Source organism: Tamandua tetradactyla, unplaced genomic scaffold (assembly GCF_023851605.1).
Source record: "Tamandua tetradactyla isolate mTamTet1 unplaced genomic scaffold, mTamTet1.pri scaffold_91_ctg1, whole genome shotgun sequence".
Lineage (NCBI taxonomy): Eukaryota > Metazoa > Chordata > Mammalia > Pilosa > Myrmecophagidae > Tamandua > Tamandua tetradactyla.
The window spans coordinates 99,622-243,800 of record NW_027518406.1 but is presented as its reverse complement, the minus strand read 5'-3'; the positions used below and the strand labels follow the sequence as shown (position 1 = coordinate 243,800).

General features: G+C 42.6%; 1 protein-coding gene and 1 pseudogene across 1 annotated transcript; both read right to left on the bottom strand.

The window, feature by feature from the left end:
* Nucleotides 1–10,299: 10,299 nt before the first annotated feature.
* Nucleotides 10,300–11,542, bottom strand: LOC143673298 (speckle-type POZ protein pseudogene; annotated as a pseudogene).
* Nucleotides 11,543–37,361: 25,819 nt separating this feature from the next.
* Nucleotides 37,362–90,675, bottom strand: LOC143673299 (uncharacterized). Its single transcript, XM_077147612.1, has 10 exons — nucleotides 90,371–90,675; nucleotides 87,758–87,817; nucleotides 79,432–79,572; nucleotides 77,336–77,473; nucleotides 76,405–76,542; nucleotides 75,273–75,357; nucleotides 56,948–57,033; nucleotides 42,993–45,474; nucleotides 40,662–42,501; nucleotides 37,362–37,915 (listed from the first exon to the last, which is right to left on the bottom strand). Exons 1-6 carry the CDS (start codon nucleotides 90,396–90,398, stop codon nucleotides 75,275–75,277), a joined length of 588 nt encoding a protein of 195 aa, XP_077003727.1. The 5' UTR covers nucleotides 90,399–90,675; the 3' UTR covers nucleotides 37,362–37,915; nucleotides 40,662–42,501; nucleotides 42,993–45,474; nucleotides 56,948–57,033; nucleotides 75,273–75,274.
* Between the last annotated feature and the right edge of the window lie 53,504 nt (nucleotides 90,676–144,179).

Here is a 144,179-nt window from a genome sequence, read left to right as displayed (position 1 = left end):
TTAATTTCTTATGCATCTTGTAGGAGAAGGGCTCTGTCAGAAAATCCCTTTCTCTCAACACACACACACACACACACACACACACACTGCCTATGCTTTTCCCACTCAGCCACATCCCCCGGCCATCCCTGCTGTCAGCAGGGGCAGAACAAGGCAGGCGGCCTCAGTGTTGCTCAGGGGCCTGGTCCTTCAGCTCCCTTGCTGCTGCTTCCCTGTGGACAGAAGTCTATGCTGCCCACTCAGTTGCTTCTCCACTCATTAACTTAGTCACTCAGCAAAACTTTGTGAGCTAAATATATGCCCTGGGTAATGAGAGGGGGGACAGAGGCCTGGAATCAGTCAGGTGAGTGAAGCAAAGGGGCATGTGTGGGGCGTAATGGGGCATAGGGGCAAGGCACCTGCCTTCTTGGAGGAGGCGTCATTAGTCCCGAAGGATGAGTAGGAGTTAGCTGGGTAAAAGAGGCAGGTGGGAAGTCCAGTCCTGACCAGAGACAGCAGGGGTGGAGTGTGGTGCTTTTAAACTGAAAACTGGGGAATGACATGGTCAGATTTTTTAAAAGCTCACCCTGGCTCTGAGTGGAGGACAGATTATTGGAGATGGGGGGCAAATGTGGAAGTGGGAATCCCAGTGGGGGACAACTGCTGTGGTGTGCTCAAAACATGATGGTGTCTCATGGATGGAGAATGGTGGGGGTGGTGCGAGAAGTGGGTCTCCACTCTGGGTGATGGGTAGTGATAGTGGTGCTATTTGCCCAATTGGGAAGGCTGACAGGGAGCAGGTGTGGAGGGAAGGACACACTCTTGTTTTGTACAAGCTGGCAGACATCACGGGGTACGTCCAGGAGGCAGGTGGCTTAGGGGTGGAGTCTCAGGAGGGTCCTCTGGCCTGTAGGCAGAGTGGGAGAGTCGTGGCCCTATGGGTGGGAGATGCCTGCCAGGGGCGGGGTGTTGGGCATTGGGTTGAGAAAAGGGTCCAGACCCCAGCACCCCATCTCCCTCTCCCACACTGCCCCTGACCTGCACTTGGGTGCCAAGCTGGCTCTCTGGGACTCCCTCTGTCTGACTCTGATACCACTGTCCGCTAGGTCATTAGACTCGGTAATAGCGCATTGGCCTCCAGCCTCGGTGTCTGCCATTCATCTCCACAGCTGCCAGGGCGACCTTTCTCTAGCAGGCCTCCCAAATGTCATGCCCTTTCATGCCTCTGCGCCCGGCGCCCACGGATGTGCCCTGTGGCCCGACCCTCCACCCACCAACATCTCCCCTCAAGGAATCTAGGTGCCCCCATCGGAACTCCCACTGCCCCAGGCTCCCCTTCCTTGGCACCCCCACCCCCATTCATGGCTGTCAGGCTCCCTGCTGCCTCAGTAAGGGGCTGTTGAGTGAATGCTTAGAGTCAGCCTTATGCCACGCAGAGATCACGGACCAGGTGGTGGAGCATCAAATCATTAATAAATATTGAGAAAAAGGAAGGGGCCACTCATGGAGACAGCTCTGTTCCAGGCCCCCCTCAAGGTCATGCCCTTTAATCTTTAGAGCAGACCTGGGAGGTGGGCGATAACTCTCCTCCTTTTACAGAAGAGTGAGCCGAGGCTTAGAAAAGTGAGATGATGTGCCAAAGGGAAGCTACTTGTGTTCAACTCACAGTCTGGCTCAGGTTTCCTGCCCAGGAGACTAGAGTCTATTTCCCACAGCTGGGCAGGGCTGCACTGCAGGGGAGGATGGCTGAGGGGTCTGGGGTGCAGCTGGCTGGGCTGGGAGTAGCAGGTTCTCTTCTGAGAAGTTGGTCTAGTCCTGCACCCTGTGGGATGGTGTTCATGGGGAACGCCCCTGTCTCCCCCATTCCTCACTCACCAGCTCTCTTTCTCCTGCTCTTGCACTTTCCAACCGCAGACCAGCTGTGGAGGGCGGGTGAGTGTGGCACCGAGAGCCACCAGCACTGGCTCCAGCTCTGGGCTTGTTGGCTTGGCTGCTCCCCCACCCTGCCTCCATCTCTCCCTGCTTTGGTTTTTGCCACACAGCCAGCCACCATCGTGAGCCTCAGCTGAGTGGGTATTGCCCCCTTGCCTGCCTCTGGCCATGGGCTGCTTGGAAGAGGAGGTTTGGGTGGGAGGTGAGAGTCCTCCAGAGCCCACAGTAGGGCAGCAACTGGCCAGGTCTCACAGCATAGACGAGGGTCGGCACCCAGCCTAGGGCTGCTCTGCATAGCCGCCCTGGCCCTGGGGTGGGTCTTCTCCTGGTGTGCAGTGCCCTTTGCAGCACTTTCCCAGCATGGCCACATTGGGCTGAGGCTGCTGGGACATGGCTCTAGCTCTGGAGTGATTCACTGAGCTCAGGCAAGAGGAACAGGGCTGCTATCTCCCCTGATCCAGCCGCCCTTTCTTTGTCTCCTCCCCCCAAGGCCCAAATGTCAATACATCCATCACCAATTATAGTCTGGGCTGGACCTTCTCAATATGGGGGTCGGGGAGTGTGGAGGAGGGGGTAGTAACCCCTGAGTACCTCATTCTGCATTGGTGGCAGGGGGGTGGAAGTGGGGAGTACAGGCCATACCACCCTCTGGGGCCCACAGCAGGAAATCTTGTTCATGGGTGTATAATATGCTTACTAACAGAGAAACCCAGGTAGAGAGAGTCCCCTCCAGGAAGCTTTCTGGGTGTACCTGGCCCCCATTGCTACCCAGAATGACTGGAGGTACTGGGTCCCCAGGACCCAGGAGCCCCCTGCCCTGGGGCAGTGCTGCAGAGACTGGAGGTCCACCCAGGCCCTCAAGCCATATATCCAGGCCCCTTCAGCTCCGCAAAACTTGGGGGAAAATGTAAGAGCCAGCATTTGAGGAGTACCTACTATGTGCTATGAATTTTAAAATTGACTCTCCTTTATTCTTCATAAACAGTTATATTATGCCTATTTTACAGATAAAGACAAAGAAATCAAAGCTTAGAGCTTCCCTCTCCCTCTCTCCCCACTCCCCAACTCACTTCATCAAGTGTTAACAAGCCTGGCTTTGAGCCTGATCCAATCCCAGACTGAAAGCCCCACCCTCAGCTCTTACAAGGGCAGAGTTCTGACCCAGGTCCCCCAACTCCAAAGCCAGTGCTCATCCTATTGGAGGGATGGAGCAGGGCAGCATCTGAGAGCTTTCTAGAGTCAGAGCCTCCCGCATGGGGAGTGGAAAGCTCCCCATCCCTTGTTGCCCACAGACATACACAGGTTCCATCCTGGTGGCTGTGAACCCCTACCAGCTGCTCCTCATCTACTCACCAGAGCACATCTGCCAGTACACCAACAAGAAGATGGGGGAAATGCCCCCTGACATCTTTGCCATCACTAACAATTGCTACTTCAACATGAAACGCAACAGCCGGGACCAGTGCTGCATCATCAGGTGGGTGGCCTAGCACTAGGGTGGAACTCCAGGCTAAGCCCCTCGAAGTCCATCTCTGCACTCCTGTTAATGCCTCTTGGGATTGCCTACTCTATTGGATATGCCATGAAGCTCTTCAAGAACCAGACCCTATGCACTGGATGCTATGTCATGATGTAGAGAATCACCTCCCCTTTCCTGGACCTTATATCTCTATTAATGCTACCAAAGCTCATATTAGCTTTTGAGGCCAGCCTTGATTGCTGCTGGCTCCTGTCACTTTTTGGTCAGTTGTTGCTTGACAAAGGATCCTATTCTTTCTTGAATGGATAGCTAAAACACAAAGCATTGATTGTGCATCTAATATGTGTCATGCTCTGTGGCAAGTTTGGATGGAGGGGGTGTGCTGAGTGACGGGGAAGGAGACCACCTCCACGTGTGACAGGGCACTCTGCTGGGCACCCTATAAGGTCTGTATCTTCAGTCCATTTTCCAGATGGAAAAGCAGGAGGCAGCTTGGGATGAGGCCCCAGTGTGGGGGTGGCGGCGGCAATGCTGGTGGGTCCTTCCACTCCCTTGTCTCTTCCACAGCGGGGATTCTGGGGCAGGGAAGACTGAGAGCACAAGGCTTATCCTGCAGTTCCTGCTCATGGATTGAGCAGCAGGTGCTGGAGGTCACCCCCATCCTGGAAGGTAGGGCCAGGGCTGAGGGCAGGGCCAGGTGGCTGGGAGGGGGCTGGCCTTGCCCGTGACCCTCTACCAGCTCCGCAGCATTTGGGAATGCCAAGGCCACTCACAATGACATCTCAAGCCGCTTTGGGAAGTACATTGACATCCATTTCAACAAGTGGACCCCATCAAGGGCTCCAAGATCGAGCAGTACCTGCTGGAGAAGTCCCGCGTCTGTCACCAGGTGCACCCCGGCCCCGGGGATGTGGGGGTCCCACGCAGGCTCTCCCCAGGGCAGGGCCCTACCTGCCCAGCACCTCCCTCCCACGCCCCAGGCACCGGCAGCCTAGCCCCGTGGACTTTCCCCGACCTATGCTGTTGCCTTCTTGCTTCCATACCCGAAATCCCACCATGAAAAACCCATAGACCAGGCTTTTTCCTTAAAGCCATTTGTTCAAGTGGTAAACCAGGGGTTCCATCTTCCCTCCCATGTGGGCCTTGTCTGGTGAATGGTGGTCTCCCTCCCTCCTTCTCCCCCTGACCCCCATCATGCATGCCCACACTTTCAGGCCCCTGATTAGAGGAACTACCACGTGTTCTACTGCATGCTGGAAGGCATCAGCAGAGGAGGCTGGGCCTGGGCCAGGCCACTGAGTATAACTACTTGGCCATGGTGAGGCCAGGGGCTCCCTGGGAAGGGAACACCCAGCCAGCCCTGCCCTAGCCCTGGGCCTGGAGGGTGGGAACTACGGGGTGGGCCTCCTGCTGTGCTCTGCCCTGCCCCCACCCACCCTGGGCTGGCACATGCCGTAGGCCTGTTGGCCGGTTGGGCTCACCTGCTTGCACAGGTATCTAGACACAGTCTCACCACAGACACATTTCTGGACACAGAACACAGATACGCATACCTCTGTGCACATATAATGTCCCTGCACATGCACGCTGTGTTAGTTTAGTCTTTAGGACGTGAAGACTAGGGACCTTCGTCAGCATCACATGTTGTAGGGTGCAAGCTGCTGCAGCCCAGACGCTGGTGCAGCCTCTTGCTGCTGTCTGGACTCTGGAGCCATCACTACCCACAGCACAATGGGGAATCTTGGGACCATGCACACAGCAGGTTGGCTTAGGGGCACTGACTTCCTTGGCTCTGGGGAGAGACAATGACTGTTTGCCTGGGGCTGGATCAGGCCAGCCCACATGAGCAAAAATATCTGAGGCATATAGGGAAACAAAGGTGTGTGCGTGTGTGTGTGTCATGTACAGGTTGTGGATGTGACAGGCCTTCCTGGACACTTCCTGTAGCTGGCTGGCACATGGACTCACATGCACACGTATGGGTATTGTGGGCGCAGACCTGGGCAGACCGCTGTCGGTGCCCTGCCTGACTGCAGCCACCCTCTTCTCCTGGTGAAGGTGTCACATCTGTAAGGGGGAGTACCCCCAGCATAGCAGGGCCTGGGTGCTGTGCCTGATGGGCCTGGTGGGAGTGCCTGGCTCCTTTCACCCGTGGGAAGAAGGAGCATCCAGGGGCCTGGCAGGTGGGAACTGTGTTTTTGAGAAGGCCAAGCAGGAATGTTCTGGGGTCATGGTGCTCACTTGGTGAGGTGAGGGCCCAGTGCGCCAGGTGGTCTGGCCTGGTAGAAAGGGTCCTTTGGCCAGGCACAGCCTCCCTGATGGTAGTTTAGTCTTTAGGACATGAAGATTAGGGAGCTTTGTCAGCATCACATGTTGTAGGGTGCAAGCTGCTGCAGCCCAGATGCTGCTGCAGCCTCTTGCTGCTGTCTGGACTCTGAGGCCATCACTACCCACAGCACAATGGGGAAGGTGCTGTGACACACACACACACACACCTTTGTTTCCCTATATGCCTCAGATATTTTCACTCTCTCTCTATGGTGAGACTGTGCACCCCACTCCCCCACCCTCAGGAGAACTGCATCACCTGTGAGGGCAGAAGGACACCCAGGATTACGCCAACATCCATTCCACCATGAAGGTGCTCATGTTCACTGACACTGAGAACTGGGAGATCTCAAAGCTCCTGGCCCCCATTCTGCACCTGGGAAACCTGCAGTATGAGGGTGAGGGGTCCACGCCACACCGTCCCCAACCCCACCATGGACCCGAGGGAGGCACAACCCCAAGCCAGTCATGGGATATTGGTGGCTCACCTTCCATCACAGTATGCCCTCCTTTGGGATGAAGGCTGGGGAGATCCACTTGTGGGTGGGCTTGAACAGTCTCCTGGCTTGATGTCACCTTCAGGTGTGCTATCACTGTGGTGAAATTTCACCTTAGCAATGTACTGATAAAGTATATTAGGAGTTGATTATCATTGTTCAAGATCCTTTCCAAATTTGGTTCCTTCTTCAAGGTCAGCTATTTCAGGAGGAGGATACATCTTTGGACTAATTCATACTAAGGTGTGAGTGACTAGATGGTCATCCTCTGAAAAGGGGGAGTATAGGGAAGGGAACATGTTCAGTAATCCCAGTACACTCATCCACTTCCTGGAGACCTTCTACAGGCGGCAAGTCCTGAGGCAGGAACAAGGTCCACTCTGCTCTTGCCCCTGGCCTAGGGAATTTTGCTCACTGAATAGATTAATGATCCCAGCTCTTAAGACATCACAGTCTAGTAAGTCTTAAAAGACTAAGAGACAAGGAGAAAGGGTGCACCAGGCGGGGGGGGGGGAAACCTGTGCAAAGGACTTGAGGCCTGAGAGAGCAGGGTTTGTTTGAGGAAGGATAGATTGTGTCAGACATGAGCTACGCAGTTCATAGAGCAAGGTCTGCCACCAAGAACTCTGTGGATCTGGAATGGAAATCGTGGGAGTGGGACACAACTGCTAGCATCTGCTGCTTGATGCTCCACGCCCAAGGGGCAGGAGGGGACCCCCTCGACACGTAGTGCTGATAAGCTTGTGGTGAGAACATTCATCCAGCAATATGTCAGTCCACAGAAGCATTTCATCGTGGTGCTAATGCCCTCTGTGGACAGGGCAGGCCCCATCTGAGTGGGCATGGCAGCCTGGTCCTCCTAGGACTGGCCCCCTTGCCCTTTGTGCCCAATCCCTGCCCGGACACCACACCCCCTTGCTGCCACCAACCCGTACATTTGAAAACCTGGACACCTGCGAGGTCCTCTTCTCCCCATCCCTGGCCTCAGCCGAGTCCTTGCTTGAGGTCAGTACCCAGCCTTTCTTCCCCACAGCTCCTTCTCTTCCTCTCAGGGGGATGGCTTTGACTTCAAGCTCCATGGGGGCTGGGGACACGGGAGTCATGGTGCCAGGGCCTTCTTGGGAGAGTTCTGCTCAATACTGAGAACCAGCTGTGTACCAGTTTTGTGCTGGGGTGGACCTCAGGGGAGTGGTCCAGGGCCTGGAAGCCTCCCCGGCTTGTCCAACCCATCCAAGCCCCACTGGCCCCTGGGAATGATGTGGTACATGGGGGGACTCTGAGGTGGGGCTGTGGGATCTGGGTGGGTCGCGCCTGCTTGCTGGGTGAAAGGGCACTGTTATGTCTCAGCCACATGCATTGAGTCTGTCCATTAGTCATTTAGCAAACTATAGAATCTGCTCTGGGGATAAAAATGGGACTAGTAAAGCCAGAGTTTGGGAGCTCATAGTCTAGAGGGACTGTACAGGGAAGGACAGGTAACATGCTGGGGGCTTGGGGTAGAGGGAAGCAGCCCCTCTGAGTGGGCTTTGATGTTTGTGGAGGGAAGAGTCTGAGCAAAGGTCTGGGTTGGAAAGTTGAAGGGGGCTCGGGTCTTGGTGTGGGTGGCTGTCATGGCATGAGCACCGGGCTGTCTGTGCACCAGGTGAACCCCCCGACCTGATGAACTGTGTGATGAGCTGCACCCTCATCACCTACGGGGAGATGGTGTCCACCCCGCTCAGCAGGGAGCAGGGGCTGGATGTGCAGGACACCTTCATCAAAGTGGGCTGTATGTGGAGAGGCCACCTGCTCCTTCCGCCCCTCTGGAGGTGGGTTGTTGGGCAGGTGCCAAGGCATCCACAGAGCTGGACAGAGCCCAGAGTCCAGGCTCTAGCCACCGACTCACTTTGGGAGCCAGTGTGCAGGTCTTCCTCTGAGCCCAGCCTCTCCATCCATCCCACAAGGGGCTGGGTGTGTGCTCTCCAGGGGCCTGCCCAGCTCTAGTTCCCCCAGGCCTCAACACTTGGTCTGCCCTGACCTTCAGCTCCTTGGCCTTCTGTCTGGATCATATTTTCTGGACACTTAGTCCAGCTGTGCTGTTCACAGCCCAGGGGTCAGCCTCTCTGGTCTCTGCAGAAGACACTGGAAGGGGCTGGGTCAGCTGGGAAAGGGCCACAGTTCTCCCTACTTCTAACAGTCATTCATTTGCCATCCACTGAGACCCTTCCTAGTGCAGGCCCTGACACTGGGCTTTGGGACCCTCAAGGTATTCAGATTTCATAGGGGAGACAAAGTCTCCACAGAGAGATGGGAGCTCAAAGCAGGGCTCCTTCCCAGCTTGCAGGGTCAGGCAAGGCCTCAGGGAGCAGCTGACATCTCCTATGAGTAGGAACTGTTCAAGCAAGCAAGGGGGCAACAGGCAGAGGGAACATCTTGAGGAAAGGCTGGGAGGTTTCAATGAGCCTGTTCTACCAAAGGGTCTGAAGCGAGCCCACAATGGGTCTTGAAGAGGAGCCCCGGTGGTCTGGCCTGTCTCCCCAGTAAGGGTGCCACTCTTGGGATCCTGCACTTAGAAGTCAGGCAAGGGGCTGATGGATGGAGCATGTCCAAGAGGATCCTGGGGTGGAGACAGCCAGTCCTGCTCCATTCCCCAGCTGCATGGCCCCTGGCAAGTCACTTCAATTTCTGTAATGTTCAGATGTCCTAAAGTCCCTCAGCCCCACCATCAAAACAGTGAATACACAGAGCATCACCTGGGTAAGCTCTGAGTCAGTGCCTCAGTGGTGTTAGCAGTCAAGACTCTGCTTGCCAAATCTTGCTAATCATCTGCCTACCTCCCACTGACAGTTACATTTTGTTTTACTGTGGTAACATATATATAACAAAAATTTCCATTTGCATCATTTTTAAGTGTACAATTAAGTTGCATTAATTACTTTTGCAGTTTTGTGCTATCATCATCATCATTCATTACACACCTTTTTCAATATCCCAAACAGAAACCGTATACTTACTAAGCAATAGCACCCCATTCTCCCTTCCCCGGCCTCTGGTAACCTCAAATCCACTTCCTGCTGCTGATGTTTTTTTTTTTTTTTTGCTTTGTTTTTTTTTTACAAAATAGTAATTATTTATATTTTCAAAAAGAAAAAAATTAACATTTGGAAGTCCTCCCCTGTAGGAAGAGGGGTTAATTGGAAGGAACAGGGCTGGCTCCTATGCAGGTGGCAAGTCAGGTACAAACAGCTGAGCAATTTGGGCGGAGATTTTTTTCACACAGCATTAATGAACAACAAAATTTCCTTTTCTTTTGTTTCTTTTTGTTCTGTTTTTGTTTTGTGTGTTTTTTTTTAGAAAAAAAGGGGGGGGGAATAAAAGCAGAGAAAAATGCCAAAAAACATTTTCCACAATATCTAAAAACAGAGAACCATAGTTTTTGTCAAGACAGGATGAATTCTGGATGAATGATTTTTTTTCCAGTTTTCAAAACCAATTAAGATTTTTGCAAAAGCCACCACATCAGAATATTCACCTTCTAGATCAACTAATCTCCTTTCCTCTTTTATCTTCATTTGTCATTTTTTCATAAAAGGATAAAAAGATGCATTCTGTTCTTGCAAACAATAAGTGCTAACAACAAGAGAGCTCTTCTGGTAGTCGTATGGTGGTGAGTTTTCATAAATAGCCAAGTTTTAGCACAGTTGGAAAGACTAAAATTTGTTTCCCTCAACATAAATATTACTTGAAATTCTCCACAAACTGATTTTTTAGAAATTCTGCAAAAATTCTTTCTTCTTTCCTTTGCTTTTCCCTTCTCTTAAAACTGTCCTTTTTTTTTTTCCCTTTTTGCTCCAGGCACCTGACGATTAGTTCTGCTTAGGCAGATGCAGACAGGTTTCTCCAAAGTACCACCGCTGAGATGTCCTCAGGGCCAGCGCCTAAACTGAATCCCCTCAGTATCGAACTCAGTCAGGCCAAAGGGAACACAGTGACGCAGCAACAGGGTTTTCATTAAGTTGAACAGCCCCGAGTCCTGGGCCCACCCCTCCCCCCATTCCCCAAGTTACTTAGTGCTGTTTTAAAAGTCTGGTGCATGATGCAGTCTTTTCTCCCCCACAACAGAGTAAAAGCTCCACAGATTGCGCTGTCTACCTGGTGGTCAGTGGTAGCAACAGTGGCTGCTGCTTCTGGAAAATAAACAAGTCTTACAACAAGTAGGATCTTAGGACTGCTTCAGGCGTTTTCGTGGGGGCCCTAGAAAAAGGCACTGTGCTGAAGCCAAAGAGCGGTATGCTTCAGCCACCAAGTGGGGATGTGACACCACCATTGACTTCCACCTGGAGGTCTCCAAGACATCGGAAGCATGATAGTTGATGAAATCCACTGCCTGAGTTTTCAACTGGTCTGCACTGTGGAGGTCAGCTAGGATGAGAATTTCTGTGGCGTTCTCCACAGAGAGGTTACTGCAGAGGGCATCCTCACACATGACCTTTAAACGTTCCAGGGCATACTTATCAGCAGCTGCCAGCAAATCATCAGCCATTTTGTCAAGGTTTGGAGCCTTTCCAGTGTAAATGAAGCACATCATTTCCTTAAAAACTTCAGGCTCCACATCATTGATTTCAACCCGATTCTTTTTGTTCTCCTCCATTTCATGTTCAAACATGGCACTAAAAACTGGAGAATGAGCTGCTAAGATAGCTTTGTGAGCCTGGAATTCTTGGCCAGCAACACACAAACAGCAATCCGTGAATCAGAAATTCTCCCATAGTCCTCCTAACTCATCTGCCAACCGGCATTCAGGAACTTTCACCATATTCATAGTATTCTGGCCAGAAATGTTGACAGAATCCTGTACCACACTCACCTCACAGAATAGGGTAAGCTTGTCATCAGGGAGAAGCCCATTGGCCTCATCCAGGAGAAAATCTCTACGGATGAATTTTTTGAATCCCCAGTCCTTGCCTTGCACAAACCTGTAGGCCCGTTGACTCTCCATAGCTTTGGTTTCCTCTCCCTTGGCATTCAGGATGGAGAATTTGAATTTCGCCCGAACTTCACTCTTTGGACAGCTGACCAGTAAGAGGTAAAGTGACAGATAATCTTTGCTTTCTTCATCTAGTCCTTTTGGGTTCACTCGCAAACACCATTTCAATTTATCATTGGCTCCTGATGAAAAGGTTGAACTTTTAATGACTTCACCCATTTCCTCCCGGCAAAAGCTAAAGTTATTGATGGTCCACATGTAGGAGAATTTTGCTACCTTGATCTGTGTGTAGCGCCAACTCTCAGCTACAGGGCCACTCGACATTCCTGCCGGGGGTGAAGGACTTGGAACCCTTGACATCGCCAGTTTGAAGGTTAAACGAGATTTCCAAAGTCGGGGGGGCAAAGATCTCTATTCTCTCTTCCCCCAGGACACAGAGGTTATACTTTTGATGAAATACTTCACATAAGTTAAAGCAGGAGTAAACCTAGATCCAAAGGTTACTTCCCAATCACAATTCTTTTGAAGTGAATAAACCACATGAAGACGTGATGACATGAAGAGACCTGAGAGCGGCGGCGACAGCTGCTGGTTCCTGTCCCCCTGCGCTCGCCTCATACTGTCCGCAACATCCGGGACCTGCGGGACCGCCGATACACAAATACACACTCGGAGCGCGCACACTCACACATACCTGCTGATGTTTTTGATATTTCTTTATGGTCTGCCTTCCCACTGTCCTGGGTCTTCTCCTGGGTGCACTCCCAGGAGTGCCTGTCTACCAGCCCCCCAGCCCTCTGCTCAGGCCTGGTCATGCAGGGTAAACAGGGAGACCTGAGTCCTGAGCCCTGGGTTTTTATTCTGAACCCTCCTCCTGACTCACTGCTGACCTTGGGCAAGTCCTTTGTCCTCTCTTCGCCTCAGTGCTCTCTCCTGTGCATTGAGGAGGCTGTGCTCTGCAGTCCTGCCCCACTTCAGAGCTTAAAGCCTGATGATGGGAGTGACTTGCCCAAGGTCACGCTGCATGTGGGGCAGAGCTGGGCCTGACCATCCCTCCCTAACCCTGTGCCCCTGCACTTTCAAGCAGCTGCACATCAACTTCACCAATGGGCACCTGCAGCAGTTCTTTGTGTGGCATGTGTTCAAGCTGGAGCAGGAGGAGTATGATCTGGAGAACATTGATTGGCTGCACATTGAGTTAACCAACAACCAGGATGCCCTGGACAGGATTGCCAACAGGCCCATGAACATCATCTCCCTCATCGACGAGGAGAGCAAGTTCCCCAAGGTGGGCCCACAGCAGGCTGGCATCCTGTGGCTGCTACCTGCTGGCCGGGGCATGGGCGGGCCCTCTCCCCAGTCTGAGCCTCAGCTGCCCACATCCGCAGAGTGGTTCAGGGTTGTTCTGGGGTGAGTTCAAAAGCATTCCTCTGCATTTAGGAATCCCTTACAGTTCACTGGGTTCTGGGCCAAACAATGCATATCCAAGCATGCAGCTGGCCCAGAAATGGTGCCAAAAAATGGTCTTGGAGACAGTGGTAGATGGGGTGGGATTGCTGCCATGAATCTAACAATGGGAAATAGATTTTCTAAACAGAACTCTCAAGGTTATCTAGTTCCAATTCACCCACTTAACAGATGGAGAAATGGAGGCCCAAAAAGCTCCTGCAGAGTTTAAGTAAAGGGGAGGGAAGTGTTGACAAAATTAGAAGAGGAGGATGCAAAGACACGGGACAGGTAAAGTGGTGGGGGAAGGGGTGGGCTCGGCAGCTGCCCCCCGGTTCCCACAGGGCACAGACACCACCATGTTGCATAAGCTGAACTCCCAGCACAAGCTCAATGCAAACTACATCCCTCCCAAGAACAACCATGAGACCCAGTTTGGGATCAACCACTTTGCAGGCATTGTCTACTATGATACCCAAGGTACAAGTGACTGTCCTGGGCTGTCCGTCCTTCTTTGCCTGTGTCCTCTATCTTTCCCTTCTCCAGGCCAAGAGAAGACACCAGAGTCCTGGAATGCCAGAGAGAGTATGGGCTTTAGCAAACATTGGGCTCAATGTTTTTGTACATATGGGGAATCCAAGGCTTGGAAAAGGGGAGACCTTACATGACATGCCTACTACATACAAAGCCAGAGCCATCCATTTACCCACCAAAGCTCCTGCAGTCACAGGACTGAGTGTGAACATTCAATCCATCTTGTTTCTCCAGGGGGCATGCAGCTGGGCTCATTTCAAAGCTATAAGTTAAGAAGAGGGGTCAGAACACAGTCAGGGTTTCCCCATTTAGAAGTCTTATGAGGGCTACCCCAAAACTGCAGCCTGTACTTGTCAACCCCTCTCTCTCCCTAGCATCAAAAAGGTATCTGTTGTGGGGAATGCCTATATTGAGCTCATGCCATTCAGCCCCAAAAGGTCCTGCCTAGAGTCAAAATGAGACTGAAAACAAACAAGCAAAGGGACATCAGTTCCATACCTTCTTGTTGAGTTTGTCCAGAGGGTGTCAGAATGTATCAGTGAGTCATGAGACATGATGCATTTATGAAATCTGCAGGCTGTTGTGGTCATTCCTCCTTAAACTGTGAGGTCAGCCCTGCTGTCAGAAAGAAGGAGCAGACATTAAGTTTGAAGGACTGTTGAGCAAAAGAATCAGTCTATTGTTTGGGGTAATAGAGGATTGTGATTTTGGGTTTAATTCAACAAACATTTGCTGGGCATCTATTATGTGCCAAGCCTCATACCATTGCAAAGGAACCAGAGATAAGAATTGAGTAGATTCTATGCTGAGTTATAACATCACAGGGTGGTGCAAATGTGGCTCAGTGGCAGAGTTCTCGCCTGCCATGCCAGAGACCAAGGTTTGATTCCCAGTGCTGCCCATGTAAAAAAAACTGGCAGATGTGGAGGGAACACAAGGGTCATCTATTCAGATTTGGAAAGTGAGGCCTGGAGAGGGAAGCAACTTGCCTGATGTCACTAAACAGTTTGAGCTACTTTAAACAAGTCTACCAGCATTTTCTGGTTTGTGAAGCACTGCGTTAATCCAGCCTTTCATTTGTGAAATGGGTGACAGTAGGAGATCTGAAGAGAAGCAAGAATTTATAGCTATTATCATTCCCATTCAACAGATGAGGAAACTGGCTCCAGAGAGGGGAAATGACCAGCCCAGGGTTACAGAGTGAGTCTGTCATGGAGCTTTAACTAGGGCCACATACTTCCATCCCATTTTCACAACCCACCCTTCCATTAACCCTGAACTTCCTCCCTTCCTCAGACACCAGGTGGGCAGCTTAGCCCTGAGTGGGGAAGGGGGTGCTGCTTCTCTGCAGTGTACCAGGACCTCAGCCAGCCCAGCCCTTGGGCACCCCATCCCCTGGGCCCTCCTGTTAACTGATAGAGTACATCCTTACCCCATGGTTTCTGATAATGGCAGCCTCATCTGGGGTCTGCGTGGTAGAAGGGAGTCTCCCTGGGCTTGGGCCAGTAGTCCTGTGTTTGAGTCTTATCTCTGCCCCAGTTTGCTGCGGCAACTCAGCTGCTTTCTCCCTTGTGGAATGGGGAAGATAATCCCTGCCCATCTCATGTATCGAGTGGGTTTTCTGAGCATCCATTCTGTGAGGGTATTTTGTAAAGCATAGTGTATTGCTCAGGTACAAGATATTTTAAATTAATTCCTTTACCTTTAGCTGGTTGCAGATCAACATGTGTTCCCTCCCAGGTGACTCCCGTTTCATTTAACAAGGGCTTTTGATACCCTAGTTCAGAAGACCTTTCATTGATGATGGCATTTCAGGCATTGGGGTGGTTCAGGCAGGAAGTTAACACTGTTCCCTCCCAGCGACCAAGAACTCCTGCCTTTCTTGAAGGGAGGCCACCTAGGTGGAGTCGGGCCTCCAGTTTCCAGCTCCACCAATCACTCTCTCCTTGATCTTGGGGGAGCTACTGTCCTCTCCAGGCCTCAGTGTCAGCCTTGTGAAATGCATGCAGTTGAAGGAGCTTCTGGCTAGGACGTTGCAGATTTGGGAAGGGGCTGAGTGTTGGCAGGTGGAGGCTGAAGAGTGGGCAAAGTGTGACCTCTCTGTCCCTGCCCCACCCAGGCTTCTGGAGAAGAATCGGGACACTTTCTATGGGGACATCATCCAGCTGGTCCACTCCTCCAGGAACGAGTTCATCAAGCAGATCTTCCAGGCAGATGTGGCCATGGTAATGCTGGGGTGGGGTTTCCCACTGGGCAGGAAGGGTCCCCGGAAGCCAGACCTCTGTCTAGGCCCCACCCTTATCCAGCAACTTCAGCTGAGCTCCTCCCAACATACAACTCTGGGAGGGGCCCAGAGGGGCCTTCAAGGCCTCTTGTACTGATTGGGGTGGGGGTGGGGGTGTGAGGCCCAGAGAGGGGGCCCTGTGAGGGGTCACAGTGCAGAGCCTAATCAAGACTCAGTTTAGCATGGGAGTCTACTCCCTGGACTCCAGCAGTTACCTGGGAGCAGGGGTGTAGGGAATACATCCAGCCTCAGGAGACATGGGATGGGGATTCAGAGAAATGGCACAGAGGGCATGTTTGCACAAACCCCAGATCCCATAGAGTTGGTATGAGAATTTCCCAGTCCTCTGCTTTTCCTTGGTCCCTGGGGTGGTAGTCTGGTGGGCTTTTCTCCTGTGGGGAGGTATGTCTTTTTATTTCATATTTTCCTCCTCTCCCCATGGCTTCCTAGAGGGTGCAGGGATGGGCTGTAGGAGAGGGCAGAGTCCCCGCCCTCTCTGTGCTCATCCAGGTGCCTGCGCTGCCCCTTGCCCTTGGGACCGCCAGGGGTCACAGAGCTTCCGGGGGCCCCAGGTGGCTCCCCTGGAGCCTTCCTCTTTTCATGGTGGATTTCTGACCCACCACGTTCTCCTTGCTCCCTCTTCTCCCCATCTCACCCTGCACTATGGTTCCTGCCATAGTTTCTCTGTGGTTATTCATCGGGCACTCTCCGCCAGTCAGCAGCCTCTGTGAAAGTAAAAGAGCCCAGCCCGAGGCCTGAGGATGGTGGGAGATGCCTCAGAGGCCCCTGAGGGCCTGGCTGTGACTTTGCTCCCTGGGGTGCTGTGGCTGGGAGCAGGGCTGGGCTTTTTCTTCTTCTTCTTCTGTTTTTCTTTTGAGTGTGATTTGTGTGTGGCGTGGTTTACAGAGTGGTTTTGATTTTTGAGTTATGTGTGTGACAGGTGTCTCATTTTCTTAAAGGAGGACACTGAATCTTAGAAAGACTTGCCCAGGGAAGCAGGGGCAGAGCCTGGACTCAAAGCAAGATCTGCCACCTCCTCTGGGGGGTCTCTCATCTACCCCATGCTTGAGTGTCTTGGAAGCCTTAGTCCTGCCCTTTCGGCCAAACCCTGCTAAGGATTGCTACACCCACAACTTGTTGAAGCAGGGCCGGACAGTGGTGTTTTCTGCTTGCTGCAGATGAGGGACTGGGGTTCAGAGAGGGGATGTGACTCTCCTAAGTCACAGCCTTGTGGTGGGGGAGCCGGGACTAGAGGCAGCCTCCCCTGGGCTTGCTGAGGCTCTGGAGCAGCACCCTCAGCTCACGTTGTGGCTCTCGAGGTGCTTTAGATTGATGGGTGCTGGGGGCCTCTCAGTGACAGCATAGCTCCACTGTCCTCTTTGATGCCCTTTCCTCTTCTCTCCATTTCCTCCTTGATTAATACTGAAACCCCCACCTCCACCCTTGACACACACACACACACACACACACACACACACACACACACGTGGTTTAATGTTGAGTCCCTCCTCCTTCCTGCATGCCCGCTGTCCCAGTGCCTTGTTGAGTTCTGAAGCAATTCCAGGCAGCTGAACAGGACCCGAGCATGTCGGGAGCAGGGAACCTTGTGGATGGGGCCTCCCTCCTCCTACCTAATGATGGGCCCTGAGTACCCTGCCGCCCTCCACACATACACAAACATAGACACACAAACATACACAGACACAAATACACACAGAGACACACAAACACACACCAACATTGTGGTCCAGCCTGCTGGTGGTGTGAAAGGAGGGCCTCTCTGAGAGAGGGGCCCAAGAGTCTGAAGCTGCAGCATCCAGGAGATCCACCACCCCAACCCACATATTGTAGGATTACAGATTTGCTTCCATTTATTCATTCATTCAATTCATGTTTATTGAATGCTCATTATGTACCAGGGGCTGCCCTAGGTCCTGGGGACATAATAGTGAACAAAGAAAAAAATCTCTGCCCTCATGAAGCTTACATTGTAGTAGAAGTGGGAGATGAAATCATTAGTAAGCAAATAAGGAAAACATAGTATGTCAGATGGTGATTTGTGGTATGGGAAAAATTAAGGAGGGAGGAATGCTGGTGGTAGGGCCTTACAATTCGGGATGGGGGGTCAAGAAAGACCTTATTGAGAAAGTGATAATTGAGCAATGACCTGAAGGAAGTGAGAAAGCCAGCCATGTGTATTCTAGGTGGGAGGAGAGCTTTGCAGGGAGAGGGGACAGTGTAAAGGCCCTGGGGTACTTTTTAAGCCCTTAACCTGCTCTCTAGAGAGAGTATGGAGGCTGAGTGGCTGGAATAGGTGCACAAGGTGGTGGAGAGAGCTAGGAGAAGTCCAGGTGGTGAACCAGATCCTGTACAGCATTGCGGGACCTTGGCTTTAATGCTGATTGAACTGGGGAACTATACTGGGGGTTTGGGGTGAGGGGAAGGTTGTGACTGGATGTCATGTTTTAACAGGCTCACTCTGCCAGCTGTGATGAGAGTGGGGTGGAGGGCAGTGTGGAGTCAGGAGGGTGGGGACAGAAACAGGAATAATCCAATCTTGGTGGCTTGGACTGGGCAGTAGTAGAGGAAGTGGGAAGAGGGGGTCAGATTCTGGATCTGCTTTATAGTGGAATCAACAAGAGTTGCTGACATATTGGAAGTGAGAGAAAGATGCTGAAGATGATTCCTAAATTTTTGGCCTGAGCCGTTGGAAGGTGAACAATTTCTGTGAGCCCGTGGGCAGTAGGAACCAATTCAAACACCCTCCAGTTCAGTAAATAGGTGTTGACTGTTACTGTGCATGCCCCGGGGACACAGCAGTAAACAAGGCAGACCCTGTCTGTCCTCATGGAGCGCACAGCCCACCAGGGAAGACAGATGGAAAGGAGTAGTTCTAGCATGATGATTGAAACCAAAGGGTACTTGTGTTGTGTGTGAGTGTGTGTGTGTGTGTGAGTGAGTGTGTGCTGTGTGTACTTATGACAGGGGCTCTCATGCCAACAGCAGTAAACAAGGCAGACCCTGTCTGTCCTCATGGAGCGCACAGCCCACCAGGGAAGACAGATGGAAAGGAGTAGTTCTAGTGTGATGATTGAAACCAAAGGGTACTTGTGTGTATGTGTGTGTGTGAGTGTGCACTGTGTGTGCTTATGACAGGGGCTCTCATGCCAACCTGGACAGCTTCCCCTCCCAGCTGGGGGGTGGGGGGAGTGAGGGGGTGGGTGGTTACCCAGGGTTGCCTCTGAATCAGTTTGGGGCAGCTCTGGGGGCCACAGATCTGACCATCATCTTTCCTCAGCTTCCTTTAGCAAAATCCTGGAATATATTCCAAGTAAAACTAAAGTGAAAAATTATTGCAAATTTTAGAATAGCAAATTTTGCTATTTCTTGACATTTCATTACAGCATGGCAGCATATTGTCTCTATATAGTAGGGGTTAGACCTCTCTGGGTCCTTCCCCCACTCCCATGAGTTTTGGTGTCACCAGGTATCAGATAAAGTCATGACTTTAAAAACATAAAATCTTGCAATAATAATCAAATTCACTAATTATCTTGGCCCAAATGGAAATCACCAGGAAATCAGTAATGACAAAATGCTTTGGAATCAAGTCTGGTTTCTGCGTCTAGTTTCTCTGTTATCAGTCTGAGATTGGTTCTTCCTGTTTGCTTGCTGGTTAGGTCCTCCCCCAGCACCCCATCCTCACCTCATTTCACAATACGTTCAGCAGGGTCTCAGAGAGCCCACCAGCTCACAGCTGGGGAACAGACCCCTGGTCTCGGCGCCTCACAGCTTGAACCCCATTTTCTGAGGATTATCCAGGACGGCAGTGGCCCTGAGCTGCTAAGCCCGTGGGAGGAGAGGTCTCGGGCAGCACCCCTCCCCCCAGGGCCTTCCCTGATTCCCCACACGGAGCCCTGCACCCCTCTGACCCCCGACACAGCCCTGCCAGGTGGCTCAAGGGCAATACTCTCATTTAGGAAACTGAGTCTCAATGCTGTTTAAATGATCTGCCCCAGAGCTCACAGCTAGGAAGCGGTGGAGCCAGGATTTGAACTTAGGTTTGTCTAACCCCTGTGTCTAGGGATGACCCCAGTGTCCTGAGGTGACCAAGTCCAGCCACTCGCCCATAACGCGAGGGGAGATGGAGGCTCAGAGAGGGGCGGTGCCCGCCCGGGGTTGGCCAGCGTGCGGGGACCAGAGCCTAGAGCTCCAGCCTCCCGCCGGATCCGGGCTCCTCCCGGCCCGCCGTGCTCACTTCCTCCTGGCTGGGGGCGTGGTGCCTCTGGAGGTCCTGGGAAGCTCCCCGAGTGGGTGCTTCTGGGTCCCAGCCCCAGGCCAAGCCGGGCGGGTCGCAGGAGAATCTCCAATGCAGGGACGCTCCCAGCAGCTGTCCCTCGGGCTCGGACCCCACTGACCCTTCCTCCCACTAGAGAACCGGAGAGGGTGGTGGGTGCGTCCCCTCCCATCCCTGTCGTCCGTCCCTCCAGGGCGCGGAGACCAGGAAGCGCTCACCCACACTCAGCAGCCAGCTCAAGTGGTCGCTGGGGCTGCTGATGTGCACACTGGGAGCCTGCCAGCCCTTCCTCGTGCGCTGCATCAAGCCCAACGAGTTCAAAAAGCCCATGGTGAGCGGCCTGGCTCGGGGTGGGAACAGGGTGAGACCTACACCGTCTTCTCTGGGGACCGGCAGGGGGTACCTGAGGGACTTACAAGACACAGTCCCTGATTCACAGGAGGCAGGTGTGCTGGTAAGAGCCCGAGCTCTGCAGCGGGTCCAATCCTGCCTCTACCAATTATGAGCTGGGCGGCTTCACCCAGTCACTTAATCCTCCTGTGCTTCAGTTTCCTGGCAGATGAAATGGGACCACTAATGACACCGTCCTCCTGGTGGGGGGGTGTTCCATGCCACTGCCTGGCATCTTGGGAGTGCTCCGGAAATGGTGGCAATCATTCTTGCTGTGGCCAGACGTCTGAAAGCCCCCTGTCCTTCTTCCAGCTCAGCTACCACTTCCTCCTTGAAGCCTTCCCCGATTCTTCTAGCTAGTTAGAAATGTTCTAATCTCTGACTCTTCTCATGGGCTTTTTCTGTGTGTGTACCACAGGCTAGATGTGCCTCCAGAGCCCTGTGAGGGAGACACTGTGGGTTTGTATTTTCTTTTATTTTCTGCCCTATGTTGGAGAAGTGAAGGGGCCTGAGCCCAGGGCATGGGAACCTGCCCCCCACCCTCATCTCACGTCAAGCCCTTTCCATCCAAGGCACACAGGTCTGGGAGGTGTTGTTTTCTGTAGGTGAGGCCTAGTGGGGAGCCCTGGGGGGAATCTGGGGCCACGAGTCTGGGGAGGGCAGGAAGGCAGCAGGCCTGGCCTGGGCTGGGGAAAGTGGCCTGGAGGGAGAGGAAACCGGCTCCGTAGCCATCTGCATGCGCTGGCCCCACCCACTGCCTATGCCTGCAAAACAGTCCCCAAAGAGGATGAGGTCTGCCAGGGCTTGAGGGTCACAGAGGGCTCCAGCATGCTTTCCCTCTAAGTTGGGGTTCCAGGGAAACACAGGCCCTGGTCCTGCCAAGGCCAGTGGGTCCCTTCTCTCCTGTTTCTGAAATGCCTTGGAACCCTTCTCTTGACACCAGACTCCACATCTGTTGCCCAGATGTTGGCAGCAGCCTCTTCACAGGTTTCCTGCCTCCCCCACCTTCTGTCTCCCCCCTCCAACCCTCCTACCCTACTGAAGTGAGAGACTGCTTCTCAAATCCAAATCTGACCCTGTTACTCCCTCTTCCAAACCGTTCTCTGGCTTCCCATCACCCAGGAGATGAAGCCCAGCCTCCTTACCTTGGCCTCCAAAGCTCTCTTCTGGCCCTCCATGAACCCTTGGCCAGAGGTGGGGAGTGAGGAAAGGGTGGTTGCAGGCTTGTCCCATCCCTCCACAAAGGGTGACTTTGTGCAAATTAGAAAATGAGCTTCTTCCTTAAGTCACTTTATTGCTAGCTGCTAAAAACTTGCCTGAATAACTACAAACATACGATGGCTACCGTGAAGGGCACCCCCTGTGGTTGTGCAGGGCCCCCACCACCCACACAACCTCAGCCACAGCCTGGCTTAGCCTCCCCAGTCCACTGAAAGCCCCCAACAAGTCCTCACCCTCAAGCTTCCCTGCCTTTTGCTCCTGCTTGTCCCTGGGCTGTCTCCACCGTGAATCTCCCTTTGCTTCTCCCAAAGGGAGAACAGTCACTCTCATCTGTGCTCCCAAAGCACACAGTTCGTCTCCCCGAGAGGGTTCTCGCTCCCGTTGCATGTGTGAGCTTGGACAGCCCTGGCTTTGCCCCTCGTGTGCTGTGTGGCCAGGGCCTCTCTAGGCCTTTGGGGCTGTAGCACATAGAGTGGGGGCAGCCTCTGGCAGGAGCCTCCAGCCTGGGCTTCATGGCTCTGTGCCTGCCAGCTGTTCGACAGGTACCTGTGCGGGCATCAGCTGCGGTACTTGGGGATGATGGAAACCATCTGAATAGGCTGAGCCGGCTACCCCATCCGCTGCGGCTTTGTGGGGTTCGTGGAGTGGTACCGTGTGCTGCTACCTGGCATGAAGCCAGCCTACAAGCAGGTAAGTACAGGGCTGGGTGCACAGATGGTAGAGAGGGGAGGGTCTCAGCTATAGGCTGGATGAGGGACCTAGGCCCCATTTTTTCATGGAGATGGTGGGCTGGATGCCATGTGCTCTGCAGGCACCTCAGGTCCAGCCAGGAAGATTAGGGGTTCAGGCAATGGGATGTGTCAAAGGGCGTAGATCACCATGTTTGGCTGGCATGTACTTCTCAAAGGTGGCATAATGGAGAAGACCAAGGTGGCCAAGGGAGCATCACATGTTAGATGTCAGAGAAGTTTTTGTGATCATCCAGCCCAGCTGAGGAGAAAAATTAGGTTCAGAGAGAGGCAGGATTTGGCCAGGGTCACACAGTAAGTTGGGACAGAGCTGGGAAAGCCCTCGGGACAGACATGGGGGTGGCCTTCCCACTGGTCAGGCTGCCCTTGCCATTGTGTCCCTCCCCCCCATCCAGGGTGACCTGTGGGGGACATGCCAGCACATGGCTGAGGCTGTGCTGGGCACCCACGATGACTGGCAGATTGGCAAGTCCAAGATCTTTCTGAAGGTGAGCACAGTTCTGTCCCTGGGCTGCCTTGGGAGGCCATGAATGCCCCACCACTGTGGGGATTGGGGTTCCAGGGAGGTGTTTATAGGGAGATGCAGCATCAGATGGCATCAGTGCTAGACCTTCGAGATCCTTGCTGCCATCTGAGGTGGGGGGAGCTGGGTAAGGCTGGCCAAGTCTTCCTTGGTGGGGAAGAGGAGACTGATATTTGAGACATCTGTGCCCTCAGGGGTCCTGGTCATGGGATGCAGGACTCAGGGCATCGACCAAGGGTTAAAAAACCGCAGGCCCAAGCTGGGGCTGTCTGTCAGGCCCTCACCAAGGAGGCTGGATTCAAACCCCAACCCTGGGGTTATTGTCCTGAGAATCTGGGCAAGTCACTGGCCCTTTCCGAGATTCATTTCCCCATGTGTAAAATGGGTTGTGTCTGGGTTGAGGGATCTTGAGTTTATCTAGAAGGTCTGTTCCTGTGGTTTCTTCCCTGGGCTTGGTCGGCTATGTGCTCTCCTCCATCGCTCAGTGCCCCCTGGAAAGTGTTTTCTGTGTGCCAGGTCCCAGTGGGAGCTTTCTATCCATGATCTCATTTAACCCTCTCAGTAACCCCTTGACATCAGGATTATTGTGCCCATTTCACAGGCTCAGGGAGGAGAAGTAGATGCCCAGGGTCATGCATTCTGTTCTCAACCTTCCCAGTGCCCTGAGCACAGCAGCTATTTGGGCAGGAAGCTGGCACTGGGCTGCTCAGGGAGGAAAGCAGGGCTGGGAGCAGGAAACAGGGCCACAGGGAGAGCTGGCTTTGGAGCAGAGCTGCCTGGGAGTTGGTGAGGGCAGAGCAGCTGTGGCAGGGCAGCCTGAGTCCTGCACTCCGGGTTCCCCATTTCCATTTCCTCTCTACTAGCTTTTGGTATAGTAGGGGAAGCAGGGGCCCAGAACAGATGAGGTCTTTTCCAATTCCTCCCTGGCACAGGGGCCTTGAGCAATCCCTTCATCTCCCCTAGCCTTTGTTCCTTCATCAGAAAAATGTGTCAAATATCCCGGCCTGTGCCTTTCACAATTGCTACCTGGAAAGCGCTTTCTGTGTGCCAGACCCCAGTGGGGGCTTTCTATACATGATCTCATTTAACCCTCTCAGTAACTCCTTGAGGTCGGGATTATTGTGCCCATTTCACAGGCCCAGGGAGGAGAAGCAGACGCCCAGGGTCATGCAGTTGAAGTAGATAGCAGGGCGTCCAGCCTGGCTTGGTCCTGTATGCCCAGGCCCAAGCTTGGCCCCAGCCTGTGGTGCGAAGGAAGGAAAGCATGAAGCATGATGGCATCCAGTGCAGAGGGCTCTGAGGATTGTCGTCATTCTCATCCTTTCCTCTCTGAGCTCTTCAGAAATGGGCTGTGATTTTGAGAGGCCAAATATCCAGTGCTCATTCATTCAAAAAATCTTGGCCAAGTGGCTCTTCTGTGCCAAATCCAGTCTGGAAGTAACGTGTGTCAGTGACTTTTTGGTGAGTGTGGCTCCCCTACAAGACTCTAACCTCCCAGGGGACTCATCTACTGGGCTTGCTGTGATTCTGCCCCTCTAGCATCTAGCACAGAGCTGGCACATAGAGATGTTCAATTCATCAAGTTTCCTTCCACTGGAGTGAGGGTTGGGGGCTCAGCAGTGAGGAGAGAAGGCTGGAGAAGTCAGCAGGGCCTGGGTCATGGAAGGTTTTGAGTGCCAGGGTGTGGAGCTCAGGCTTAACCCTAGAAACCATGGGGTGTCCATGAAGGACTGTAAGACCATGGTCAGATTTGTGTTTTAGAAGGTCCCTCTGGTTCCTTTTGTGGGAGTCCTGGCAGAGGAGTAACAGAGGCCAGGAGTCCGGTTAGGAGGCTGCTGCCAAGATCCTGGAAAGGATCTGGCCCAGGACTGAGGCCAATGAAACAGAGACATCAAGCAGAGCAGTGGCTTGGGCAGAGACAGTGACAAGCATGAAGCCCGTGTGTGCATAATGAGCCTTCTGACCCATCCAGGGAAATTAGGCTCCTCCTGCTCCAGTGGGTCTCTGGGAAACAGCCACAATCCCTCAGTACCTGTGGCTATGGGAGGCAACTGCATATGGGGAGAGCAGGGCTGGGAGTCCAGGGGAGTCCCAACCAAGCCCCAGGCCTGGGCTGCTAGTGAAGAAAGTGAGAAAGCCTGCAGGGGCAGCCTCAGCCTCGGAACTGAACCTGTGGCCCTGGAGGAGATGTAGTGGTGGTGCTGCTCAGGGGCTCTGTACTCCAGGACCACCACGACATACTGTTGGAGGTGGAGAGGGACAAGGTCATCACTGACAGAGTCATCCTCCTCCAGAAAGTCATCCAGGGCTTCAAAGACAGGTATGTGCCAAGGTCAGTTCCTGCACATCTCAGCCCACACCCAGGTCTGTGAGCATGTGCTTGGCTCACTTCTGTTTTCCCCACGTGAACACTAGGAATAAATAGGCACATCTATGGGTTCACCAAGAAACAAGCACACATGTGTACAGTAGGCCCATGTGGTCATACAAATACAGATGAACACACAAGCACACAACTCACACAGACCAATCCATGCCATGTACATTGTATACTCACCCACATACAAGCATGCACACATGGATGCATGAGGTACATACACATGCACACTCTGCCAGTATCAGATGTCGATCTCCCATGAAATTTCCCAAAGAGGAGTTAAATGTTTAAAAAATGTGTCCTATATTCCATGTAAGAGACAGGTGCATACCTGTGAGAGTTAACAGATGGGCAGGGCTGACTCTGAAGTGTGATTCAGGTTCCACAAAAATCCCACAGCCTACCTTTTTTGCAGTTCATCTGGTCACTCCCTCCTTTTATCTGTCCATCTGTGCATCCATCCATGCATCCGTGCATCCACCCATCCATCCGTCTGTGCATCTATTCACCTCACCATCCATTCATGCATCATCTATTCATCCCTTTGTCCATCTGTACATTCTTTCATCCATCCATTCATCCATCCGTGTGCTTGTCTGGTTTGTCCATCCATCTGTCCATCCATCTTTGTCCATCCATTCATCTCTCTGTTCCTTCCCACAGTTGTTCTCTTGCTCATATGTGCATTCAGGCTTTAGCTCACTGGCTCACTCGCACACTCACACATTTGCCCTTCAACTCACCTTCATTTATTTGTACATTCAGCAGATATCTGCTGTCGGACATGTGTTCTCTCTCTGCTTCTTCCCTTCTGTCGGGTCAGAGATGACTGTTTCCTGGGAAAGCAGCCTAGTGTGTGTGGGGGGAACAGTGCTGAGCTCAGTAAGTCATAAGATGTGGGTTCTAATCCCAACATCTATGAATCTCGGTTTCCTTATCTGTAACATCAGGAAGTTAAAGCATTCAGTAATAAATAATGTTTATAGTGTTCAAAGCTTTTAGTCTTTGATATTATTTAATTTACTTATTTATTCATACATTTATTCATTCAACAAACATCTTCTGAATGCATACCTTAATGGGCTTACAGGACAGATGTTATTGTACCTGTCCTACAGATGAGGAAATGGAGGCATCTAGAAATATATGCCATGCCCAAGGCCATGTCGCCGGGATGTTACAGAGCTGGAACTCAGCCCCTTTTCCTGACCCCAAACCCCACCTGTACCCTGGCCGCCTCTGGCACTGATTCCCTGCTCTGAGACCCAACTGCATCATTGCAGCTGTTGCAGGTCCAACTTCCTGAAGGTAAAGAATGCAGCCACAGTGATCCAAAGACTCTGACGAGGCCACAGGAACTATGGGCTGGTGAGTTTCCCTGAGGGGCTGCTCATTGCCCCATTAGGTCCTTTGTCATGGCAGCAGGACTTGCCTAGTCTGGTTCCTGCCCCTGCCCCAGCCAGCCCCTCCCATCCCTCCAGCCCAAAGTCCAGGTCAGGATCTTGTGACTTTTTCCCAGTTGGTCAGCAATGTCTGTTGCTTTTCTTCTGGAATGTTTTGGAGGGCTGTGAGCACACTGGGGTATCAGAGATCCCGGAAGGGGGCCTACACAAGGAAGGGTCACAGGGACCTCTGTGTGGAGCTGGACTGGGGCTGGGGAGGTAGACAGGAAGGAGGAGGGTGTTTGCAGCTCCTGGTCTGAGCTGGGGGGCACCTCGGGGGCCCATCTGAGGGGAGTGGGGGTCAAGCTTTCAGAGGCTCCAGTCTGGGAGTAGAGGCCCTGGGCCATGGACGCTCCCACAGGTGGGCCAGTCTGGATGCAGGCTGTGAGCTGCAGGCTGCAAAGGTGTCTGTGTCATTGCAGATGCGGCTGGGCTTCCTGCAGCTGCAGGCACTGCACCGCTCCCGGAGGCTGCACCGGCAGTACTGCCTGGCCTGCCGGCACATCATCAAGTTCCAGGCCCGCTGCCATGCTTACCTGGTATGCAGGGCCTTCCGCCACCGCCTCTGGGTCGTGCTCACCGTGCAGGCCCATGCCTGGGGCATGACTGTCTGCAGGTTGCATCAGTGCCCACAGCCCAGGGCTCACTGCCCCACCCTCATCCCTCAGTGCATCCTCCCAGAGGCACCGCGAGGCTCGGCAGACACATCACCCCCACTGGTTGGCCCAGGAGTCTGAGACCTAGAGAGACAAGACCTTGGCTTCTCTCTAGGAGAGAGACAAGACCATGCCTTCTCTGGGGAATGCCTTAAACGGGGGACTGTGGACCCCTCCTTTGCATCCTCCCAGCCAAGGGCAGGGCTGGGGGCCTCCATCACTCCTGTGATTCTCTGGGGTGGTTAAGGCAAACCTGGTCTGGCTTTGGGATCAATAGTGTCCCCAGCCCATTGTGTGACCTGGAGAATGTCTCAGTTACCTCAGTTTCTCTATCTGCCAAATTATTGGGCAAAGTTACTGGCAGTCCCAGAACCCAGTCAGGGGAAGGGAGAGGGGGTGCAAGGGGCTGCGACAATGGCTGCCCCTTCCCTCAGTACCTGTGGCACCTCGAGGCTGAGAAAATGTGGCTGGTGGAGGAGGAGAAGCTGTGGAAGGAGATGAGTGCCAGAAAGGCCAAGGAGGAGGCAGAACACAAGCATCAGGTGAGCTGAGAAAACCCAAGCACTTTAGATTTCCATTCCTTTGTTCAGCAGCTTGCATCCAGAACTGCCTATTCATCATTTGCCCATGCAGCCTTCCTTCATTTGTCCAAAAAGTATCCCTCACTAGAGCCAGTCAGCAGTCATGCACTGAGTTCTCCCAGATGCCTGGTCCTGTGCAGGCAGAGGGCTTCCATGCATGATGGTCTGCGCCCTCAGGAGGGCCTTTCTGACTGGGGTATTAATGACAGATACAAAAGTCTGAGCCAGCTGAGGGCACCAAGAGAGCTACACTGCCTGATACAGCAGCCACAGGCCACGTGTGGCTGCCAAGCACTTGAACTGTGGCTGTCCCAGTGGAAATAGGCTGAATGCATAAAACACACACGAGATTTTGACATCTTATTACTAATTTTTAAAACATTTGTTACATGTTGAAATTATACTATTTTGGGAAATATTGGGTTAAATGAAATATATTAAAACTGATTACACCATCTCTTTTTACTTTTTAAAATGTAGCTACTGCATATATGGCTCACATTATTTTTCTATTGGACAGCACTGGTCTAGAACCTCAAACCAATGGCTGTGGGATTTCTGGGTTGGCATGGTCCCCTCCAGGGAGGGCATCCAGAGGGCTTCCTGAAGGAAGCAGTTACCAGCTGAAGCCCTGGGGGACAGGCAGGTTTCTATCTGAGCTTGTTGAGAGACTTCCCCATGGTCCAGCTGTGCATGTCTCACTGGACGGTGAGGGCTGAGCTGAACCTGTGAGGCTCTGTTCTTGCCAGCGGTCAGGAGGGCCCAAGTGAGGTTGGGACCGAGGCCCTGGCTGTGTCTGTCTTGGGCTCCCTGAAGAGAGCTTTCTCCTGAGGCTATGGCACTGAGTCCTGACACCCATCTCCCCTGCTTCACCCCACCTTCCCAGGAGCGCCTGGCCCAGCTGGCTCGGGAGGATGCAGAGCGGGAGCTGAAGGAGAAGGAGGCAGCTTGGTGGAAGAAGGAGCTCCTGGAGCAGGTGGAGAAGGCCCGCCACGAGCCCATCAGTCACTCGGACATGGTGGACAAGATGTTTGGCTTCCTGGGGACTTCGGGCAGGCCAGGAGGGACAGGCGCCCAGAGGCTTTGAGGTACTGGCAGGGAAAGGCCTCCACAGTCCACGTGGCAGGCCGGGCACCCCATGGGGTGGCCCTCCCCCTGTTGTGGCCCTTGCATTCAAGTCCACCTGCCCCGCTGGGGGCACAGGGAGCTGTGATGAACCAGGCCGGGGGCCCAGCTCCCAGCCCTGCCCAGCCACCAACCTTCCAGGGGCCCTCACTGCCCCTCCCCAGGCCATTCCCAAACTGTCATTCATTTATTCATTCATTTATTGATGACCTTCCACACGCCAGGCTCTGTTTGGGTTGTGAGCAAGATGAACACAGTCTACCCTCATGCAGGAAGCGCTGGCCCCGCAGGGACAGATTAGGGGCTCCCAGGGACTGCACCCTAGTCTGAGTCTGCCCCCAGGCCTCCAGCCGGGTGGGCCCGCCCATGGCCCAGGGAAACCTGCTTGTCTCCAGCAGGACCTGGAGCCAGAGAGGGGGGAGATGGTGGAGGAGGACCTGGACGCAGCCCTGCCGCTGCCCGACGACGAGGAGGAGGACCTCTCCGAGTATAAATTCACCAGGTTCGCTGCCACCTACTTCCGGGGCACAACCACGCACACCTACATGTGGTGGCCACTCAAGCAGCCTCTGCTGTACCACGACAACAAGGGCGAACAGCTGGTGAGGCCCCAGCAGGCCAGGGCGTTGGTGGGGCCTGTGGCCGTGGGCTCTGCCCCTGGGTGGCAGTAGTGTGGGCACTGAGGGGGGTGGTCCTGGCAGGCAGGGACCAGGCCTGCCCACATCAGCCCCCCGGGACCCAGCCTGGGCGAGGCCCATGCAGGTATGTTTACAAGGGGCACTCAGAACCCGCTCAGAGTGAACCTCCTGGGGTGCTTTTCCAGTCTGGTCCCCAAATCACCAGGCAGTTTGCATTGCCTTGGCCACACCCACCACGGGGGCTCTCTGACCCATGCCGGCCCTGCCCCAGGTGGCCTGGCAGTCTGGATCACCATCCTCCATTTCATGGGTGACTTCCCCGAGCCCAAGTACCACGTGGCCATGACTGACGGCAGTGAGAAGGTCCCAGTGATGACCAAGATTTATGAGACCCTGGGCAAGAAGACATACAAGAGAGAGCTGCAGGCCCTGCAGGGCGAGGGCGAGGTGAGGCTGAGGGGAGGGCTACCTGGTGCCCCTGCCTCAGGATCTCCCCAGCACGAGCATCCTAAAATTTGTCTCTGCACACCTTCTCCCCCACCTCATCTACTCATGGGGGATAAATGTGGGGAGGTTCTGTAAACTGTAAAGTGCTGCCTGCAACTGAAGGAGGTCATGTAATGGAGCAGACAGGGCCTTTGCAGGCAGAGCCAGCTCTAGTATGGACTGGGGGGCTGGCCTGGGGTGGGTTACTACTCTCTTATAAGCCTTTTGGGGTGGAGGGCAGGTGGGGTGGGGGCAGGGAGGGCATGGGATAGGGGTGGACATACCTCCCAGCCTTAGTGTGGAGAAGAGGAGCTGGGCACAGCTTTGATCACAAGACCACAGCTGCCTGATCTTGTCCTTACTTTCTGCCCCATTACTTGACCCTGGTCCCTGTTGGTCCTGCAGGTCCAGCTCCCCAAGGGACAGAAGAAAAGCAGCATGAGGCACAAACTGGTGCACTTGACCCTGAAGAAGAAGTCCAAACTGACGGAGGAGGTTAGAGCAGCCCTGGGGGTCTGGTGGCCTGCAGGCCTGTGCTGGCCCAGGCTGGGGCAAGAACAGGGGCATGAGTGGATGCTGTCCGTCCTGAGTCCTGGCTGAGAGGGGGCGGGACAGCCTGGGGGATAAGACAGGCTGGAGTGTGAGGAAGAGAGCCATGAGCTCAGGCTAGGGCCGGCACTGGGCATCTCAGAGGAGGGCTCCAGGCACTGGGGAGGGCTGGAGTGGCAGGTCGTGAGAGGGAAGATGCTTCATGCCAGGAAATGGACCAGACTGTGTTTGGTCCAAGGACTGTTCGTATGCTGAGGCTTTATTATAGTATTAGAGGTTTCATTGAGCCCCAACACTATTAATTTGTTTGCTTGAAAGTGTATTAATTCATTCAACTAGTCATTTTGCCTTTTCTGAGCACTGTCCCAGCCCTGTCCCAGGAGCACCCAGGCTGGTGGGGGCCATACAAACACTAATGAAAGCATTTAAGAGCTCAGGGGACCAGATCTCTCATGTCCCTAACATTGACACACCAGTCATGTCTAAAATATCTCCTTTCCCTTCTTTTCCTGGGGTCACCTCCTCCAAGAAGCCTCCCCTGACCTCTCTATGAGGAGTCAGTGGCTCCTCCTCAGGGCTTCCACAGTCTGCTTTGCCTCTGCCCTTGTCCTTATCCCCATTTGTGACTCAAATCTAGCCTTGCAGCCACATGGTCCCGGATCTGAGTCCCAGGTCTGCTATTTTATATCTGAGGAATCCAGGGAAGAAAAGGCCATTCTGGATGTGCCTGGGAGGATGGCATGAGGTGAAGGCTGTGGGTGCTCAGTAGGCGTGAGCACCTTCTCTGCCCTTCCTTGCTGCAGTGCCGCCTCCCACCTGCTCAGTCCCTCTCCCACCTGGGCAGAGTGGGGCCGCTGGCGTGGGCGGTGTAGCCTGAGAGAAGAGAAACTAATTTTGTAAGAACTCAGGTCTGAGGTTGTTCACACCAGGGACAGGATGTGGTGACTGGGTGATGATGCATGGATGATCGGAAACTGGACTATCCTTTTGGTGTCTGAGGCTGTGTGTGGGGGTCCACCCTGGGGGGAGGTGTGCATCCCACTCAGAGTCAGGGGGGCAGGTGCCCGCCCTGGTTGAAAGAAAGAGCCACCTTAGGGTAGGGTGTGGAGAGTCAGGGAAGCTGCCCAAGGGGCTTGTGCCCAAGAGAAGGCAGCACCAGGGCAGTGCTCCTGGCTGTGTGGGACAGTTACTGGTCTAGCTCCTATTCTTCCTAGAGTGGAGGAGTGACAGGAGTGGGGATGAGGGAGGAACTGTGGGCTGGGTCCACCCTGTGGAGGAGGGAGCTTGGCTTTTCTAGCCAGTCCTGGGATTCTGCTTCTCTGAAGGAGCGAGCAGACCCAGGTGTTGGCACCCTGGTGTGCACAGCCCCTCATTTCACCTTGCCCAGGCCCAGCCTTGTCCCCTCCCTCTGACCCAGGCTTGTCCCCTCCCTCTGACCCAGGTGACCAAGAGGCTGCACAACAGGGAGTCCATGCTGCAGGGCAACAGCATGCTGGAGGACTGGCCCACTTCCAACCTGGAGAAACTGCACTACATCATAGGCAATGGCATCCTGCGGCCGGCCCTGCGGTCAGAGCCCAAGGGGCCAGCATGCTGGGGGTGCCCAGATAGTGTGGCAGGCTGGCTGGCAGGGGCTGGGGGGTACCTGCACCTCCTGGGGTGGAGCCCCAAAAGGGTTTCCATGGTCGAGCTATAGCTTCATAGCAGCAGGTGGGCCACAATTAAAGCCGCAAAGGTTTGGCTCAGCTCTGCTCATCGCGAGACCTTGGTAGATGGCTCATCTCTCTAAGCCTCGTCTTCATTCCTCTGCAAAGGGTGGGTTTTAATAGAATGTACCTTGTAAGGTTGTGGGGCCATAATGTTGTAGAAAGTGTGTAACAGGACCTGGAGCATGGTAGGCACTTAGGGGGTGATTACTATCTGACATGCATTTTCAGCTTTAGCCTTGTCCCTGCCAGCTCACCTTCAGTGCCCCCAACCTGGCTGGGTGGTCAGGGTTCCTGTGGTCAGCACACCTGGGAACCTTGGAAGTGCCTCCTACCCCACCTGGGCCCAGGAGAGGCCTTACCCACATCCCTTGGGCACTGGGGAAGAGGTGGGACAGCCCAAGAGCAATTGAGGAGTCAACTCAGCTAGGTCAGGAGGGAAAGGGATAGGATTTTTCTGAGAACTGTATTTGCACAGGGTAGGTTGCTTAGGAAAGCTGATCCTGTGAGCTTGGGTATGTTGGTTCGAGGGTGACAGGGCGGGCAGGGTGGGGGTGGAGGTGGTTCTGTTGAGACCCATTTTACCTATGGGGAAACTGAGGTCTAGAGTAGGGAAGAAACTTGCCCAGGGGTCATTCAGCCTCCTAGACCCCCTGACTTCCAGCCAGACCTCCATCCGTTGCTCCATGAGGCCAGTTACTCCCTCACTTCCATCAGCAAACACATGCCCAAGATGTGTTTGAGGGTCAAGAATTTGCCCCCAGTTATCTCACTGTCATACCTAAAGTTGTCACCTCTGGAACTCAATTCTGGGAGCCCTGACTGGGAGTCAGGAGCCTGGGCCACCCCCCTCTTCTCTTGGCCTCAGCCTCCCTGCCTTCTGGGTCATGGGACTTGACATGCAGAGTCTGAACTGGAGGTAGAAAAGGACCTTGGGCTCAGCCTTCCCTGCCCTGACCCAAACCCAGCTCCTCCTGGATGAACTGGGACAAGGCAGAGAGGGCAACTGCACAGTGCACACCCTGCTGCTGGAAGGAATGGGGGTTGGGGCTAGTCCTTGGGAGGCAATTTCCCTCCCTTGCTTCCCCCACTGCCCAAGGATGAGATCTACTGCCAGATCAGCAAGCAGCCCACCCACAACCCCTCCAAGAGCAGCTATGCCCGGGGCTGGATCCTCTTATCCCTCTGCATGGGCTGCTTCTCTCCCTCGGAGAAGTTTGTTAAGGTAGGGGGTGCCTGGCCCCGGGGTGGGAAGGAGAGCTCCACCTTCTCCCAGGCAGTGAGGGGGAGAGCAAGAGGAAGCAGCTCACAGGTGGATCAGAAGGCAAAGGGGCTTGGTCAGGGGGGCCTCGGGCCCCACTCAGGCTCACTGCTTGTGTTAGTTTTGCATATTGCCAGAATGCAATATACCAGAACTGGAATGGGTTTCATAAAGGGGAATTTAATAAGTTACAAGTTTACAGTTCTAAGGAAGTGAAAGTATCCAAATTAAGGCACCAGCAAGCGGTTACCTTCACTCAAAAAAAGCCAATGGGTCAGGAACTCCTCTGTCAGATGGACATCTGCTGGTCCCTTGCTCCTGGGCTCCTTTACTTTCAGCCTCTGTTCCTATGGGGGTTCCTTGCTTTGCTTCTCTGGGGCTGGCCTGAATCTCTTGGCTTCTCTTGGCTCTCTCCACTTTCTGGCATGCTTAACATCTCATGGCAATGTCTGCTGGGCTCCAGGCATTTCCAAACACCCGTGTCTCTGTTCTCCAAGAGTCTACATCTGTCAGCCCTACTCTGAAGTTTCTGTCAGCTCTGACACTTCTGTCATTTCTGTCTCTCTCCAAAATCTTCCTCTTTTAAAGGATTCCAGTAAACTAATCAAGACCCACCTGGAATGGGTGGAGTCACATCTCCCTCTAATCAGCAAGCCACACCCACAATTGGGCATGCTACATCCCCGCGGAGATAATCCAATCAAGTTTCGAACCTCCAGTGCTGAATCAGAATTTTAAAAATCGGCTGCTCCCACAAGATCAGGTCAGGATTAAAACATGGCTTTTCTTGGGTACATCATAGATTCAAACCAGCACCTGCTAGGCCACATCTTACGGGCACCCCACCCCCCAGGCACCCACTGCTTCTCTCTGTTCTCACTTCAGTCCATTTTACTTATGAGACTGATTTTGACAAGAGTGGAGAAGGCACTTAGCTCAGCTCAGCACACTTTCTTGGCTGCTCCTTGGTGCCAGGCCCTGGACTCCAGGGAGAGAAGCAGCACCAGTCATAGCAGGACCAACCCCCACCCCCACCTCCTGCCCAGTCAGTGTCATAGAGAGGGCAGCTCTCGCCCAGCTGAGAGAGGCAGTGGAGTCTGAACTGGTCCTGAAGGAGGGACCACAATGCATGTGGAAGGGTGAGGCAGGAGGCATGGCTGAGGGGGCTCAGATCGAGGGGGCTCAGATCGAGGTGGCCTTGCCACTGATCTCAGGTGTGTGGGTATCATCCTGATGGCAGTGGGGGGCCGTGGGAAGGTGAGGAGGGGCAAGTGGGCAGACTTGAAGACCAGGTTCTGAGTGTGGGCCCATGGGGAGGCTGTGCTAATAGTGGTCCAGCTGAGGGAAGCTGGAGATGTGCCTGGGCAAGGTGGCCCACAAGCTCTGCACCCCCATCCTCCCTCTCAGTACCTGCGGAACTTCATCCACGGGGGCCCACCTGGTTACGCCCTGTACTGTGAGGAGCAGCTGAGGAGGACTTTCATGAATGGAACACGGACACAGCCACCTAGCTGGCTGGAACTGCAGGTGTGGCCAAGGCCCAGCTGGGCTCTGCAGGTGTAAGTGCGTGTGCATGCATCAGTGTTGGTGCGCATGTGTGCATGTGAGTGTGTGTGTGTCTCCATTGCCCTCAGGAGCTCTGGAAATGTTTCCTTCTTTGGAATTCTGTGATTCCTCAAGCACCCACCCGCAGTCACTGAATCCCAGGCCTGTTGAACAGGAAAAGCCCTAAAGGATGTTTGACTCTGATCTGCTCACTTTGTGGTTGAAATGACTGGGGCCATGGAACCCCCATTCCCCACCCACCCTTTCTCTCTCTCTCTCTCTCTCTCTCTCTCTCTCTCTTTCAATATCTGCATCTACAAAATGGTTATGAGGAAACTCATCTCATTGGGTACAGTAATGGTTATATGAGGTGAAGGCAGAAGCACCTGGCACCTGGCAACACCTGGCCTCCCAGGCCCATGGCCTGGCTCAGGGGCTCTGAAGGTCCCATGGGGGTGGGTGCACAGCAGAGCTCCCTGGGCACCTGTGACCAGGGACAGGCAGTGCCCCAGTGGGATGCTAGGGGCCTGGGCTTTGGGGGCAGCTCAGGGAGCCAGGAGCTCAGAATTCACAGCTGCCCTGGAGCCCAGCCCCAAGGAGGTGAGAATGTGAGCTGGCCTGAAATGAAGGGATTCCCATAAACCCTCTTGGGTCATTTCCCAGGCCACCAAGTCCAAGAAGCCTATTACGCTGCCTGTGATGTTCATGGATGGGACCTCCAAGATGCTGCTGACTGACTCGGCCACCACGGCCAAGGAGCTCTGCCATGCACTGGCCGACAAGATCTCACTCAAGGATCGATTTGGGTTCTCCCTCTACATTGCCCTGTTTGATAAGGTATGGCTGCCTTGATGCTCCTCTCCAGCACCACCTGTGGCCCAGCCCACCCAGCTCCCATCCCAGTGATGCAAAAATGCCACCTGCTGGCTCAGGTGACCTCATACAAGTTACTCACCTTTAACCTGTAGGGTTACTTCCAGAATTGTTTCTCACTTGGAAGCCAGTGGCACCACCTCCTCTGCTTCATTTGTGAGGGTGGTAGAGAGCTATTAGCACTTAAGGAAAAACCCAACAGAAAAATGTAGATAGGAACCAAGAGCTCACTTCATTCATATATGCCCAGGCAGAATTATCCTCCCCTGGAGCTGAAGAAAGAACATAGCATAGACAAACTGGAAAAACATGCAGCCCCTTCAGCTCTCTAAGATTTCGTTTTCCCATCTGTAATGGGGATGTAAGTTCTTATCACATGGTTGGGACATTCGGTGGAGATGTTTTGTGGCTGGTACAGAGATGCTAGTCCATGGATGGGTAGTTCCTTCTCACTTGTTCTTGACCAGTTGTGGTATGAACATCCCCTGGCTTTGCATCTAGGCTGGAGCCTTCTCTGCTGAGCTGGGCCTGGGGGACTTGTGATTTTGCCACCAGACCCAACAGCATCACACATAGCAGAAATATACCCAACCCTGGCAGGTCTAGGCACAGAACCATGTTGTGGACACAGTTTACCTGGGTTTTTCTCACCTATAGAATCCTCCTGTGTTTTCAGTCACAGTTTATCCATCAATGTGCTCCAAGAGGCTTGCACTAGGAATTGGGAACTCCCGTGTGGCTGTGCCCAAAATGTAAGCTAGAAAGACAGTATACTTGGATATGTTGGCTAAGAACCCATAGCTGGGGTGAGACTCCTAATTCTGGTCTGTGTCCTTGATGGTCTGAGACACTTCCCTGCTTCTCTCTGAGCCTCATTTATCCACCTTAACAAGAACAGTTGGCACTCTTGATGGCTCCTTGTAGTCTTCCTCTGATGCTATACCTGCTCACCCTCCCACTGGGGCTTCTCTGCTGTGACCACCGGTTCTGCCTGCAGGTCTCTTCCTTGGGCAGTGGCAGTGACCATGTCATGGATGCCATCTCCCAGTGTGAGCAGTATGCCAAGGAGCAGGGTGCCCAGGAATGCAATGCCCCATGGAGGCTTTTCTTCCGCAAAGAAGTCTTTACACCCTGGCACAACCACTCTGAAGACAACGTGGCCACAAACCTCATCTACCAGCAAGTGGTGCATGCAGTCAAGTTTGAGGAGTACAGATGAGAGAAGGTGAGTGGGAGGAAGTCTTCTGGCTGAGCTTGCTTCACTCACAGCCACCTGTTTGCCAAATCTGGGTTGAACATTACTGTTCTTGATCCACCACTGTCCTTGATTGAATGTAACAGTAATGATAATGTTAAGGTTATCATGATTGAATTTGGGCATTACCCAGGATTCTACTGAATTTCACTCCACCTACCTCATGGAAGTTGTAAAGATGAGGCAAAATGAGTAAGAGATCTGTTCACTTACATCAGAGTTTGAAAATATGTCTCCTTTCATTGCTCACAGCTCCACTGAGGCCCAGTGCCTGGGAGCAAGGACAGGAAGGTGCCTGTGGGTTTCATGGTCGGGAAAGGCTTCCTCGAGGGACCTGGGCCCCATGGATGATGAGGTCTCTTCCCTGCACCTTAGGAAGATGATCAGGCTGAGCTGGCCTCCCAGAAGTACTTTGTGGACTACTGCTCCAAGATGATCTTGGAGCATCTCCTGAACCTCGTTCCCACCTACATCCCTGACCATGAGATCACACCCCTGAAGACACTAGAGAAGTGGGCCCAGCTGGCCATAGCTGCCCAAAAGAAGGTAGGAGGGGTGGGATGGGGTCTTGGGAGGGCTCTCTGGTGACCTGGGCTGAGGGGCAAGGACCTGAGCAGTTAAGGAGGTCACAGTTCTTACCTGACCTGAAGCTGTCAGGGGATGGGATGGCACCTTCATCCTTCTGCCTTCCAGCGGCCCTTTTCCTCCATCCTGGACATCAAGCCACTCATTTCTTCTGCCACCTACTCTGGGCTGGGTGCCAGGCACACAGATGGATCAAGCCAGCCCTTCATCCTCAGGAGGGAGATAGACCCTTGTGTACTGGGGCTCCCTTGTCTGGTCTGCACCAGCCACTTGCTTTTTCACTTAGCTTCCCAAGAGCTACAGCTTAGGAGTGTTGGTGGATGTTGGAAGGAGTGTCCAGGAAGTGCACACTCTTTTTTCTTTAATATAACTCCAGCCCCAAATTCCTGCTTTGGGCACTTTAGGTACAAGCCCACCTGCCTGAAGCCCTAGGCCCACAATCTACCCGAAGTCAGCTTCCCCAACACTGAAGGCCCTTCCCAAGTAGAGTGGGATGCACTGTTGGGGAAGGAGTTGCAGGGCACTGGCAGAGGCCTGAGCATGGTTGTGCTGTTGCAGGTGGGCACCCACTGGCTCCCCTTTTCTGGGGCCCCTGTTATGCAGAACTAAAAACAGCTTTGCCCCCAAGTTGTCATAAGGCTCTCAGACCAACAATCTCTCCCCACCCTACAACACAGACTCTTTCCCAACACAGCTTCCAAGTGCCCCCTCCCATCCAACTTTTCGCCCTCCCCGGTAAGCTCCACCAGCCTCAACCTCCCTGAATGCTCTTGCACCCCTTCATCATTTAGGCCCAGCAAATCCCTAAGGCCCTCACCTTCCCTGCAGTACCCTTCAGAAGACAGGTGGGTTCTCCCTAGTACCCTCAACCTCAGGGTGTAACTTGGGGTCTCTCAAGTGAGCAAGCTGTCTTTATCCTTGGCAATCCCTTTCTCATCCCCTCACACTCAATCCACTGCTAGCACCTGTCCAGTCTACCTCCCAAGCCTCTCCATGCTCTGCCCCCACTGCACTGCTCTTCCTCCCATCACCTGGCCCTCATGTCCACCCTGCATGCTGTGCATTTTGGTTGGGTGCTTCTGCTTGTGCATTCATTTTGTCTTAGGCATTTGCTATGTGCTAGGCACTGTCCCAGGCCCTGAGGACACAGCCACCAACAGGACAGATGTGGTCTCTGCCTTCCCAGAGCCCCTGGCCAAGCTCAGCATGTCACTCCTCTCAACTGCTCGGCTGGAGTTCCAGAGCCCTGGACAGGGTCTCTCATAAAGTGAACAAAAGGGAATTGTTTTTTAGGGGTGGTGATGGTAGTGTATTTAAAACAAATAAACATATTTTGAAATAATGTCAAACCTGCAGAGAAGTTGACAGAAAAATTCAAAGAACTAGAACTGCTGTCAGCCCATCATTCAGATTCACCAACTGTTAGCATTGAGTCTCACAAGCTTTGTTATATGAGCACATATTACTCTATTTTCTGAACCATTTGAGATTAGATTGGAGATGTTGAGCCTCTTGTTCCCTAAATACTCAAATGCTGTGGAGACACTGCTGCTTCTTGGCCTTCCCAGCATATGGAATTAAAGCAGTATGTATATGGACACTCATGTATATCTTTATGTCTGGATCTCTATATAAGAACTGTAAGTTCATTCTGATCCCTCCAGTTCTACTCCAGTGCCCCAGGGTCCCGACTGGGTTCAGGAGGAATACTCTTAAATGAATGTAATTCTGGGGCTCTGCTTGAAGTCACCGTCATTTCTGGCCCAGAGCATTGCAATGGCCGCTCGTTGCTCCCATCTTTCCCGCTCCAGTGCCTTTCCACACTGTGAGCTTCTGAGGCCCTGATTCACCTGGGCCGATTCACCTGGGTCAGTTTCTGTTAACAGCCCAATCTTGCAGTTGCAGCTGAACCCACAATTCCAATGTGACCTGGTTCCCACATGCTGTTGCCCCATTCCCTCTCCTCCCTGGTCTGGTAGAGCATGTACACCTCCTCTTAGCGATCCAAATCCGTGTTCCCCAAATGCCGCTCACTGTCCCATGCCTTTGGGCCTTGCACACACAGAGTATGCTGGCTGGAATTGTTGGCTTTCTTGTCTCTTGTGCTGGATTGGGAATCCCTGGGGTGGAACTTCATATCCCCAGGACCTGAACAGAGGTGGCATCTAGCAAGCACTCACTGATGTTGATGTATAAAAGGAAGGCAGGGTGCTGGGGTAGAGGTGGGCTGTGGGCATGGGGCAAGGCCATGATGCTCTGGAGGACGCAGCAGCTCTGAGGCTGCCCCTGGCTTGGGGCTGGGGTATCTGATTTGCAGACAGAGCTATTATACTGCCCTCCACCCCCAAACCTCTCTGACCACCCCAGGGGATCTATGCCCAGAGGAGAGCTGATGTCCAGAAGGTCAAAGAGGACATGGTCAACTATGCCTGCTTCAAGTGGTCCTTGCTCTTCTCCAGGTTTTATGAGGCCTACAAATTCTCAGGTACTTCCTTATTTCTCCCACACCTCAGTCTTCCTCCATGTCTTGCTCCAAACCCTTTGCTTTATGGCCCCGGTGTGAGCAAAGCTCCTATCTGTGGGGCAGCTTGGTCTTTTCAGGTCCTGCCTCCTCTTCCTCCCCCCATCCTGGTCTCCCAACCTGGGCCCTGGCACTAGGCTCTGCTTTGCCATCATTGCACCCCAAGCAACCAGTATCAGTTTGGTACAGGGAGGTAGTCCTGTGTGTGAAGGAATAAGCTCCCAGTCATGGGTAGTATTCAGGCAGGGTCGATTGCCTCCAGCAGGGATGTGACCACATAGTCTGTCTAGCTCTGTTACATTTCCCAAAGCTGTCTGAGCCCACCTTGTTCAAAGGTGATGATGCTCAGAGTTTGTGGGCAATACCATAAACCAATACCAATTCCATTGGTATTGGAAATGTTTTTGGAGGGTGTGGGGTAGGGGGAGGCAGTACCTTTGGCAAAATGAGCCCAGTGGAGCTGAACCCCATTAGCCCTGGTCCAGATGAGGCACTGGTGTCTGGTGTATCCTATCTCATATAACTCCCATCACAGCCCTGGGAAGAAGAGAGATACCCCACTCTATCAGTTAGGACTTTTTTGACTGCAAGTGACAGAAAACTCAGCAGCTCCCCATCATGATTCTAAGATGGCTGCAGCAGCTCCAGGCACCATAGCCTCAAACATCAGAATCCTTGGACAAAAAGGGAACTATCCCTTCCTGTTCTTAAATATCTAAGCAGCCTTTCCAGAAGTTTCTTCCCAGCTAGCAGATTTCCCTTTATGTCTGTTTGGCTAGAATTGGGCTATAAGCCACTCACTGGTGAGGGGAATGAAATCATCTTTGTTGGCTTAGACCAGTCAGAACTCCCCCCTTGAGGCTGGCACTGGCCAGCTCCCCTAAGACAGACACAGGGCTCCACTGGCAGGGAAGAATGGGGTGTGGGGAGACGCATAGCTGTTGAGTCTGCCACACTGAGTTGTTGGAGCTGGGGCCTGATGCTGTGTGATCTTGAGCCCTGACACACAGAAGGTGTTCAGTGGTGCATTGGAGTGGGCACTTGAATGAGTATTGAATCGTCAAGGCATCTACCATGTGCAGAAGGGGGTGGCCTAGAGTATGGTTGGGACCAGTTCTGCTGGGTTCGCTCTGTGGTGTTGCGTGTGGATGTGGCAGATATAAGCTTACAGGGGCCATTCACTCAGCCTCCCCATGGGCCACCAGGCTCTGTGCTGGTGCTGGCATCACAGGGTCACCAAATAACAAGGCTGGAGGAATTTGGGGACCCCGTTAGTCCAGCTCCTCCCCAGATCCCACTTTGGGAAGCTGCTCAAAGTCCAGTGGGAAAGATAAGACTAAACTCAGGTTTCCTAATTCAATATCCTCTTTCCACTGCACCTTGGGTTGCAGCTCGTAGGGAGGATGTGCTCTCTGGGCCTCAGTTTCCCCATCTGTAAAATGGAAGTCAGTATGCATGCAGCCCTGGCTGCTTCCTGTTGGTTATGAGGATTGGGAAGGGCTGGGCCCAGGAGCTGGGACAGCCTCCTTCTCAGTGCCTTGGTCTCTGCCCCAGGGCCCAGCCTCCCCAAGAACAATGTCATCATGGCTGTCAACTGGACGGGTGTGTACCTTGTGGATGAGCAGGAGCAGGTGCTTCTGGAGCTCTCCTTCCCTGAAATAATGGCTGTATCCAGCAGTAGGTGAGGACGGGGCAGATAGACGTACAGAGAGATGGGGAATAAGAGGGCTCTGGAGCTTTCCTCAAATCATGGGAGTCTTTGAGGGGAGTCTCTGCCTCACAGAGGCCATCATTGAGGTTGCACAAGGTGACATCCTGGTCACATGGCAAGTGAGCAGTCTGTGCTGTACTGTGCAGACCCGCAGGCACCTTCTGCCTTTATGGAAAGAGCCGGGCCTGGGTTTCAGGGCCTGGGTGTGACTCACCTCCATCTCCTCCTCCCTAAAATAGGGGTCTCAATACTTGCCTTCAAGAGCAATGGTTAGGAATAAATGCAATAACCAATGGGAGAGCTCTTTGTAAACTAAAAGGTGTGGTGCACATAGAAGGGATGGTGAAGGGTGAGGGTGGGTTCCAGCACCACTTCTCATCAGAGGTACCTGGAATAGACAGGCTTTCCCAGCAGCACGGTGGCTCACCCCTGTCCTGGGCTTGTAGGAGTGTCTCTGGGCTTTGTCTTATGGGTGCTGGGGAATGGACCATGTCCAGCTCTGACCAGGCACATGTCAGATATGTAGGATGGAGTGGTGATGAGACAGTCCACATCCTCTGAGAGCTTTTGTTGAGAGAGGAGACAGACATTGAATAGGCCATTTTAAAGCAAGGATCATGTGATGAGGGCTGTGGGAAGGAAGGGAGGACTTCCTGGAGGAAATAGTATCTTGGCTGAGGCCTGAAGGGACAGTAGGAATTAGCCAGGTAAAGAGGAAGTGGGCTAGGCTGGTCTGGGCCTCACCCTGCATCATGTCTGACTCTGGCTGAGATGTGCATGTCCTGGGCAATAATCACTTTGGCTGAGCCACGCCTCACTTGGACTGGACCATGTCTGATCAGGGTTGGGCCTTGTATCACCTTGGTTAGACTCAGTCTTGGTCCAACTGGGCCATGTCTTACTGTGGCAGAAATATGTCTGGGCTGGGTAGGACCAGGCCTCCCTCTGGCCAGGCCACGTCTGACTGTGGCTGGCTTTGGTCTCCTGCAGGGAGCTCTCTCTGGGCTGCTCTGACCTGGGCTGTGCTGCACCTCACTTGGGCCGGGAGGACTAACCCCGGCAGGGCCGTGTTCTCCGTGTTGGTCCTGCAGGGGAGTGAAGCTGATGGCTACCAGCTTCACGCTGGCAATCATCAAGGGGGATGAGTACACCTTCACCTCCAACAATGCTGAGGATATCCGTGACCTGTTGGTCACCTTCCTGGAAGGGCTGCAGAAGAGGTCTAAGTACGTGGTGGCTCTGCAGGACAACCCCAACCCTGGTGAGTGGCTCTGAGCACGGGCTGCCAGTCACTGGGGTTGGAGGGGGGAAGTTAGATATATTTATATGTCTTGGCTTTGACCTTGACTTTGGCCTGACATTGAAGGCTGCAATTGCCTTGTTACTCATCCTTGCCAGATACCCCTCAATCAATGAGACCAAATAACTAAACTCTGTGTCTTCAATCTGTGTCTGGAGCAGAGTCTTCCTCTCCCTCCTACTCATCCCCTTTCTCCCTCTGCCCTCTCTTTGCTGGGCCAATTCCCACTGGTCTTTCAATACTTACCTCCTGCCACCTTCCCCAGGGTAGATCAGGGGTTCCTCCTCAGTATTCTCCAAATACTCACAATCTTCAGATGATAACAGCAATCATGACTACCCCAACTGAGTCTCTCCCTGGGATACCTGGGTCCTGGGCCAAGCATGGCAAACACAGAGATGAAATGGCCCCTGGCCCCGCCCTCCTGGGAAGGGGTGGAAACTGTAACAGCCCTTGTAACCAGTGCAGTGACCAGGGAAGCTCAGAGGCTGTGGGAGCCCAGAGAAGAGGCCCCCAGGCAGCCTGAGAGTTCCAGGAGGAAGTGATTGAAGAGTGTATTGAGTCAGAGAGAGAAGGGCACAAGCAAAGCAAAGAGGCCAGAGAATCCTCTGAACAAGAAAAGAGAAGACAGGTGAGAGATGAGGTGGAAGAACTCAGGAAGAACACATCACGGTAGGCCTGTGGGTGTGTCTAGGAGTGTGGGCCTTCTCCTGAGGGCAATGGGGAGCCATGGAAGATTTTGAGCAGGGGATGGTCCACTCTGGTGGCCCTGTGGGGGGCTGCGATGAGGTGGAGGCAGGATGGTGGTGGGCATATAGTGGACTCTATGTCATAACCCAAGTGAAGTTGCCTCTCTCTCTGCCCCTGTGCAGCCTAGCAGAAGAATCAGGTTTCCTCAGCTTTGCCAAGGGTGACCTCATTGTCCTAGACCATGACACAGGCGAGCAGGTCATGAACTCAGACTGGGCCAATGGCATCAACGAGAGGACCAGGCAGCGTGGGGACTTCTCCACCGATTGCGTGTCTGTCATGCCCACTATCACCAGGCCACCACAGGAGATTGTGGTATGTGGCCTGGAGGTGTTGCCTGGATGGGAGGTCCCCCCAGGCCCCTCTTTATCCTGTTCCCATATCTGTAAAATGGAATGAGGAATTACATTAGATTAATGAATGGTCAGCAGCTTCTGTGAAGATTTATGTGGCTGCCGCTTCCATTGGGACAGCTCTCAAATGCGGGCAGGGAGGGGCCTAGAAATGGGCAGAACTGCCAGGGGACTGAGATGGAAAGGAGGAGGGGACCTGGGAGGACAGTGAGGGCAGGGTCAGAAAGGGAGGGGCCTTCTTCCCAGAGGCCCCTTCAGTGCAGCCCTGAGGCTTCACAGCCCAGTTCCCAGGTGGCTCAGCCGGGCTCTGTTCACTGAGCAGTTCTTTCACTGCACCCCCTACCCTGTCCAGGCTTTCTGACTGGCTCTGCCTGCTTGTCCCACCACAGGGCACCCCAAGAGAAAGACTGTGAGCTCAGCATGGTGAAGGAAGCTGTGACTTCAGGGCTGGGGGCATGAGGGTCTTTCCCCAGCCCCAGTCCTCCAGGCTCTGGGCTCTTCCCTGAGGGTCCCAGTGGCCCCAGGTGGGGAGCTGGCCTCAGGCCCCTGTTTCTTGGCCCCCAGGCCCTGGTCACTATGACTCCCGATCAAAGGCATGACATCATCCGGCTCTTGCAGCTGCGAACGGTGGAGCTTGAGGTGCAAGCCAAGCCGTACACACTGGAGGAGTTCTCCTATGACTACTTCAGGTGATGGGCTCCCTAGGAAGGGAGAGGGGCCCACAGGATGGCACAGTACAGAACACTGCTATGTCTGCTAAGGGTGCTGGGGATGCTTTGCAGTCCCACCCCACCCCACCATGGGTGGGGCCTGGGTCAGAGGGAGCCAGTTTCTGTCTGCCAAGATGGCCCTTCTCTTGTCGCGTCTTATTTCTCATTCATTTACGAGCTCTAAATTGTGCCCACCCTGAGCCGGGCCCTGGGTACTCACAGCTGGTACCTGCATCACTCACTGACCTGGTGTGGAGACAGGCAGGAAAACAGAGAGCTGCAGTTCTGTGTGTCCGGTGTTGTGATGGGCGTGCTTGGCTGGGGTGTTGGAGGAACAAGATGAGGAGAGGTTCCTTGGAGGTGTTGATGGCTAGACTTGGGGTGGCCTGGGGTGGAGGAGCACTGCAGGCAGCATGTGCAAAGGCTGGAACAAAGAAAGCACGAATCTAGTGTCGCTCCAGGAGGAGCAGGCAGCCTGAGGAGGCCAGGGAGGTAGGAGGGGCTGGCTGGCCCTGTCCAGTGGTGTTAGTGTCTCTGTTTTATAGCGGAGATGTTAAGGCCTAGGGAGGGCCACTGACTCAGCCTGAGCCACAGCAGGGAAGAGCAGGACCTGTTCCCTATACACAGCCTCCGGGAACAGCTCAGAGGTTGGGAATGGTGGGTCTTACTGGGGGGCCTTCTTATGGGAGGAAAGACAAATTCACAAATGTGGGAGCTGGGCCCAGCCTGCTTGCCTGGCTGCTGAGTGCCCCTGGCCATCAGCTGACTGTCTGTCCCCTGTGCCCAGGCCAGGCCACCACCCAAGCACACCCTGAGCTGTGCGATGGTGTCCAAGGCTCACAGCAAAGACCAGTTCTGGAGCCAGGAGCCGCTCAAGCAGGTGCTGCTCAGGAAGATGCTGGGCAGTGAGGAGCTCTCGCAGGAGGCCTGCATGACCTTCCCTGATATCCGCAACAGCCGGGCTTGGGGAGCGTCGGAAGGTGACTCGGAGGTCCGGGACGGGCCAATGGGGAGGGGTCCTTAGGGCAGGGTGGGGCTGGCTCCTGGCCCCAGGAGTTTTGTCCAGATTCGTCTTCTCTTCTGAGGGGCTCAGATGGGTCCTGGGCAGATGAAGCTGTGGTGATGATGGTGGGGCACGGGGGGTATGGGGCGAGGTGTTGGTGGAATGACCCCATTCATGCACCCACACCTGACAGTTTGCATAGTGTCGCCTCACTTTTGCCTCCCCTCACCCTTCCATTCAGTTGGCAGATGATTATTATGCCATGTGCTGTGATCAGACACCATCCCTGGCCTCAGGGGGCTTCCAGTTAAGAGGGGAGACATGCTGACTAGTATTTTTTAAAGATGAGACCGGTGCTGGCATGGGGCCAGGAGAGTCCTTGGAGAGGGATCTGGAGGACTTCCTGGAGGAAGTGACATCTAGGCTGAGACCTGAGGCCTAGTAAAATTTAGTCACACATGGGGGAGAGATGGATTCCTAAATAGGGAACAGCATATGCAAAGTCCCTGAGGCAAAAGAGAGCAGGGCTGTTTCAAGGGCACAGAATAATTCAGCAGTCCTGGGGGGCATTGTTCAAGAAGGAAATTTGGAGGCATGGGCTGACTAATGAAGGTTTCCCAAACTGTGATAAAAAGTTTGGACTGTCTCTCAAGACCCAGGAGAGCCACTGCACAGAGGGTGACACAGTCAGATTTGTGATTTGGAAATCCCACTCTGGCTGTTGTGAGCACTATGTATGTCAGGTTGGGAGCTGAGGTGGGGCATCCTATAAGGACGGGCCCGTGGAAGTGAGGAGAGGGTAGATGGTGGGCATGGAGAGGGGTTGAGCAGGTCATGCCCGTTTGGGGATGAGCAGCTTTAGGCTAAGGAACTTACCCCAGGTGACACACTGGGTGGTGGGAGCCCTGTCCAGGCTTATGTCCTCCTGCCTGCCCCCTACTTGGCCATGAGCCCTTCCTTGACAACCCCCACCTGTGCTCAAGTACATGGGCGACTACCCATCCAAGAGTACATGCTCTTCCAATAAGCTCACAGACCACATCTTTGAGGGCGCCCTGAAAGCCGAGCCCCTCAAGGATGAGGCATATGTGCAGATCCTGAAGCAGCTACTGACAACCAGCTCATCAGGTGAGCCAAGGGTGCTGGAGGGCTGTGAAGGTTCCCTGCCCACAGCTTGCAGGGAACCTTCACAGTTTTCCTCCTGTCATATCAGGAGCTCACCTTCTCCTAAGGCAACAGCTAGCTCTGCCTGGGAGACATCCTTCCTCCCAGGACACAGACAGGGAGCTGCTCTCAGGTCTTAACTTTGCTTTGAGGCCTAAGAATGACCCATCAGAAGCCAAGAGGTGATGGCTGTACCCTTTTGAGTCTGTCCTTCTTTAAGTGTAACAGTTCCAGCTCCTCTGCCTGGTTCCCCTAACTTCCTGCCCCTCCCTGCCTGGGCCTTCTCTGGATACCTCTCCCCAGCCCAAACCCCGACTGTCTCCCTGCAAATTCAGTTCATGAGCAAATGTCCCCATCCCTGGTTCAGGCTGAGCTGGCTGTCAGCCAGAAGCCTTGGGTGAAAACCTCATGGATTGGGAGCGTTAGGCCCCAGAGTGTGTCACGTTCTTCTCTATGCTGGGTCAGCTGCAGGCAGGAGCAGGAAGCTAGCACATGCCCGAGAGAAGCTCCACCCTCTTCCCTTACACCTGGTCCCTGCTTCCCTCCCCAGCCTTGTCACTCACTATTCACTATATCCCACAACACAAATCTACCCTCAAATCATACATCAGGTCTTTTCAAACTACCAAACCTTTGTACATGCTGTGCCCATGGCCAGAAAAATCTGCTGTCCCATTCTCTGCATGTCAGAATTTGTCTTTTCCTTCAAAGCCCAATTCAAATGATATGTCCTCCATTGAAGCCTTCCAAGACCGTCTCCTGCCAGGTTCAGTGACTTCCTCCCCTGCAGTCCCTCAATGCACGAATGGTGTCTAAGCCGCAGCACTGTGCTGTGGCACTGTCAGGGCCCTTAATGTTCAATTTAGCAGGGGAAGAGTTAGGCTGGGGTGGGGTGGGGGGCAGGGGTACAATTTTGGTGACTGCAGGCCCAAATATCCCAGGAGTGTGCGGTTCAGGAGGGATGGCCCTGAAACCAAGAGGTTCTTGCACAGGTAGGGTCAGGCCAAGGACTGAGTGGTTGCAAAGCTGCAAGACCAAGAGAGTATTTGGAGGGAAGGAAGCCAGGGAGGTCATCTACTCTTCCCATATCTCTGCCTAGTCCCACCCCCTTCCTAGGCTGTGTTCCATTCAGGTAAACCTTTACTGGCTGTCCATCAGAACAGAGATGGGTTACCCCTTCTGCCCTCTAAGACCATCAGTCCAAAGGGGTGGCCCTAGAACAGAGAAATCATGGCCCAGGAGGCAGTGCCCCAGGCCAGGGACCAGTCTAACCCAGTGCTACTCAAAGTGCTGGTCTGATGAGTTTAAAAGGTTGTGCCCAAATATAAATCATGTTCTGCTTCCTTCATTGAGAAAGACTTGCTCTGAAAAAATATCTCATCTGAACCTGAATTCTTGGTGATGTGTGGACTTCCATTCTGGGAGAAGCACCTTATTTCCAGTGTGGGCTGATAACAGAGGTTGTGGCCTGGCACCACTGGTGGACCACACTTTTGAGTGGCACCGGCTGGCTCTGGCTGTCAGGCAGGTGGGTGTGTTGGTCCTCAGACTGGTCAGGCTCAGGGCAGGTAGGTACTTCTGTGGCTGTATATCCCCCGGGGGTGCTCAGGCATCGTTCCGTGGTGGGATGCACAGCCCCTGTGATCCACCAGTGACAGCTGCCCCTGCTGGATGCTGTGTCTCCTCCTCCCAGCAGGTACCGTGAAGAGTGGGGCTGGGAGCTGCTCTGGCTGTGCACTGGCCTCTTTCCACCCAGCAACATCCTCCTGCCCCTTGTGCAGCACTTCCTGCAGTCCCGCAAGCACTGCCCACTTGCCATTGACTGCCTGCAGCAGCTCCAGAAGGCCCTGAGGTACAGCTGGCCACAAAGGGCAGGGAGCAGTGGTCCCAGGGCTTGGGGGCAGGCACTAGGATGGGTTTCCAGCCACACTGAGCTTGTGGAAGCAGTCCTGGGGGATGAGGACCATACTTCACAGAAGCTGGGACTCCCCCCTGGAGTACCAGAGCTGCTCAGCTAGTCAGAGGTTGCAGGCCCAGGGCTATTTAAGGATAGACATTTTTAATCACTACACATAAAAATGAAATGAGATCTGAGATATCATTAAGTGGCATTTAAATAAGACTGAGGCAGCTTGGCCTTTAGAGGCACCTAAATGGAGCATAAAAGGAATGGGATGAAGATAAGTCTTCTTTCTTTGACCAAATCCACAAGTGGCTAATGTGCTTTCTCTGTCTCACCCTCTCAGTAGACAAATTCCATGTCGGTTCTCAGCTATCCCAAATCTGATAGGTAGAAACAATGAGCACCTTGTGGAAGGTATTGGTTTCCACTCCCAACTCTCCATCCCCTCCTCCTCTTACCCTTGTCTGTCAAGGAGAAACTAAGAAGCGAAACATTTTGATCAGAGAGAAGGACTATTTCTTTCTCAGAGTAGAGGAACAGGCACTAAGAATGAATGTGGAATAAAGGTCTAGTATCCAGAATTTATAAAGAGATTGTTCATCTCAACAACAAAAAGACAGCCAACCCAATTACAAAATGGGAAAAAGACTTGAACAGACACCTCTCAGAAGAGGAAATACAAATGGCCAAAAGGCACATGAAGAGATGCTCAATGTCCCTGGCCATTAGAGAAATGCAAATCAAAACCACAATGAGATATCATCTCACACCCACCAGAATGGCCATTATCAACAAAACAGAAAATGACAAGTACTGGAGAGGATGCGGAGAAAGAGGCACACTTATCCACTGTTGGTGGGAATGTCAAATGGTGCAACCACTGTGGAAGGCAGTTTTGTGGTTCCTCAAAAAACTGAATATAGAATTGCCATACGACCCAGCAATACCATTGCTAGGTATCTACTCAAAGGACTTAAGGGCAAAGACACAAACGGACATTTGCACACCAATGTTTATAGCAGCATTATTTACAATTGCAAAGAGATGGAAACAGCCAAAATGTCCATCAACAGACGAGTGGCTAAACAAACTGTGGTATATACATATGATGGAATACTATGCAGCTTTAAGACAGAATAAACTTATGAAGCATGTAATAACATGGATGGACCTAGAGAACATTATGCTGAGTGAGTCTAGCCAAAAACTAAAGGACAAATACTGTATGGTTCCACTGATGTGAACAGACATTCGAGAATAAATTTGGAATATGTCCTTGATAACAGAGTCCAGCAGGAGGTAGAAACAGGGTAAGATAATGGCCAATTGGAGTTGAAGGGATACAGACGGTGTAACAGGACTAGATACAAAAACTCAAAAATGGACAGCACAATAATACCTAATTGTAAAGTAATCATGTTAAAACACTGAATGAAGCTGCATCTGAGCTATAGGTTTTTGTTTTGTTTTGTTTTGTTTTGTTTTGATTTTACTATTATTACTTTTATTTTTTTCTCTATATTAACATTCTATATCTTTTTCGGTTATGTTGCTAGTTCTTCTAAACCAATGCATATGTACTAAGAAATGATGATCATGCATCTATGTGATGATGTTAAGAATTAATGATTGCATATGTAGAATGGTATGATCTCTAAATGTTGGGTTAATTTCTTTTTTTCCGTTAATTAAAAAAAAAAAAGAGAGAAGGGATAATTGGAGCTGAAGGGATACAGACTGTTCAATGGGACTGGATATAAAAACTCAGAAATGGACAGCACAATACTACCCAATTGTAATGCAATTATGTTAAAACACTGAATGAAGCTGCATGTGAGGTATAGGTTTTTTGTTTTTGTTTTTGTTTTTCTTTCTATTATTGTTTTAATTCTTATTCTGTTGTTTTTTATTTCTTTTTCTAAATCGATGCAAATGTACTAAGAAATGATGAATATGCAACTATGTGATGTTATTAAGAATTACTGATTGTACATGTAGATTGGAATGATTTCTAATTGCTTTGTTAATTCTTTTTTTAATTAATAAAAAAAAGAAGAAAAAAAAAGAATGAATGTGGATTTTCTTTTACTTGGTTTGTTGATTTGGCTGGGTGATTGGTTTTTAGGTGATCGAGTCTGACAAGCCAGAATTCACTTTATGAGGGAGACCCAAATATACTCAGAAAGCCAACGTTCATCCTTGTTCAAAGAACTAGAGCCCATTCCATCCTGACATCTGAGAGAAGCCTAAGGCAGAACAGTCTATTATCCTACTATGTAAAGGGCTGGAGGTTTCCTGAGGGGATCCCTGGAGAGGCACTGGCCTGAACCCCTCAAGGAGGGGTCAGGTGAGCAAACCTGAGGAGTGCAAAGGATACTTGAAGGCTTACTTTTGAATACATTCTTTAGAGTAAGGCAAGGCAATGTCAAATTACCCAAACCTTTGTTTTCCTGGTCCCTAATATTATTCAGTACAGAAAGTACCCACTGACTTAGAGACCTAAGTCTCTCTGGAGTCTGGAAAGGCAGGATGAGAAAGTGGTTAGAGACTTAACATGCATGGGTTATTGGCACCAGCAGCCTATCCAAAGAGAAGCTCCACCTCGTAGGCCTGGAAGGAAGCTCAGGGCTCAGAGTCACTTACACTAAACAAACAGAGCCATAAGTCAACACTCACTCACTTGGAGATAGGTAAATGGAGACCTGTGGTAACCTTAAAATACAGTAATAACTGCACGTTTTACATGACAAACTGAGACCAAAAGATAATAAGATATCTGGTGGAAAAGGAGCCTCAGGGCAATAAGTCCCTTTTCTGTACTTCCAAGAGGGAAAGAGACTTGAATATGTTATATTTAAGTTCATGAAATATTAATAGCCAAATAGCATCCTTTCTGATAAAATAATATTTTCCCTCTATAACAGAATTAAAATTTAAAATCTAGGGCACTGCATCCATGGCTTGGTGGCAAAATTCTCACCTGCCATGCTGGAGACCCAGGTTCGATTCCAGTGCCTGCCCATGAAAAAAAGAAAATCTAGAGCAAGACAATAAGCAATCACTAAAACATTTAAAATACTAACAGAAATGTCTTTTTAGGGAATAGCTTTAGCAAAATTGTTGATAGATATTACATTTTCTATTTTTTCCAATGCCTCTTAGAGCCTGTTAAATGTTGTTGTAAAAAAGTATTCCTTAAATAGTTTTTAGTTGGTTTTTAATTTGGAAAGAGAACATTCTGCATCTGTGATACAGTAACAAGAATTGTCAAAAATAAAATTAATGGCCCCATTTAAAAAAACTTGCATAATCTAATTTTTACAACAACAAAAAACATCTGATAATCTTCATTTTTGTTAAATTTCACTGTGTAATTACTTTAGGTAAAGGAATAGTGCCTTTAAACAATGATTCTGAGAAGCCAATGAAAATTTGTTTGCATACTCTATATTTTCCATAAGTGACTTTTTATGTACTTCAATTACTTGGGCTGGAATAAAGCAAAAAGTCTAGAAAATCCATTTACCCATGAATCTTATGTCTATCTATCTAAGCAGTTCCTATACAAATAGCAAGGTGAAAAAAAATGATGACCATTTACTTTGCCTAAAATGATGGTTAAATATGAGAGTCTTGTTCTTAGTCTATCAGTTGATCAGAAAACTACAAAAATATTTGCCAGACCCTGGTGAAATTTTAACAAGGGCAATTTTTTCAAATGGTAAACATGATTAAAATGTTAAATTCAACCCATACTTCTAGGCAATGATTGTGTCCATGACATAATGATACAGGTTATCAGGCAAAAGGACCAAATATTTAAGTGCTGTCCTCATCTTTGCTGATGACTGCTAAGTCTTTTGTATCCTTTGGGCTAAAAAATCAAGCAAACATTAAGAACTTTCAGAGAAAATCTGGATATGCCGGGGAGCCTATTTATGATCCGTTTATATGGCATAAACAGGGCCAGGTGTGTTCAAGTGTATCTCAGGTAAAACAGAGTCTAAATCTTACATAATAAAAATGATACTGCAGGAACCTCGCATGATAGACATGGCCTGCCCTATTTGTGTTCATCTATTTATTTTCTCAGTGTGAAGGAAGTCATAACTGGTGACTCAGGGATTTGAGAATAAGACTTAAAGGGCAATTTACTCCTTAGCAGTCATCAGAGAATAATCAAAGAATCATGAGGATATACACCAGTCTTAATAAAATTTCTCTTATAGTTCTACACTGAAATCTGTACTATCACTCCCTAGAATGCAAAGGTTGTTGCATTTTTGCTTTAAAATGATCCTTTATACCGGGCATGAATAGTATCCTTACACTTTTAGTATTCAAATTCTATCACAAAATCTGGATTACCTGGGAGAAAAATCAAGGAATATATTATTAAGCAATTAAAACATGATAGAGAAGAATATATTGTCTGCTTCCATTGGTAAAGAGGAAAAGGAGGAGGGGGACTACCTTTTTAAATAAATTGCTAATAATGATATGGACACAGATTCACATATTAACAAATTAACTGATCTGACAGTGGGTGATAAGGAAGAAATTTTACTTGGAAAAAATAGCTTTCTAAGCCCTCAGTATTAGTTAGGTCTTAGAGGTAGGATTTTGACTCTAAATACCCTAGCACCATAATGGAATAAATATGTCTTCAATCTAATTGTTGAAAGAAAATACCTTCCATAAAAATTTTTTCCACCTTAACCTATTGCCTCTCTTTTCTCCTAAATCCATTTCTTCCTTTCTTCTTTCTCCCTTTGTCCCTGTGTCCCTCCTTCCCTTCCTTCCTATCCTTCTTCTTCCTTCATTTTTTTCTTCTTTTCCTTCCTCTCTCCTTTCCTTTCATTCACTTTCTTTCCGGCAGCTTGTGTAAATCTTCACTTTTCTATGAATCCTTGCCAGTCTCTCCAGCTATTCTAGTCCCCCAGTCACATATAAATCCATACTGTTTACCATTAACTAATGTCTAATCTGGAATCTGCTTTGTGATACAGAGAGATAAATATCTCTTTCCTCAGATTAAGGCTGCAACTCACCATTTCATCTTGGCTCACACTATAGTGAGGGAAATTTAAAGAGATGATATATAGAAAGAAATTAATGCAATAACTAATGCATAATAGTCACTAAACAAATACCAGTCTGCCCGCTAATGGGAACTAAGGCAACATTAATGGGGTCCAGAAATGTAAGAAATTCTGCAGTTCCTGCAAGGAAGGGCAGTGTAACCTGGAAATACAGTCTAAAGACAAAGACTAGTGGGCACGCAATTTTCACACACAAAGTTCTCACACCAAGTAAAGGCTGGAATAGTCTGCTTTCAACGTGAAAAGTGTACATTGGGATACAAGTACTGGCTCTGCCTTGTACTAGCTGTGGAAATTTAGGCAGATTTCTTACATAAGAAACTAAGCGTAACTAAAAGTGGCTGCGGTGCTTTAGGTATCTACTACTCTTATTCTACCCATTACGAGGCAGAGCTTAGCAAACACACACACAAAAGCCTCGGCTGTGCCACACATTATTGCTAAAGGGACACAGTCTGAATAATTAGTGATATTGAATGTATTAGTACTTTTAGTTTAATAATTAATTATAAAGAAGTTGAGGAACAAGATTTATGCTATCTACCAGATAGAAAATATATCTTTATATAAATACCATCTTAGACAAATCTAACCTGCCTCTAGCTGCCTCATCCTTTCACTAACACTGACCAATTCAGTTTTCCATCTCAGCTTGAATGTGCCCTACATAATTACCCAAACTCATTCCACCTCTCCCAGAAAGCATCTCTCTAACTTTATCTATGAATGTTCTTAATCACAAGCAATAGAAGATGATTAGAAGATCATCAAAAGATATTGCATATCTCACAGCCTTTGGTAGAAGCCCTAGAGAAGCAAGTTTGGGACCATGCCCCAGGAATTTTGACCAAAACAATGTTTTCAAACTGGCCTGACTAAGAGTTAGAATCCTCCTGCTGTGCTCTACAAAAATTAGAGGAATTCCTTCCACCTGGCCTCTGTCGCCATCCCACCAATGCCAGACTTTCCGGGGATTAGGTATGCTGTCATTGCTGTCCACAATACCACACATGTTAAGTGAAGAACCTCCTTTTCAAAAGTCCTATGTGTGTTAATCTCATGGGTTAAGACTTGTTCCCCAACTAGAAAGGCATCTAAGAAATAGTGCTTTCTATTCTAACCTAGGCAGTTGGATCTCTTAAGAGGGAAAATTAGCAATCATAAGAAAAGTGTCAGAAGATGTTGGCCAATAGACAACATGAAAGTATTCATTTTAGTGACCATCCATGTGTTTGTATCTATTGAAATGAGGTGTGTGGAGGAGAGTAAGGTATATAAGAAAATAAGCTATCTTTTCATTTATCATTACCATAGATGACAGCAAGGTTGATTTGTCTGCAGATAATTAGTTAAAGCAATCGTGGTAATTCCATACCCTTGTCAGAGATTGGTAAATGTAATGAATGGACTATGACCCAAATTTGGCCAATGTAAAATGGATAGATCTCTTGGGACATTTCTGAGTGAAGTTTTTACTCTTAAGAGCTAGTCACAGTAACACACTTTCTTCTCTAACTGAATATTTTCATATCTAGATATAACACCCAGAACTTCTAGTTTCATCTTGATGAAAGCCTGATAATGAAGCCAACAGTGAGAATGATGATGTGGAGATGTGGCATGGTGAATTGAATTATGTACTCCAACTTAAGCATATTCTTGGTCTTTATCTGCTTTCCTGTGAGTGTCAACACACTGTAAATAGGATCTCTTGAAGATGTTATTTTAGTTAATGTGTGACCTAACTGAATGAGTTGGACTGTTATAAGCAGAATGAATTCAGACACAGAGAGGGAAAGCACAGGGAAGAGTGGGACACTGAAGTCAACAGAACCCAGAAGAGAAAGGAGAGGACAGTGCCATATGAAGCAAGAGCCAAAGGACCACAAGAAGTGCCCACCAGCCAACACTCAGACTTCAGGAGGAAGCAAGCATTCTAGCCTCTGAAACTGTAAGACAATATATCTGTTTAAACAAAACCATTGTGTGGTATTTGTCAGAGCAATCTGTTAAACTAAGACAGATGGAAAGACTTGGATCCCTGATGGCATCCTACAGTCAGTGTTAAGCATGTTCTTCTGGATTTACTGTTTTGTGGAATAGGAAAGCTTATTGTTTTGTGGAATAGGAAAGTAATAAGACTTAAGGCAAAGTCCTATTACTTAAAAGGAAGAAAATACCTCAACTGATGATGGATTTGGCACCAGGAATTCTGCAGGTGTTAGAAAATAAATGCAGAAATCCTCAAGTATGAGACTGAGGCAGCATGGGAGATCAGATTGCTAAATCAGTCTTACATAAGTCAGATACCTTATCCAGTATCAAAGATTACTAATAATGTCAAAGATGAAGGTAATCAAGAGGTTCATAAGAAGCAGTTAAAGGTCTTGGGCATGTTCCATGACTCTTCACACTTTCCCTCCTATCATTAGGCACATCTTCACTGGTCCAGAAAAATAGAGAAGATTTCCAAGAGAGGTACTAGGGTCACAGAGAAGGGAGCTTTCAGGTCAAGAAATATATATACCCTAGTTTACAGGATATTTTCAGGGAGCCATGCCTCAGACAGCCATAAATTCTGGGTCTATATACTGTAAGACTTATTCTTAGAGAGGGACATCATTTCAAGGAAAATGACTCTTCATTGTAGTAAGTATCATTAGTCTAATTTCCAGGATGCTTAGTTATCAATATATTTAACAGGAAATTATACTTGTTCACCCACCTTAAATCTTTCCAAGTGATCATCATCCTAATAAAGAAGGGAAGTATCTCACAGGCCAGCTTCAGTGTCCACATAAGTTTCAGCACCTTCCTCCGCAAAGATAAAGAATGAAAGTGAGTGGGTGGGCCACGATGGCTCAACAGAGTTGTTGCCTGCCATGCCAGAGACCCGGGTTCAATTCCCGGTGCCTGCCCATGCAAAAAAAAAAAAAAAAAATGGAAGTGAGTGAGTGGCCATTATTCTCCTCCAAGATCTTACACTTCAACTGAATACATTACATGCATTTGAGATGTCTTATTTTGGGCCAGTAATAAATCTATTTTTGTAAGTGCAAACATGTTTTTTAACTAAAAAAATTGTATTAACAAAAGTGTGGGTATGGATGTCAGATATTCAAAGGGGTGGATGATAATGCATATTGCATGGATTATCCATTCCCCAATTGATATATAATCTGTCAAGCAGCAGATGGCAATCACCTGGTGTGATGGTTATTTGAATATGTCAACTTGGCTAGGTTATGATGTCTAGTTGTTTGTTCAAGCAAGTACTGGCCTGGTTATTATGAGATTAGTTAGTAGATTCAAATCATTAGTCAATTTTATGCATCTATGGCTGATTTAATCTACAATCAAGAAAGGAGGTTGCCTTCAGCAATGACAGAAGTATCCTCATCTAAAGAGTTGATGGCTTTAAGGGCAGAATTGAGGATTTTAGCGGTCAAAAAGAATTTCTATCTCTACACCAGCCTGGCAGCTTCTCCTGAGGAATTCATCAGAATTCCCAACTTCAGCTTCCCCTGAGGAATTCAGTGTCACCTTCCTCAAGTTTCCAACCTGCAGTTTGCCCTGCAAAATTTGAATTTGTCAATCACCATGGTTTGTAAGCCAATTCCTGTAATAAATCTCTCAATATTTATATATACAAATTCTGTCAAATCTGTTTCTTTGGAGAACCTTAACTACTGCAGATTTAAGTAGCAGGACCCATTTTTGAGAAGCAGAATCTAAGGATGATATTTCTCAGTTGGTTTTGAGGTAAGGGGAATTGGTTCTCTAATCTGATTAGATGAAAATGCACTGCTGAGTCTATTTCCTATGATCAAGAAGGCACTGAGAATCCACGGTGTGACCTGGAAATACAGTTATCCAAAATTCACTATTGAATATTCCTACTCAAATGTTCATAAAAGGAAAGGCTCTGGGTGATAATGCATTTGGCAACGTAGCAGAGTTTTGAGGAGTTAAAGCATAATGATGTTGACTTTTAACAAGATAAATTTGTTAAAGAAAATGATGAAGTCAGGGCTTAAAATTCCCAACTCAAATATTACAAGAAGGACTTGAAAGTTTTGTATGTGCCCTAAAAGACAATCTTATTTCTTGCAACCCCAGACTTGAGACTTCTGAAAATTAAGCCCAGAGAGTCACTGTGCAAGTAGTTGAATTACAACATAAATTGAATTCCCAGAATTTCAGGGTGTCTGTTGTGAATGCATTGAAGGAATGGGATCCTGAAAATTGAAATGGAAACATATGAACTGGAAATGATGATGGTGGGCACACTGAGTCTCTAGATTATACTGAATCTTCCTTCCAAGAGAAACCTACAATGCTCTAACCATCATAAACTGGGTGTTGTTCAGCTCATCAAGCCAAAAGGTTGTACATGTACAACAAAACTCTATCATAAAATGTAAGTGTTATAGACATGATCTGTCTCAAGCAGGCCCTGAAGGCATGAGAAGTTACACAAGAAAGTGACCCAAATGCCCAGTGCCCGTATTTCTGTCACATTAAATTTTTTCCCAGTCTGCAACTATGGTCCCATAGTTCTCTGTGATAAGTTAACTGAGAAAGTGAAAACTCAGGCTTGGCTTACAAATGGTTCTGCACTATATACAGGTACCACCAAAAAAAAAAAAAAGACTGTTGCTCCACTCCTACCCTGAAGGAGAGTAGTGAACTTTGAATAGTACACATGATTATTCATCTTGCTTGGAAGGAGGAATGGCTGGGCTTCAGGATTGGAAAATTGGTAACAGAGATCTACAGGAGAGGTATGTGGATAGACCTTTCTGAATGATTAAAAAAAAAACTAAACATTTGAAAAATTGAAACACAGGGAGCCCAGAATAAGAAAGAGGTCCTTTAATCCTTTATAGACTAATGTAATGCCTAGATACATCTTAGAGTATATTAAGTGGATAATCAAAAAGTATTGGCAAATTCCCTTGAGGGACGGGAGAAAAAATATGTAACTATTAAACTTTACCATCATGGAAACTTCTGATACTGTGTCAAACTTTAGGGACACCCAAACCAATAGGTCATGCCCTTAATCTTGAGGTTTACTCTTGTGAAGCTTATGTAGGTAGTGGAGAAGCTTAGTCTACCTATAGGCATGCCTAAGAGTTACTTCTGGAAGACCTCTTTTGTTGCTCAGATGTAGCCTCACTATCTCTAAGCCCAATTCTGCAAGTGAAATCATTGCCCTTCCCCCTACATGGAACATAACATCCAGGAGTGAAAACTCCCTGGCGGCATGGGAGATGACTCCCAGGGATGAGTCCAGCCCTGGCAATCTGGGATCAACAACTCCATCCTGACCAAAAGGGGGAAAAGAAATGTAACTAATAAAGTATCAGTGGCAGAGAGAGGTCAAATAGAGTTCGGAGGCTACTCTGGAGGCTGCTCTTATACAAGATTCAGTTAGACCTTGTTACCTATTATAAACTGCCAAACCCCAACCAGGACCATTCCAGTCAATCCTAAAGAACACCTAGGGTAATATGTAAGATTCCACAAGGGTTCCATGTCCACTAGTTTAACTTTCCAGAAACCTACAACCTCCAAATGGGTCCCTGGACCAGATAAGCCTTGAAACCTAGAGGGCCCAGCCTCTCCAGAACATTAGATAGTTCCATCTCCCTACCCTATATTATTGACAGACCTTTCCAACATGAACAAGTTAGAATTTTCATAACCCAAACACCCCTAAAGAGAAAGACAGAAAGATCAAAGGTGATGGTGGAGTTGTACACAGAGAATAGGATTTAAAAAATGAATATGATTACTGAATTATTAAATTGCTATCTCTTTTAGTCTCCAGTATCTCAGAGCAGTTAGAAGTAAAAACCTAAAATTGTGGAATTGTAAACCATGTCAAACTCTGAAATATGTTCTACAACTAATTGTGGTATTGTGCTTTGAAATTTATTGCTTTTTTGTATATATGTTATTTTTCACAAAAAAAAATTGATTGTGGTGATAAAAGAAAAATGTAATCCTTCTAGCCTCCTATATTCTGGAGCAGCTAGAAGGAAAAATGTGAGAGGTTCATATGGTAGCCCCTAACAAACTCTGGGAGCTGCTCTGTAGCTACTTGTTGAAGAGTGCTTTGAAAGCTATTGCTTTTTTCTCTCTTTGCTTTGTGTATATGTTATACTATACAATAAAAAAGTTTTAAAAAAATTAAAAATAAAGTTATTTTTCTCCCTTGTGAATGCTTATCAGAGGGTGACTTCAGCAGAGGAAGATTTTAATAATCAAATGGATAGGATGACCTGTTCTGTAAATATCAGTTAGCCACTTTCTCCAGCCACTCCTGTCATTGCCCAATGAGCTCATGAAGAAAGTGGTCATGGTGGTAGGAATGGAGGTCATGAATGGGCTCAGCAACATGAACTTCTGCTCACCAAGACTGAATGGGCTACAACTTTTGCTGAGTACCTAATTTGGTCCAACCTCAGTCCAAAACATGGCATCATTTTCCAATGTGATCAGCCTGCTACCTAGTGGCAGATTATGTTGGCCCACTTCCATCCTATTTTGCTGAAATAGGCACATGCTTTGAATACACATTTGCCTTCTCTGCATGTAATGCTTCAGCAAAAATTACCATCCCTAGACTTATAATATGCATTATCCACCATCATGGTATTCCACACAGCATTGCTTCTGATTTAGGAACCCATTTTCATAGCAAATGAAGTGTGGGAATGGCCACATGATCATGAATTCACTAGTGTTACCCCATTCCTCATCATCCTGAAGCACTTGGATTGAAAAAGTAGTGAAATGGCCTTTTGAAATCTCAATATGGTGCTAACTGGGTGGCAACACTTTTCAGGCTGGGGGCAGTATTCCCCAGGAGTTTGTATATGCTTTAAATTAATGTCCACTCAACATGGGTCCAGGAATCAAGGGGAAGAAATGGGAGTGGCACCACTGACTATTATCCTCAATGATCCACTAGAAAAAAAATTGTTTCTTGTCCCCACGACCTTATGCTGTGCTTGTCTAGAAGTCTTAGTTCTAAAGGGAGGAGTACTTTCACCATGAGACACAAAATAATCCCACTGACCTGGACATTAAGACCAGCACCTGGACATTTTGGACTTCTTATGCCTCTAAATCAACAAGTACGAAAGGAAGTTACTGTACTGGCTGGTGTGATTCATTTTGATTCTCAATGTGAAATAAAACAGCTACTCTACAATCAAGGTAAAGAAGAGTGTCTAGGAATACAGGAGCATTCTTAGAACATCTCTTAGCACTACCATGCTCTGTGATTAAAGTCATTGGAAAGCTACAACCCAATCCAGGCAGGGATTTCAGGGATTTTAGCAGAGATTTCTAAGGACCATGTCTTTCACAAATGAAATTTTGTGCCACTGAGCCAAGTAAAGCACCACAACCAACAGAGGTGCTTACTAAGGGTAAAGAGAATATAGAAAGAGTAGTGGAATTTATAAATAGGGAGCAATGATCACATGAACAGTTGAAGAAATGAGGACTATAATGATTATGAGTACTTGTTCCTTGTTTTGCTATGAATGTTTTTAAATATACATAAAACAAATCTTTGCTTCTTCACTATCTTTTCCCTTACCATATAATATAACTTGTATTAACTTTATGTTTTCTTATTTAAATTACAGGATTAAAGTTTGATTGACTGTTACCCAAGGACTTGCATCCTTTTCTGGGGAAGGGGTTAATGCATTACAGGTTGTATGTGCTGGACAGTTGAGCTATGTTGGGGAAAATATATCTATGCTATTGTCTTTATTTAGAGATGAAAAATAGTTTGAGGAGATGCATATGGGTGCCAAGTTGACAAGAGGTAGAGTGTGATGGTTAATTCTGTGTGTCACCTTAACTAGGTTATGGTGTCTAGTTGTTTGGTCAGGCAAGCATTGGCCTAATGTTGCTGTTAAGATTTTTCATGAATTTAAATCATTAGTTGGTTGCACTTATGGCTGATTTTATATACAACAAAAGATATTGTCTTCAGGAAGAGAGCTGTCTATTCATTCAAACAGTTGAAGGCCTTTAAAGGAGAATTGAGGATTTCAGCAGTGAGGAAAAAAAGGAATTTCTACCTCTATTCCAGACAACTTCTCCTGTGGGAAAAACTCCACATTCATTGGAGTTCCCAATTTGCAACTTCACCATGGAAATTTAATATCACCTTCATTAAATTTTTAATTTGAAGCCTGCCCTACTTTATTCAGATTTGCCTGTCCTCACAGTCACATGAGCCATTTCCTACAATGCACCTCCTGTCAGTTCTGTTTCTCTGGAGAACCCTGACTAATACACATGGTGATTGTTGTTTTTCTATGATTGAACACATCAACTAAGATGACCTAATCTCTCAATGTGAGATAATGTATTTCCCTATTGTTTAAGGCAGTTTGTATCAGGTTTTCTGTTACCTAAGGCAGCTTAACCGATCCACTGCAATAATAGTGACCTTTCCTGAACCCTTTTACTGTGAGCAATGTGGTTGCTAAGTGATTTACAAACATTTTCTCATTGAATCCTCGCAACAATTTTTTTTAATGAATGGTTGGCACCTTACCCCATATTACAGATGAATAAATGGGGGGTTGAAGGAATTGGGTCATTTTTCTAAGATCATATAGTTTACAAGCAGCAGAAAACCATGTCTATCTGATTTCAAAGCTCACACTCTTTACAGCTGTATTATATTGTCTTCCATCCTGAAACTGCAGTTGCCTCAAGTTTATCATGAGAATAATGATATGTAAATTGCAACACTGTCATGAGGATTAAGTGGGATGATTTGTGAAATCTCTGGCACATAGTAGAGCTTCAATAAATTATTTAGTTCTGCCTCTTTCTAATCTTCCTTTGCCTTACCCTAGCATCCTAATTGGTTATATAACTGAGGTGAAATGAAAGGGATTTCTACTTCCTCTTTTTGTCCTAAAGAAAGAGTGTTGCCTCATCCTTGAGCAACTTCTGAACCAAGAATTAGTGGAGTATACTGGATTTTCCTCTTTCTTAAGTGCTCAGCCTGTCAAACCCAGGAAGTCTCTAATTAGAGACTCTGGAGGTACTTTCCAGGAATGCACTCCTTGAAGAGTACATTATGAGAAAGGTAAGAAGAGGGGGAACCACAAAATCACTAATGTGATTTCTAGATATAACTGGCTCATAATTCCTACAACAGTCATTGCGTTGGTCTCCATACTGTCTTCGGAAAAAAAATTATTTTGTAAACACATTTCATGAAATAAATGTCAATTCACCCGCATTGTCTGTACAATATTATTGTTCACATAGGAACTCCATACCATGCTTCCCTACTGTTTGGGATTGAATTGTATACCCCAGTTTGGACATGTTCTTGGTCTTTGTTTCCTATCTAATGGGTGTAGACCCATTATAAATAAGATCTCTTCAAGACGTTACTTCAGTTAAGATGTGGTCCAACTAAATCAGGTTGGGCTTTACTCCTGATTACTGGAATTCTTATAAACTGAGTGAAAGTCAGATAGAGAGAAGCCACAAAGAGCAGCCAAAAGCTGGAAGTCAAGGGAACACAAGAAGAGAAAGAAGATGGTGCCATGTACATTGGTATGTCAAGGAAAAGCCAAGGAACCTAAAAGATTGCAGGTCAACAAAATGATATTGAACTCAGTTGGAAGCAAGCTTTTGAGCTTCTGAAATCATGAACCAACAGATTTCTGTTTTTAAGCAACCCATGGTATGGTATTTTTCTTAGCAGTTGAGAAACTAAAACACCCTTCCAAAGGATTGCCCTAGCCTATGCACAGCACTAAAAAGGGCAAAAACAGTCTTTTAACAAAGATTATCTGGGTCATTTCTTCTGTTCACCATTTTACCAATGAACAAGTTAGTTCCAAATGATATTTTTTCCAGCTTCCAAGGAACTGAAACATATGTACTCACAAACAGCAGCAGCAGAGAAACTTAAATCTGCTTCCATTTGAGCTGCTCATAGACCTATCCAGAAGGAGACTACCAAAGACAGATGGAGGACTCATAGAGATGTTGTTATATAGTAACTAATGAGAGACAATACAAATAATCAAGCCCATTCTTTCTAATGTCAAGTTCATAACACTGGTGAATTGGCTTTTCTATCAGTGAGAAGACAAAGAAGGCAGTAAGTGGGGCTTTACCACTGAAAACCAATCTGGCCCAGTATGCTACAGATACCTGCCAGCTTGTTCATTTGGGCCAATGCCCAGGAAACAAGGTGGATTCTGACTCAGGGAAAAATTCCTGAAATTACTGACACATTAGTATTGCAGCCCAACCAAGTAGACCTGAAAACAATATAAAAACACAGAGGCAGCTTCTCTCAAGTTAACAGCATGTGTACCAAGCAAACCACATTCCCTGAGAGTAGATTCAACCCTACCATCTATTCCCTACCTTTGAGACAGGCCATCATCCCATTTTAGTCTTTCTAAAATGACTCAGAATTTATGTTTCAGCACCAGTTATTTAATCTAGATTATACTGAACAAGTAAAAGGTAGAACCCAAGACACTTGGTTCCACCACAGCATGTCTTCAAAAGTAGGTGACATTCTGGGCGGGCCGCGGTGGCTCAGCGGGCAAGAGTGCTTGCCTGCCATGCCGGAGGACCCCGGTTCGATTCCCGGCCCCAGCCCATGTAAAAAACAAACAAACAAACAAAATATAATAAAACAAGAAAATGTTTAAAAAAGATGTTTCCCTTTCTTCCTCCCTTCCTTCCTTCCATCCTTCCTTCCTTCTCTCTGTCTTTCCTTCCCTTCCTCCCTCTCTCTTTAAAAAAAAAAAAAAAAAAAAAAAAAAAGTAGGTGACATTTTGAATGTAGAATACTATAGTGGAAAAAGCAAGGATTTTGAAGTTCTGCCAACTCCTGACTTTTGTAGACCATCTTTGTCATTTAAAATTTTAGATTTATTACTGATGTCTCTGAGTTTCTCAGCTATTCTAGAGAGAAAAGAGAATCTATTTCACAATATTTGATGAGGGAACAAATGTAATTATGGGAACTGTAGGGGCTGGGGACAATGTTTCCTTGACTGTAACACAAAGATGACCTGCATCAACCTAACCTGGGGTGCCATTCAATCAGGCAGGCTCCTGGACCCTGCCCTAGGATTGTTGCATGGAACCTGGGAATGGGAAGTTCAGTCACCCCAGGTGAATCTTAATACTTGGGAACACTGATCTTCCTTTGGCTGGAAGTCAGATGCCTGCACACAATGAGTCAGATGCCTGCATGCAATGAAAGACTCAGGGTGATGCAGGGGTAAGGCACTATCATGGGGTCCTGGATACCAGAGTTTGGTCTTTGATTGGTTCTGTAAATCTTGGTGAAATTTTCCATCTGCACATCAAGGAGGCCATATTTCATAGTTTTTAAGACCCTTCCAATCCCTACAGGTGATTTGGTGAAATGAGTCACATTCAATACAGAGCATTGAGCATTGCACTTTGCAATGAATTGATCCTAAATAATGCACAAAGATCCAGACACCTGGTTATTCAAAAATCTGTTTATGAGAGAGTAAGTTGTGGGAATTTTAGGACACTAAGGAGAATTTCCATCTTATCTGTGTCCTCAGGACTAGAATGCCTTTATGAGAAACAAAGCATATGATTCTATTTTTAAAGGAACGTTTAAAACAATTTTTCTTAATGAGGATGCTGTCGTCACCTTGGGGATAACTGATTGTTTGTAGGGATTGATTGAGTTATCACAACGATTGGGATAGCTTTTAATGGGCAGAGTCTAGGAATGTCTTGATAGGCACAGGACAGCCTGACACAGAAAGATTGGTCCACATCTTGCAGAACTTCTGAATGTCCCAGTAGGCACTGATTTTTTGAAACACAATTTATACCCATGAATTTTTAAAATAATTTTAATGTAGTTGAAACACAAAAGTGTTTTTTTGAACAATTTAAAATGCACTGAATTTCCAAGGAATGTCATCACCATATAATCATGCTGATCTTTTCTTTGGAACTTTGACAAAAGTTGTTCACCAAGTCAAAAAAATTACTGTGTTTTCTGAGGCACTGCTAAAGATTTTCTTTAATCACTCACTCACAACACCTGTATTGGTCTGCACTTTTGAGGTGGTACTCATGAATATATTCATTTGTCCCTTATTTCAAAATGTCAAATATAAATAAAAACCATTGACAATATTCAGTCAGCTATAGTTTTGTTTCTTTTAAATCATAATTATTTCATTAGCCAGCACTAGACTACTTAAATATATTTTCTATTCCGAAGTAGATGATTATTTTCAAATTAAAATACATACTATGATTTAGATTGTGGGAGAAATGTTATATTTTCTATAAAATTCATTGTTAGAATAATAAAGAAACCACTACAAACACTTGAGTGACAAAAGGGACATTGAAAACTACTGGATTAATCTTTGGTCCTAAGATTCTTCTAAAATATAAATTGTTGATAACTTATCTTTGCCTAAGAATGAGATGTGGTGGGAGAAAAAAGAGTCAGCTGGTGTTTTGAATTTGGGGATCACAAAAGCAAACCTCATGGAGAGTCTCCACTTTTCCAAGAGTACTGCAGATCAAATTGGGATAATGCCCTGCAGCTTCCTTTCTGTATATCATTACTTCCTCCCAAAATATTTTTGGCTTTAAACATGGAGAAAAATATTACCCAAAGTTTCCAAGAAGGTAGATTTTCAAGAAGGTGGGACATTGTAAAATGAGCATATTCTGACTCTTGAAATGGAACTTCTATTTCATAGCCAAGGAAATAGTATATTACATGTGGATAAGCTTTTTAAAAATGTAGTGTACTCATTGAAGGTGACCATGATTGGAAAGTGTTGTATAGACACATGTGTCCCACTTATTAACATTACAAATATAAGTTCTTGTATGAACTACTGCAAAGGTTTGAATCTTGTACAAAGAGTGTATAAGTTTGGGATATAGGGGGAAAACTGCTATTGCATGTTATGGGCTATGTTTAACAGGAAAAGATCAACAATACCACAACACCAGGATAAATAATGGGGGTAGGGACAAGAGTTAAGATGAGGTTTAGATTTCTTATTTGGCAAAGATGTGTTCATTGGTTATCTTTCTCTTGGGAATAATGAAATTATCTAAAATTCCAAGTGTTGATGGACTATTGACTTTGGTCATTATACATGATGCCCAATGGATGGAGATGGCTGAAGGATGCATTGACTGAGTAGATTGGTGAATGATAGTGTATACATATGATCAAATATTGTGCTGTTATAAGAAGGAACAAAATTGTGAGGCATGCAACATTATGAATGAACGTGTGGGACATTTGGTAAGGCAAAATAGGCCAGAAACAAAAGAGCAAATATTGTATGGTCTCACTTAGAAAAGACTTATAAGAAATCAGGGGCCTAGATTGTAAGCTCTTATAGCAATCACATTTAGTCTGGAATGGTAATTGTTATTTCTGGATTTTGAGAGGCTGTTTCATATATATATATATATATATATATATATATATATATATATGTAATATATATATATATAATCTGGCATTTAGAGATAAGAATGAAGTCAATCAGGTCAGGATTAAGATAATCCAGAGTACAGGGGTAAGGAAGATTTTGTCTGTATTTTAGAACCTCATCTATTCTTTGAGACCAAAGGAAGAAAGGTTTATTTTGTCTAGAATTTAACTTTTCTGTAACACATACTCTGACTCTATCTGTCTGGATAGATCATTTAAACAATCCAAACACATTGAGCCCAGAATAAGAATGAGGGCTTTCAATTTTGTATAGCTTAATGCAGTGCCTGGAAAAATCCCAGATTACATTAAACAGATAATCAAAAAGTATTGGCAAAGTCCCTTGAGAGATGAGAGAAAAATTATGGAACTATTAAATCTTACCACCGGGGAAACCCCACATAGTGTGCCAAACATTAAGGATGCCCAAATCAATAAGACAAGCCCTTGATCTTCAGGCTTGCTCTTGTGACGCTTATGTATGTAGCAGAGAAACTTAGCCTACCTATAGGTATGATAGGTATGCCTAAGTGTCACCTCCAAGGGACCTCTTTTTTGTCTCAGTTGTGGCCTCTCTCTATCTCTAAGCCCAACTCTTCAAGTGAAGCTATTGCCCCCCCCCCCAAATGGGACATGATATCCAGGGATGAAACGCTCCCTGTTGGCATGGGAGATGTCTCCCAGAGATGAGCCTGACCCTGGCACTGTGGGATCAACAATATCATCTTGTTTAAAAGGGGGAAAAGAAGTATAATAAATAAGGCATCAGTGGCTGAGAGAGTTCAAATAGAGTCAACAGGCTACAATGGAGGTCACTTTTATGCATGCTTCAGCTAGACATTATACCTATCATAACTGGACAACCCCCAACCAAAGCCATTCCTGCCAATCCTAAAGAATACCTAGGGCAGTATATAGGAGTCTACAAATGTTCATGCACTAGGGTAACTCTCCAAAACCTACAACCTCCATATGGGTCCCTGCACCAGATAAGTCCTGAAATGCAGAGGGACCAGCCCTTCCACAACATCAGCTAGTTCCACCCCCTGTCCCATACTATTGACAGCCCCTTCCAAATGAAAATGTTAGAAAGAGCATAGCTTAAATACTTCTAAAGAGCGGGAGAAAGATCAAAGGTGATGTGGAATTATACAGAGAAGGTAGGGCTTAACAAACAAGTATAATTGCTGAATCATTACACTGATATTTCTTTTAGCTTCCAGTACCTTAGAGCAGCTAGAAATAAAACCTAAAATTGTGGAATTGTAACCCATACCAAATTCTGACATGTGTCTGCCACTAATTGTTGCAATGTGCTTTGAAATGTATTGTTTTTTGTATACATGTCACTTTTCACAAAAAAATAGTTGCTTGTGATGATAAATGCACAGCTATATGATGATATTGTGAACCTTTGATGTACACTTTGGATGATTACATGGTATGTGAATATACATTATATATAAATTTAAAATACTTAGTAAATGTAAGTCAACAAAAAATTGCAGCATACTGTGATGACTAATGCTTTTCATTAAAATAAGAGTTGATGAGGCTCCAATCTATGTCCTAATTTCGTGAACCAACATGGCTCTGGAAGTATTTTCTCAAATCTCAGCTTGAAAGCCATATGGATGATAATTAAGGTGATGAGGTTTTTGATGAAAAAGAAGCTTGTTTCTTTGGACAATGACAGAGTGAACTGCAGCATTGGTCTGAGGCTGTGGGATATTCAGATCTATGCAGTTTTACTGCTGCAGAGAGAGATGCTCTAATGGTGAAGCCTCACTTTCCCAGGCCTTCTCAGGGGAGTCATGATGGCTTCTGGATTTTCAAATTGCCTGACTGCATCAGCTTTCCAAAACCCCACTGAAGGTAATGATTCCAACCAAGTCTCCTTATTGGGCAATATAATTCATTTAATCCAGAGATATTTAAAAAAGCATATATCTTTAGGAGTCATGCATCTCTTTTAAAATTTCATGTAAATTCTGAACTTCCCCCATAGGAATGATATATAAATTAAAACAAGCAAATTTTAATCCATTTTATTGTATTACATTAAAAATGTATTTCCTTTACATAGAATATAAAACATTATTAAAGATACCCCTCCTTTCCTTTTGAAAAAAATTAAGTCACTTATTGAATTAAGTTTTAAAAAATGTTAAGTTATATGAATAATACAAAAATTCTGCTCAAGATTAAATTTTAATGACTCAGTTCTTATTCTTGGAGTAGAAGTGTGAAATAATCTTAGGTGTGGTGACCCACGTGTCATCCTTGCCAACCAAGCATTTGGTTTCTGTCATTGAAATCAAGTTCCAGGCCCTCTGCATATTATCTGGCCTTGTTGGGACTTAGTCTTATCATGAACATTATTATTGTTATAAAGTAGAAATTATTCACTGATTTCTGCTTTGCAGATGCTACAGTTTCTGTTGCAGCCTCTCAGCTCTGCCCTTAAAAGAAGCCATAGAAAAATGGGTGCATAACAATAAAACTTTACTTATAGAAATAGGTGACTGGCAAGACTTACACGTAGGCCATTGCTTGTAAATTTTTACCATATAGTATTCCCAAAGCCATGCTTTGAATTTAATCTTTATCACTGGGAGGTGGGGGTGGGGGTTGGCTATGCTGTTAGCTGAAATAGCTGCCTTTCTGTGCAAAGACCTTCAAGTAAGAAGGGGCTTACAGGTTCTAAACAATGAAAAAGAAATTAATCCCCTTGTGATCAGTGAATGAAACATCAAATGTCTGCAATCTGTGAAAGAGAGTCAAAAACCATGGTTTAGAGACATTGATTCCAAGAATGTCATAATATGTCAGAACTTTAGTGGTTCTTCAGGTCTGTTTTTGTACTGGTTTATGGTGTTTAACATCAAAGCCTTTTGATGACGTGCCAGAAATATTTACTCTATGGCTTTTAACAGAGAAAGTTCCCATCATCTTGATAATACTATTAATGACTAGAGTACGTCCCAACACTACTAGATAATGCACAGGAAACCAGCCAGACAAGCAAAGCAGAGGGGCACAGTCTACTCTGTAACTAGTCTAGAGACAGAGAAACTCTACAGACTAAATTACAGAGCTACAGCTCTAAAGAAGAAAGATGAGGCAGCTGTATACTGAGTTTTAATTCCTTGGATTAAATCCTAGAGGTTTTAAGCATTCCAAGAAATATTCAAGGAGGGAGTAGGTGAGGAATGGTACTTTCACAGATTAATAGTCTACAATGCTCTTGTCAGCATTTCTGAATTGGCTTATTTCTTGAAGGAGAGTTATTTAAAATTATAAGGGAGGCCTGGAGGCAGCATGGAACTAAACAGAGGCAAAGCAGTGGGAATGTTTTTCTTGATGACCAACTATTTTCCCACAGCTCTGCTTGGTGCCTTATAAGTATCATGTCATTCAGTCCTTACAACCACCCTCAGAAATAATACTGATATTTCCCTCATTTTAAAAATGCAAACTCTGAGTCATTTAAAAGTTAAAAGCAATACAACAACAGTAACAATTAATATCACCCAGAAATCCTCCCAATGGCAAGTAGTCCATGGAAGAGCTGGAATAAGTCTGATTCCAAAGTCTATGTTCTCTCTGTTAGACTTTTTCCCAAAGTAAGATGTCCTATTTGGGGTCATTCATTAAGGAGCTCTCTAGACTACACTCCAGAAAAGAAAAAGAATTAATCAGATTTAGAGGCCCTGGAAACCACCTTGATCCTTACATTCTCTGCTCTCACTTCCCATCAGTTCTATTCCCTAAGCAATTTCTAACTAGCATGATCCATTCTGTTGTTACCAGTCTCACAGTTTAGAAACTGCTGCAAAGATATAGGAGGTTAAAGTGATGATTTCTGTGATGGTTTGGTTCTGGTGTCAACTTGGCCAAGTGATGAGGACCAGTGGTCTGGTCAGACAAGCACTGGCCTGACCATTGCTGCAAGCATATTTCATGACTGGTCAGTAAACAGAAGGCTGATGCATTAAATCATCAGTCAGTCGATTGCCTCTGTGGCTGATTACATCTGCAATCAGCTAAGGCACGTCTCCCACCATGGAGATAATCCAATCTGCAGAAGATTTTTTTTAAGCAAGAAAAAGGCCTTTTCACTGCTTCTTCAGCCCTTGAGACTCTCCTTCAGAGTTCATACAGACCCTTCATTGGAGCTGCCAGCTTCACAGGCTGCCCTATGCATTTTGGACTCTTCCATTTCATGGTTGCACGAGACACCTTTATAAATCTCATATTTACAAATATCTCCTGTTGGTTCTGTTTCTCTAGAGAACTCTGACTGATACACCTCGGTAGCAAAAGCGGTTTCTTGAGAGGAACTAATGACCCTGTTTCCAATAATTATGATGGCTCTGACAGTACATAGGTGAATTGGCAAAAGAGATACTCAAAGTAACACCATTAGATTCTGCTAATTGAACACTTATATGAAGCAAGGCTCTGGATGAGCATGTTTTTGACACCTTTATGGAGTTTTGTGGAACTAATAGGTATAATGATGCTGGCTGGTTGTTGTTAGATACACTGGATACAGTGATGAGGGAATGGGATGAGCTGAAGGCTTCAAATTTATAACTTAAGAACTACACAAATGATGTAAAAGTTTCCATGTTTGCCCTGAAAGAAAATCTTATATCTTATGGTGGCAGACTTGAGATCTTTGAAAACCAGACACAAAGCTTCATTGTGCGAGTAGCAGATTTACAACATAAACTAATGTCTCAACCTTGCAGGATATCTGCTGTTAAAGTTAGGGCTTTGATTAGAAAAGAATGGGATTCTGAAATATGGAATGGTGATATATCCTTTGATGATGATGATGATAGGGAGATGGGCTCCCTGGAATCTGCTGAGCCTTTGCTAGATAGACCTATAATTCACTGTCCTGAGGAAAGAGATTCTGATGCCCATCCTGTCTTCAAGAAACACTTTTCTGTCCTCCAGTCTGGCATTCAACCTCCACCTAATAAGATTAACCCCTCAGTACCTGCTAACCCTGTAACTACCTCCCCTGGAAAAACAGCCTTCACTCTTCTACCTGGAATGACTAATCTTGTTTCACCAGATAAAACTGCAACAGAATGCCCTGAGATAATTAGCTTAAAAAGACACTTCTACTTTTTTTCAAGACCCAGCCCCACTACCCTCTTTTCTTCAAGACCTCTAACTAGAATAAAGTTCCAACAGGCTAGTGGTGAGGTATAAAGTGTGACCTATGAGGAGGCATGCTATACCCCAAAAGAATTGTGTGGGTTTTCCAATCTATATAGCCAGAAATCAGGGGAATATGTGTGGGAATGGTTACTATGAGTGTGGGATAATGGTGGAAAGAATATAAAATTGTATCTAGCTGAATTTGTTGATATGGGCCCACCAAGCAGAGATTCTGTATTCAGTGTTATAGCTCAAGGGGATAGAAAGGACATTAACAGTTTGTTTGGTTGGTTGGCTGAAACATGGATCAAAGGGCAGCTGACATTACCTGAGGTCAAAATGTTGGTACTGCCCTGGTATAATGTAGATAAGGGGATCTATTGGCTAAGAGAGATTGAAATATAGAGTGGATTTATCATGGAAGACTTGCTCAAATATCCCAGGAATATCCAGAGACAGATCTTTCACCAGAACCTTGAGAATAAATTCATGAGACCAGCTCCATCATCCCTGAAGAACTCTGTAGTCACCATTCTCTGTAGTTCAAATATTACTGTGGGAATTGCTGTCACTGAGCAGCAATCTTTAAACAAAATGAGGATGATTGGATCCCAAGTTGGTGGAAGCCATGTGGCAACAGTTAATCACCATAGACAAGGAATGGTGGCATGGCCACCATAATTGATAGCAGTTTCAAAGCAGCAGTCAAAATAATCTGACTTGCAGAGACTTGTGACATTGGATAGTACATCATGAGATACCCAGAAGTAAAATAGATGGGCAATCTACTAAATTCTTGTTTGAGCTGCATAAGCAGAAGAATTCTAGGTCAAGGGATAGGATTCTAACTAAAATAACAAAAACAGAGAGTCATGGGACCTTAATCAATTTCCAGTCTTGAGATAGTTTACAGATCCAGAGTCCCTTGAATGAGGGGAGAGCTGGGTACCCTAGGGAAGGACCCTTTAACGCTGCTGCAAATTTACACTGTTAACCTCCCTCCCAGCCTTCCTGAAGGAGACCTATGGTCTTTTACCAAGGTTTTTGTGCACTGGCGAGAAGGAAGTGATCAGATATTTGGGGGATTATTAGACACCAGCTCAGAAGTGACATTAATTCCAGGAGACCCAAGACATCATTCTGTTCCACCAGTCAAAGTAAGGCCTTATGATAATAAGGTGATTGATGAAGTTTCAGCTCAGTTATGTTTCACAGTGAATCCAATGGGCCCCCAGACCCACTCTGTGGTCATTTCCCCCATTTCAGAATGCTTAATTGGAATCGACATATTTAGCAAGTGGCAGAATTCCTGCATTGGTTCTCTGCTTAATGGAGTGAGGGCTATTATTGTAGGAAAGGTTAAGTGAAAGCCACTAGATCTGCACTGTCTTAATTTGAAAGCCTCTGGAATGTGATATACCAAAAACAGAATGCTTTCAAAAAGAGAAATTTAATAAGTTGCTTCTTTACAGTTCTGAGGCTGTGAGAATGTCCACATTAAAGTAAACCTACAGAAATGTCCAATCTAATGCATCCAGGGAAAGATGCCTTAGTTCAAGAAGCCCAATGATGTTTTGAGTTTCTCTCTTAGCTGGAAAGGCACATGGTAAACATGGTGACATCTGCTAGCTTTCTCTCCAGGCTTCTTGTTTCATGAAGCCCTCCCAGGGGCACTTTCCTTCTTCATCTCCAAAGTTCTTTGGCTGTGTGGGCTGTCATGGCTTTAATGCTTTTTCTAAAATTACTCTCTCTTAAAGGGCTCCAGTTAGCAACCCACCTTGAATGAGTGGTGATACATCTCAGTGGGAACCATCTAATCAAAAGTTATCACCCGTAATTGGGTGGGTCACATCTCCATGGATAATAAAAAAATCCCACCCAGCAATATTGAATGAGGATTAAAGGGCATGTTTTCTAGGACACACCACAGATTCAAACCAGCACATGCCCCTACCTAGCAAAATAATGAATCAGAAGCAATATTGTATTCCTGGAAGGATTACAGATTTTAGTGCCACTCATAAGGACTTGAAGGATACCGGGGTGGTGATGCCCGCCATATCCCCATTCAACCCTCCTATTTGGCTTTTGCAGAAAAAAGATGCATCTTGGAGGATGAAGGTGGAATATCATAAACTTAACCAACTGGTGAATCCAGTTGCAGCTGCTCTTTCACATATGGTGTCATTGCTTGAGCAAATCAACACACTACCTGGTACATGGTATGCAGCTATTGATCTGGCAAATGCTTTTTTCTCAATGCCTGACTGTAGGACCAACACAAACATTTTGCATTCAGCTGACAGAGCCAAAAGTGTACCTTCACTCCTCTTGCTCTGAGTCCTGGGGTTGAGGCATCTCAGAAGATCCGAGAGAGAGGCCACCATGTTGTAATTGATAGATTTCTGGGAAATAAAATTTCAAACATAAGACAAATTGATTAAGTGTGAGAAGTGTGTAGGAAAAAAGATGGCCTTGAGACTATGTCTGTGAGTACATGGGTCACAAGTACATGTGTGTGCTATTTTAGAATTCTGTGTGTGGCATGTGTTATTTGAGGTATGTGTATGTGGTATAAATATATAGAGAATGAGTATGAGGTCTGCCTCATGAAATTGTGTGGGTGCTCTAGTTCGAGCCAAAAACACAATGGTTATTGAGTGTGTGCATGTGTGATATGTGGTGTGACAGTACCTGTGAGTGAGTGCAGCAGAGGTGTATGCTGTTATATCATGACACTGTAAGATTTAGAGCATTAGAGGACGAGTATATGAGCTCTCAGAATGCACAGCGCTATGAAGAACAGAAGGCATTGTGGATGAATTAGCATGTGGATGAGAAATACTGCGTATGAAATTGCATTGCTTTCAGAGTATGTGAGTTTTTAGGGTATGTTCTTGTCTGAGGGAGTTGAAACAAGTCATCTGTGATGTGAGGTGTTTGTGGGAGGAGGATGTAAAAGAGTGAGTCTGAGGAAGAATTGAGGGAATCAGGGCATAAGGGTACACCTGTATGCTGGCACTAAGGAATAGGAAGGGTGGATGGAGGGTGCAGCAATGAGTATTTGAGAGGATGAGTGAAAAAGAGAAGTAAGGCTATCCGTGGTGGCATGGAGTCTAGACGTGCGAGTGTGTATGAGGGTATGAGTGTGTGCTGATGTGAGGTTCTGATAATATTCCCACGCTTTTATTGGCACTCTCCACTGGCTTATCCACAGTCTTGCCAGTGTTCACATGTTGGGATTTTGTGCCAAAGAGCTCAGTTCTATTCTTGACAATGCAGTCCCTATTTTTTCCTTCACAGAGGCCTCAGTTTTAGTTCCTCTGCCCTGAAACTGTTTCCAATTTTGAGGGGAAAGTGAATGAGGTAGGGGTTGGTCTGAGCAGTTCAACTGGATTCTTACTCAACCTGAGATCACCACCCCCACCCCGCCCCTCTCCACATCGCCTTACCGTCGTCCTCATCAGGTGTGATCTTGGAGGCAGAGGATGAATATTCGGAGTCAGAGTAATTTTCTCTTGCTGTCTGAGTCCACACTGAGACCATTACTGGCCCAGGCTGCGAAGCATCCTCTTGAAACTTCGAGGATTCTGAGGAATTGAATAAAAACACTAAGGTATGTGATATTTGCTGGGTTCTGTGTCCGTTCAGGAAAGAAATGCATGCTGAATAGATACCCTGGGCCAAACATTGCTTCCACCCATGGGACTTGCTGTTAAGAGAAAGTAACCTTTCTCAATTAAAAATTCCAAAGTGTAAGTAAACAATAACAGTTATTATGACTGTGCATGTGGAGGTCTTATGAGTAAGATTGGGTATATTATGTTTATTTTGGAGGATGTATACAAAGTATTGAAGACAGAATACCATTTCTAAAATACACTTTTAAATCACTAAATGTTGGATATTATTTTCAGCATAATTTTCCTCATAAGGAATTATGTAAATAGACAATATGCAATGCAGGTTTTATGAAGAATTTTGCATGCATACACAGAGCTACAGATATGCACATATGTAGATGTAGATAGAGATGGGGTAGATGAAATATAGAGATAGAGGTAATGATCTTTTTGAGGGGGAGGGTTTCCTCAGTAACGGGGCATAGTGTTGGAAGTGTTCAAATTAAAATTTCCAACTTGTCACAAATACCATGTCTGGAAATGAGTTTCCATATTTATCTTGGATTTTAAAGTAGGAGCCTCCCCCAAGGAGACAGAAAATCTTGCATAGATTGGTCAGAGACCCTGGACCAGTCCTTGAGAGATGGGGTAATTTTGCCAGTTGCTAAGCAAATGAGCTCACTTTCATCTCAAGGATGCCATTCTATCCTACCTTCCCTCCTGCTCCATCTTCAGGCCCACCTGTCCCCCACACCTTTACCGGTATGGATGGGATTGTCTTCAGAAGATGCACAGGAGTGATATTCTGAATTTGGGTCCTTCTCTGCCATCTGTCTGTTGTATTGGAACAACCCTGAGGGTCCAGGCTCAGGACTTTCTTTAGTCAGGTCTGAGAATTCTTGGAAAGAGAAGGAAAACCACACAAATGTTATTTCTTGCATTCAGTAAACAGTCAAGTTCTATCATGTACAACAATGCCTATGGCCTTTGTCTTCGTGATGATTAGAGCCTAGCTCCTATTCAGCATTTCAAAATCTCAGTATACAAACACATGCATTGGAATGATATAATTTGTGGGGCTGGATTACAGATGAGCAGACTGTGTTGTTTTGTGCAGTGTATAAGAGGCTGAACATTCTGCCTGGCATAGAATTAGGTGCATGTATTCTTTGTTATCGCTATTTCTGTTTACCTGAAGAATAACTTTGATGTGTGCCTATAAGTAACATGCTGCTGTTTGTCAGTTGTCAATTCTTTCATGGAAATCTAAATGCTTCTTGGGGAAGTTAGAATTTGCAGGAAAAAAATCCACTGACTTTCCATTTATTGTTCCCAGTTGCCTCCTCCTTCATGCTAAAGTATCTATACTCAGGGTCCTGTTGGATCCAGGTGTTGTAAGAACTGCTCATTCTGAGCTTGGGTAACAGCCTCTGACAAGATCTCTGGGGTTGGCTCCAGTTTGCACCTCTCAATATTGGCCACATATTGCCTCTCAGGTGCCCCCCCTGCTCCATCTGGTACAGCTTCACTTGGCCGCATCAGTGACACCATCTTTCTCAGCATCCCTTGACCACATTGAGCCTGACTCAGTTTCTCACCTCTAACTATTATAGTGATAACCTCTCTTAGGACCTTCCCCATTTATCAGTACATTTTAGCTTGTTGTTTTGCCCCAGGACAACTTATTTTTTGAATGCATGCTGCACTCTCATGGATTTCAATGTATCATGAAAACCTCCAGTTAGTTGTTCTTATTTCCCTTTACCAGAGAACTGAATTCATAGGCTTCAGTAACTGACTAGGTAAATTCATGTTCCTCATGAAATAAAATCTCATAAACACATTAAGCCCCTTCCTCTGTTTGAAAACTTCCAACTCTATGTCAAAACTTTTACTTCTCAAAACACATTCAATCTGCATCTGGGTCATTGTAGAGTGTCACTGTAGAATGGGGATGAAGACAATTTTCATGTTTGTGGTATTTGTTTTCACAGGAGAATATATCATGTTTAGTGAATAAAATCTGATGTGTGCATCATTTGTGTCTGTCATATTTCCTCAACAACTTTTTATAGGGAATATAGGGTTGAGATGGTCATTATATATGAAGGTTGTATGAGTGTGATATGCTTGGGAGAATTTACATAATTTGTTGGAAAAAACTTCATTTCTAAAACTTCTTGGTTGCTTTTCAAATTGGTTTCCTTTTTATTTGATAGTTCTTTAATTGTGTATCTTTTATATCTTTCATAGTTTTAGATATATTGATCTACCTCCCCTATAACATTGTTCAATTACATTATCTCCTTGGGAGTAAAAACTTGCTGTTTGTTATATTTGCAGACTCGGCCTTACAGTTGTGTTTTGCAATTTTTGATTGTGAACTCATCTTCAGCAAAGCATCATATATAGAACACTCTTCACATAGTTGAATGTCCACCTAGAACATTTGCATATTTTCTACTGCTGGATATTACTAATCTATTATTAGCTACAGTTCTACTTTGTGCTAATTTTTCATTTTTAGATTTAATTGAAATATATCAGTTGTGGAGACTGTACCCATGAACTGGTACAGTCTTGTAAAAGATGTTACTTTTCCTAAAGGATATCCATGGAATTTTTCCCCAACACATGCACAAAAATTAAAAAGATAAAAGCATTTTTTGATGGGTTACTGTTGTTAGTCCAGAGAAAGAAACCTAGGCACTGACTGAAAGAAAAGGAGAAGAAAATTGTGAATAAGACCAAAGTACACATTTCTGTCAGTGCCTGAGCAGAGAGTCAGAGCTGGACACATCTACTCAGACTCCCACAACCTTATCTAACTAGACTTTAGTTCTTCTGTTTCCTTACCACCACAAGAGGGCATGGGTAAAAAGGAGACACAGGAGAAGTATTCTGACACAGAGGATGTACATTTTTCCTCACAGGCTGAGTTAATAGTCTTCAAAGGGGAGCCAAATTGTGAAGTATCTTTGCATGAGTTTGTGATCCCTAGAAAATAGAATAGAAGTCATAGAGATATACAGGGTTTAATCATTCATTCATTCATTCATTCATCCATTTCACCATAAAATATTTGGAGTATCTATCATGTTCTGAGTTCTGAGAGCAGACATTTTCCCTGACCTCATGAGAAATAAAGTCTGCATCATCTTAGAACCCCAACGTGCATGGACACATAAAATTTTGTGTTATCATTGGGTGTTAGGATTTGGATTGGGTTGCATTACTGTTATATTCCTGATTGTGTCAGAATTTGTGAAAAAATGGAGCTATTGCTTTCTTCTATTTTGTCAAATTTTTCTTCTGGAATACTACTTTCAGGGAGCCTAGATTGTCTCACACTCCAGTCCTTGGTTCCCAGGGCATAATTTTATATTCAGAAGAAACACAATTCCTAAGGGAATCACAGAACTTTGTTTAGGGGTAGGAAATTCTAGCTGCAACAGCTGCTTCCATTTTAATTCTTTCTCACCATTCTTCTCCCAAAATTCTCTTCTGAAGAAAATATTTATTTTCCTCAACAGTATGTCTCTAGCTTGGGCAGAGAACTGGCTTATTTCAGTATTTTCTACTTTTATTTAGAGACTGCCTCATAGCTTCTCATACCTACTCACATTCATTAAGATTTCTGGTATCCTTTGCCTTTCTCTACATTTTTCACTGTATAGTAACCTCACCATCCCACCTCAAGAGATTTACAACCTCACATGAAACTACTGGTATATTTATATTGTTGAAGGAATAAGACATTATTTATATTGTTGAATAAATAAACCAGTCCCTATTTTGAATGTCAATGCTCACTGCTCATTATTTAACTGTTCAAAATTATCAATTGTCCTTTGACACTCAAGTGTGGGTCTCATAAGTGTATTATGCCAAAAGTGGAGCAAAATTCTGTGTGGTGAGTACAGTGTACTGGGTGTGTACAAGCTCATAACACTTAGGTTAAAACTGGATTAGGATATAAATGATGATTGAGTTGATATTTGTGAGATAAATATGGGATGAGTTTGGTGTGAGTGCAGATGATATGGGCAATTTGTTTCCATGCTGTTTCTGCATATATTTACATGTGTATGTTGCCCATTTCATGATTAATGATTGGTGTGTATGTGTTTGATATGGAATTCTGTGCTTCAGCTACATAATGTAATTAGCATGAATATTTTTCAAGATTAGATAAATTAGTGTATTTGTGAGATCTAAGGAAATAATGAAAAGACATGAGGCTATGAAAATCAGGGTGTAGAGAATATGGAACTGTGAGAAGAGCTAAAGAAGAAGAGAGTATAAGATTAAGTGGACAGTAGTATCTGATTGAATTAAGAAAATGAAAGGATGAAAAAAGTCTGATTTCTGAAGAATTAAGATAGAGTATGAATAATATTGCCTAGCTAAAACTTAGGCATTCATCAACAAAATGTGTCTAAACAGCATATGACATGTAACATGATGTTCAGGAAATCATGACTGGTAATATCCCAGGCTATTACTACTAACCCAAATGCTCAGCTAAGGAGAAACAGTAAAGAAATTAATATACATTCATGCAATGAAATATAAACAGAATGAGAATGAATAAACAACAATTACATATAACATGGATGAATTTCACAAATGTAATGGTGAATGAAAAGCAGACCCAAAGGATATATTGTGCACTTCTATAGAGTTCAAAAATAGGGATAACTAATCTAGGGTTTTATAAGTAAGAGTAATCATTATTCTTTGGATGGTGGTGACAAAAATAGAGCAGAAGGAGGATTCTGAGATCTTAATAATGTCTCTTTATCTGGGCAAAAATCAGTGCTTACTTTGTTAAAAATCATCCAATATGTATGCTTGTGATATCTGCATTTTTCTGTGTACTTTAATATAATTCACATCAAAATAAAAATTAAGGTAAATGTATTTATATTTTAGAAAGTAAGTAGTAAGAAGAAAATGGGGAATAAAAATATCCATTCAGGAATAGGTATTATTCATCTGTTCATCAAATATTATTTGAGTATGTGATATGTGCCTGATACTATTTTCTATGTGTTAAAGATAAATCAGTGGCAAAACTAAAAAAACAAAACAAACAACAACAAAAACAACTATCCCCATGAAGTATGCTTTTAGTGAATGGAAATATACAATAAACAAAACACATAATTAAATTACATGGTGGTTAAACAGTGCTAATCCTACTGAACAAAAATAAAGCAGGAAAGGGGACCAGAGTACAGGTAACTTATTAAGATAGAATGATCAATTCAAGCCTCATAGAGAAGGTGACATGAGTAAAACCAGAAGTTGTTGAGAGAATTGGTGTTCTGCAAGGTGGAGAAGGGATGTCTAGACAGAGTAAACATTAGGCATGCAGAAGCAATTGCATGGCATGTTTGAATAACAGCACTCAGCTGGTGCGAAGGAAGAAGAGTCATCCAAGGCTTACAGTAGAAGCATAGGGGATGAGTGCTGCTAATGGTACATAATGTGGAGGACCTCAGTAGCCATCATGACAATTTTGAATTTCAGTCTATATGAACTTGGGCTCTATTGAAGAAACAAGTGGCATGATATGTCTTACATTTGAAAAGCTTCACACTAACTTTCCTGTTGCCAATATGAGGAAGACTAGAGCCTATTAGCAGGAGCCAAAGCAAGAAATGTTAGTAGATTCTACCACTGGTGTCATAGTAATATAGATGATGAAAAATGGAAAAGCTCAAAGAATTTGTTGAAAGATTGTGTGTGTGAACAAACATAAGAAGAATCCAAGATAATTCTAAAATTTCTGGTCTCAGCAATAAAAAGTATGGTGATGCTAATAAGTCTTCAGTGGAGAAGACTGTTGGAGGAGCAGTTGAAGGAGAAAGAAGCAGGAGTTTATGTTATAAATGTTAAATTTGAGATGTTAATGTGAAGGTGTTAAATAGGCAGGTGTATTATAAAGCTTAGAGTTGAATATTGCAACTACACCTTTGGATTCTTCAGTATATGCGCAGCTTTGTGAAACATGAAATTAGATGAGGTTATAAGGAAGTGTATAAGACAGAAGATGTTTCCGGGTTGGCCCCAGGACAATAGAATATTTAGAGGCCACAGTGAAGAAGAGTGCCAAGAAATAATATTTTGGAAGAAATGACAATGATTAAGAGGAAAATCAAGGTGGTGTGGTTTTCAGGAAGCCAAGTGAATAAGACATATTTAACACCTGGTATTTCAAACAAGATAGAGATTGTGTTCTAGGATGGTGGACGAGCCAAAATTCTTGGTGAAAACTGGAAAAGTTGGAAAACAACAGCAAAAACAACAAAAAACTGTTTGAAAAAAACAAACAAACAAAAAAAAACAAGACAGGATTTACAAGTTCAAGTTCTCAGAAAGAAACCAGAGTTGAGATCCCAACATATGTTCCAGGCTTTCACTTCTACAGTATTTTCTCATTCAAAAGTAAAGACAGGGAGACTCAACTCTATGTGGAACTGCATGTGCCTCCTCCACAGTGAAGCAACCATAACTGGAGGAATATATTTAAAACAATCATCATAGAGTCTCAGAAAATTATATGAGGACACAAAGAAAATAAATATTTATTCAAGAAAATTTATTAAATCTCAGTAAGAACGGTGAAAGTATGTGACCCTTCGGTATGTGACACCTGAGGATGAGCCTTGACCCACCCATTTCTTAGCATAATGGATGTTCCATTCCAGGTTGTGTCCTTAGCATCCAGTCAGGGACTACAGTATTTCCCTGGAAGAGGCCGACTGACAGCATTTCTCATCCCTCCCATATCTATGATCCACTAGTTGAATTCCAGTCAAGTACAGTAGAAATGTTGGGGGCCCCTTCACTCAACCCAACCCTGACATGTATGGTAAACCCAGAATAAGAATACTTGGGCTTTGATTACTGATATCTGAGTTCACTCAAAGGGCAAAAGTTCCACACCAGGAGGAGCAAGCTGCAAAAAACAGAGGTTACCATCCCCACAGACCAGTGGGTGAGAGATAGGACATAAAAAGACAGAATTCTGAAGTTCTCCCCAAAAGAATTCACTTTTTTTGAAACATAGTGTAAGAAAGGTAAGCTGAAAGGCCTTCTTGAAAACAATAGATATTTTTATGGTAAAAATTAGGAGGTGGCTGGTAGCTCCATGAGAGCAATGAGCTAAAGTCTAAGGCAGCTAATTTACCAGAGGGAAGCAAATAAGGAGCTAAAAGGAGCCCTCCTGGAGTGAGAACAAACCTGAAACATTGGTCTCAAAAAGTACTCCTGAAAATGGGCCTGAATTAAATTGGGCCAGACTGTGAAGCAAATATATGTCTTAGAAAATTGTCAGAAACAATGAAGTAATTAACCAGCAATTACTGGAGTGCAACAGTTCAGTTTGATACTTAAGTTAAGGCAAGTCATTTAACAGAGGTATCAGGGAGAGCACGGTCAGAGTCCAGCTAAAACCACTGTCATGTTAGGTTGATTATGCCCTCTGGATAGGTATATCAAAGACTTCTCACTACAACAGAAATAGACTTCACAGAAATTTCCAAGTCAAATCACTAAACAATCAAGAAAACAGCAACATTAAAATGTGCTTAGAGGGAGAGGACAGCTCAGTATTGTACTAATGCAAAATATGTTCTAAAATGCCTACTTTTCAGGAAAAAATTTTGATACATGCAAAGAAAGAAGAATGTGTGACCCATTTGCAGGAAAACAGAAGTAACAGAAACTGCTGGGAAATTGGACAAGTGTCAAGTTTAAGGGACAAAGTTTTGAAAGCAGTCATTATGAATATATTCAAGGATGATAGTAAAGCATGCTTAAAGAGGTAAATTAAGGTATGATGATGGTGTTTTATCAAATAGAGAATATCAATAATGATATAAAAATTTTAGACAAAAAGCAAATGGAAATCTTGGAGTATGGAAATCTTGGAGTTTAAATGTACAAATACAAAAACAAATGTGAATTCACTAGAGGGATTCAATCATATAATTAAATTGGTAGAAGAAAGAATCAGTGAACTTGTAGATTTAAAATATTGTGCTATCCAAAGAACAGTGAGAAATAAAGAATGAAGATAGTTGAACAAAGCTTCAGAGAACTGTGGCCTATTATTAAGCTCACCAATATATAGGTGATGGGAATCTAAGATGGCAACAAGAGAAAGAAACAGAAAAAATATTTATTTGAAATGATGGTGAAAACGTCCCATATTTGAAAGAAAGCAGTAATTTACATACATGGGTTATAGAACTGTGCATACAAGAAGCTTAATAAACTCTGAGTAGGACAAACAAAAAGAGATCCACACCTAGACATATCATAGTAAGAATACTGAAAAGCAAAGATAAAGACAAAATTATAAAAGCAGCAAGAGAAAAATGACTGTTCATGCACAGAGTGACAACTGACTTTTCCTCAGCACTTTGAATATTTCATCCCACTGCATTGGATGAAATATTCAAAGTGTTGAGTGAAAGTGCCTCTCAACCAAGAATAGTATATCCAACAAAACCCATCTTACAAAAGATACTGGAAAAATAAGAGCAAACTAAATATAAAAGAAGCAGAGGGAAAGAAACAGTAAAACTTAGCACAGAGATTAATGAAATAGGAAATAGAAAATCAATGAAAACAGAAATGGATCTTTGAAAAGATCAACAAAATTGGCAAATGTTTAGATAATCTGACCAAGAAAAAGAGAAAATTTAAATTACTAGAATTAAAAAAGACATTATTAACAACCTTATAGAAATAATTATTATAAGCAAATGAGAAGCTGTACAGCAAATAAGATAAGGTACATGAAATGGACACAATTCAAGAAAGATACAATTACCAAAACTCGAATCAAGAAATATTGAAAAATCTGAATAAACCTATAACAAAATAAAGAGGTTGAGTTAGTAATCAAAAAGCTTCCAACAAAGAAAAGCCAAGCTGATACAGCTTCACTTCTGAATTCTAACATATCTTTAAATAACAGTACCAATTCTTCACAAAATCTTCCAAAATTGGAAGAAAAAGAAATACTTCCCTCCTGATTCTCTGAGGTCATTATGACCTAACAAAACCAAAGCAAGACAGCAGAAGAAATGAAAGCTACAGATGACATGTCTTCTGATTATGGGCTCAAATATTCTCAACAGAATACTAGAAACTTATTCCAGCAACATGTAAGAAGGCTAATACATGAACATGTGGGATTTACCCCAGGAATGTAAGTGAACATCTGAAAATCCATCAATGCAGCCCACCATAGCAACAAGACTACGGACAAAAGCTACATAATTATTTAAATAGATGCAGAGAATGTTTGACAGAATCCAGCACCTTTCCTGATAAAGCACTCAAAAACCTAGGACAAGAAGGGAACTTCTTCACACTGATAAAGGAAATCTATGAATTACTTACAGCTAATACCTTAATGGTAAAAAAAACCCTAGAGATAAGGAACAAGATAAGGATGACTACTCTTATCATTTCTATACAACCTGGTACTACAGCTTCTAACCAAGGCAATTGGATACTAAAGTGAAATAAAAGACATCCAGATTTGAAAGGAAAAAGTAAAAATAGTGGATGAGAGACTGAAAAACTGAACAAAGATTTTGGAAGATTCATGGAACAGGAAGAACAAAACTATAGTTTAGGACTCAGATGAAAATGCAAATGAAACAAAACATTTCTTACAGTCCCTCACAGAAATAAGTAGTAAAATATTTAGGCAGAAAGAAAATGATAATATAAGGAAGCCCAGAAAAAACCCGGATGCAAGAAGAAATGAAAATCAAGGAAAACGTAGTATCTGAACAAATCTAAATTAAAAATAATTTTTAAAATTGTCATTCTATATATATATAAGATTACATTTGTATATAAGATTATACATGCATATATATGTACATACATATGTATAAGATTAACATACACAACAGTAATAGCATAATTTCAAGAGGAGATAAATGAAAGTACATCTTTATAATATCTTTTGTAGATGGGACAATGTAAAAGAGTGCATTTTCTTCTCTTTTTTTATGTCTTATGTCCTAAAAATGCTTAGTGGTGAAAGCTGTAACATCAATTTATTTTCAAGTTATTCTTAAATAGATAGGCAAAAATTTTAAAGTTTTGTATCTAGGTGAAAAATGAAAGCTATGGGCATATTTGTGGTATCATCCCTTTAAGTTTTCCACAAATTTTAAATTTTGCAAAATAGAAAATTGGGAAAAGAAAATAAGAGAATAGAAACTGGAGATGCTGCTCATTGACTCCCCTCAAAAGAGGGGGTTGACTCTATAGGGAAGGAAAAATGGTGAAATAAGAATGTGAGTGTATAATGTAACATTTAATAAGCATCTAGATACATGTGGAGGACTGTAAGGAAATGAGGGGAAAGGATATGAATTGCTGGGTGGGATTGTGCAGGGATGAGTGTAAAAACATTAGTTATGATGACATATGGATGTGATGCGGTGAAGATGCATGTTTTTAACATGGGACACTTTGGGAGCCTAAGCCTGAACAGGTCTTACAATATCTCTCCCTTATTCCACCATGCCTGCCTCAGTTACATTAGAGTCCTATGCAAAGAGTTGCATTTTACTCTTGAAGACAAAGATGGAGGAAATTGTTTCCTGTCTGGGAGCCTTGAACTGGGTGTATGTGTTTAGCACCTCATGTCCAGCTCTAGGGGATCCCTCCACCTCCGGCCTGTCCTAAGCCATAAGTACTTTCACTTCTTCCTGACAATATAATATTAATTCTCCTAGTTCATATTCATATTCTCCTCTTATGTTTCTCTGATGAGACTCTCATCCCTTTGTCCCTTTCCTGCCATTTCCTCAAATAGAAACTTGGTCTCCACTGACCTCCTCTAGCTTTCTCCAGGCCTCTCAGGTGTTTATCCCTTGCAATATGTTGCTTCTATTGCTGCTCTCCTGAGCATTTACTGTAGAAGATAGAGAAGCATTTTCAGTTTCTTCCTGGGCTGGGCAGCCTCTATCAGTTGATGACCTGAGCCACTCAGCTTAATTCTAAGCCATGCTTCGATCCTACATTCCCTTCTGCATCAGCTTTAGTAGGCTCTCCTTCCCAGTACCAGTGAATTTTTGTTCAAATGAGATGTAGGACAAGTATTGACAGGAGGAGGAAGTCCCCCGTGCTTTCCTACCTTGGGTTGTGACCATCTCTTTGTGTTCACACTGCACAGCATATGTCACTTTCAACTTCTCTGGGAAATTAAAAAAAAATTAAATAAGAGAGATGTTGTTCATGTGCATCTTTTCATCCATTAAACAATTGTTGAACGTCTACTTTGTGATACATACAGTTAATACCTAGGGCTTTCATGTCAATGGATAGTGTAGTCCGGTTCCTATCACTGAAAGTTTTAAAAGTAGAATAATATTTGTTGTGTCAATATGTGTCATGGATGGGTGGATTTGCACAATGTGTCATCTTTGTAAATTGGATTGTCTCCTTTCTCCCTAGGTATACTACTAGATTAGTTTTTTTTATCAACTTCCCTTGTAGATAATTCTGACCATGTGAATAAACTTTCTGTAATGTATAATGTGTACAAATGACCTTTGCCATTTCCAGACATTGCCATAAAATCCTCTTCCTTGTCTTTCCATGCCTTTTCCTTTTCTAGCTGACTGAGATATTGATAACCCAGGTGGACTTTGAAAGCTGCACGTCAGTGATTACAGGTCTCCATTAGCTTGGGGCCTCATGGAGGAGAATTGCCCTATTAACCTAGACATATTTGCTGAATTTTTGTGTAAGCAAGAAATACATTTGTGCAATGGTTACTATACTAATTTAACTAGTACAGGAAGTGTTGTAATGTGCTTTGAGAAGAAAAGAATTGTACTGGTAATTGTAAGTGACCAATTATGTTAGGCATTAATGCTTAACATTCCCTGACTGATTTGTGAGCCATATGTGGTTACATGTGAAGAGGTGTATGGGCTTTGTATGTCTCAAAGTGAACACTCAATACACTCAGTGAGAACTCTGGATATGCATTATTGAAGGTATGCCAGGTATGAACCATGATGTCCCATACAACTTTACACTTGGATTATATCTCTCTTCATACCACCACCTCTTATTTGCCCCTTTCCCTGTGCAGCAGAGTTTGGTAAGAAGAAGAAAATAATTGCAAACTGTTTTCTCCATCAACCTTTTCTAAATATTTGGACCCATGAAATGAAGAAGCTTCACTCTCCAGACTTCTTCCAGGGCCCAGTCTCAATATACAAAGCAGCCAAACATTGTTGGAAATCTCAGGGTCTCTTCAGGAGTATGAGCCAACATTTATAATTTGGGATTGGCTCTATTCTCTCTCCACCCACCACTAAGCAATGGTCCTCCATCTTAAGGTTACTTGTTTACTCTTAACTTCCTTAGAAACCAGGACTAAATCTTTCCCATGTTTTAGGAAAGGGTCTGACTCTGATCCTCAATTCAACCATTAAATTTTAACTGCGGTTTAACAATGTTTTCTGTATGTGTACTGTTTCCTGTTTATGTCTATATTGAAACAAGAAATTAAGATTTAAGGGTAATTTTAATTACTGAATCATGTTCCTTTGTATTTTTTACATGAGCAGGCACCGGGAATCAAACACAGGGTCTCTGGCATGGCAGGCAGGAACCCTGCCTGCTGAGCCACGGTGGCCTGCCTCATACTCCTTTTTGCTTTCTGGGGTATTGGAGTAGACAGAGGGGAATACCTGAAATTCCCTAAACTCTAATTCAGCTACCCTGATATCTGAAATGATTTTAAAAGCCCTCATCTTGTGCCTTTGTGACTAAGAGCTGTTACTCCTTTTATCTGGTCATTTGCTTACATGGCAAAGGTCCTAATGATCATGAAGCATTTGAAGTTACCGTTAACTAGCCGCTGTCCCAGATATTTTAAGTCATATCTGCTAAACTCTACTGTTGAAATCTCACTTGACTCCCTTCCTTTGGGATTATACTTTTACTACTGAAGTGATAGCTGTCTCATCTCTTTTCTATTCATGTTCCCCTATTGAAACAACAATGATGACACTGTCTCCTTTTCTGCTTTGAACTTGCTATTTGAAATGTCCTCATCTCCCCTTGCTAAAATCTTAAAACCTTGACCCTCCTAAACTTGGGGAGACAGATTTTAGACTCCCTACTACTCTCCTACTGTGTGCTTAGTAATAAACTCTTTCTTTGAAACCCTAGCATCTCAGAAATTGGTTATTGAGCACTTTGGGCAAAAGAATCCATGGCCTTTGCCCAGTAACAACATTTCACATAGAAGCCCCATGGTTAAATACTCATAGTATAGGACAATTTTTACTCTTTAGTAAATAAATCCTTTATAAGATTGTATTCTTATCTCTGCATAACCAGGTTTTCAGGGTCCTAACTTTACTTCTTAAAAAATTATTCCCTCAGTTCAATGAGCCATACTTTCTTCTTCTTTAAAAGAAGAAAGCATTAGAAAACTTCTAATTAAGACAATTAAGACAACATCATTTACTTACCTAATGCCCTTAGGCAGAAATAAAATCGAGGGACATGGGTTTTGTGAGGAAAAAAGCCTTTGATTAATTAACCATTGGGTCTATGATAAAGTAACCTGGGAAGACTTCAGAAGGCTAGCACAAGCCCTAAGCCACAGAAAGAGAAGCAGGTTCACCTCATCCTTTTCTTTACTCTCAGGCCTTCTAGGCCTTCAGAATGACCAACATCTGCTTCTCTGTCTTCCTTAATCTCCCAACCCACCTCTTCACCTCACCCTCTACTACTAGGATTCCTTTCTTCATCCCTCCTTAGATGCAGTTCCTGGTGAAGTTATAACCAGAGAATATGTTTCCAACACACTTGGTGATGTCTTCACAATTTCTTGGGAGTCCGTGGTTTCCAGACGTTTCCTTTTTTGTTTCCTTTTCATGATTCAGCTCTTTGGAAAGGACTTGAATCGGGTCCTTTTCTCCCTGAAATTCTGTTCTTAACTCTCGAAGAATCAGCTAATGTTAGCTCAGTATCAAATTTGTGTACTCAAGAGCATCTAGTCACTTGAGCAACTGCCGCCTCACCAGATCACTGGTATGGCCAATGCTCAGTCACCCACAGGGCTTTATGATGCAAATGATCACCAGTAAGGCAAGATTCTGTGACATCAATGCATTTCAGCCACTCAACTGGGACTCAGAGGGAGACAGGCTGACCGCATCCCAGAGCTGGGGTGGTTCCTTTTACCAGTGAAGACTATCATTAACTTGACTTTTATATCTTCCATTTTCTAATCAAAATTAGAAGATAGGTAACTAGACTTAAAGGAAATTATTTCCTGTATCCAAGGTATCTCCACAGTGATATGACAGTATCTAACAGACTCCATCTAGCTCACACAAAATAGTCAGTGATATACCTTATTATTACTATTTAACTCATGTATAAATAAAAGTTTAACATAAGTTTGTGTTAGGGTATAGGCATAGACTTGAAAATAGTTCATAATTTCATAAGACTCAAACATTTATTGAATTCCTGCCGTTATCAGGAACAGTCCCAAGCATTTTACATGTAGACACCATGTCTTTGGTCATTCTTTTCTTTGTACTTTCCAAGAGAAGCAGCATTTTGGTGAAGAGGAAAGCTCCTGGCTTCACATCTCCTGTCCCTCATCAGGAACTCTGTTCTTGTCAACACTGAAAGATCTCTCTATGTGACCCTGTTCCAGTCTTCAGACCACATCAGCTACGAATAGCTAGGCCCAATCTAAAGTTCAAATTCTGGGGTCAGCTCCAATCTACCAATGAATCGACCTTTTCTTTTAGGGGTAATATTGGTATACTTTCAACCTCAGCATTATTGGAACCTGTCCATGACCAGGCCTCTCTCAATCTCCTTTACCCCTAATAGGTACTGTCACTAGATCTTTCCCCCACCTACCAATGAGCTCAGCCTCTTAAAAGTCATTCTTTTCCTTCTATGTCCTTCCATATTTATTGTCACAGGCCCTATTCCAGTGGGTTTAGAAGCTCAAATAAATCAACAGTTTGATTCCTAAGGAAATAACATCTCTCTAAGAACTCATGGCCCTCTCCTTGTACAAAATATTTACCAACTCTACAATCAAATTTTCCCCTTCATTACTCATCCAAAACTTTAATTATATTTGGTACAATGTGTGGTATTGGGAGTACAGGAAAGTGAAGTATTTGTCAGTGTTTGGATTGTGTGAGTATGCCTGTGTATTCTGTGTTGTGAAATTGGGAGTAACATGTGTTATGTCTATGGTAAGTGTTAATACTGGATGTATAGAGGTTGTGGGTGTGATAAGTGTTTGTTTTTGTGTGGATAGCTTAAGTGTTATGTCTCTCTGTGTCTCCAGATGTTCCCATGAAACCTAGACTCAGGTGTTACATGTGTAAACGGTGTGTCATAGTCACGTGGATTGTGACTATTAGTTGGATATATAGTATAAAAAATATGTACTTCTCATGCTATAGTTTAGATATTGTATGTTATCTGTATGAGATTATAGGGCTAAAAATGTGTTCCTAAGAATTGGTGACACACACCGGCTTAAGAGAGTATGCATGTGAGAGGAAGATGGTTATAGGACCATGGAAACATTTGAATATCTAAAAGTGTTAGCAATTAAGATGGCAGAGAGGTGAATAAGAGATGTTGATGCCTTCATGGATTGTAATTACAAAAAAATAAGTTCCAAAGAAGTTAAAATAAAGTGTAAGTGTACCATATGAATGGCACACATATAAGTGCACCACCCTATAATAACAAGAAAAAGTGAATGTAAGAGAGTAAGTATGGTGTTATGCATTGAATCTTGTCCCCACAAAGACATGTTCAAGACCTAATCCTGGTCCAGTGAGTGTGAACTTGTTTGTAAATAGAATCTAGAGGATGCCAAATGGAATCCAGGATAGGCCCTAATCCAGTAACATGAAAATCTTTATTAGCAGAGGAAATCTGGACATAGCAGCAGTAGGAGACAGAAGGGTCTAGATGGCCACATGATGTGGGGAGAGGTTGAAATATGGATTTCTAGCCAGTCACCAGCAGAACATTGCAGACACCAGAGAATGCATGATCCTGATGATACCCTGGTTTTGGACTTCTAGCCTACAAAAGTGTGAGAAAATAAATGTCTGTGACTTAAGTCAACCAATCACCAGAATTTTTTATAACATATGGCAAGCTAAAACATATGGGGATAATTGTGTGAGATAAGGAGTATGCAAAAGTGGAAGCTTGAGAAGATATAAGCAAATGACTATGAGTGAGAATATAAAGGAAGGGGAGAGGACAGTGTGGCATAAAGGAAATCAAGCCATGAACGTGATGAAAGGGGCCGCTAAACTTTATGACTGTGGCAGAGTGAAAGTGGATAGATGAAAGTGGATAGATGATAGGTGTATAAGTGTGTGAGGGATATGGAACCTTTTCTAAAGTTCTCTATCCTGCTCTCCCACCCCCTACCTATGAAAGCTCTGTACTAAATATCTTTGGCTTAATATCAAAATCAAATCCTGACTCCATTGGCTCCTTCTTTGTGCACCATTCTGGTATATTCTGTCCTGTGCCCTCTGTCCAATCTTCCCCGTATCCTCTCCCTTTCAGCTGGACGTCTCTTCCACCTGCACCAGGATGGTATCAACAGTATTATAGCCTCTTATAATACCTCACTCTTCCCTTGGATTCTTAGTACCATTCCCATGGTTCTCAGTTTTTTTAAAGTTATTTCTGCATTGTTTCATTCATCCCTGCAGCATTCAGGTGAGAGTATTCTAGTTTGTCTTTTTATTCTTACCTCCTCCTTCCTTCTGCCTTCTTCCTTTCCTTCCTTCCTTCTTTCCTTCTTTTATCCCCTCCTTTCAACCCTTCCTGCCCTCTTCCTTATTTCCTTCCATACTCCCTTCCTCCCTCTATCCTCTCTCTCTTCCCCACCTCCTCTCTTTTAGCTCGTTTTTCCACAGCCAGCCTCTCTAAGACATTAAACTAACTTTTCCCAGTTTATTCTCTTCCTTTTCTCATTTCCAAGGTATTATTCAGAGTTTGGGAGATAGTTTCTAGGGAAAAAATGGCTAAATTCCACAGCTTCCAACTTCTCCTTCCCTTCCCCATCACTGATAGAATGCTTCTTGCTTAACTATGGCTCACTCTAATTTTTGGCCTTTATCTTTATATGTAAACAGTTTTACCTGGCTCTCTCAGGGCCCTGTAATTTTATTTGGGGGAAATCTTTACAGTATTAAAAATCTAAAAGAACTATAACTTTAAGCCCACATCACTATATAATTATAACTTTTGTAACATATAGATTTGTAATAATTATTTACTTCTGTAGCTTGAGTATCAATCTTTGATTCTCATTATTAATTTTGTTAGGCTCAAGGGGCAGAATTTAAGAAAGCCTGCTTTCATGCCACCAATTAAAGGCATTTCAAATATAATGATGAAATTCAGTGCAAGTATCCTCAGAAAAAAATAAAGAAATATAAATTGTATTAAAATCTAAATTTTAAGGAGGATAACTGTAGACATGTTAACATCCACATAATAGGGTTTACATGAGGAAAGAAAAATAAGCAGAGGAGAAGACATATTTATTAAATAATGATGTTGTAGTACTATGCCTGAAAGAAGAACAACTCTGTGGGAACATTGGACTTTTAGCAGTTTGGAGACTTCTCATGGAAATGCTTGCAAACTAGCAGTGTGATTGGTAAATCTAAGAACCTGGATTTCTGCAGCTGAGCACTTGGGAAGGAGCATATTGGAGGCAGGTCCACATCAGATGGTGTCTGCTGGGATTATAACATCAGCAATCAGAGACAGAGAATACCAAGAGAGTGCTATTGCCCTAAGACCAAAGTAATTTAAATATGAGGGAAATTGGAAAAAAAGAAACATAGAACAGCAAAAAGTAATAAGAAAATTAAATCATAGAAAAATGACAAAATATATCAATATTCAATATTAACTGAACCACTGAGAGGCCTTTTTTTTTAGTAACAGCATAGATTGTCTTGTCCTGAATAATTCAATAATTAGTATACTTAATCTAATGTGTGTGTGTACAATTTTATTCTCCAAAATATCAAATAGACATTCCCCTCAAGCTCAAATGGAACATTTACAATACAAAATGATCATTGATTGGCCGTAAAGGAAGTTTCACTCAACTTCAATGTTAAACTGTAAAAGTAAGCATTACACAGACTACATGTTCTGACTCAGTACAATGAAGTTAGAGGTTAATAAGGAAATGGTAAATTTAAAGATCTTAACATAATTGGATATTTAAAAATAATGACAGCAAATTTTAACAGAAATAAAAACAGGTTAGAATTTAATGATTATGAAAATCTTATATATCAATGCTTGCAACATCAAGCAAATGAAGTACTTTAGGCAAATATATAGCTTAAATGCCTATAAAAATAGATGAATTATGAATTAATGAGAATAGTGGAAGGCCCAACTTGAAAATGAACAAGTGAGGAAAGAAAAAACCAAACAGAATAAAATCTAAAAAAAAAAAAGAATAGAAAGAATGGAAAACAAAAATGAAAGCAAAAAGCAGTGAAATGAAAAGTACCAAAAGAGAATGTCAATAAAGAATTAATAGTTTGAGAAGACAAAGTAGGCAAATATCTGAAATTATGGACTATTTAAAAAACACAGAGACATATCAAACCTAGGTCTCCTGCATGGCAGGCAAGAATTCTACCACTGAATTACCCTTGCACCCCTTAAAATATTTTTTGCATAAGAAAGGGGTCATAACTATAGCCACAGACAAGAATAATAAGAAATAAGAAAATATCATCAACTTTGTGCCAATAAATTTGAAAACTGACATGTAAATTTTTAAAAAATATAACTGACAAAACCAATTAAAGAAGAGCTAGAAAATCTCAAAGGCTAATGCCTATAATAAAAATTGAAGAACTATTCAATTAGATGAGAGGTGATCTTGGGTAGTGGTGAGAAGAGAGAAAGAATATTAGAAATCTATGGTGAGAACCTCTCCTTCTGGGATACAAGGAAGTGGCTCCATCAGCAGCTAGAGTGTGGGTAGGATCTAAGAAATGGTCAGGAAGATTCTCTGCCTGTGTCAACAGACCAGGAAATGTACTCTGCTTCCTTACCACTACCAGAAGTTATAGGAGAATAAATGTAGAGAAAGCCACACTAGGTATGTTATTTTGAATGCCGCATGCAAATTTACAGGCTTTGACATAGCGGTATTCATAGGGAAAAATAAGCTGCTCCCACAAAAGTTTACAGGAAATGTTAACTTTTTTCTCGAAGAATTACCATATGCAAGAAGACAGTGAAGTAACAAAAATCACATTGAACCTGTAATAGAGGATTAAATGATGAAAATCTTAATGCAGCGCTTGGATGATTAACACTCAATGAATATATGTCAAGGCTTGGCTATGTGCTCAGTATTTTTGCATAAACTATGCTTATACTAAACTTAAGCTAATTTGTTAAGAAATTATAACCCCATTTAGCTTGGAAAGTCAGCATTTAGCAATAACGACTTGGTAAAACCAATTTGAAAGCATTTGCCTTTAGCACATATTCTGTTGAAATATTTACACATAGTGCTTAATTTTAATGATGGAAGTAATTTTAGTCAATTTCCTTTCTTTAAGTTTTAGGAGCCCACAGTGACAATTCTCATTTGTCTTTGGCAGTCTTATGAAAGAATTGCTTCTCAAAAATTCTCTTGAAAATTGGCATTGCTGTTTCAATGAATATGTCTCCCTCCTCTTTGTTTTAAATGTACTTTAATACAGCTGCTGTAGCAGGCAAGATGCAAAAAGTTGTATCTGTTTTCTGGAGCTGGCTGTCTTTTAATACCTGTGGCATAAAAACTTAACTTCCTATGGTGATAAAAGGATATTTAACATTTCATTGTATCAAATTGCCTTTAGTTAAGTTTCTTTAGGGAAGTTTGTATACTAGGAAAAAGTAATGTGCTACTTATTTCTAATAAACTAGCTCAATCACCACAGGAGATAGTTACTAATAGATGGTTTGCAAGCATGAATCTCTTAACAGAGGCATCAGTTCTAACTGCCTAGCACCAAGATGTGAAATTTTGGGGGATCCATTTAATTTTTTACAAAAACCATTGAACCTTGATGAAGATAAAGTAGAACTTTTATTTCACAAGATTCATTGATTTTTAGAGATGAATAATATCTTGAGGACATCAATTTCACTTCCATTATTTAACAGATGGGGAAAGAACATTACTTTGTGTCAAAGAGATCATTATAGACAGAGATAGAAGGAGGTTCCAAGTCTCTTGATTTCTAATGCAATTTCTGCTGCACTCTGAGGCTTTTTAACCACTTATATATTAAGTAATTTCTTCATGTAGTTGGTGGTTTGACTAAAAAAAAGGAAAGGGAAAAAAAGGGAAGACAGATTTCTTACATTTTTCCCCTCTGTTATAATTTCTTAATTTTCCTGAAACTGCAAATATGACTAAAGTTTCTAGTTCAAACTATACTCTTCTCTTTGCAAGCTATTCTGAAAACTCTCATTTACTTCATAACTCCAGCTGTCACCTCTGTGCAGATGGATCTCAAATTTTTATCTACAGCCTCACATAGCCCTTGTCCCCTTTAAATTTCAATTTATGTGAGCAAGCACCACCACAGGTGTTAATATGCAAAACAAAATACATAAAATGCTGCAGAAAAAGAAAGTTCAGGCATTAATAATGAAGGATTTTTATCAAGGGGAAATACTGCAGTAGGGGGAGGGAGCCTATTGCAATAGGGCAAGCCCTCCAACAACAAAATCTACAAGCGTTACAAGGTCAGGCAGAAAAGAGCTTTTCTTTTATTAGGAGTAGTAAACAAGACTAGAGGATATAGAGTGTGGGGGAGTGGGCTGAGTAGGTGCTGTGATCAGACAGTTAAGCAGGAATTGTGGGGGGGGTGGGCCTGGTTAGCATATTTTTTGGAGAGCTTCTTGAGGAGAAGTTGTTCAGCATCCTAATGTTTTCTTATTCTCAGGGTCAATTCAAATTTCAAGGACTGGTGTGCAGGAGAAAAACCTAACTAATGTCTGATCGAGTCAGCTTAATAGGCATTTTATAAAGATTGGTCAGTGGGAAGAAAGATTTCAGCTAATCATTTATTAGACAAAGATTAGGAATTTGGAGAGTCTGTGTCCTGCCTTGTCAGAGACAAACAGGGGTTCATCTACAAGACTTATCTTAGTCATATAGGAAAAGAGGTCCTTCTCCCCAGGAGACGAAAGGGCAGGGGATTTCTTAACAGTCATTCTTTGCTAGGATCAGATGGAGTGCAGCATTGTGAAAACAAATAAAGATTTCCATATGTTATTATTTTATTCATGACAGTATTTCTTCTTTGCAATTGCTCCCTTCACATAAAACATATTAGCAAGAGAGCAGAAGTTCTGCCATGGGCATCCCATTTTTAAGGTGACTGCTCTTGATCAAATATCACTACAAACTTGTACAGGGGAACCTATCATCCATGCTTTGGTTTAATGACAAGGCTTACTGAGAGGTATATCAAGACAATTACTCTAGCAACTTGTGAAAACTCTCTTTCTATTCATTATTAACAATCATCAAACTCTTGAATACTTGCCCTCAAAATAATCCTCTCCATCCAACCTACTGGCTTCCATAGAAAGTTCACTGTCTACCTGGATGAAATTTCAAACACTGAGGATCTTAGATACTCAAATGATTCATCCTCCACCATATCCATTCAATTAATCACTCAGTACTTAATTTTTCTATAGATTTATTTTAATTAATTCACTTTTAAAAAATAAATACTCTTTACATATTTCAAAAATCAAAATAATATTTAAAAATATTCCCCGAGAAGTCCTGCTCCCATCCATGTCCAAACAATTACACTTTCCAACCTTCCTTCAAGTAACCATTTTATTATTTTCTTGGATATGCTTTCAATGTTTCTTATGCAAAATCGAGAAAAAATGCCATTAATTCTAATTTTCTCTCTTCTCTTTCACAGAAGGTAGTAGTAACAATAACATTATATTCAACTTGCATTTTAATTTGACTGTGTTCTGGTGTCTTTCCAGAGCAATATAGAATTATTTAATATATAGAAATCTTATATGTTTTTTTAATCAGTGGCTGTGCATAATAGTTTAATCATTTCCTTATTTCTGGAACCTTTGTTTCTTATCTTTTGCTATTTCAAAAAAAATTGTCTTGGGCTGGTGAAAAGGTGGCTCAGTGGCAGAATTCTTGCCTGTCATTCCTGAGACCCGGATTTGATTTCCAGTGCCTACCCATGCAAAAAAAAAATTGCCTCATTTAATATCTAAAGACTATATCATTTCTTGCATGTGCAGTCATCTCTATAAGATAAATTCCTAGTAAAGCAACTGCAGATTTAAAAGGACTATATATCTATAGTTTTGAAGGTAATGGCAAATTCCACTCCTTTCATTTATATATCGCTCTCCCATCAGAAAGTGGTGTGAAGTGTCAGTGGTCTTGCAGTTTTTCATACAAAAGTGGAAAGTTGCAAAGTTTCAGACAAATATTTAAAATTTTCCAATCTAATGAATGAGAAATGAATTCAAGTTTAGATTTTATGTGCATTTATTCTACTAAATGAAGTGAAGCAATTTTTCAGTTATTGTCTTGTGAACTATCCAACCACGTGTTCTTTCATCCTTCTTTGTATTGAGTTCCTGGTCATTATTTGTATAAATTCCTAAGAGCTTTTTAAATAAAAGAAGTAGTCCTTTTCTTCTAGTATAAAGAATGTATTTAAGTGCATAATCTTACTGGAAAGACAAGATATATTTCCAAAGGTGTTTTGCTACAACCTGAGAGAATATACTTTGAGAATATAGAGAAGCAATTCAGATACACATGGCTGTAGTAGTTTCTCCTACTGTGAAGTTGTCTCATTACAGGTGCCCTGAAAAACCTGAATTCAGGATTAAGGAGACTGTGCTGTCTGCTTCACAGCTTCCTTGGGCCTGGTATCTGGGAATAGTGCTAACAGCCCGTATCATTTTTATATGAATGCTTTTCTCCTAATGCCTCCTCTTGCTTTGACATTCTCTTACCTTCTCCAATTATTATCTGAGTTTATTTACCACCTGCCTGATTTCACTTTCCTAAAATATTCCTTCTTTCATTTTTCTGTGCTGTTTTTTCCCCTGAGTGATCCATGCACTCTGAGACCGTGCATCTGACATCTTTCTCTACTGCTCTTCTGTTTTGGCTATTAGTTATGCTGAATTAGCAAACTTTCAGTTTTGGTTCTCCCAGAAGCAGATCATGAGACAAAGATTTGATTTCAAATAGATTATTTGGGAGGTGATCTCAGGAAACATTGGTAGGGAAACGTGGAAGGGAGTAAGAGAAGGAAGCCAATACAAAGTGAGTTAGCCAAATTTTCATTGTGGGCAACTGGAGCTCAATTCCATTGTGGAGCTCTGGAAAATAGTGTAGAACATTTCCATGAGCACACTACCTGTGGGGCAAAGGAATTGTGTTATGTACCAACAATCCCCTCAGTTCTTTATTGAGTGCTGTTCCCAGGGCATGGGAACTCAGCACTTCTGGCCAGCCTAGTGTATGAGCAGAGTGTTCACCAATGTTCAGAGAAAGCCCTCAGGCAAACTACTTGCAGTTGGGAGGTAGGCAAGTGGACTCAGAAATGGTGTCTGCCAAGGGGATATGATTAGGGCACTAACAGCATTTGCCATAGTGGATAACTATTTTCTTGGTATTAGGATTTCAAAAAATATTTTTCACCCCCAAATGAGTCTATTATTCTTCTGAGATTCTTGGTATGATGGTTAGGTTCATGTGTCAGTTTGGACAGATGATGGTGTCCAATTGTCTGGTCAAGCAAGCACTAACCTAACCATTACTGCAAGGACATTTTGAGGTTTGTTAATAAATAAGAAGGCTGGTTTTTAAAATCTTTAGTCAATGATTGCATCTCTGGTTGATTACATCTATGATCAACTAAGGGAGTATCTCCTATAATGAGAAAATCCGATCAGCAGTATTTGTAATTTTCTCATTACATTCTCCCGTAATGAGAAAATCCAATCAGTTGAAGACTTATAATGGATAAGAGAGAACTTTCCCTTCTTCATCCAGTCAGGCTGTCCTGGAGGATCCATTGACAACCTTCATTGGAACAGCCAGCTACTGGCCTGTCCTATGGAATATGGACTCGTGCATCCCTACAGTTTATAAAAATGTGAGACACTTTTATAGAATCTCATATTTACAGATATCCCTTGTGAAAGGTTTTAAAATATGAGGTATTTGAAAGAAAGGAAAGTAGATGAAAGGTTTGTAAATAAACATGCTTTATTGGCTGCACTCCCAGGAAGATCTCACCAAACCCAAGAAGGAGTGAGGTGAGTTCGTGCCTGGGCTTTGGCGAGAGCAGTTTTTAAGGGTAGGGGTTAGGTGATGACATGAAAGGGGTGGCACATTGAACAAAGGATTATTATGCTAGCGGGTTGAGCAGCGGATGGTTAGATGTCCGTGAATAGATGTTTTCTGTGCAAGGACCTTGATTGTAACGGTTCACCTCTCATTCCGGTGTGACTTCATGATTCCAGGCATAGAGCCCTCCCTTATTCCCCCGACCTAACACGTTGTTGGTGCTATTTCTCTAGAGAACTCTAACTAATATTTGGTATGCAAAGACTTTGGAGAGGTGATGGATCATTTGGCATTACGATCATTGAGCCTTCTGGTAAAGAAGGGATCATTAGTCTGACTTCCATTTCTCAAGACATAAAACAGGTAAGACCTGTTAAAGGTGAACTACAGTTGCCCTTCACAGGGTTCAGAGGCAAGGAAGGACAGTGAGGGTCCTGAACAAAGATTGTCTTGAGTAAACACAGCTTGACACAGATTCTAGGCAGATGCCCTTGGACTCTAGACAAAGGTTTCATAGTCAATAAAGGAGGCAGCTTTTGATAGAAGACATGGCTAATGCTGAAAGTCCCCTCAGAACACTATTGCTAGGGCAGGATTGAGTTTCGGTAAGCAATGGCTGAGCCCATGAGTGTCAACTCCAGAAACAGCCTTAGCCTGAGAGGGGTTGACTATCCCTCAAAAACTCTGTTTTTATTCATTGAGCTGGACTAGCACAACAAAAGCATAAGTTGCACTGTGCTGTGATACTGGTTGGCAGCAAGAAACGATGGCAGTGGTGGACTCATGGGACCTCTGGGCTCTTCTGGCTGGGGTTGCTAATTTGGATAGCACATCCTGTACTCTGCTCCTGGACTGCAGTAACACTTGTTTTGCTTTTATTTTACCTTGAATAATTTAGGGGGAGTGAGAAATTTCAAGTGAAATAGACTTGCAGCTATTTAGAATATGAGGGCTCGAATAATGAATTGAAAGGGAGTAAAGAAATAGAGCCATAATTGAACTTTGAGTTTGTGAAGCAGGCTGTACTAGTTAAATAAGGAAAATGATTTAGTGTTAATCCAGTGAATTTGATTATTTTGTCAGGCTAGTGGTAAATTGTAATGAGTATGATAGCACATTGCAATCCTGCGATGGTGTTTTACATCAGAGACATAAAGCGTCTCTATAGCTCCCTTGCATTGGCCAACATTCTACAGGCACAATTAATTATAATGCAGACTCTAAAATTTTTATGCGGGATGGAGGATTTTATGATGTACAAAGAAAATACTCGGCAGGTATCCCTTAGGTTGGTTCCATTAATAGTTTTGCAAAGAGTTTTAACATCAGATTCCATAAAATTTTCAGGTTGAACCATTAGTAATCATAATATTCCTGACAACTCTTCATGCAGTAGCCTGTTTCACTTTCACTGAAGAAACATTCACCTCTAACTTTTCTGCATCTCCTTGTTTTATTTCCTTCAATACAAGTTTATAAAAATACAAATTTTCAGCTTAGAGGACAGCTGGTTCTACAACTCTTTAAAATGCTAGCTTTAATTTAATTTGTGCAGGTAAAAATCATTATTTCTTTAGCTTAAATAGTTTAATAGAATTGAACTTGATTTTGCGTGTGTGTGTGTGTGTGTGTGTGCACTGTATAGTGGGAGTCACATTTCATACTTTTTCCATGTGACCATCCTGTTATTGTAGCACCCTTTGCTGAATTCTTTTTTTGAGGGGTGGGGGTTGGAATTGCCCTTGCTGGTGAACTTGATCTTTAGCTAGAAACTTTTCTTCTAGCTCTCAGTTGTTGCTTTTTAAAATTTTGTGTGTGATTCTAGACATTTTCCTGTGACTTTTGTTTATTTTCAAGTCAATTTTATTGAAGTGTAAGCTATGTATAATAAATATCATCCATTTAAATTGTATAATTTGATAAGCTTTGACAATGGTGTATTGTGAAACTACCACCAGACTAAAGACACAAATCTTTTGCTACGTACAAATGTTTCCTTGTGATCCTTTGCACTCCATCCCTCTCTCCACACTCAGCCCCTCACAACCACTGATTTGATTTTTGATTTATCAATTATTTTGCATTTTCTAAAATTTTATATAAATTGAATTATACTGTACATTCTCCCATTTGTGTCCAACCCCTTTAACTTTTCCTATGACTTTTTTTTTTTTTTTTTTTTTTTTAAAGGAAAGACAGAGAGAAGGAAGGAAGGATAGAAGGAAGGAAGGAAGGAAGAAAGGGAAACATTTTTAAACATTTTCTTGTTTTATTGTATTCTGTTTCTCCGTTTTTTGTTACATGGGCTGGGGCTGGGAATCGAACCGAGGTCCTCCGGCATAGCAGGCAAGCACTTTGCCCGCTGAGCCACCGCGGCCCGCCCAAACTTTTCCTATGACTTTTAAATGAAGCAGAAGACTAAAATGTAGCTCTAAATGTTAAAGTCTATGAATAAACCCTGATAGCTTCAGCTGAGAACATCAATAGGAAATTCATGAGTATTTGCTCTGGTAAACATTACTAATATGAAGGCACAGTGGTCTGAAGCCATTTGCATGCCAGAAAAACATGTTCTTGAATTTAATTAATTCCTGTGGATGTGGATACATTGTAAGTGGGACTTTTTAATGAGGCTACTTCAGTTAAGGTGGACCTACTTTATTCAGGATTTGCCTTAATCCCATTATTGAAGGATTAATTACTAAGAGAATGAAATTCAGACAAAGAGAGAAAGCTATGGAAGCAAGAAGATGAAATCAATGAAACCCAGATTAGAAGGGAGAGACCAGAAGATGCTGCCATATGCGTTGTCATGTGACAGAGGAGCCAAGGCTCACTGGCAGATGGTCTTCAAGAAGAAAGCATCTCCTTGATGATGCCTGATTTGGACATTTTCTCAGCTTCAAAACCATGAACAAATAAATTCCCATTGTTTAACCTGACCCATTTCATGCTATTTCCTTCAAGTAGCCTAGAAAACTAAAATAGAAGGCTAATCATAAATTTAAGTGAGAGGAGTCTTGTGTATAAATATCCATATGTAAAAATATTGAATGAAACTGCACTTTCTCTACAAATGTGAAATTCTATGGAAATATCAAATACTTAAGGATATTCAACTTGGCTATTAGTTCTTGGTAGAATTTAAATGATTCTAATGAAGATACAGGTTAAATGAACACATTTCCTGCTGCTAGGAATGACATCTCATAAGATTTGGGCCAGTGAGTTTGTCATTTGTTCTCTTTCATATTCTTTCTTTATTTTCCCCAAATGTTGAGCATGTGCTCCTATATTGAATTGATTTATAGCAGCAAACCTGGATGTCAATGGCCTAGCTACCATGTTGGATCAAAAACTTGGTTTATTAGAGAATAGACAATTTTCTGGGTTTCCCCACCTTCCACCCCTGATCATTCAACAGCAAATTTGGTCTAAACTATCATTTTCACATGCTTATTTTAGTCAATTAATAAATGCTAGTTTTGAAATAAACATTTATATAGTTTCATATCCAGTTTTAAGTCCTTTACAGACATTAGCTCATTTAACTGTACATTTCTATAAATTTCATCATTAGCCTCATTTTACAGTCAAGGAACCTGAGGCTAAGAGACTGAGTGACACACCGAATGTCAAACCACTGATAAGTACTGGAGTCAGAATTCAGATCCAGAAGAATAGTTCCAGAGTCACACCCTGAAATCACATTGCTAGGCTGTCTCTGGTCATCTTCCTGTCCTTTATGGTTTAGGCTGCATGCACTCAGCCTTAACCTCTGTGTGTTACCTTCCAGTTGTCATTTCTGATGATATCTCTTTGCTGTTCCACTTAAACCAGAATTTCTATACTTAGCAGAAGTTAAATAAGAAGAAAGAAGTGGTGGTGGTTGAGGGTGTATGCAAATGTGGGTGTGTCTATAATAGTGACGTAGTGAATGGCACCATTTGGCACTTCAGAGTTTGGTGTTTGCAGATAATTTCAGTTTTTCTCTAATAATTGTTTTCAACCAAGAGTCAGAGCAGACATTTTCTGAGATTTTTTCATTAATCATCCATCTTACACATGCAGAATTCATTGAGAGTGTCATTTATTTCGACTTGGCATTGGCTGGTCTCTGCAACTGTGGAGGGCAGTGGGAGCTATGGAGAGTTTAGAAGAATAATGAAAATGATTGATGGGTTGGAAGTTGGGAACCTCTGAAGAAAGGATGAAAGAAACTAATAAATGCCTATGGACAGACACAAAAGTCTGTGTTATTTCAGAGAATATGTATATCCACTGAAACAAAGGATTTGATGGCACAAGCCTTTGGAAGAAAAGTTAGAAAATGTAGGGATTATGTCCAGCCTATGATGCATTGGCTTCTTCCTGTGTCTCTGTAACAGGTAGTGGCCCATAACTAACTATAAAACCGTGTTAGGCAGTACACTGTAATGGCTGCTGTTCATATATATTTGTCCCATCTGGTATTCAAATTTTGATTGAAAGAGTCAGGTAGGAGCCACCCAATTCACATATCTTTAAAAACAATATTTGGAGGAATTCTTTAACTCTGGACTTTTATTGAGATTGACTAGAATTCACTTTCCGTAATGAGAACTGTCGTGGTTGGCTTCATGTGTCAAATTGGCCAAGTGGTGGTCCCTGTTTGTCTGGTTGGGCAAGTGCTGGCCTGTCTGTTGCAATGAAGACATTTCATAGAATTAGATCATGAGCACATCAGCTGCATCCACAGCTGATTCTGTTTGTAATCAGCCAATGGGAGTGTCTTCTGCAATGAGTGATGCTCAATCTAATCACTGGAAGCCTTTTAAGGAGGATTCAGAAGAGACAGGCTCTCTTCCTCTCTCAGCTGGCAAGCCTCTCCTGTGGAGTTCATCCAGACCCTCCATTGGAATCATTGACTTCACAGCCTGCCCTGTGGATTTTGGAGTCTGCATTCCCACGGTCATGTGAGACACTTTTATAAATTTTATATTTGTGAGTGTTCCCTGTTGATTCTCTTTCTCTAGAGAACCCTAACTAATACAAGAAATATACTTGCTTTGTTAAGCATGCTTTTATACAGCACTTGATAAAGACAAACAGTAGTTTCTGAAACCAGTCTCCAGGGCCTCCTCATTCTGGTACTGACAATAACCCTTAACTTGCAGTGTCCCCATTGGAGACCTCAGTAGTGGTCCTGCCTTGGCTCCAGGAACCTAATAAGCAGATCTTCAATGTGTTCCACTTTTGTTCCAGAGATCTAATAATAATAACATAAAGTCTCCAGTCTCTGCTCATACACCTACCTAATTGAGGTACCATCTTTGACAATAGAGTCTTTTACAATTTACTTCTTTGGATGACACTGCTTCCCTTCAATGCACTCTACAAAATTTAACAGCCTTCACTTCTTGTTAAACCTTAAACTTATTTTTGAGTATTTACTTGGCCCTGAGGCTCTTTCTTACTTGGAGTTTCTTAATCTTCTTCAATCCATTCCCCCTTTTGATAAACATCAGTCACTGAAGATCATATTCACTCCCCTAGGGGGACATGCTGGTCTTCTTCTAGCCAAAAAAAAGAGTTTTCTGAGATTTTCATTTTGCAGCTTGTGTTACAAAACAAAAGATATATATCCAGATATACATATATAGAATATGTATATAATACAACATAATACATGTACAGTACAATAAAATGTAAATAATAAATATATGTGTATTCAAGCATATTTCTATAGTGGAAAATGTATTATAACAAAAAATATACTTTTTCCACTTATTCTCCTCTCCTGATGATTCTGTTATCTTCTGGAAGAGCATGACTTCTCCCATTCAGAAAATCTCTACTCTAATTAAAATGGTCTTTCTTGCCTTTGTACTCTTATCCAAATATTTACTCACTTTTTGTCTCAGAATAGTTTTAAATGAATGACCACGAGAGTGCTTAAAATCTCTTTGCAGATTCCCCTTATTGCAGGAAGGAAAAGCAGATCGACTTACTTCTTGATAAAAATGTATCTAGTTAATAGATAACCTTATGTCACTTCCTATGTAATAGTAAACGCTAACTGTGGAGTAGCAAGACATTACACTTTGACTCCTTCAAGGTCTTGGTATTGTGGATGGAATGTTAAATTTGTAAGGCATATTGTTCTAGTTCGCTAGGTGCCAGAATGCAATATACCAGAAATGGAATGGTTTTTAAAAAGGAAAATATAATAAGTTGCTAGTTTAAAGTTTCAAGGCCGAGAAAATGTCCCAATTAAAACCAGTCTATAGAAATGTCCAAGCTAAGGCACCCATCCAGGAAAAGATACCTTCATTCAAGAAGGCCAATGAAGTTCAGGGTTTCTCTCAAGTGAGAAGGCACATGGCAAACACAGTAAGGGCTTCTCTCTCAGCTGGAAGGGCACGTGGTCAACACAGCATCATCTGCTAGCTTTCTCCCCTAGCTTCTGGTTTCATGAAGCTCCCCGGGAGGTGTTTTCCTTCTTCATCTCCAAAGGTCACTGGCTCATGGAGTCTCTGCTTTGTGGTGCTGCAACATTCTCTGCTTTCTCCAAATCTACTTCATTCTCCAAAATGTTTCTTCTTTGATAGGACTCCAGAAACTTATCAAGACCCATCCAAATGGGTGGAGACATGTCATCACCTAATCCAGTTTAACAACCACTCTTGACTAAATCACATCATCCAGGGAGATGATCTGATTACAGTTTCAAACATATGGTATTGAATAGGGATTATTCTGATGTTAAAAATGTGATTTTGATTAAAACATGGCTTTTCTAGGGGACATACATCATTTCAAACCAGCACACATATATACCTACTTTTTGATATCTGTTATTTTTAAAGTTAGTCATTCAACAAACATTTGACTGTAACGTAAAAAACCCAGGGGTGAATAAGATGGTTTCATGCCTTCAAGAAGTTCATTGTCTTGCACAAGCACCAATCAGGAATGAACAATTATTCAGTAATGAGTTGTGTAATCATACTGCTAAAGACACAGTAAGTGTACAGGGGAAGTAGTAGCTCAGCAACTTTGCACTGAGGTGAGTATAGGGAGTATACTCCAAGCAGAGGCTCAGAGATGTGCAATGACTTGGCTCATCAAGAGACTATAAATATCTTATAAGGAATGCAGAGTGGAGAGAGATTATACTATAGGTAGATTTAGGAGAGATCTAAATAAGCACATGCCAAAAATCTGGGTATTTATTCTCTTATTTATTCATAATAAAAGGTTTTAAGCCTGAGAATAACAAAATTAAATTTGAATTTAGGGAAATTGAGTTTAGTTGCAATTGTTTGCATAAGAACAACACTGGAGATAGGTAGGAAAGGTAGGCTGTGACAAAAGTCCGTGAAAAATGTGGTCATAGTATTCAGTATGGTGCTGAAAAGGGAGATCTAAGAATATATCTAAATATGTACTTCTAAAGTGTGGGCTATGACTGATGGATAAAGAAGGATCAGGGTTATTGGAAAACAACAGAGACCCATAGCTCCTTTATTAAAGAGGAAATAGAAACTGAAATTAAAAAATAATTAGAAATTAAAGATGACTGCACTACATATTAAAACCTATGGATCAAAGGAGTATAGTTTGGATGAGTTACTTATGTGTTGTTTTAAAAATATGTTTACTGAGTGCTGACTGTGCTTCATACACTGATCTAGTCTCTGGTATTACAGCAATAGCAAAACAGTCCATCCTTGCCCTCCCAGTATAAATTACTGATTATAGTAATTTATACATAAGTAAATTATGTGGTATGTGTTAAACAGTGTTAAGTGCTTGTTTTTGTATTTTTATCACAAGCATTTTAGGCTGTGGTTTGCATTTGTTTTTGATTATGTACAAGTCTGATTTTATTTCCATCTTCTAAAAATGTCTCAAAATAAGTGTTATGTTGACAGCAGCCTTTCATGTTTCCATGTTCTGCTAACTATGTATTCCTTTAAAAAGTATAATTTTCTGTCATTCCAAGGATTTGAGGAGAGGAAGGAGAGACAAACACTTCTGTTCAATATTCAATCTTTGCCTGTTGACTGTTAGGGTCATTCCACTTTGACTTCTGACCCTTTTGTTCCTTTAGGTCTTGCCAAGATCTTTAATGACATTTATATGTTAATGGGCCTTTATACTTCATTCTATAACTTGAATATCCTGTAGTATTCCATACAAATGACTGCAGTGAACTTCTTAAAACATGCACTTCTTGGTTCCATGTTTTCTTATGTGGCACTCCCTCAGGAATTGTTTTTTCCCCATTTTCCTTACTTTAGTTGACCTGATGTAAGCCCCTAACTGAACCTTACTCTCCTTCCTTCTCACTTTCCTGAAACTCTGTAATTTCCATTAGGTCTGACAGTTAATGGTGCTATCCTTTATACTTTGTAATTCCAACCAGAATCCAGGAGATATTTTTGACATCTCACTCTCAGATCTTTTCTACATTTAATCTATCACCAGATCTGTTAATGCTCCTTCCAGAATAGGTGATGAATAAGTCCACTTCTCTCCACATATCTTGTCTAGTCTAAACCACCACTCTGTCTGCCTTAGACCATAGCTGTACTCTACTAACTAGTCCATACACGTAATCTTATATGTGTGTTATGCTGTGCATGGAATGATCCCAAGTTATTCTTTCACAAATGTAAATCTGATGATTTTCCCTCTGCTTAAAACCATTTGATGACCCTCTCATTACAGTTAGGATAAAAGAAAGACTCTTTAAATGCCCTGAGTGATCTTGTCTCTGTCTCTATCTCCAGGTGCATCTTTTACTTCTCTTCCCTTTCTTCTCTTCTCAGTGCTAGCCACACTGGCTTTCATTCAGTTCTTCATACTCTAATTTCTCTTTCACCTTAAGGCCTTTGCATTGAAATGTTTATTTTCCTGTTCTTCCTTTTAATACCTAACTCTTACTGGTCTTTTAGATTTACCTTATATTTACTATCTCTTCAGTTTAAGCCATATTTTCCTCTCTATAATCTTTTATCATACCCTCTAAAGAGAAAGTTGTATATTTGGTTTAATGTCCATTTCCCTTACTAGGTTTTAAGCTCTGTAGGAGACAGTGTACATCATTCCCCCCACTATAAGTAACCCTCATGCTTGGTCTGCACTGAGCATTTCATAAATACTTGTTAAATCATCAGTGAATAAAATATTCATTAATAAACTTTTTAAAAATTAATAAAATGTTTTATAAACTTAACTAGACTAGATTTCAAATGTAAATACACAACCTAAATCCAACAAGAGCTTTAAATATTTCTTTTTTTCTCTATTCCAATTTAATTGGGAATGGTCTCAGAAATATGCATTCCTTTTAAAAATCTTTTTTTCTTCTTCTTCTTGTTGTTAAATTTTTCTCTCTGATCTGTGCTTAGAACCTTTCTTCCAACCTTGATTCCCAATATTTCTTAACAAAGTACTACCTTTCATTTATTAGGATGGCCAGGTCTAATCTGGATGGGACTTAGTTATTTTTGTCTTCTCAGTCCTTGGCAACAACTAATTCTAAACAGAATTGCTTTACCCATATTGAAGCATCTGCTTGCAATTATGGTAGAATTGCAGTTTACTTTTTTCTGGCTGTTTCCAAGTTCAACCTTACCAAAGGGCCATAAAGCCAGCGATAAACTGCATCTATTTCTGGGCACAACTTTATCATTCATGCTTGAGACTTATTCCTGATTTTCTTGAGTACTGCATCTTCTTAAATAATTGGCAGCTGCAACTGGGGAGATGTCACTCTCATTTCACTGGTCTAACTAAAAAAAATGGGACTGTCTTACATGGTCCTAAAAATGGCTTTTATGCTCCTATGACAGTTTTCTGTATAATCAGAGAGATTTCTTAGGCAAAAATTAGACCCCTCAAGCTTGCAAAAGCCCTTTGCTCTCTGGAAATCTCTAATATATTTCTGCCTGCCTGCTAACAGCCTCTCTTCTGGTACTAGTCAGAGAAAAGATTTCTGCACAATGATCTTTAATGAAGATACTGTCTCAAGAAGCCCTCAGCTGATGTGGCTAAGAGATGCATAAATTTCTTAGGAGGAAAGCAACTAAAAAAATGATAATACTGTAACAATTAAATGACATTATTAACATAGGCATAATAATCCATCAAGAAATGTTTTTATCATAACTCTTACAATCATTTGAGAAAAGAATGAGGGTGGATAAGGGGAACTTTCACCTGACTACATAAAAGAAGAGAGATAAATCAGATGTCTTTGAAGAGTTCTTCCAGACATTTGAGTCTATGATAAAATGGATTTCTTTTTTGTTTTTCCATGATGGGCTGACAATGATGATCATGATGATGATGAAGGTGATGATAACCACAGATGTTAATTGATTGCTCTCTGTGTGCCAGAGCTGGAACTATACACTTTACAACTATAATCCAACTAGTCCTTTCAACCAGCCAGGAAAGTATACATTTCCAAATTTTACAGGCGAGAAACTGAAGCTGAGAGAGGCTGAGAAAATTGCTGTCACCTGTGCTGGTTTGAAAGAGTTATGCATCCTAGAAAAGCCATATTTTCATCCTGATCCAATTTTGTGGGAGCAACTGTTTCTTTTAATCCCCATAACAATAATGCAGGTTGGGATCTTTTGATTAGATTATCTTCATGGTGATGTGACACACCCAACTCTAGGTATTAACTTTGGATTAGGTGGAGATGTGACACCACCCATTCCAAGTGGGGCTTGGTTAGTTTACCAGAATCATTTAAAAGAGGAAGCATTTTGTAGGAAGTGGGAGAATGATGACAGAACCAGACAGACCTTTGGAAATGAAGAGGAAATATGCTCCTGGGGGAGCTTCATGAAACAAGAAGCCTGGAGAGAAAGCTAGCAGACATCACCATGTTCTCCATGTGCCTTCCTAGTTGAGAGAGAAATCCTGAATTTCATCAGCCCTTCTCGAGTGAAGGTAAACCTCCTGTTGGTGCCTTAATTTGGACATTTTTATAGACTTACTTTAACTGGGATAATTTTATCCACCTTAGAACTGTAAACTAGCAACTTATTAAACTCCTCTTTTTAAAAAGCCATTCAGTTTCTGGTATATCACAGTCCAGCAGCTAGCAAACTAGAATACCACCCATATCTGATAAAAATGTATTCCTAGGTGGCCTGAAATTATTTAAATAATGACCTAAAATTTACTTAGAAATTGTTGGAATTAGAATTTGTAGGTCAAAGAAACATCTATATCATATTTTGGTCCAAAAATCACAAGATAGAAAGAATAATGGTCTGTGACTCCAATTTTGCCTGCATTTGCTTCGTGATCATGGGCATGTTGCATTACAACTCTGGGCTCCAGTTGCATGGTTTGAACATTTTGAAGAGGGATGGTTTCTAAGGAACTATGACTGTGAATCTGAGATGGCTGAAGATATCTAAATTTCTATCTGGAGATTGGAATTTCAAAGGGAGTCTGATACCAAATGCCAGCCCTCAGTTGGCACATCTGTGTGAAGCTGTTGAGCATTTCATGAGTGGCAAAATCATACTTACTTTTAGATTTCTCCTGGTGATTTCCAGTCATGACCTACTTCCTGAGTAATTCCTCATGTAGTTTCATAGCAGCGTCAGGATGCCAGCTAGAGCCACAACATTGCCCTGCTAGATGATCACCAGTGTCAGGAGATGAGGCAGATTCCTGTTGTTTGATCAAGATGTTTAAAATCCCATTCTGCACACATGGAAATGCTCAGAAGGATATAATGAGAGATAATAGTAATTTTTAGATTGCCTGTCAAACCTCAGCCCATTTCTATCCGTCATGAAAATGATACAACTTTCACTTCTCCTGCTTTTCTGATTTGCATAATGAAAAGCATCAATACCACTCACGAATATTTCCTCAGCTTCATTATAAAACAGAACCTTGGTTTGCAATTCATTAATACATTCTGGTCTAGATCTATGCACTCCTTTCTAAAAACTGAATAACTCAACTACCAATTAAGCACAGAAATCAGTAGTAAAGTGGAATACCAAATAAAAACTTCATTTATGATCTTCAGCAACACTCTAGATAACAAAATATCCTTTAATGCAGTTTTATAGAACCACAGAAGCTATTTTGTTGCTGTGTGCTCTATCATCCAGTTTTAATTTTCTAGTCCTTACAGTTAGAAAATTCCCACCCAGCAAACATGCATGGAGAAAAACATCCTGGTTGATTCAGTGTATCCATTAAAAATGGTATAAATTAATATTTCCTAAAGTTGTATTAATTTTTAAAAATGTGTGTGAGCAGAGATGTAAAAGGTCATGAGTTCTTAAGTCATTCTGTTAAAAGTTTTGAAAGAAAGCTCATAATAAGGGGAAGGTCGGCAGGCCCCCCTAACAAGCCCCCTACAAGATGGTCTTTTCCTCAGTGCATTTGCCACAGTTCAGCATGATACTGTCTGTCTTAAAGACTTAGAAACCCAGTCTTGTCAATGTTTTGAAGTGCTCAGGCTCTTGGATGCTGTTTTCTATTAACAAAAATCACCAGAGACCAAGGTACAAAAACAGAATGTCAATTCTGTTAATGATATAATGAGACATATGACTTTGGATTTGAGCTGCCCTCACTCTCATTAAAACCTTCAGTTTTTTTTCACTGTTTCTATTCCTTCTCATTGACTTAAGTACTTGGCTCCAGCAACTTTTCTGCTTTTTCTCCATCCACACGTTTACCTCACTGTTGTGTCATTCCTATCATCACCTAGCCCTACTGCAATGTCTTTCATTGTAACACCACTTCTTTGATTCCATCTTCCCTTCCAGCCAGCCCATTTCTGTTTCCTTTCACGGTAAAACTTCTCAAGGAAGTGGTATATATATGCTTGCTGTCACTGCTTCTAGGCTTCCCTCTCTCTCTTCAACCCACTCCAAACCTGATCTTTTCTTCACTCCACAAAAAACAGATAGAATAGAAACATAGGAAAGGAAGTAGAACAATTTAACATAGTGAGTGACATATTTACTTTCAAAGAGAACAATTTATATATATATATATTTTTTTAATTTTCATTTTCAAATTGCATTTGAAGAAACAAGTCAAGTCACTTTTTTCAATAAATAGCTTTTCTGAGCTATTCATTAGTTCAGACAAGATTCCTTCCCTAAATTCCTTTTGTTGGTAAATACCTGCTTATAGCCATTCAGCTTGATAACCAGTCAACCACTTAGGATAATAGTGTGCAATACATTTGCATACACTATTCCTGTAGCTCGTGGTATTATACAGATCTTCTTCAAGATTCTGATGGCATTAAATAAGATCCTCATGTTTTGTAATGTTGGTCTCATTGGCTCATTTTCAAAGCCTGCTTCTATCTTTGCATGGGGCAAGCATTTTACTATAGAATATCATAGTACTTAAGTATTTGCTAGAGATTAAGTAAGTCATTCATTTCTTATTCCATGTTTCACTCTTGTCCAGGTAACCTGCAACCTCTATGTTATCAAATTCAGTGACAAATTCTTTGTCCTCATTTTACTCAATCTGTCAGCAGTATTTGAAACAGTTGACCCTGTTCTCCCTGAAATCTTTCTTCTCTCACCTCTGGACTACTAAAATGACCTCATGTTCCCTTCATCTCAGATTCATCTCAGATTCTGTATATGGCTTTCCTTCCTCTGAGTTCATTCCCTGTTTCTCTTCCCATCTCTGTCTTCCTTCTATCACAGTCATGGCCTCTAGTCTCCCATGAATTTAGGTTTTATTTATAAGCTCATGCTTCTAAATTTATATCCCCAATTCCAAACATAACTTCATGCTAATCACTACCACCCCCAGACCCAAATCTACAGAATAAAGCAAAGAAATTATGAATGACCTGCACAACCAAATGAATGTTTCCTTATTTGCATGGCATATGTTGTATGGGATGTGGAAACACCCAGATAGACCTAAATTAAGCCAGCGAATTGTCCTGGTTTAAACTGCATAGCTCCAGATTCTGATAGCTCCAGCTCCTTATGGGGCAAAGAGAACTGGGAAATGTTTTGCTTTATGGACATTTTGCTTGACAAGGGCTAATGGACCTGTTGCTCATTGCTAACTATCATGAGTCACTTGAAATAAAATATTTGTCTGAGGCCCAACATACTTGGATGTGTTTCTGATGCTGATGTGTCTCATTGAATGACTTATATTGCCACTTTGTGTTTAATAGGCATCTCAAATATAAAATGTCTAAAAAATAAGACCTATTCTCCACTTAGTCTTCTCCAACTCAGTCACCATCAACTCTACTATTCGTTTATATTATCTTTGTAGATTCTCTTTTCTTTCTCTTCCACCCAATCCAACAGCAAACTTTATCAACTGCTACCTTCAACATACAAACCATATAAGAATAATTTTCACAATGTCCATTATTTCTGCCCTGGGCCAAGCTATTGTCTTTTCTTTCCAGGATGACTGCAATGTCTTTTAAATCTGTGCATCACAAACTTTGGTCCTATGAATCATCTGGAGATATTAAGTACATATTTTTATTTAGTTGGTTTTAGATTGGAGCTGAGATTCTGCATTTCTCACAAGCTTCCAGGAGATGCTAATATTATCCATCTATGAAATTCACAAGAATATAAATTATCAAGTATAAAAAATTTGAATAATGATTGGATAATGAGGAATATAAAACAAGAAAAGGGAATAGAGGATAACATCTCATCACCTCCTGCAGTCTATTTTCTACTTAGCTAGAGTTATCTTTTTTTAAAGGAAAGAGTTTTACATTTTAGTGCCACTTTTTTCCTGCTTTTTGAAGAAGGAGCCCCCTTTAGTTATTTTCATTTTTTTTCATGTTCTGAAAATTACAACAGGTCTTGATTCTAGCTGTCGGATAATGAGTGTTTGCATGGTGTATCTTTTTCTATCATTTGCATTTATACTTGTCAGTTTCCTGTAGACAGCATATAGTTTAATCTTACATTATTTTCTAGTCTGACAATCTCTGCCTTTAAATTTGAATTCTCAGATTACTTACTTCAAATGTAATTATCAGTTTGATTTGGTTTGAGTCTATCATCTGGTTATAGGCTTTCAATTTATCCAATATATTCTTTGTTTCCTTTTCTTCTTTTAGATTAACTAAATGTTTTTATGATTCCATTTTATCTCCACTATTGGCTTATTAGCTGTACTTTTTATTAATGGTTGCTCTAGAATTTACCTTATACATCTTTTTTCTGTTGAATAATTTTATACCACTTCATGTTCAAATAAAACCTTGTAACAGTATATCTCCATTTTCTCATTGACCCATTTTCCCATTTCCCCATCAACACTGGAAGCCATTAGAGGGTCAGCCTATCCTTAAGTAGGCCAATTAGGGTTATCTGAGAACCTTAAGGGTTGTAGAGTTTAGCTTTGGAGTATATACAACTTAGAGTTATCTTTTTTAGAAAGACATAGCTCATGTCTCTCACCATCTAGCCCCTTCCCTCTCAATTCTGTGGCTGCCCATTATATTCACAATGAAATTCAAACTGCTTAGCCCAAGGCCTTACAGCATATGGCTTCAGAACATCTCTCTGAGGTTTGTTCCTACAACACCTTCATCTTCCTCAGTGTGCTCTATCCAAGGTGTTCTGCCCTCTTCCTTGAACACATCCAACTTTCTGTGCATCAGGGCCTCAGCACTTCCTGTTCTATCTGTCTAGTTTTAAGCACTATTCTCCTTTACATCACTCAGGTTTCTGTCCAAATGCAATTATCTAAGAAAGTATATCCCTTATTATGCCATACCAAGAGTAGTTGTTTTATGCCTGTCTTAATTTGCTAGCTTGGGAATGCAATATATCAAAAATGGAACCACTTTTAAAAAGGAGAATTTAATAAATTGCAAGGGTTACAGTTCTAAGGCCAAGAAAATGTCCCAATTAATACTAGTCTTTTGAAATGTCCAACCTAGGGCATCCAGGGAAAAAAGGCCAGTGATGTTTAACACTTCTCTCTCAACTGGGAAGTCAAATGGTGAACATGGTGACAGTCTGCTACCTTTCTCTCCCAGCTTCCTGCTTCATGAAGCTCCCGGGGAGGTGTTATCCTTCTTCATCTCCAAAAGTCACTGGCTGGTGGCCTCTCTGCTTCATGGTTCTGTAGCATTCTGTCATCCTCCTTTGCTCTCTCAGAATCAACAAAGGTCACTGGTTGGTGGACTCTGCTGCTCTCTCAGCCTTGTGGCTCTGCTCAGCTTTGCTGTGGCTTTCTTGTCGTTCTCCAAAGGCATTCTCTTCAAAAATGTTTCCTCTTTTATAGGATCCAGTAAATTAATCAAGACTCATGTAGAATGGGTGGAGACACATCTTCATTTAATCAAGTTTACAACCCACAATTGATCAAGTTGTATCTCTGTGGAGATAACCTAATCAAGTTTCCAACCTACAGTACTAAATGGGGATTAGAAGAAACTGTTGCTCTCACAAGATTGATTTGGATTAAAACATTACTTTTCTAGGGTACACAAATCCTTTCAAGTAGGCACAATCCCCTTATCCTTCAAAACAAATATTAGATTGTGGGAGGCTAAATGATGGTCCCTCAAAGATATCTGTGTTTTAATCCACAGAACCTGTGAATATGTTTCTTTACATGTCAGAAGGGACTTTGACAATGTCATCAAGATAAGAATTTTGAAATGGAGAAGTTATCCTAGAATATGAAGATGAAATCAGTGTAATCACAGAGGACTTTATAAGAGGGAAGCAGGAGGATCCATGTCAGAGGAAGGAGATGTGATGATAGAGTTTGGAGTGGTACACTTAGAAAATTGAGATAAGTGCACTGAGCCAATGAATGCAGGCAGCCTCTAGAAGCTGGAAATTGCAAGGAAGTGGGCTTGTGCATGGAACCTCTGGAAGGAATGCAGCCCCATAGACTCCTTGATTTAGTCTCTTGGACTTCTGACATGCAGAGCTGTGAGATAATCAATGGGTATTGTTTTAAGCCACTAAAGTTGTAGTAATTAGATATAACAGGAATAGGAAATGCATACACTATCTAAAAAGTTTTATCCTTGGTTATTTATATGCTAGTTTATTAATTTTCATCTTTCCCAGTAGTATGTAAACTCCATGAGGGAAAGGATGTCTTTCTTAATTTTTGTTGCATCCCCAGTGTATGCAATGAGACTAGAACTTGACACATGGTAGATGTTAAATAAAACTTGGTTGAGTAATGAACTATTAGAATAGACACTTGCATTAGTTGACCTGGGCAGTATATGCATCAATATACTTATAAAGTATATTGAATTGCATTTATGTAATTTTGATAAGTATAATAAGGAATTATTTTAAAGTCAAAGCTAGGCAGAAATCTTAAGGAATTCCTGTATATTTCTAACATTTGTCCAATTGGCCAGACTTAGAATTGGAATCAGAACTTAGAATTGAAATTTTTCCTTCTCCTTATCACTTTTGGTCAATCAGCCAACAATTGTTTTAAATTTTGTTCCTTTATAATCATTCTTTTTAACTATGCATTTCTTTCCATTGTTACTGCCTCTACTCAAAATAAGTACCTGTTGCCTCACTCTTCATTCCATAGAGTAGTCTGACAAAAGATCCCTTAGCCTCAAATTCCTTTCTTTTCCTCTGATTCATTCTACAAAACATTTCCCACTTAACCTTCATTCATTATTGCTTTCATCATCCTCCAAAATCTTACTACCATCTGTGGAATCAATTAACACTCTTTAACTTGACATGCAAAGCCCTCTGCAATCTGATGTTAACATGCCTTTTTAGCCTTATCTCCTCCCCTGATGTCAATGAACTCTCCATTCTTCACAAAATAGGCTACTCTCCAGAATCCTGAACTTTTTCACACTTATGCTATTTTTCAGCCTGGGCATTCTCTCTCTCTCTTTCATCTATTTATCTGTTGGCTTACCTTTTGATATTCTATTCACACTAAAATAAAATTTTGTCTCAAATAGGGAATTTTGTCTGAGTACTTCTGCATGATATATATCTCTATATTTGTCTATACTTTTATCTATATATCTACATGTTTATGTGTACAGACATGCATGCATACATATATATACATATGTACATACATATTAATATGAATGACAGAGAATTCTGAGATTCTTTTGTTATATATCCTTTATTCATTCTGGATTTTCCCCTCTGACCCTGAAACTTTGTTGAGAAGAATTAGAGTGATCAAGAATAATCAATAGAGACAATGAATCAAAAAGAACCTAGATTTGAAATTTGAGAGATATAGAAATTGAGAGAGGAGGAGGAGGAGACAGATAACAACAGTTGGGTTTGAGAAAGAGCTTTAGAAACTTTTGAGAGAAAAACAGATAGATTTGAAGATAGCTTCACTGTAGGTAATATAGTGTGTCAAAGAGAGAAAAAGACAGGAATTTTTAGGTTTTGCTGCATATTTCCTGAATAGAACCTTCCTCTGTCATTTTGAGCAACTCAGCAGAGATAAATAATAATTTGCATTTTTCTCTTTGTCTAGTGATTTTTTTTAATGTGACAAGCACTTTGTAGAGGGAGTGAGCACAGAAATATTTGTTTCAAGGATCCTATCACCCCAATAAACATAAAATCAAACTGGGAAAGGGTGTAGGCATAGTTCAGTGGTAGAATTCTTGCCTGCCATGTGGGAGACCCAGGTTCGATTCTTGGCCTATGCACTTCCCCCCAACAAACAAACAAGCAACAAAAATTCAACAAATGGTGCTGCAATAATGAGATACTCACATGGAAAAAGAATGAAATGTGACCCCATCATAAAGCACACAAAAACAACAACAACAACAACAACAAAAAATCAAACTGTGAGGAGTTCCATGAAGCAAAGGAAACATAATTATGAGCATATGACACCGGGAGCTGGTGTAGGTTAGGGGACTAAGGAGTACATCTCCATGAAAGTGACGTTTATGCAGAAACTTGTCACAGAACAGTTGTAGGAATGAAGAGGATGATGCATGCAAAGTGAAAAGAGCACAAAATTAGAGTCCTTTAGATGAGGACTAAATGGCTTCAGTTTTCTTATTTGTAAAATACCAATCATTCTACTTCACAGGATTTCTAGGATGATTAGAAATAATTAGTCTATTATCTGGCACAAAGTAGATGCTTGGTAAATGTAGTTTATTATTACTATTATTTTCATCTTAAAAGAACTAAATAAATATTTGTTTAAATAAAGGAAGTAAATTAGAATATAATTGAATTAAATTGGACATTAAGAATTTGAAATTTATGATAATTTGGCTAGATACAAATTTATGATAATTTGTATCATATATAGAGAAAAATCTTATCAGCAAAGGAATATTAAAAGACCATACATTTTATAAAAACATTTTTATCTAGTATACTAAAAAGTGTAAAAATGAAAACAAAATAACACATAATCTCACCACTGAGTTATCCATTTATAAAGAAATATGTTTGTTTTTTGTTTTTTTTTTACATGGGCAGACACAGGGAAACGAACCCAGGTCCTCTGGCATTGCAGGCAACCATTCCTGCCTGCTGAGCCACCGTTTCAAGTACCTCAAGAAATATGTTTTGAGGTACTTGAAAGTATTTACATATGATGAGTTATTAACCATGTTATCTAACAAATGAAGACATTATTTAAAGACACTGTTCTAAAAAATATTGTAGCATTTTATTTGCAGTTTAAAAATAATTCATTTCATCCTTTAACAAATCTTGGACAAATTTTCTACTATCTTATAGTAGTTTGCTTCCTATCTTAATTAGTAAGGCCATTATTATTATTATTATTATTATTATTATTATTATTATTATTATTGTTACACAAAGACTTCATACTGAGATTAAGTATATCTCACTTTTAAATCTTCCTTGATATTGGATGGGGAAGTATTACTTGGGATGATAATTTTAATCTATAATTTCACTTCTTTTTTGCTGTTATGGAGATCTTGATCCTCATTTTAATATGCATTATTTCACATTCAACAAGCTATTTAGGAAAAAATATCTTTGTTTATAGTTTCAGGGAAGTTTTGAAATTATTGCATGAAATACTTGAAACTTTTGCCTTTTTGAAAACACTGATGTTCTGAGAAAAATCAATAAACCATATCCTCCCATAACCCAAAGGGAACAAAGTTATTGAGGTTTGAAATGGCTTACCCCCAAATCATAATTCCTTGAGCATGAGGATTTGTGAGTACCCTTTGCAGCTAGCAGCTAATAATATTGTACTTGGTGAATTACTTTCATTATATAGAATAAACTTAGTCACTGCACATTATAAGGAATGTTCAAATCCTTTCATTAAAAACACAATGTTATGCCTGCTATTAATTTTTTTTTACATTGGCAGGCACTGGGAATCGAACCCAGGTCCCCTGGCATGGTAGGCAAGCATTCTTGCCTGCTGAGCCACTGTGGCCCGCCCTCATGCTATTAATTTTTAAGATGCATTACCAAATAGATCATGAGTATTAAATGAATACATTCATTCTCCCCTTTAAAAAATCATTAATTCGTAGTTAGGATGGAAACTACATCTTCACAGTGTAGAAAAGAAGATAGGCAGAATACGCATGCTTCCCTTTACATGAAATAATTCACCTGAAAATCTCAAATTATTCAAAAAATTTAGCACAGCTATGTTTATCTTCTCTGGTATCTGTTGTTCATTGTTCACAGCCCAAATAAGCAATTCTCAACTGTTTCTCTGTCTCAAAGGTGCAAGGTGATTGGCTGCCAATGGATGGCAGAGTGACTTCTTATTTGTGATTAGGTGTGCAAATTGTTTTGTCTATTCAGAGATGTCTCCCAACTAAAACTTGCCACCAGCCCAATGAAAATATCATTAGGTGTGAAAGCACCTTTTCAAATATAACAAATTCTATTTACAAAAAAACATGGTATTCTTTGAGGCATGGAGTTTTTAACCATCATTTACTAATTAATAATAAATGAATATTGCACACACCTTGCAGTAGTTAGATTCAGTTGTCAACTTGGCCAGGTGAAGGCACCTAGTTCTGTTGCTGTGGACATGAGCCAATGGTATATGAACCTCATCTGTTGCTAATTACATCTGCAGTCAGCTAGAAGGCATGCCTGCTGCAGTGAATGATGTTTGACTTAATTGGCTGTGCTTAAATGAGAGACTCAATATAGCACAGCCCAAACAGCTTGGCATACCCCATCTCAGCACTTGCAGCTCAGCCCAGGCCTTTGGAGGTACAGGAATAAATCACCCTTGGGAAAGTTGTTGGAACCCAGAGGCCTGGAGAGAAGGCCAGCAGAGATTACCCTGAGCCTTCCCACATAAGAAAGAACATCAGTTGAAAGTTAGCTGCCTTTCCTCTGAAGAACTAACAAAATAAATCCCCTTTTACTAAAAGCCAATCCATCTCTGGTATGTTGCATTCCAGCAGCTAGCAAACTAGAACACACCTCAAAAGTTTTTATGAGCAAAATGAGGTTGATTTGTGATGTCCTTTATCTGAGGGTTAATTTCATGTGTCATTTGGCTAGGTTATGTGTCCATTTGTTTTGTCAAGCAAAGGTTGCCCTGATTGTTACTGTGGGGATATTTTGTAGACAGATTTAAATTATTAGTCTGTTGATTGCACATATGTCTGGTTGTATCTACAATTAACAAAGGAGATGGATGGTCTTCATCAATAAGAGGCTTTTTCTCATGCAAGCAGTTTGACACTTTAGAGTGATAACTGATAATTTCAGCAGTTAGAAAGAATTTTTATCTCATTTCAGCCAGTTTCTCCTGGGGAATTCAAGCATCATCTTCATTGAGTTTTCAACTTGCTGCTGCCCTACAGAATTCAGACTTGCCAATCCCCACAGTGAGTGAGCCAATTTCTATAATAAATCTCTCTCTCTTTCTAAATATATATATCTCTTTCTGATTCTAATTCTCTAAATAACCCTGACTAATACACTTTGCCAATAAAATATAAAAGCAACAGTTGTCTCTCTATCATTTTTTCAAAAGTTTCTCTATTCATAACCTGAAGCCTAAAAAGAGGGACAAAGACACCTTAGAAACTATAAAGTAACCAAGTAAGTTCTATACAGCTGAATAAACAAAGGGTTTAATTTGTGCTCATAGAGTAGGATGCAAGCTTTATTATTGACTGGTAGGGGTAAAGAAGAGTGGGAGGAGATGGCATTCATGTCAATCTTTCTTCATATTACCTCAGTTAGTTGCACCCTATTCCACTTTTATTTTTATTTTTTAAAAATTTAGTAATATCTGTCTGCAATATAATTTATCAAAGAGCATTCTGCAAAAGTGACTCAGATGCACAGTAGGCATAGGGGCAGAAGTTAATTTGTTGGGCCTCCCCACCCCATTTCAAACAGGAGCTCTGCATGTATTTGTTTTGTACATTGCAGCTATGCATGGAAGGTTTTTTGATAAAATGTTTTTATGGCAAAAAGTGTTAGGGAAATGAGGATCTACAAGATCATTGTAAATAGCTACATCCTGTGTGTTGATGTAACATTATTTAAATTATTAAAATGATATATTATATTAAATTATTAAAACAATTCCCTATTATGAATATTTAGGTGGTTTCTTGTTTTTCCCCAGTATAAACACCACTGTGATAGACAATATCATAATCAACAATTTACATTCTTCCAAAATAATTTATTTAATCCCTTGAAGTGGAATTCCTAGGTTGAATTATTTATTCTTGTTTAAGGTTTTAAAATAAATACCACTAAGTCATCCTCCAGAAAGTATACACACTTATTTGTGCTTCCACTAATAGTGTTTGGACGCTGGGTTCTCTATGCACTTTTCAACATCAGATATTATCATTAGTAAAATCTTATCAATTTCCATTTTATTTGTATAATTTAAAAATTGTGATTCATGCTGGATGTTTTTCATGTAAATCTCATTCAGTGGTATACCTCTGTATGTGAGCTCTCTCTTCATTTCCTTTGCATAAGTGCCAGGAAAATGTTTGTGACAGGGAAACCTTTTTTCAATTCTCATTGACTTCTTAGGAGAATACATCTTAAGCAAGACCCTTTCTTTGTTGAAGAGAATGCTGAGTATGGGGATACTAGTGGGAGAAATTAATGGACATCTGGATTTCTAATCCTTAAGAAAAGAGACATAAAGAAATAATGAGAAAGATGGAGGGTAGAGAGGAGAAGGTGGTTGGAAAGGAGGAGATATGGAAAGGATGATGATAAATAGGAAGACCCAAGCAAAATATTCATACGGAGATTTGGGGACAAAGGAGAGGCAGTGAGTGCACAAGGAGAAAGTTTGGGAATAGCAGCATTTAGAGGCATGGGGTGACCATACAGCCAGGTTTCCCTGAATTGTAAGTGTATGTATATGCGTATTCTCACACAGGAACATCATTGAAATGCTGTGTAGTTTAGATGATAAATTAAGTGGTTGCTTCTTAGAGCAACTTTTTAAAGAATATTTACAAATATGGATGTATGTAACTATCTGTCTACAAGCACAATCTTCAGTAAAATAGCTGATCTTCATTAATATATTGATGAGTTAGATTCGACTTTGGGCTGCCTGAAAAGACAGTATCCTGCTTCCAGGAAAGCATGGACTTCTTGGAAATTTTCCTTGATGATGGTCTTTCATATCTGCTTCTGCTCATTTTTCCCACCTTGTCTCCAACCCTGTCTCTATATATGGCTGAACCACCCTAGCCATTTTTAAATTCTTATATTTCCTCAGACTTTGCATTTTTTCATGTTTCCCTTCCACAGGTCCCCTCCTCTTGGAAATTCTTACTGACTATGTAAGATCAGTAATGCAGATCAGTATTCCATTCTCCCCTATGATATCAGTGCTTTCCTTTATTGTAGCACTTTTCACATTGTTCGGTTGTTTTCCTGTACTCCAGTCTTCTGAATCACAGAAATTTTGTCATGTCTGTCTTTTGTGTCTATTTCCTGTGTACAGCATGCTTGGTACAGGTTCAATTAAAAAAATTACTGAGTGCCTACTATGTGTTAAGCATTGTACAAGACACTGTTAATAGATGAATAAAATGTGACATTACTCAAGGAGGTCTAGACTCCAACTCAGGAGAAAAATATGTGAATCCATTAATTACAAAATGCTAAATTAATAGATGTTTCCAAATGAGGTAGAGAGGTAGTATAAGGGAAGAATGATTAATTATGAGATGCTCAAGAAAGGGCAGCTAGAAGAGGTCACTCTGGGTTGGTTTTGAAACATCTGTAGGAAGCAAGTGAGAGATGGTGCAAAATGCGTGTGCAAAGGCACTGAAGACTAAAGAGTATGTTTGGAGATTATAAGCAATTTAATATTTCAGGAGTGTGTGCTCAATAATCAGCTTATATGCAGTTATGAGTACTGTTTTATCAGGTAAATAATACAGAGTAATTCAAATTCAAAAGAAGCATTGTAAGGAAAGCCTTTGATTATTGAGGCAATGGTAATTAAGTACATATTCTTTCTTTATTCTTTTCTTTCCTTCTTCTCATTTCTCTAACCCTCTGCAATTTTTTCTGTTTGCCTGCTTCTGGTTTTAACCCTATTTTGTTTTTTCTGTGACCTCTCACTCCATTTGCCTCCCCCAGCTCTCATTTGAGTTTAGGGTTGGAGAGAAAAGATAGAGCAGCAGCTGAACAGATAAAAATGAAAGATAGAAAGAGGAAATGTGAAGTTGCCACAACCATCTTTCATCTTTAGAGAGAGAAGTGGGCATCATTTTTCATGATGTTTGTTTGGGTTTAAAATTTCATACTTTTATAGAAGTGCAAGATTGCAAAGACTAATTCTGACTATAGTAGACAGGAAGGAAGATGCAAACACTTTCTTGAGGGGCAGGATTATATTGTTATTCAGTATTCAGGCTCCTTAGCTGGACTTTGTGGGTTTGAATCTTGCTCAGCTACCTACTGGTTACTGACCTTGGACAAACCTCATAAGTATGCTGCAAGAAAAGAAAATGAGTTGATTCATAGGAAGTATTTAGAACAGCACCTGAAATAAAGACTCAATAAATACTGTCTCTGATTATCAGCATTATTATTAACTGGAAGTAGACTTCCAAAATTGGTGCCTTTATGTCTCCTTATTTTATATGACCTTACACAGACTCAAAAGAAAATTCTTCCTTTTATATCCAGTAAATTATTCCAGATAGCTGCATGCACCACCAATTTCAGTAAACATTATGGTGAAATGCATGTAAATATTCAGCACATGGACGTGCAACACCATATGATGTAGATAGCTGACTTGATTTTCAAAGTCTTCCATTGTCTGAGCTCCATATATAGAGCTAGTTTTATCTCCACCCCATTCCTTATCCTTGTTTCCTTTTCCTTCTATAACATCTCTGACAGGTGGTCATCAAAACTCCTTTGGTCACTTTCTTCTCTCAGTAAGCAGTTTATGAGAAGATTACCCACTCTAGATGCATTTATTATTTTTTTAGTTACATTTGTTTTTTAATGATGACCATATATACCCATTTCACTATACTATGAATACTAAATTATATTCAAAAATACAATTTTTAAGCATGAACTAAAATAGATATATGCCTAATATTTTATCCCTTATTCAATGAATCATTCTAAACTCAAAGCTCATTTAGAAAAACCATGGACCCAGGCTATCTATAAACATGTGCAGAGATAGGGAGTGGATTCCTCAGCAAGTTGGTCCATTCCATGGATGATCTTGCTTCTGTTAATATGAAAAAAATTCCTAAAGTTAATAGCCACCTACCATGACCAAGCCTCAGACATGAACATCAGAAGGCTAATGTTCATTACTTTCATACTCTTCATTATTTTCTCCCAATTAAGGATGAGGACATTTAGGAAAGAACTGTTTGCCCAGTAGAATGTCAATGCCCCTTTGGTTTTAATTCTATCCTCTGGATATGATCTGATAGGAAAGGTCAGTCTTATGCCTCTCATTTCTGATAGCCAAGCATCTATGCTGACTGTACCTTCCACATGCCCCTTATAATCCTCCGTGTGATGCCATGTGCTTTCAGATGTGACCTTTGTTTACACTGTCTCTGAACTTGACACTTCTTTTTCCCCTCTCTCTTCCTCTCCTTATCTTACCCATCCTTGGTATCATTCAATCTCTGCTTCTTATAAAGTCACTGTCATCCCCTCTGTTCAATGCTCTGGACTTTGGGTAAAATAATGACATATAGCATCCACACCACATTGTTTTGATTTTAATATTAAATTGCTATGGTTTTGTGATTTGGCTTAAAGTTAACTTATAAATTTGGTATTGATTGTGCCTTATCGTACTGTATTCTCCACTGTGCCAAGCATAGTCTGAAGTACATCATGAACTTTCCCAATTTTTTTAGATATTTTTCAGATGTACAAAAAATTAGACAAAATGATAAAGTACCTAATAAGGAATTATAGAAGGAAAATGTTCTATGCATTTCAAACTCATCTCTTGGTTGCTATCTTTACATAGTCCTTCCTCCTTAAAATCAGTCTTAATCAATCATAGTTTCCAAATATAGTCCTATGGGTCCCTCATTAGGGTGAGCTTCCAATTCTTCAGGCATTGTTTCATGCTGCTGACAACCCTGTACAAACTGTATCTTTATCAGCATTCATTTTCTTATATTCATTTCTTTAGTGGACTGGCCAGATACAAGGTATACATTACAGAGTTGGGAGAGATCCCTGGGTCTTGGAATGATCTGTTGAGACATTAAAGAAGAAGTAAGTCTTTGTCTGAGCCATATTGGTAAATGAAGGAGAAGGAAAAAGGCATTTCTTGTGAAGGTCTGAATGAGAATTGGTTTCTTGGGGAAGGCCTTTTGGCCAGTCTGGTTGGGATAACAAGTGGGTATAAAACAATAATGAGTAAGTAGGAACTAGATTATAGTGCACCTTGTAGAACAGATTTTTAAAGTTTTCTCTTTGCAAAACCTTGTTTGCATGGAGTAGAATGTTGGCAAGGTTGTGGAGAAATAAGAATACTTGTATATGTTCGTGGGAATGTAAAGAGTTGCAGCCACTGTGGAAAAGAGTTTGGTAGTTGCTCAGAAAGTTAAACATATAATTACTTTATGACTTGGCAATCCCACTTCTAGTTATATATTACAAAGAATTAAAAGCAGGGGCTCAGACAGATATTTGTACACTAATTCATAAAAATCAAAAGGTGGAAGCAATCCAAGTAGCCACTAAATGAGTGGATATACAAAATATGGTACATACATAGAATGGAATATTATTTGGCCCTAAAAAAAGAATGAAGTTCTGATACCTGCTGAAGCAGGTACATAAAGTGAAATAAACCAGACACAAAAGGACAAATATTGTATAGTCTCACTTATATGAAATATCTAGAATAAGCAAATTCATAGGAACAGAAAGTAGATTAAACATTACCAGGGGCTGGGAGAAAGGTGTGTAAGTGGCATGCATGGTACCACAATAAAACATTTAAAAATAGTGAAGTGGTACAATGAAATATTTATTTAGATAAATTAAGGTGAGATAATATAAAAAATGGATTAGACAAGGTTAGTATTTAATAAAGTAGAGTTACAAATCCAAAAGTTCTGTTGACACAGCAGCTGGTTGTTAAGCAGTATCCATTCCCTCCCCTGAGGCTGTAGATTTCAATAGTTTCATGTCAGTTGTTAAAAAATGACAGCTGAGAGGGGGTAAAGATGGCAGCTTAGTAATGTACACGCATCTTAGTTCCTCCTACAGAGCAACTACTAGGTGACCAGAAACAGTGCATAACAGCTCCTGGGGCCACGGCAGGGAACAGACACACAGCGTACCCCAGTCTGGACTGGCTAGACCGTCTGCGAGATTCCGCAGTGGTGAGCTCCCTGAGCGGCACGCACTTCCCCAGGCCTCGGCGGCTGGTGGCCGGTGCCCTTCCCTCCCTCCTTCCCAGACCAGCTGAAAGTCTCAGAGAGGCAAGTTTCCCAAGACACAGCAGCCAGTGCCCCTCTTTCGCGGGCGGCTTCCCAGACAGGCTATGAGTCTCAGATCAGCGGGCTCCCCAAGCCACGGCAGCCGGTGACCAGCGCCACTCCCCTGCGGGTGGCTTCCCGGTCTGGCGGCGGGTCTCGGATAAGCGAGTTCCCCGGGCTGTGGCGGCCGGCGACCGGTGCTCCTTCCCCACAGGTGGCTGCCCAGAGAGAGAGGAGGGAGTTTCTGACAGTGGCAGGGACTGGGTCCAACCAAACACCAATAGTGGCATTAATAAAGGAGCCACAATATCTTTTGCTGGTGGGACCTGCAGACAGACAAGGGCCACCTACTGGGCAGGATAAAAAGAAAAGAGTCCAGAGACTTCACAGGAAAATCTTTCAACCTGCTGGGTCTCACACTCAGGGAAATCTGATTAAATGCCCAGATGCCAGCAAAAAATAACAAATCAGACCAGGAAAATTGAAGATATGGCCCAGTCAGAGGAACAAACCAATAGTTCAAATGAGATACAGGAGCTGAGACAACAAATGTTGAATATATGAATAGAAATGGAAAACCTCTTCAAAAACCAAATCAATAAATTGAGGGAGGACAGGAAGAAGGCAAGGGATGAACAAAAAGAAGAAATGGAAAGTCTGAAAAAACAAATCACAGAACTTATGGGAATGAAAGATACAGTAGAAGAGATGAAAAAAACAATGGAAACCTACAATGGTAGATTTCAAGAGACAGAGGTTAGAATTAGTGAACTGGAGGATGGAACATCTGAATTCCAAAAAGAAACAGAAACTATAGGGAAAAGAATGGAAAAATTTGAGCAGGGGCTCAGGGAATTGAATGATAATATGAAGCACACAAATATATGTGTTCTGGGTGTCCCACAAGGAGCAGAGAAGGGAAAAGGAGGAGAAAAACTAATAAAGGAAATTATCACTGAAAATTTCCCAACTCTTATGAAAGACCTAAAATTACAGATCCAAGAAGTGCAGTGCACCCCAAAGAGAATAGATCCAAATAGGCATTCTCCAAGACACTTACTAGTTAGAATGTCAGAGGTCAAAGAGAATGAGAGGATTTTGAAAGCAGCAAGAGAAAAACAATCCATCACATACAAGGGAAACACAATAAGACTATGTATAGATTTCTCAGCAGAAACCATGGAGGCAAGAAGAGAGTGGAATGATATATTTAAATTACTAAAAGAGAAAAACTGCCAACCAAGACTTCTGTATCCAGCAAAATTATCCTTCAAAAATGAGGGAGAAATTAAAACATTTTAAGACAAAAAGTCACTGAGAGAATTTGTGACCAAGAGACCAGCTCTGCAAGAAATACTAAAGGGAGCACTAGAGTCAGATACGAAAAGACAGAAGAGAGAGGTGTGGAGAAGAGTGTAGAAAGAAGGAAAATTAGATATGATATATATACTACAAAAGGCAAAAAGAGGAAAAGTATTACCCAAACAGTAATAACACTAAATGTTAATGGACTGAATTCCCCAATCAAAAGACATAGATTGGCAGAATGGATTAAAAAAACAGGATCCTTCTATATGCTGTCTACAGGAAACACATCTTAGACCCAAAGATAAACATAGGTTGAAAGTGAAAGGTTGGGAAAAGATATTTCATGCAAATAACAACCAGAAAAGAGCAGGAGTAGCTATACTAATATCCAACAAATTAGACTTCAAATGTAAAACAGTTAAAAGAGACAGAGAAAGATACTATCTACTAATAAAAGGAACAATTCAACGAGAAGACATAACAATCATAAACACTTACATACCGAATCAAAATGCCCCAAAATATGTGAGGAATACACTGCAATCACTGAAAAGGGAAATAGACACATCTACCATAATAGTTGGAGACTTCAATTCACCACTCTCATCAATGGACAGAACATCTAGACAGAGGATCAATAAAGAAACAGAGATTTTGAATATTGCAATAAATGAGCTAGACTTAACAGACATTTATAGGACATTACACCCCACAACAGCAGGATACACCTTTTTCTCAAGTGCTCATGGATCATTCTCAAAGATAGACCATATGCTGGGTCACAAAGCAAGTCTCAACAAATTTAAAAGTATTGAAATCATACACAACACTTTCTCAGATCATAAAGGAATGAAGTTGGAAATCAACAATAGGCAGAGTGCCAGAAAATTCACAAATACGTGGAGGCTCAATAACACACTCTTAAACAACGAGTGGATCAAGGAAGAAATTACAAGAGAAATTAGTAAATATCTCAAGGCGAATGAAAATGAAAACACAACATATCAAAACCTATGGGATGCAGCAAAGGCAGTGCTAAGAAGGAAATTTATTGCCCTAAATGCCTATATCAGAAAAGAAGAAAGGGCAAAAATTTGGGAATTAACTGTCCACTTGGAAGAACTGGAGAAAGAACAGCAAACTAACCCCAAAGCAAGCAAAAGGAAAGAAATAACAAAGATTAGAGCAGAAATAAATGAAATTGAGAACATGAAAACAATAGAGAAAATCAATAAGACCAGAAGTTGGTTCTATGAGAAAATCAACAACATTGATGGGCCCTTAGCAAGACTGACAAAAAGAAGAAGAGAGAGGACGCAAATAAACAGGATCAGAAATGGAAGAGGAGACATAACCACTGACCTCACAGAAATAAAAGAGGTAATAACAGTATACTTTGAACAACTTTATACTAACAAATACAACAATGTAGATGAAATGGACAAGTTCCTAGAAAGGCATGAACAACCAACTATGACTCAAGAAGAAATAGATGACCTCAACAAACCAATCACAAGTAAAGAAAATGAATCAGTCATTCAAAAGTTTCCCAAAAAGAAAAGTCCAGGATCAGACGGCTTCACATGTGAATTCTACCAAACATTTCAGAAAGAATTAGTACCAACCCTGCTCAAACTCTTCAAAAAAATCGAAGTGGAGGGAAAGCTACCTAATTCATTCTATGAAGCCAACATCACCCTCATACCAAAACCAGGCAAAGATATTACAAAAAAAGAAAACTACAGACCAATCTCTCTAATGAATATAGATGCAAAAATCGTCAACAAAATTCTAGCAAACCGAATCCAGCAACACATTAAAAGAATTATACATCATGACCAAGTAGGATTCATCCCAGGTATGCAAGGATGGTTCAACATAAGAAAATCAATTAATGTAATACACCATATCAACAAATCAAAGCAGAAAAATCACATGATCATCTCAATTGATGCAGAGAAGGCATTTGACAAGATTCAACATCCTTTCCTGTTGAAAACACTTCAAAAGATAGGAATACAAGGGAACCTCCTTAAAATGATAGAGGGAATATATGAAAAACCCACAGCTAATATCATCCTCAATGGAGAAAAATTGAAAACTTTCCCCTTAAGATCAGGAAAAAGACAAGGATGCACATTATCACCACTGTTATTCAACATCGTGTTGGAGGTTCTAGCCAGAGCAATTAGACAAGAAAAAGAAATACAAGGCATCAAAATTGGAAAGGAAGAAGTAAAACTATCACTGCTTGCAGATGATATGATACTATACATTGAAAACCCTGAAAAATCCACAGCAAAACTACTAGAGCTAATAGATGAGTACAGCAAAGTGGCAGGTTACAAGATCAACATTCAAAAATCTGTATTATTTCTATACACTAGTAATGAACAAGCTGAGGGGGAAATCAAGAAATGAATTCTATTTACAATTGCAACTAAAAGAATAAAATACTTAGGAATAAATTTAACTAAAGAGACAAAAGACCTATACAAAGAAAACTACAAAAAACTGTTAAAAGAAATCACAGAAGACCTAAATAGATGGAAGGGGATACCGTGTTCAAGGATTGGAAGACTAAATATAGTTAAGATGTCAATCCTACCTAAATTGATTTACAGATTCAATGCAATACCAATCAAAATCCCAACAACTTATTTTTCAGAAATAGAAAAACCAATAAGCAAATTTATCTGGAAGGGCAGGGTGCCCCAAATTGCTAAAAGCATCTTGAGGGAAAAAAAACAAAGCTGGAGGTCTCACGCTGCCTGACATTAAGGCATATCATGAAGCCACAGTGGTCAAAACAGCATGGTACTGGCATAAAGAGAGATATATCAACCAATAGAATCGAACAGAGTGCTCAGATGTAGACCCTCTCATCTATGGACATTTGAGCTTTGAGAAGGCAGTCAAGCCAACTCACCTGGGACAGAGCAGTCTCTTCAATAAATGGTGTCTAGAGAACTAGATATCTATATGCAAAAGAATGAAAGAGGACCTGTATCTCACACCCTATACAACAGTTAGCTCAAAATGGATCAAAGATCTAAACATTAGGTCCAAGAACATAAAACAGTTAGAGGAAAATGTAGGGAGATATCTTATGAATCTTACAATTGGAGGCGGTTTTATGGACCTTAAACCTAAAGCAAGAGCACTGAAGAAAGAAAGAAATAAATGGGAGCTCCTCAAAATCAAACACTTTTGTGCATCAAAGAACTTCATCAAGAAAGTAGAAAGACAGCCTACACAATGGGAGACAATATTTGGAACCGACATATCAGATAAAGGTCTAGTATCCAGAATTTATAAAGAGATTGTTCAACTCAACAACAAAAAGACAGCCAATCCAATTACAAAATGGGAAAAAGACTTGAACAGACACCTCTCAGAAGAGGAAATACAAATGGCCAAAAGGCACATGAAGAGATGCTCAACGTCCCTGGCCATTAGAGAAATGCAAATCAAAACCACAATGAGATATCATCTCACACCCACCAGAATGGCCATTATCAACAAAACAGAAAATGACAAGTGCTGGAGAGGATGTGGTGAAAGAGGCACACTTATCCACTGTTCGTGGGAATGCCAAATGGTGCAACCACTGTGGAAGGCAGTTTGGCGGTTCCTCAAAAAACTGAATATAGAATTGCCCTATTACCCAGCAATACCATTGCTAGGTATCTACTCAGAGGACTTAAGGGCAAAGACACAAATGGACATTTGCACACCAATGTTTATAGCAGCATTATTTACAATTGCAAAGAGATGGAAACAACCAAAATGTCCATCAACAGACAAGTGGATAAACAAACTGTGGGGTATATACATACGATGGAATATTATGCAACTTTGAGACAGAATAAACTTATGAAGCATGTAATAACATGGATGGACCTAGAGAACATTATGCTGAGTGAGACTAACCAAAAACTAAAGGACAAATACTTTATGGTCCCACTGATGTGAACCAACATTAGAGAATAAACTTGGAATATGTCATTGGTAACAGAGACCATCAGGAGATAGAAATAGGGTAAGATAATGGATAATTGAAGCTGAAGGGATGCAGACTGTGCAACAAGACTGGATACAAAAACTCAGAAATGGACAGCACAATACTACCCCATTGTAATGTAATTAGGTTAAAACACTGAATGAAGCTGCATCCGAGGTATAGTTTATTTTTCTTCTTTTTTCTTTTTGTATTTTTTATCTCTATTATCATTTTATTTCTTTTTCTGTTGTCTTTCTATTTCTTTTACTAAATCTATGCAAATGTACTAAGAAACGATGAATATGCATCTATGTGATGATATTAAGAACTACTGACAGTATATGTAGAATGAAATGATTTCTAAATGTTGTGTTAGTTAATTTTTTAATTAATAAAAGAAATAAAGAATTGAAACAGTAAAGAAAAACAAAATGAAAATCAAAAGACACAATTCCTACTCATACTTTATATCCCGAGTTTTGTATCCCAGAAGTACTTGTTTTTTTGTTTTTTTTTAATTTTTTTTTATTAATTTAAAAAAGAATTAACAAAACAATTAGAAATCATTCCATTCTACATGTACTATCAGTAATTCTTAATAACATCGCATAGTTGCATATTCATCATTTCTTAGTACATTTGCATCGATTTAGAAAAAGAAATAAAAAAATAAAAAGACAACAGAATAAGAATTAAAACATTAATAGAAAGAAAAAAAACACCTATACCTCACATGCAGAGAAGTACTTGTTTTTAATCATTTCTGGTTTTGATTCTTTTGGAGATTATCTCAATAACTCAAAAATAAAATGCTCATTCCCTAAAAAAAGAAAAAAGAAAAAAAATGACAGCTCTCTAGGACTGATTTAACATTCTGTTCTCTCCTTTTTTAAAAAAGCACTGTAACAGGATTCATTTCAGCATAGAATGGAATGACTCTTTTATGTTTGTTTCATTTCTCACACCTTTATATTTGGTATTGTACTTTCAATTTATTTTTGAAGCTCAAAACAGGGAGATAGGAAACAGAGGCATAGAGTGGCCAAATTACTTTTATAAAATTACTTAAGTGGCTAGAGACTCGCAGAGCTAGAATCCAGGTTTCCTGTCTTCCAGTGCAGGAGTTTAAAGCACCGTCTAGATTTTCAAGGAGCGCCAGTCTTTAAACTTAGCCAGAGGTGTCGTAAGGGAGATTCCTCAACACATATAGAAATAAAAGTTTTAGGGACTTAGAGTAGTTCCTGCAGCAATGTATCCCAGATGGAATGGATGTGTTACTTTACTTGAGCAAACTGGAAAAATATATATATGGTTAGTTCCCACAGCAAGCTCTGCATGACGATAAAGGAGGATTGGCTGTTAACAAAGAAATAGCTTTCATCCATCACGAGAAGAGTGAACACAACCCTCTCAGATGAACTACTGATTTGCACCTTCCATCATCCATCTCACTAATGGTGGATACCGAGAGGTTTCAGCAGATGCAGCAAGACTGGTAGATTTTTAGGGATCACTTTGTCCTTTCACGTTTCTGAAATTTTGAAAGGTCAAATGAGGAGACTTTGACAATCTGAGGTGATAAAATATATGCCTTGTAGAAAACATTCAGCTTCTGAAAGCAGAGATTCTTTTTCTGTTTTGCTCATTAATTTCTGCCTGGACCATATTTCTTAGATCATGCATTAACACAAATGTTTGTTTAAAGACAAGAAATCTCTGTAATGAAGGTGGTCTGTTCCCTGACCACAATAGCTCTTAAAGCCCTGTGGTGATTCCTTTACTTCTCTTAACATTTTTTACCATATGAAAACAATAATTCTTGGATTCTGGTCAGATATATACACATCTTGTAAAGATTTCTGATGGGCTGAGATTGCGAGACATTAAATTTTTGGAGATAAAGTTGCTGTACTCTGCAATGATATGATATTTCATGTCACATTTTTCCCCTTGAAGAATGGCTTCCAATCTTTGTGTGGCATGGCAATTATATAGTAGAATCAATTGTCATTATGCATTGACCCTGCCTGCTAGCAACTGTGTTAGACACACTGATTTTGTTTATGAAAGATCAATATTTAGATACCCTAAATAAAGTGTCACTCTGAGAACAAAATAATTTCTTTTTTTCCCAAAAATACATTCACTAAGCATTTGTTAAGTAACTAACACATGCACGGCACTATATCAGCCAGCAATCATGCAGCAATGTATGGCATCTTTAGAATTTAGCTTTAAAAATTGTCACCTCTTTGGAATATACCTCAATACTCAAATCGAAATGCATTGATTGGTTCCCACAACATTTGACATATTTTATTCTTTTTTAAGTTATTAGTAATTTATACATATATCTTCTCTACTAGATTTCTTGAGGAAGGTATCTGTATTTCTCACTAACAGTGCTTCCTTAAGTGCTTTGGATCTATAAGAACCCAATGCATGAAATGAAAAAATATCCCATTTATTAAGAAAGATAAAAATTTTTGTATGGTAGAGTTACATCACAAGGGTTTAATTTACACCATCAGAGGAGAGACAGAGACAGAGAAACAGGCAAACACAAAGGTACACATCCACAGAGAGGGGGACAGGGAGAGAAAAAAAAGTCAGGAAGAGATACAGGCAAGAGATAAAGAGGAAAAACAATCTTTAAATAATGTAGTAGATTCTCCCTGGCAATTCACCTCGACTTGAGTCTGCAGTTTCTCTAGCTGGTCTCAGTTTTTCTCTGCCTATCATAGAATGATAGATTTCATGCTGAAAGTGAGAGTAATACCTAAAGATTGAGAACTTTATTTTTTTTTGGTATAATGTGATTATGATAGATTCACTATGTACCCCAATTTAGACTTGTTCTTTTTTTAATGTGATTTTATTGAAATATATTCACATGTCATAGAATCATACAAAGTATACAATCACTGACTCACAGTATTATCATATAATTGTTCATTCATCACCACATTCAATTTTTAGAACATTTTCATTACTCCAAAAACAAAGACAAAAATAAAAAAGAACACCCCAGACATCCCATTCCCTTTATTTCCCCCTATTGTTTATTCACCTTTTTGTCTTTATTTTCATATTTATCTGCCCATACACTGAATAAAGGGAGTGTCAGACACAAGGTTTTCACAAACACACAGTCACACCATAAAACCTTTATAGTTATACAATTGTCACCAATAATAAAGGCTGCTGGACTACAGTTCAACAGTTTCAGTTATTTCTTTCTAGCAATTTTAATACACTAGAAACCAGGAAGGAATATCTTTAAGGATACCCTCTAGAATGACCTCCAACTGAAATCTATTCTAGTCACTGAAACTTGAGTTTGTTTCATTTCTTTTCCCCTTTTGTGTCCTTTGTATCCCACAATACCAGGGACAGGCCCATCCCTGGGAGTCATGTCCCACACTGCCAGGGAGACTTAGACTCTTGGGAGTGGGAGGGTAGAGAGTTTATTTACAGAGTTGGCTTAAAGAGAGAGGCCACATTTGAGTAACAAAAGAGGTTCTGTGGGGGTGACTCAGGCATAATTACAAGTAGGCTTAGCCCCTCCTTTGAAGGAATAAGTTTCATAAGGGAAAGTCTCAAATTCAAGGACTGGCTTATTAAGTTGCAAGTCCCTAGTGCTTGTGAAACAACGTGAATTCCCCTGGTGGGGAAGTTTAATACTTCCACATTTTCCCCCAGTTCCTCAAGGGAATTTTGCAAACCCTTTTTTATTTTCTGCCCAAATTATTCAGGGATGTATTGGGGGTATTACATTAACCAGTACAAAATAACAATATCTCATTACCTATTCAAGGTCCTAAGTAATTATGTGTTTGAATAAACTGATCATACAGGTTAAATTAGACAGTGTGTTACAGAAAATTTAAATTTGGGACCAAATAAATATCTCTTCCTTCAGTCACACACAGAAGTTGAAGTTTTAAAAGACAGTCAATATCATCCTTTGCTCTGTATTCTGATTTACTTTTGCTCTAACCAGATCAGCTTAATTTCTATCTCTAATTGAAGTCTGATCTATTTTTCAGCCTTTTCAACAGTTGCTATATGGGGTAATGCTGACTCTTAGAGCTGCAGAACTCCGCCTCTGTCACAGGTGTCACACAGATATCTCCAAGCCTCCATGAAAGGCTGGACAATACACAAAGAGCTCAGCATCCTATAGTTTAGAAAATAACTGTTAAACTCGGGAATAGATATTCTTAATTTGCATTCCTGTAGGTATTAATACATTTTAAATAGGATTTTTTAAAATTCAGACTCTTTAGTGTAAAGATCAATGAGTTTTGTCAAATATATATGGTCATGTAAGCAATGGCATAGTTAAGATGTAGAACATTTCCATCACCCCAAGGTTATCAATTGTGTCCCCTTGTAGCCAACTTCTCCTCCACCTTCATATTCCAGCCCCCTCTGATCTGTTTTCCATCCCTATCTTTTTTACTTTTTTAAAATGTCATATAAATGGAATCATATGGTATGTAACCTTTTAATGTATTGCTTACATTGTTGTATTCATCCTTCATATGTGAACTCCTTGATGTTAGAGAAGTCCACATTGAGTAGAACAGATAATATTAACGTATTTGATCTTCATAATAATCCTATGAGGGGATGTTTAAGCTTCCCAAATACTAAAACAAATACTGCGCAATGGGTTGACTCAAACAATGGGAGTTTATGGCCTCATGGTTTTGAGGGGAGGAGAGGTCCACACCGAAGTTGTCATCAAGATGATGTTTTCTCCAGGAGACTGTGACCTCCTGCAGCTGGCTGCCTGCCACCCTCGGTCCTTGGCTTTCTGTTGCATGGCAGTGCACATAGTTGTCTCTGCTGGCTTCTTTGGGTTTCATTGATGTCTATCTTCATCCAGTGGCTTCTCACTGTCTGCATGAAGTTCATTTTGCTTATAAAGCATTCCAGGTACAGGATTTTTAAAATTGTGAATAGGAGTTCTTGAACATACTATTTGTACTGAAGACATGGCCAAACTGAATGAGGTTGAATCCTAATCTGGATTACTGGAGACCTTTTGAAGCAGAAGAAAATCAGACATAGAGAAAGCCACAGGAAGATGTTGGAAACCAGATGTCAATGGAAGTGGAAGGGAAAGGAAAGGGTACCTCCATGGGACATGGGGCAGGGTCATAAGCCAAGGAACCTCAAGGATCACCGGTAGCCAGCACCAGAATGTTACATTGCCTTGCTGACATCTCAATTTTGGACTTCGCACAGCCTCAAAATTGTGAGCCAATATTTTCCCTTTGTTTAAGCCAAATAACTGTGTCGTAGCAACCTGTAAAACTGAGACAATGGCCTTAATGCAAGCTAAATACTATACTGCACTTAGACTTTAACAACAAAACAAAACAAACAACAAACAAAAATCAGTATTATGTTCCAATATTTGAGGAAAAACTGACTCCAATGGGCTTCTTGAGACTTAGATTTGTTTTTCAATGTAATACTTTTATGAGGGGTTTCAAGCATATTGTTGGTGACATGATTTTTCTCTATTTGTTGCCTTTAGAATCTAATGCCCATTAAACTATGTTTCCATCTCATAAATATCTGAACTATAAGGGAGGAGAAAGTAGTAAAAGGGGGAGATGCAAAGGGCATTGGCTACCTTAGTGTGCTTAAGAATTTGGCATGTCTGTTTTGATTCTGAAAAGATATGTTCAATAAAAAATTCCAAAAAACTTTCATGTAAAATTGAGATATGTATATCATATGTGTATACACAATGTGTATATCAAGCATATTTGGGTAAACCTGTCACAAAGATAATACTGTGAAATTTTTTGTTGGTCTACCTGTAACTTAGGTTTAGGTTGCTGTTTAATTTAGTCATTGAGTGCAATTGGACTATTCTAAGTTTGGTTCAGAAATCAGTGCAATAGCATGTTTACTTTGAAATTAAGGGGGATTTCCCAGATTGCTATCTCAGCATTCAGCATGTCCAAAAACCAGAGCACCCTGGAGAAACAACAGTTTCCAGGTATCATCTCAAGGGGCCCATTTTACTGAAAACTCTTTCTCAGTCTTTTGAGTGTCATTAAATATAAAATTTCAGAACAAAATGTGAAAAATCCTTTTAGAGGAGTTACTCAAATGTTCTATAAAAACATTATTTTAAAGCAATGCTGTATGAACCATTGAAAATGGTATATCCAAGTTGATTTTGGGTGATATTTTCTTGGCATCATTTTCTGAAAATTTCAGCATTTGTTTGTAGGTAATGAGATTGGGGTGTGTGTGTGTGTATGTGTATTAGGAGGTTGCACAGGGGTCATTAAGAAAGGAGGGACAATTGATTGATGAGAGCATTTGCATTGTTTTTTCTGTCCTTATGTTTAATTTTATGAAGACATAACAGCAATGGTAATTAGTAGAGTTTATGAAATTGAGGAATTCTTCTTAGGGTAAAACTCTTCAACCATAGGATCATGGGAATGGGAAAGGGGGTAGTTAAAAATACTCTGAGTAATATAAATCCACAGCCACTTTTATATCTTTGTGAATTGTCTATTTTTTTCTATTTTCCTATTGGTTTTTGGTCCTCTGTCCTTCAATTTTGAAGGTTTTAAAAAGTGTACATTAGAGATATTAACCCTTTATCATTGATCTATATTGTAAATATTTTCTCCAATTTGTTTGTGATTTTTTTGTCATTTAAAATGCTATTTTTATTTTTATTTGTCAAATTTATCAGCCTTTTTTTTTTACTATGAGTATAGCTAGGAAGTCTCTTAAACTCAGATAAGAAGGGATTCACCAATTTTTTTTTTCTTCCAGTATGTTCATGGTTCCCTTTTTTGGTAACACATAAATAAACCGGGGCACTTTTTTTAGAGTAGCTTTCCAATTAATGACTGCAGAAAGAATGATACAAATAGAAAATCATCATTTGGAAGACACTGCAGTAACAATTTTGCAGACAAGGATCATCAATGGGTGCTAAAAATTTGTGGATACAAGTACGAGGAGAAAGAGGGTATCTGTATAGACCAGAGTCTTTGCCCACTCACATGATATGTGTTAATTACAAAGGGTAAAATAGTAACTTTATAGTGGGGAAAGCTGTCAGGCACTATCCTAACAAAATTATTAAAAATTAACACCACCAGTAATGAGACAAATGGATATCATATATCTCCTTATGTAGTGCCCTGAGAAAGGCACAGCACAACTTTTGTGGATTCTTGCCAAAAAACATAATCTGATAAAGATTTCAGATCTATTGCAACATTTGTTCCCCTTTCACATCATTGCCCACATTTTGTAGCTAAGAAATGGGTGTCTTAGATGGTGTGCTGGTTTGAAGCTACTATGTACCACAGAAAAGTCATGTCCTTTTTCTAATCCCATCTTGGGGGGCAGACCTATTGTTTAGGGTGGAAACTTGGATTTGATTGTTTCCAAGGAGATGTGACACACCCAATTTTGATTACATGGAGATGTGACTCTATCCATTCAAGGTGGGTCTTAATTAGTTTACTGGAGTCTTTAAGAGAGTTCATTGAAAATGAAAGCACTCATTACTGACAGAGATGCAGATGTTTGGAGATGCTTGGTGTGCTGATACAAGGACATTTGGAGATTCAGAGTCCAGCAGACATTGCCATGTGCCTTCCCATGAGATACTAAACAAGTCAGAACCCAAGAGTTTTGCCCCAGAGGAGCTAAGTGAAGGCCCACAGATGCTTAGAAAGGAAATCACTGGAATCAGAAGCTGGAAGCAATGGAACTTGGAACAAGGACCAGCAGATGCCAGCCACATGCCTTCCCATGTGAATAATATCAGCCTTTCTTGATTCAAGATATTTTTCTCTGAATGCTTTAGTTTGGACATTTTCATGGCCTTGGAAACTATAAATGTGTAACTTAAAAAATTCCCTTTTTAAAAGACCATCTGGTATATTGGATTCCAGCAGCACTGGAAACCAAAACAGATGTTTATAGGAAGAGTCATTTTAGAACCCAGAGTTCTTCATTGCTATTGGAATGTTGTCTGCAGTGTATGTACATTAATGATACACTGGTGAATTAATGAATTTTTCATCTGGAGCAAAATGAAGAGCATACATGAGACCATAACATAGCAGTCTTAAAACCAATTTAATGATATGCTTGATTTGCTCTTTGGAAAGCAGAGACAGATAATATTTGAACAGTTTATAGGACATAAGTACTGTCAATTGTAAACTACTCTGGAGTCTTCTGAACAGAAGAATACAGTCCTCTCTTAGGACAGCATGCTTAGCCTTTTCCACGCTATATCACGCTATATCCTGCTATCAATATGCTTCCTCAATTCTTTACCCAAATGGGACATCTGTTTCCAGCTATAATGTTGAAAGTACCAAGAGACCATTTTTCCTACCCAACAATTAGAATAAGCTGCACTAGATAGCTGAGGATGCAGACACTTTGATGAACTACAATCCAGAAACTGGTGTGATTTTCCTAGAACAGAAGAGATCCCTGGTTGCCATCATTCCTGGTGGAGCAGAAGGAGGAAGAGGAATTAGCTTTATGGAGATAAGGAGAAGCGATTCAAACTTTTACAGGGAAGTATCAAGCTTTCAGTGGTCCTATGTGGGTTGAATGTAAATTTGGAATCCTAAAAAGCACCAGCCACAGAGCCCCTGCCAATCATTTCCCATGAGCCTTTACTGAGTGCACACAGTAATAGGTGGAAGTTCAGGAGTAAGGCATGAGAGCTTAGAGATACCCCTCTTACCCTGAGGCACATAGAGGTCAACCCTGCCAGACCAGCTAAGAAGATATCCCAGAAGCATAACAGGCCTTTACCAATATGTAAGGCAATGGATACTGAAAGTTGGGAATAAAACAGGAAACCTGAAAGAAAACCCTTCCAAGCACACCAAGCATTCCCTGAGTGGGAATCAGCAACTACCTGTAGGCAGAGCAGGAGATATAGAGAAATTCCTCTGAGGAACTCTGGACCTTCATGAGTACAGACAACAGCTGTTCAAGGCTGGGATGGAGCAGGAGAGCAAAAATGGAAAGCAGAGAGAAATCTCCACCAACATAAAATGCCAAATTCAGGCAAGGAGGCAGTATGACATCTCCCACAGTTCATAAAGTTGGCAAGGCTGCTAGGCTGTTAAGCACAAAGTAATCTCTGGATCTCACAAATTGACATTACAATAGAATACCATTTTACATCCACTAGAATGGGGAAAACTAAAAAGGAAGATAATACTAAGCATTGACCAGGATGTGGACCAGCTGGAATCTCATACACTGATGTGTGTGTTTCAAATGCAATAACTACCTCATAGAATTATTTTGCAATTTCTCAAAAAGTTTAACATACATGACCCACATTACCCAATAGAAACAAAAACCACAAAACTATCTTCACGAGAATATGTATAGCAGTCATCATAATAGCTCCAAGTTGGGAACACTAGAAATAAGCATCAATTTGAGAATAGATAAACAGATTAATATATGTTTATAAATGGAATATTACCCACCAGTATAAACTAAAGAAACATTGATGCATGCTATAGCATGGATGACTCTAAAAAACATTTTATTGTGTGAAAGACATCAGGTACAGAAGAGTATATGACTTCTGATATACTCAGGTTCAATTTTATGTAGTTTAGGAAGAGGCAAAACTAATTTATGTTGATATACATCAGAAAGTGTGGATGGTAGATTAATTTGGAAGAGGCATGCAAAAAAATTCTGCGGTGATAAATATATACTGTATCTTATTTTGGGTGTAGTTTCAGGGGTGTATTTAATTGTCAAGACTCATC

Bases quoted from the DNA above. Each gene is read 5' to 3' on its own strand.
- LOC143673299 (XM_077147612.1), bottom strand. From the start codon at position 90,398: ATGAAGAAAGGAATCCTAGTAGTAGAGG. The intron at 77,474-79,431 runs GTAAGGAAACAG...TCTCTTTCCAAG, and splicing joins ACCCATGCCCTCTTGTGGTG to AATTCTCAGACCTGACTAAA. The intron at 75,358-76,404 runs GTAAGGCGATGT...TTTATTTCCCAG, and splicing joins CACACCTGATGAGGACGACG to AAATCTATCAATTACAACAT.